This window comes from Hakea prostrata, chromosome 11 (genome assembly GCF_041222555.1).
Source record: "Hakea prostrata isolate BN-2017 chromosome 11, UWA_Hpros_2, whole genome shotgun sequence".
Classification (NCBI taxonomy): Eukaryota; Viridiplantae; Streptophyta; class Magnoliopsida; order Proteales; family Proteaceae; genus Hakea; species Hakea prostrata.
In genome coordinates this window covers 19,115,182-19,257,199 of record NC_142610.1, presented here as the reverse complement: position 1 = coordinate 19,257,199, position 142,018 = coordinate 19,115,182, and the positions used below count along the sequence as shown (strand labels likewise).

The 142,018-nt window shown below is 36.8% G+C and overlaps 12 protein-coding genes, 1 non-coding gene and 3 pseudogenes across 14 annotated transcripts; 9 read left to right on the top strand and 7 right to left on the bottom strand.

Moving 5' to 3' along the window:
• Positions 1 to 1,951: 1,951 nt before the first annotated feature.
• LOC149000630 (ubiquitin-conjugating enzyme E2 variant 1B-like) lies at positions 1,952 to 9,063 on the top strand. The gene is made up of 5 exons (XM_089139874.1): positions 1,952 to 2,197; positions 7,779 to 7,918; positions 8,111 to 8,236; positions 8,312 to 8,438; positions 8,949 to 9,063. The coding sequence occupies exons 1-5, from the start codon at positions 2,170 to 2,172 to the stop codon at positions 9,005 to 9,007; spliced, it is 480 nt and encodes a 159-aa protein (XP_088996000.1). The 5' UTR covers positions 1,952 to 2,169; the 3' UTR covers positions 9,008 to 9,063.
• Positions 9,064 to 11,072: 2,009 nt separating this feature from the next.
• On the top strand, positions 11,073 to 14,905 carry LOC149000629 (putative peroxygenase 4). Its single transcript, XM_089140824.1, has 6 exons — positions 11,073 to 11,616; positions 11,695 to 11,796; positions 11,900 to 11,985; positions 14,086 to 14,177; positions 14,382 to 14,507; positions 14,598 to 14,905. Exons 1-6 carry the CDS (start codon positions 11,565 to 11,567, stop codon positions 14,737 to 14,739), a joined length of 600 nt encoding a protein of 199 aa, XP_088996950.1. The 5' UTR covers positions 11,073 to 11,564; the 3' UTR covers positions 14,740 to 14,905.
• Positions 14,906 to 18,722: 3,817 nt separating this feature from the next.
• LOC149000628 (plasmodesmata-located protein 6-like) lies at positions 18,723 to 20,928 on the top strand. Its single transcript, XM_089141049.1, has 3 exons — positions 18,723 to 19,578; positions 20,239 to 20,364; positions 20,462 to 20,928. Exons 1-3 carry the CDS (start codon positions 18,807 to 18,809, stop codon positions 20,473 to 20,475), a joined length of 912 nt encoding a protein of 303 aa, XP_088997175.1. The 5' UTR covers positions 18,723 to 18,806; the 3' UTR covers positions 20,476 to 20,928.
• Positions 20,929 to 24,837: 3,909 nt separating this feature from the next.
• LOC149000627 (uncharacterized) lies at positions 24,838 to 27,325 on the top strand. The gene has a single exon (XM_089140854.1). The coding sequence runs from the start codon at positions 24,967 to 24,969 to the stop codon at positions 25,357 to 25,359; it is 393 nt and encodes a 130-aa protein (XP_088996980.1). The 5' UTR covers positions 24,838 to 24,966; the 3' UTR covers positions 25,360 to 27,325.
• A 7,111-nt stretch (positions 27,326 to 34,436) lies between these two features.
• LOC149000626 (plasmodesmata-located protein 7 pseudogene) lies at positions 34,437 to 38,329 on the top strand (annotated as a pseudogene).
• Positions 38,330 to 48,184: 9,855 nt separating this feature from the next.
• LOC149000625 (putative inactive receptor kinase RLK902) lies at positions 48,185 to 51,558 on the top strand. The gene is made up of 2 exons (XM_089140160.1): positions 48,185 to 49,725; positions 50,551 to 51,558. The coding sequence occupies exons 1-2, from the start codon at positions 48,372 to 48,374 to the stop codon at positions 51,165 to 51,167; spliced, it is 1,971 nt and encodes a 656-aa protein (XP_088996286.1). The 5' UTR covers positions 48,185 to 48,371; the 3' UTR covers positions 51,168 to 51,558.
• A 1,342-nt stretch (positions 51,559 to 52,900) lies between these two features.
• On the bottom strand, positions 52,901 to 71,706 carry LOC149000624 (putative serine/threonine protein kinase IREH1). The gene is made up of 18 exons (XM_089141107.1): positions 70,777 to 71,706; positions 66,256 to 66,320; positions 65,940 to 66,122; positions 64,366 to 65,745; positions 62,046 to 62,218; positions 61,360 to 61,606; positions 59,929 to 60,021; positions 59,704 to 59,844; positions 59,533 to 59,625; positions 58,886 to 59,096; positions 58,669 to 58,754; positions 58,201 to 58,289; positions 55,698 to 55,749; positions 55,559 to 55,615; positions 55,292 to 55,465; positions 55,089 to 55,169; positions 53,949 to 54,149; positions 52,901 to 53,860 (listed from the first exon to the last, which is right to left on the bottom strand). Exons 1-17 carry the CDS (start codon positions 71,474 to 71,476, stop codon positions 54,075 to 54,077), a joined length of 3,900 nt encoding a protein of 1,299 aa, XP_088997233.1. The 5' UTR covers positions 71,477 to 71,706; the 3' UTR covers positions 52,901 to 53,860; positions 53,949 to 54,074.
• A 1,990-nt stretch (positions 71,707 to 73,696) lies between these two features.
• On the bottom strand, positions 73,697 to 75,938 carry LOC149000623 (protein GAMETE EXPRESSED 1-like). Its single transcript, XM_089141108.1, has 6 exons — positions 75,451 to 75,938; positions 74,777 to 75,364; positions 74,569 to 74,695; positions 74,305 to 74,491; positions 74,064 to 74,220; positions 73,697 to 73,973 (listed from the first exon to the last, which is right to left on the bottom strand). Exons 1-6 carry the CDS (start codon positions 75,936 to 75,938, stop codon positions 73,697 to 73,699), a joined length of 1,824 nt encoding a protein of 607 aa, XP_088997234.1.
• A 1,382-nt stretch (positions 75,939 to 77,320) lies between these two features.
• On the top strand, positions 77,321 to 81,055 carry LSM8 (Small nuclear ribonucleoprotein family protein). Its single transcript, XM_089140149.1, has 6 exons — positions 77,321 to 77,493; positions 77,884 to 77,975; positions 79,417 to 79,457; positions 79,546 to 79,620; positions 80,604 to 80,656; positions 80,762 to 81,055. Exons 2-6 carry the CDS (start codon positions 77,939 to 77,941, stop codon positions 80,850 to 80,852), a joined length of 297 nt encoding a protein of 98 aa, XP_088996275.1. The 5' UTR covers positions 77,321 to 77,493; positions 77,884 to 77,938; the 3' UTR covers positions 80,853 to 81,055.
• A 519-nt stretch (positions 81,056 to 81,574) lies between these two features.
• LOC149000621 (signal peptidase complex subunit 2-like) lies at positions 81,575 to 86,886 on the bottom strand. Its single transcript, XM_089140547.1, has 5 exons — positions 86,705 to 86,886; positions 86,473 to 86,623; positions 86,236 to 86,318; positions 82,251 to 82,393; positions 81,575 to 81,960 (listed from the first exon to the last, which is right to left on the bottom strand). Exons 1-5 carry the CDS (start codon positions 86,822 to 86,824, stop codon positions 81,864 to 81,866), a joined length of 594 nt encoding a protein of 197 aa, XP_088996673.1. The 5' UTR covers positions 86,825 to 86,886; the 3' UTR covers positions 81,575 to 81,863.
• Positions 86,887 to 98,533: 11,647 nt separating this feature from the next.
• On the top strand, positions 98,534 to 102,113 carry LOC149000620 (protein TIFY 6B-like; annotated as a pseudogene). The gene is made up of 7 exons (XR_016170807.1): positions 98,534 to 98,841; positions 100,031 to 100,227; positions 100,331 to 100,580; positions 100,667 to 100,751; positions 100,844 to 101,177; positions 101,301 to 101,358; positions 101,706 to 102,113. The product of XR_016170807.1 is annotated as a protein TIFY 6B-like (transcript).
• A 3,522-nt stretch (positions 102,114 to 105,635) lies between these two features.
• TDX (tetraticopeptide domain-containing thioredoxin) lies at positions 105,636 to 110,365 on the top strand. Its single transcript, XM_089140678.1, has 11 exons — positions 105,636 to 105,841; positions 105,962 to 105,995; positions 106,131 to 106,205; positions 106,334 to 106,421; positions 106,502 to 106,582; positions 106,693 to 106,757; positions 106,853 to 106,993; positions 107,719 to 107,835; positions 107,925 to 107,975; positions 108,083 to 108,110; positions 109,686 to 110,365. Exons 1-11 carry the CDS (start codon positions 105,732 to 105,734, stop codon positions 110,018 to 110,020), a joined length of 1,125 nt encoding a protein of 374 aa, XP_088996804.1. The 5' UTR covers positions 105,636 to 105,731; the 3' UTR covers positions 110,021 to 110,365.
• A 650-nt stretch (positions 110,366 to 111,015) lies between these two features.
• Positions 111,016 to 127,188, bottom strand: LOC149000618 (ARM repeat superfamily protein). Its single transcript, XM_089139503.1, is given in 19 exon segments — positions 111,016 to 112,117; positions 112,445 to 112,564; positions 112,818 to 112,900; positions 112,978 to 113,079; positions 113,558 to 113,689; positions 113,814 to 113,975; positions 114,111 to 114,224; positions 115,195 to 115,266; positions 115,357 to 115,491; positions 118,247 to 118,303; positions 118,421 to 118,514; positions 118,781 to 118,956; positions 120,786 to 121,190; positions 121,274 to 121,483; positions 121,773 to 121,864; positions 124,885 to 125,127; positions 125,558 to 126,077; positions 126,601 to 126,912; positions 126,914 to 127,188. Coding segments are annotated over 19 exon segments (3,807 nt in total). The 5' UTR covers positions 127,100 to 127,188; the 3' UTR covers positions 111,016 to 111,525.
• A 1,712-nt stretch (positions 127,189 to 128,900) lies between these two features.
• On the bottom strand, positions 128,901 to 128,984 carry TRNAL-CAA (transfer RNA leucine (anticodon CAA)). The gene has a single exon. It is a non-coding gene; the product is annotated as a tRNA-Leu (tRNA).
• A 2,094-nt stretch (positions 128,985 to 131,078) lies between these two features.
• Positions 131,079 to 132,566, bottom strand: LOC149000616 (cytosolic sulfotransferase 5 pseudogene; annotated as a pseudogene).
• A 3,122-nt stretch (positions 132,567 to 135,688) lies between these two features.
• LOC149000615 (ADP-ribosylation factor-like protein 8c) lies at positions 135,689 to 139,961 on the bottom strand. Its single transcript, XM_089140724.1, has 6 exons — positions 139,711 to 139,961; positions 137,706 to 137,787; positions 137,582 to 137,614; positions 137,378 to 137,499; positions 136,713 to 136,874; positions 135,689 to 136,534 (listed from the first exon to the last, which is right to left on the bottom strand). Exons 1-6 carry the CDS (start codon positions 139,746 to 139,748, stop codon positions 136,417 to 136,419), a joined length of 555 nt encoding a protein of 184 aa, XP_088996850.1. The 5' UTR covers positions 139,749 to 139,961; the 3' UTR covers positions 135,689 to 136,416.
• Between the last annotated feature and the right edge of the window lie 2,057 nt (positions 139,962 to 142,018).

Below are 142,018 nucleotides of genomic sequence, written 5' to 3'. Positions count from 1 at the left end.
TTGCAATTATGTACTTGGGAAGATAGTGCACTAACAAATGTAGGGATCTATATCCTCTGCGTTTAAGGGTCTAGTGTGTCTAGTCCATCTGGCCACTGGATGATGTCACGTGGTTTTCTTTAATTGCAACTATCGAATAGTGTCATTTCTCCCTTCTTCCCCCCCCCCCCATTTTTTTATCTATTTTTTACTGCAAATTTAATGAATTCATTTGTATACATTTTTGAGCATACAGACATATCTAACTAATGGAGCCAAAGTAGCGTATATCAGAAAGAGGGCCGATTCTCAACAACTAAGTAGTGCTACGAGTTACCATTGTGTGAATTGTGAAAGAAATCTCCTAGACCCTTCTGCCCTCTATTGTAGCATTCAATGCAAGGTTTGTTTTCAAAATTTTCAACAAACTTATTTAGTCATTTTTTGTGTAAGGTTCACTAAGAGTTTGACGAAGATCATAGTGTTTGTGTCTTAGCCTTGTGCACTTTAATTTGAGACTAAAATTTTTTCAAATCCATGATCATTTGATCATAATAGAATCTCATTGGTATTTTCTTTCAACCTTTCAGGTTACACATATATATGGTAACAAAACTCTAATGAAGGTGGATGACAACGACGAAAAGGAAGAGAATACCGCATCCTCAAAAACAAATAAGCGACCTAAATCACGAAAGAGAAAGGGATTACCCATTAGGGCCCCTCTGTTTTGAGTTGAGTTTAGTGAATTGATGATTGAAAAATAAAAATGTTTTTTTATTTATTTTCAATAATGGAATTCTAAGATTGTATCATCTAGCTTTCATCTTTTCCTGAAAGCCTCTACTACCCACTTTTAGTTGTTAAATTTTGATTTTTTTTTAAATTATCTTTTTCTATGACAATGTTATCCTTTCATCCCCACGAAAAATAGTGAGAGGATGAGAAAGAAGAGGGGGTTGCATTAAGAACTTGAGATGGATTTTTAAATTATTTAATTAAAAAAATAAAATATTATTTTATAATTCTTTAGGTTTTTTTTGGATAAATCTTGGAATTTATAATCTATGGTTGGTGAGAGTTAAAACATTTGACAACTTCTAATTGGTTATTCAAAAAATAAAAATAAAAATAAAATAAAATAAAATAAAAGCAACTTGAATTTGAAAAGAGGTCCCTTCCTAACTAGGGCCTTTCTCAACAAAACTTTTCAAATTCAGGAGTTGATCAAAGTTGATCTTAATCAACTTGTACCTAATATAAAACTCTTAAGCAATGTCCTAAATCATGAATCCATTTGACATTTTCAATAGATACTCAAAATATTCTCATGATAAGTGAAAATGAATTTCAAAATGGTACCAAAGCCAAGCTGTTCTACTTGCAATCATAAAAAAAAATGATACCCAAGCCACAATTATCAAAAATTATTAGAAGATTCTTTGGTTCTCTCATGATTTAGAAAATAGTGAAAATCCATATGCAAGATTCTATTAAAGATCTAATCCCTTTTAGTTTTTTAGTCGTAGTTTATAACGTGGGTACAAATTAGCTTTCATTACGACAAAACAATGTACTTTCTTGATGTTTTTAAACCACAAAATTAGAGATGGGGTCCATGTGGGACCTATTGATGTTTCTATATTTTTTTTAATATTTATAGATGGATTCTATCACTTATTCTGTGGTTTTAAAGTGCCAGGGTTGCACCAGGCTCCATAGTTTTTATTTTTTTTTTTTTTTTTTTTTTTCCGGGTAATCAGTCTCCATAGTTTGTAGTGTTTAGTGGAGCAGGTGCACCGTGATTGATCCTCTGTTACACTGTGAGCATTTATTCCTACAACGATTTTCTCCTGGTCAAAACATCAACGGTTTATATTAAATCAAGGCACGTGGAAAGAAGCTGATGGTAGTTAAGCTATCAGAGTCTGACTAGTCAAGTTTCATGGCTCCATCACTTTTATCAGACTTGTGATTGGTAGTTACGCTTAGTTCCTGTATCTGTCTGAAACAACTTTTCATCTTTTTCTCCGGCAGTTCTCAATTGATCCAACAACTGTTTCTTGATCTCCATCAACTTTCTCTCGCTCTCGTTCTCTGGATTTCTCTTTGTTTCCGTTCTCTCTCTTCAGCTCGCGCTTGCTGAAGACGGAGAGAAACCCTAGTCCTGTTCCTCGTGGGTTTGCTGAAATGGATACTGAAGGATCGACTGTTGTCGGTAACTATCGAAACCCTTGTTTATTTCTGTTTCAAATTCATTTTTCTTTTTGATCTAGTGCTTTTGTTACACTACTAGTTTTATTCTCTGGTGCTGCTGGTTCTGGTTATCTGGGATTTTGTTGTTTCCTGTTTGCCTTTTTCTGCGCACTGAGATGTTTAAAGCTTTCTCAAATTAGGTTTTGGACTTCTAATTGGTGGAGTGCTATGAATGCTTGAGGTCAATTGGGTGTTTCACATTTTAGATTTGTTGAGATCTTGAAATTTTCAGTTAAGCTTTTTCCTTTTATTTATGGTACTCTTGTCAGGATAATGTGTACGCTCTGAAATTAAAAGAGAGGTTTTTTTAATTCAATTTCGACCATTAGGAACGTCCGAAGAACCTATTTGTTATAGGAAAAACAGTTATAAGTTCTTCTTGTATCTTAAATCGTTGATGGTGTTGTGAAAGGGTTGCCTCCCCACGGGGCAAAAAAAGTGGAAAAGAAAAGAGGCCTTGAGACCAACACTGAACCACAGTGAGGCATCCCTGAGTCTCGAATCTATGCTGTCAGCATCTGTAAACTTTACCATTGGGCCAAAGGGTGTGAAATGCCTTTTGGGTTCAGAGTGTAAACTGCTTTTTTGGTGAACTGCAGGCCATGATGAAATTTTGATGAGGGATGCCAACACAATGTATCTACATTTTGATCATGTTTTGGGTAATCAGTTTTCTTCACCTGAAATGTGTCATGAAATCTTTCTTTTTCGGTGCTGCAAATAGGAGATGTTAATCATCTAGTTTTCCAAGCTTCTATATGTTTACTTTTGGTGTATAGGTGGATGCTGCCCTTACCTTAGAGTTCAAGCTTTTAGTGTTCAATATGTAGTGAACATTTAGTACTTAGCTTCCTGCAATTAATTAGTCATTTTATAGATAATATATGAATGAAAGACTAATCAGGTGATTTTCTTTCAACATTTACTGGATGGTATAGAAAGAAAAATATCCCATTGGCTAGATGCATTAAAAAAATATATAAAAAAAATAAAAAATAAAATCTAAGACAAAGATTTGCTTCTACCATGAGGAGGTAATGTGTTTGGAAACAGGTCTCCTGCATAATAGGGAGGAAGTCTGCATGTATTTGCCCCTTCCTGACCCTACAGTGGCTTGCATATTTTTTTAAATGAAAAGGTACTGTGTTTTATTTATCAAATTTTGGTACATAATAGGCTTGGCTAACTGACCATACTTTCCAAGTTCTTATCCTCTTAAGCCACCAAGGGCTAGTTATATGAGTGCAGCTGGTTTAGTGATGAATATTGTCCTTTTCGCTTTCAATGCTGTTGAGTGTGATGTGAAGAAGTATCCACTGATAAAGATGGTTTTCAAGGTGACACACTCTGATGAGAGTATAACAGCAACAGTTCTAGAAAGAACTCTAGTTTATTAGAACTAGGTTTGTGATTTAAAGCAGAGAGAATGATGGAGAAGTTCTGGTGAGAGGAGTATAATCCATGAGTAACTTGTAGCTTGGTGCCTTTGCATTTGTGTTTGTTAAATCTGCTTGTAATGAGCTTTTGCACATGTGTAAGTTTATGCATGCTTTTTTTGCAGTTGTGGTTGTTTATGTAAGCCTTATTTATTTGTAGCATAAGTAGGAAAAAGATAAATGCTTTGGGTGAGTGGGTGAGGCCTCCCCATTTACATTTTTATTGGCATCTCTACTACTACGGCTGGTGCCTATTGTTCTTCTCAGTTATTGAATTCAAGTTAGATGGTCTGAATTATAAAATTCATTTTTAGTTTCTTTAAGAAAATTGGCGAGTAAATTTTAGTAATGAATAAATACCAATATGTGAGTTCAAGGATTGCGACAGTGGAAGGAAATTTTGGAGACTTGTTTTTGTAAATGTTGCATGGCTGAATGTGTCAAATAAGTCTTTGACCCTCACGGAGATCACCAATTTAGTGATTGGTTGATGTTGTTTTCAAGTACTTTTTTTGTTTTTTCAGTTTATCGAGCTTTGGAGGTCATGAGTTTTGGAGGTCATGACAACCTGAAGGGGATCTCCTAATGCTCTTTTGGTTTTCTGGTTTCAACTGATTTTTCCTACAGGTTATCTGTCATATGTTACTTCAATTAAGTTTCTCGTGGAAAATAAAATTTTGAAAAACCGCTGGGTTTTGTTTATTTTAACATCTTGAACGTTGCATTTTGAAATTACTGAATTCCTATTGCTGGTGGATCTGCTTCATGGTTACCCTCTTCCAATACCTTCAGTTGGCATAGGAACATGGGACGTCTATCTTACGGCCTGCATGTGTTGATTAACACATTGTCATTCTGCCTTTTTATTTTCATCTCAATTCTTGTCCTACTTTCTCTGATGACTGTTATCTTTGGCTCTCCCTTGGAACTGGGTATTTTTTTCACTTGCACTTTTTAACAAGAAACAAATCCTCTGGAATTGTTAGCTCTCATCATTGAACTTCTGATATCAGTTGACATGGTTTACTACTCTGTAGTTTATTTCTAATTTTTTAACCCTTTCTCCTACAACTTTGTTTAAGAGGGTAAGTTGCGACTGACTTTCTTATTGGATTTTCTTTTTCAATATTTTTAGCCCACAACATAGGCAAGAAAGAATCGTCAAAATGATTAACTACTTTTTTGGTCTTTGTTTATATTTGTGATTGAATGGCAAGATTATGAACTGTTGCGGTTAAAATTCTTTCTTTCTTTTATTATTATTATTTATTATTAATAATATAATTATTGTTATCATTACTAATACTATTATTATTATTATTATTATTTCAATAGATATTTTGCTTTTGGTTTTGATTTATGAAGGGGGAAAGAAAGGCGTCAATTGGACTAAATCAATTGATTTAGTCATGAGTTCATAGGAGTTCTCCTTCGATATGGTTAAGTTATTGATACCATTCCTTTGATTTAGTGTTGACTCTCCTTGTAAGATGTGACGTGTTTAGCTCAGACAACTCTTCCATCCAACTCCTCATCAACCAAATCAAGTTCTTGGCTCATGCTGATGCGTTGAAGCTCATCGATCTGCTTTGTTATCTCAGTCATTGAGGGGCGTTAGTATAGGCGTTGAGCACAACATCTCTTCCTCAACGTTCTGGTACCTTAGGAATTCAAGGTGGAAGACTTTTGATGTCCACTCTTTTCAAACCATAGATTGTACCCACCTTGGGAGGGTGGCTCCATCTTCATTCATGAGAGCATGGGTTGGTGGCTTCCTTATCAAGAGTTCCAATAGGAGGACACCGAAGCTGTAGACGTCTGCCTTTTGCGATACCTTTTGAGCATCCCTAACCTCAAGTGCACGGTAACTAGTGACGCGGTTAGGGATGAAATTGTTCCTTTGTTGTCCTAAGTCAGTTCTTCCTTCTAAACTGAGTACAAAAGCAATACGGTTCCATTCAAATCTTTAGAACTTTTGTCTACCATTTTTACATGTGAAAGCCATTAAGCATTGATAGTGGAAAGCAAATGATCTTCTGAGAGCAAAACTAGATTCCCTCGCTGCATTCTGTATGCTTATAACTTCAGTTTCTTTATGTATTCTTTCTTTTAATAGATATAGAGGAGCAGGTAGGATGCCATTGGATTGGAAAACCAGGTCTGGCATTGCTCTTAGTGTTGCACATGGTATCAAATATTTATATGCAAGGGGACCAAATATTTCACATGGAAATATCAAGTCGTCCAGTATTCTTCTAACAAAATTCTATGATGCTCGGGTCTCTGACTTTGGTCTTTCAAGTCTTGTTGGCCCCTACTTCCACCCCTAATTGCATTGCTGGTTATCGTGCACCTGAGGTTACGGATGCCTGATAGGTATTGCAATAGCCAGATGTCTATAGCTTCGATTTCCTCCTATTGGAGCTCTTGATAGGGAAGCTACCAACCCGTGCTCTCATGAATGAAGATGGAGTTGACCTCCCAAGGTGGGTATGTCTGTGGTTCGAGAAGAGTAGACATCAAAAGTGTTTGACCTTGAACTTTTGAAATGTTTCAGCTCTTGCAACAGATTGCTGTGCTCAGTACCCAGACAAGCGCCCCTCAATGATTGAGATAACAAAGCAGATTGAGGAGCTTCAACGCACCAGTATAGACCAAGAACTTGATTGGAAAATGATATTTTTTAATTTTTATTATTATTTATATTGGAGATGCTAGACTATATCATCTGTTTTCTTTCTCTCTTTTTTTTTCTTGAAAGCCTCTACTACCTAATTTAAGTTTTGAATTTTTAAAATTATCCTTCTTTATGATGATGTTACCCTTTCATCCTTCCAAGAAAATTAATGAGGGGAGGCACAAATGCATCAAGAACTTGAGATGGTTCTATAGAGTTTTCAATTAAATAAAACAGTAATGAATAAATGTCCATATGTTGACTTTAAGAGTTATGACAGTCAAGGAAATTTTGTAAATGTTGCATGTTAAATAGGAGTCAAGTCATTTGAAGTTCACGGAGACCTCCAATAAAGTTATTTTTTGTTTTCAAGTACTTTTTTCGTTTGATTTGTTTCTCAAGCTTTGGTGGTCATGACAACCTAAAAATGCTCTCTTGGTTTTCCAGTTTTAGTTGATATTTTCCAAACTGTCTGTCAACATGAGCAAGAAAGAATCATCAGAATGATTGAATACTTATTTGGTGTTCATTTACATTTGTAAATGAATGGCATGTTCATGAACTATTGCAGTTAAAATTCTTTCTCTATTTCTTTATTTTCGATAGATATTTGCTTTTGCTTTTGATCATTGACACGGAAAAAAATTTGTCAATTGGACTTAATTAATCTGATTTGGTCATGAGTTCACAAAAGCTCTCCTTTGATATGGTTAAGGTATTCATACCATTTCTTTAATTTAATCTTGATCCTTGTAATCTGACTTTGGGTTCTTAGGTGGGGTATTATGCTTATGCTTGGTCAATAGGTTGACCGACTCCTTTTATTTTTCTTCCCCTTGAGGGGGAGGGGATGAATTAGGTTGTCAGACATTGCTACATGAGAAACAAAACTGGCATCTATATTGTCCATTTCTATTAATGTATTTGTTCTTTTTCTTTTGGATTTTGTTTTTGGGTGGTGTGGAGAGAAGATAATGCCAAGGATGTTTGAACCCATATCTTTATCAAGTGAGCTATCCCCTTGGGGTTAACGCTATAATTTAACCATAATACTTGAATGCTTTACTAGACATTCAAAATTGTCAAGCTTGTACCTTATCATATAATGTGGTATCTTGCTGATTAGAATTTCAAATTCTTTTAAAAACAAGCCATGTGCTTGCATGTTTAATGATCGTCCAGTTTGTCTTTCAAATTTGTAAATCGATCTAGGTAGCTACTTTGGCCAGTTTGTGCAGGTCCCCTCTGTTTCTATATCCCCTAGATATGCATCATGGAGAGACACCTAATTTACCTCCTAGACATGTTTTCTTTTGAATGATTTTCTATTGTGCCTGTATGGGAGCTTTCAGTGGTTTTCATTTTCACGTTTTGTATGTTATATATTGGATAAGGGAATACAATGTGTAATTTTACTGGCTTACGTGCAGTTCCAAGGAACTTCAGATTGTTGGAAGAACTTGAGCGAGGGGAAAAGGGAATTGGAGATGGAACTGTCAGTTATGGAATGGATGATGTTGATGACATACTAATGCGGTCATGGACTGGGACCATCATTGGTCCTCCCAATGTAGGCTCTTTTTTACTTTTTTAGTCATTATAATTTTGTAGATCCATAATCTAACCCAATAGAAAGCTTATGATTTGTTAAGATTTCTTGGAACTTGGAGATTTACATGTTTTCTTTATGATACTCGGCATTTTTCTCTTCATGGTGGAGAGAAGCTATAATCATATTTTGCTGATTCCTGTTGCATTTCAGACTGTTCACGAGGGTCGCATCTACCAGTTGAAACTCTTCTGTGATGAAGATTACCCTGATAATCCACCGACAGTGCGATTCCAAACACGGATCAACATGATCTGTGTAAACCAAGAAACTGGAATGGTAGGTACTGCTACTCACAAAGGGTATCCTGTTAAGCATTTTGGCTTGTTGTCTTACTGACCACTTGTTCAACAGGTTGAACCTAGTAAGTTTCAAATGCTTGCTGATTGGCATAGGGAATACACAATGGAGGACATACTTACCCAGTTGAAGAAGGAAATGATGTCTCCTCAAAATCGGAAGCTAGCCCAGCCTCCTGAAGGTGAGGCCCTGTGTTGCTGCAGCCTTTGGCAAATTTTTAAGTTCTTAAGAGGCAACAGTACTAACCCAGGGTTAGCTTCCCACTAAAATCTATGTGCTAGAATGATTCCCCAACTCTGCAATTTTGGGTCACCCCACATTTGAATTAATTCTGAATTGGATCAGCTTAACCAGATGAAAAAGAAAGACAAGGAGGAGGGAGAGAGAGAGTGAGAGGGGGGGGGGGTTACTTGATTATATAATACTTAAATAGAAAAAGCAGGAAGCTGGGGTGGATGGTTAGAGTAATCTTATTGTGAGGCATCTATTTTATTGGTACTCAATTTAGTGGATAGGATCAGTCAATCGTTTAGGCTTATTATTGTATCTAATACTATTTAAATAAAATATTATTTTTGTATACTTTTGTATTTTTGGTAACCTTTTTGTTTTTTGTATACCTTTGGAGGCATTTCATCTTTTATTATTTGGGAATGTGGAGTTGCTTACTTGCGGAAACATATCTTTGCAGGCAATGAAGATCAAAGGGCAGACCCAAAGGGGTTGGTGCTGAGATGTTGTATTCTCTAAATTAAATTCAAGAAAGAAAGAAAGAAAGAAAGAAAAAAGAAAAAGAAAAAAAAGAAGCCATCGATGTGTATAACATCCTTGTAGATGTTTTTTCTTCAAATTTTTGCTTGTCTCTAAAGTAGGCCCCGGGAAAATTAGACCAAAGCAACCCAAGACATTTGATTGCTTGCTATTAAGTGTAGTTTCTGAATTTCAACCGGGTACGGTACATATGTTACATGGTACAAATTTCATGTCAGGGTGATGCAGCCAATCGAAGCCATCCATCTGGCAGTTGAGGCTCCTGATTGAACATGCTCTATGATAATCTCCACAGGTCCAATCACAAGGAGTATCATCTCATTTGTATTATGAAGAGTACAATGAAGACTAATTTGTATGGAACTACTGAACTTGGATCTGCATTTTTAGGTTGTTTTCACAGTTTCATGGTTGACATTTGAGACTTGGGGAGAGAGAGGGAGTATCTGGTATGTACAACGTCTTCTTCTTCTTCTGTGTTTTTTTTCTTCCCCTCCTTAGTATATAAATCTATGACTCTCTTGTTGCAGATCAAGTGTTCTTTTTCACACTGAATTTATAAACCCCTAACACTAGTGGAAGAAAAGAAGGAAGATGATGGATTTAAGGGATCCCTGTTAAAATTTCCTTCACTTGCCTCTTGTGTATGGTTTAACTTTGGGAATTAGGGTTTAGGTTAAAGGATATTTGAGTCATTTTAACAAGGGCGGGCATTTTAGTCTTTTTAATAGAATGTTTTGAATTTAAATCATTGAAAAATAAGGTTCCTTTTGGATTAAAAAGTAGAGCAAATTATAGGGCATTGTCTCAAAAATATCAAGCCACCAACATGTATAATTACAAGTTATTAATAATTAAATTTGTTAATAAATAACGAGTAAAATTGCCTAAATGCCCTTTGGACGATATACCTTTCAATACCCAATCCTTAGGTGGCGTCATTCACCTACATCTCTCTCAATTACAACCCTAAACGGGTAGTAAACACAAGAAAACATAGATTAAATTTCAGACTTGGGCGGATCCATCCCTGCCTAATGTTTGTCTGAACTTGCGGTTGACGGAGACTAATGGTGGAAAAGGAGAGCCGTTGTTGAAGAATACACAATCGACAAAATGTTGTTTGAATAGAAAGACGTTAAAGAGGGAAATTAGGCAAACCGGCAGTATGTGGTTAGGGGTTTCGAGAGTTCTTTGATTTTTTTGATTGCTGGGTTTATGGTTTCGGCCTTGACCACAACACAAAACAACACCCCTGCTTCTAATTTTGCCTCATCGAAGGAGGAGAGTGAGTTCTGAATCCAATTGTTTTGATGTGATCATGAACCCTATATGATGAACCATGCGAGAAACTTGCATAACAGAGGCATACAATCTACAGATTGATTTTTCCTTCATTTATGGCATCTTTGGCTTTCATGATGCATGTTCTAGCCATAAGGAAACATCTAGAGACTTTCATTTTCATGATGTAGGTTATAGCCATAAGGAAATAATGGTGGATGGTCATTAGTTTCATCCCAGTTATAGTGAATGCCGTGTACTTTGCTCTAAAATGTAAGTTATCTCTAAACAAAATTAGACAAGTGTGGCTCAATTGACAAATGAGAAAGTGTTTTGTTTGCTAATCCAACAATTAAACAAGGGCTCGATCTTAAAGCCAATGCAGTCGGCAGTCTGAAAAGACAGACTCCTAATTTGGTTTCAAATAATTTTTCTCTAAGAATCTAGTTTCGTCTAGAAGGGTTTATACTACCTCAACTACATCTTTAGGAGTTTCGTCTAGAAGGGTTTATACTACCTCAACTACATCTTTAGGAGTTAGTTTAAATTATGTATTAGTCTTTCTGACAAGTGCCAACCCCTCGAGCTTTAGATTTCATATTTTTTCCTTTTATGTCGGTGATCAATCAATCAAATGATTAAATGGTTAAGTTTAGAATACATACATTCGTGTACGTCATAGATTAAGTTTGTGAGTTATCCTTTATGATGATGATTAATATGTAAAATGGGACTATTCAGAGAAACTAGGTTGCGTGAAGTACCCATAGAAAAATGAATCTTCCTTTCGAGTCGTTTTAATTTAACAACACTAAATGCTTTGCTTGCAGGTTCAGAGCTTCACCGAACACATGATCAATGAAATCAAGCAAGCTATGGAGGAGGCAAGGCCCAATTTAGTATCCTTTAATGGCGTGTGGACCATCAGATGCGTAAACACTACCAACTGATGTTAGGAACTGCTTGTGTGGCGTGTAAGCATCTCAGAAAGGATCAAAGCTTCTCTGTAAAAGAAAGCAAAAGCGATCAAAGATCGAATTTTGGAACCTTTCTATCTGTATACGAAACTCTTTTTTCCGTAATCTTCTATAATCTAAATGGGTGTGAAACCAAAGCCCAGAAAAGTTGGAGAATTTTGAGAGAAAAAAGAGCGGCTGGGGTTTTAAATAGACATCCTTCCTTTCCCAATTCTCCCCACAAACCCCTCTTCTTCTCAAAACAATTCTCTCTCTTTCTCTCTCGTTGATTTTTCATGGCTGCTTCTTCTTCTTCTGATGCAATCTCAGATGATACCAAAAACCAGGGTAAGTTCTTCTGGATTGATTTAATGTGGGTTCTTTTGTTTTTTTTTAGTGTTTTTCTCACTGAAAAATGAAAAACAGTTGCAGATTTCTATCATCATAATTTAGAACCACTCCAAAAGCACGCAGCTTTCTTCGACAGAAACAAAGATGGGCTTATCTACCCGTGGGAAACCTTCAAAGGTTCTTCAATTCCTTCCCTTTTTAGTGTTTTTGAAACAAAAACACTTCTCTCAAATTTCTAAAATCTCACTTTCTCTTTCCCTGATTCGTCAAATTATTGCAGGTTTCCGTGCGATTGGCGCTGGAATTCCTCTGTCCACCGTCGCTGCTGTCTTCATCAATGTTGCTCTCAGCAGTAAGACTCGTTCTGTGAGTATCTCCACTTTCCCAAATCAATCTCTTTCTATGTTCTACAGTGCTCTTGATACTTCTAGAAAGCTTGAAAGACTTGGATTTTTTTTTTTTTGTAATAAGTAAAGGATTTTATTGAAAAGAAAAACCTCTATTACAATCTAAACCTAACAATCAAACAGTAAAAGCCAATAAATAAGGGGGGGGGGGAGTTATAGTTAAGAATGCTTCTTGTGTGAGAACACTATTTTTGGTTAAAAGTCCGTCATCATATTAGCCTCACGTAGAGCGTGCTTGAATGTGATAGACTTAAAGGATTCTTTGAGGTGCAAAATATCTGCAACTATTGGGTATACCTTCCAAGTAGACTTCGAAAAGGGATTTTGTATGATACTAATAATCGCTTGATTATCAACTTCTACCTCAATTTTTGATAATTTGAAGTCAAGAGCCCAAATCAGTGCTTGACGAATGGCTAAGGCTTCCACCTTAAAGATATCCTAAGCTTCCACTCCTTGTCCAAAGCAAAAAAGCATGTGGCCTTGGTAATCTCTCGCTAAACCTCTATAACCCACTACTTGTCTATTCTAGAAGAGTGACCCATCTACATTTAACTTGATCTGAAGATGTATAGGTGCCACCCATTTAATATTGTTATAGCTTTTGTGAGTGAAAATTTCTTCATCTTGTTGGTAATAAAATTGAAGGCCTTTCCAGATTTGAAAGTATGCTTGAATAGTAGTTGTAGTCTCAGATGAGTCTATCAAGTTGGTATAAGCTTTCCAAAATAACCAGAGAGCAGTTAAGATCTTGGTTGTGGACGCTGATTCTTTCTCTATTTGCCATGAGTGATCATTTGTGAGACTTTGTTCTCCAAGTTTCCATCTATGACCATAATGGAAATTTGTAGGGTTTGCCAAACTGTTTGTGCAAATGAGCAATGTATGAAGATATGATCAAGATTTGTATTATCCTCACTACAGTGAAAGCATAGGTGAAAGCATGAGAGAGAAGTTAAGAACAAAGACCTATGTGGCCATGTGGGTAGCTATAAGGTACTCACAATGTGCCATTCGAGAGAGATAATTAGAACATCGACCCATGTGGGTAGCTACAAGGTCTCACCTTGTGCACAAAGCTCAGGCATTTAGTAGGGTCTACAGAAGTTTAATTGCATGTGATCTTACCCCTGTTTCTAGGGAGGCTGTTTTCAAGACTTGAAATGTGTGTCCAAGTGTTCAACAAGTGAGCACGGACGAAATTATTTATTTATTTATTTTTTTTAAAGTTTATTAAGAAGCAACTCTCTGGGAGGATCGAACCCTAACCCCACTACTGAGAATTGTTAGTGATTGCCAACTAAGTTGACCTTCGATAGCAATGGCACAAAGTTTGTTAGTTTAAGTACATGTTATACTAGCAAAACTTATACGTGCCTATATGAGTACATGTTATACTAGCAAAACTTACACATGCCTTACACGCGCCTATATAAGTACATGTAATACTAGCAAAACTTTACGTGCCTACGCAGTGGTTTTTGTTCTCTTTTTAAAATGTTTATGGGATTATTGTAAAATTTTTGTTTAATATGTTGATGGAGTTTTGTTTTTTCTCCCCTTTCGTAGAGTTATTATGGATTTTTCAATTTAATATCTTCAGTAAATCATGTTTCTCCTTTTTATTTATATAAAATATTTTTGTATTTTTTATCATAAATATCCTTTATTTTCAGAAAAAGAATAATGGTAAAAGTTGAGAAATTTAGTTGTCAATAAGAAAATAGGGACAATTTCTTTTTCCTTTGTAAAGGTAAATTGAATTTAACTTTACAATGAAGGGATGATGCAAATGGCTTAACTTTTGTAGATGCAACTAAGTAATAATTGTTTTTATCTCGAAAAAAATAAATTTGAAATAGATTTTTATTATGAAAAATGAAAAGAAAGGAAATAGCAATTATTAAGTTAACAATATATGAATTAGAGTAAAGATACATATGTATATGAAGTGTATGAAATATCCTTGCACTTGTTATCTTCTCTCTCTCTCATCCCAATTTATGTATTTCATATTTATCGAAAACTGAAATCCATTGCCTTGTTATCTCTGGTGCAGGGAAAATTTTCTCTTCTTTTCCCTATTGAGGTAAAGAATATAAAGAAAGGCAAACATGGGAGTGACAGTGGTGTCTATGATTCAGAAGGAAGGTGAACACCTTTTCCACTTTAATTCCCTTGAAGTCCACCCTATAGTGCTCCAAAGTAGAAAATGGTTTCTGGATTTGTTCACAGATCCAAGTTTCTTCAAATCTTTTAAACCCATTGTGCTGTTGAGAAGCACAAGACCGAGTGAATGTCTCTGATGCTGTTTCAGTGTTCTGCTTCACTGATGTGAATTTGGATTTTGTTCAGATTTGTTCCAGGAAAGTTTGAGGAGATCTTTATTAAACATGCCCATACGAATCCAAATGCTTTAACATCAAAAGAATTGTCTGGATTCCTCAAGGAAAATCGGCAAGCTAAAGACTATGGAGGATGGTTAGTTTGTCATTTTAATTAGAGCTTTAAATCTTTATTGCTTAATTTGTTTGTAAGCTAACAGGATGAAAACTGATGGAATTGTGATAGGTTGGGTTCCTGGACAGAATGGAAGATTCTATATTTATTGGGCAAAGACAAAGATGGTTTGCTACACAAAGACACCATTAGAGGTGTTTATGATGGGTCTCTCTTTGAAAAGTTGGAAGAGAGAACAGCACACAAGAAGTAATCAACTAAAATAAAAGACTTGGTACAACAATGTTTCATTTATGATTGGTAGTTGTTTCATTTATGCTTGTTAGTTCTGTCAATATGTGTGTGTAAATGTGCTAAATAAATGAATGAGGGAGACATTTATTTTTTGGATCTGAATTTCATAAAGACAAGTTTACGTACACCTCGACTACATCATCATGGTAGGTTTTATTATAAAGGCAGGGGGCCATGCCTCCCACCCCAAATTTTTTTAAATTTTCCTTTTTGGCCGTCTTTGTTTTGTTTTTCGATCACATGACCATAATTCCAAATGTGAAATGTGCACCCCCCCCCCTGCGCGGTGGCTTTTATTGAAGAAAATTATTAAATAATGGGTAGAAAGGTCATCGTGCTCCCTTTCCCTCCCAATGTTTGGGGGGAAGGGAGGGTTTGTATTTCGCCCTTAGCTTTGAGAGGATTCACACTTTTGACGTCATACTATGAAAGGTTGGTCATTTGGCAATGAAGTCAAAATGAGGGAGACATGTATTTATTGGAATTGTTTGTGTAGCTTCTCCCTGCCTGATCATCAACTGGGCTGAGAGCATGGGTTCATTTAAGGTGGTTGGGCTGGGAATTCAAGCTGTCTAACCCATCCCAGCCCAGTTGCAACTTGAACCCCTAGCTATGTTTGTGGCTATTAGGTTGGGCTAGAACTAGCTATATTTTTAGTTTAGGCCTATCCAAACAGTGGGCTATTGGGCCTTATGAGCCGTGCCTCCCTTTTGCCGGTTGAAATTGAAGAGAACAACACTTCGTACGTAGAAGGTCAAGAGTTCAAATCTTCAAAAAGCCGGAGGCTTACCCCCTTCTATATAAGTGACTTTCCTCTTTATATACATTGTTAGGATTAGAGCGATCAATCACATACAATCGAATAGAAAACAAGGAAAAAGGAAACACGAAATTTACCCTGGTTCACCTAAACGTGAGGTTACGTTTAGCATTAGTTTTTTTCACTATAGTCTTCTTGAAAACAACTACATACGATGTTCTGTTATAAGAGAATATATATATGCGCTTAGAAACCCTAAGCCACAACTATTCATGGGCCCAAGCCCAAACTACAAAAGAACTCCGAAGCCCACAGAGACATGGACCCTCTACAGGCTATGGGAGCACCTCTCACTGGGGCGGCCTCCCCAGACCCCAGAAAACACCAGAGAGAGGGTAAAATCATTGAAATTGGAATGATAGAATACCATTTTGTGAGGGGGAACATTTTCCTTGTTACATGCAAAAGCTTTGAGACAATACATATTCACCTCTCTCTCTCTCTCTACCAAAAAGACAAGCTGTCGCTCCCATATGGAAGGTTCAAATCTGTCTCCACCTATACTTATTTAAGTTGATCCATGATAATCCTCAACTCCTCTCTTAATTCTCTCTTAATGATGATCTCCACTATCTCTTTCTATCTCATAATTTATGTGAGAGTTGAAATAATAAATCACATTTCACTGTGAAGAAGAACAACCCAAGATTGACCTCTCTTTCTTTCTTGGAGCAGTGGTTGAGAAGCCATAATCAAATGGGTTGGTCGGGTGTTAAATGAAAGACCCGCGTGGGCAAGGAAGCATGTAAATTATAGACAAATCCAAATCACCAAATCATACGTACGACTTAAATATGATATTAAAACAGTCCATGCATGCATTATTGAATAAGACCCCTTAACTCCTCCATCTCTTTCTTCTTAAATATTGATCCTCCACGATCTAGAAATTATTTGTAAAACCATACTAATTAAAGAATTTCTCATCCAACCCCACAACCAATGGTAGATGGACAAAGAATTTTTATCACAACTAAATGGTGGTGATGTGGGACTTAGTAATCTTCTTTGGATTACCTTTGATTTTATTCTCAAAAATTATTTAATATTAAATTAAAAAACCATTTAAAATTATATTTATTTTTATTATTCAAATAAATGTTTTTTTTAGTAAACATGTGAAATGATGAGATTATATTTAAATTAAAAGAATAGTAAAAAGTACTATACAAAAATAACGTTAACAAATACTCTAATATCACAAGATTCTTCACAAAGAAGTAAGTTTCATAATCTTTTATGAAAGGAGTCAATTTTGCATTACCTAATTCGGACCCACGTAACTTTGTAGTCATCTGAGTTGGTCTATCTCAACTTATGGATAATTACTAATCCTTTGTATTATAGTTAAATTACTATTTTATTTTTTATAATTTAAAATATTATTAATTCAATCTCAGACTTTATTATTGATGCTTTTTATCATTTAGCTTCATTAGTTAATTGATGAAACAGTTATATGTAGTTTTCGAACACAAAAACAACTCCAAGGTTTGTTGTTCTTGCTTAGTTTCCTTTTATATCATCTCATCAAGATCCGACGCATCGAAATCCAAAATGATTAGAATATAACGACAAACTTGTATTCAAATATCTTGATAATCTTGTCTCCAATATAGAGTGAAATGGAATCTGGCCGAGCTATGTCACTTGAGAATAACCCCAAATAAACCGGGTTTGTTATAAAAAACCACCGGTTGGATTTGGGTTCAGGTATACAGTTTATACATTATAGGGTGGCAAGAAAAGTCCAAGTGAGGAAGACTTTGACCCATACAAGATTCTTGAATTACCTAACACTGTCACCCACTTTTTTTGACTCCATTACTGAAAAATTGATTAGTTCCCTCTATTTATAGTTCCAGAAACTTCCCTACCATGTACGCAACTCAATAGAGTTAAACCTGAAACCTGGAGTCTAAGGCTCTTTTTAGCATCAATTCTCATTCTATATTGTGCCTATTTAAAATAAATAAGTACAAGAATTCATTATTGGTCAAGAATGAAAAATGGTTTGGTGAATTTTATCGAAAATAAATTATGAAATGGAAAATAAGTTTGGCGTCAAGATAAAAAATTGTTAAAAATGATAGTAAACAAGTGAGAAAAGAAGGAAAAAGTATGGTTGTTATAAAAGAATGTGTATTGACTATTTTACCCTCATCTTACTTAGAGAACTTTAAGTAAACTTACACAAATGAAGATAATGAAATTCTCATCATAATCCATAATGGACAAAAGTTCATTATGAATTTTGGAAGTTTTTCTATTATTTTAATAAAAATAAAATTCGGAATAGATGCCAAACAATTTAAAATAATGAAAATTTCTCATAATTGACAATGAGAATTGATACCAAAAAGAGCCTAAGTCTTTAAGTAAACCGGAACCTGACCCAATTTCCAGCCCAGAAGGTCTTCTAAGTGGGACCCACTTGATCAGACGGTTCCAGTACCCGAAGTAGAAAGTCCTTTCTTAAATCTAGCTTGGAGAATGTTTTCATTTCATGATCTCATCAAGAATCTAGTTGTTCTATCTGTCAGGCAAGAGGTATGTGCTGATTATCGAGTGTGGATCACGTCATTGGATTCAGATCCTCTCCACTCAGGGTGGGTTGTTCCGCCACCCTCACAAAGGGCCTAATAGAACCCCTACAGGTGCTATGTGGGCAGTTGGGCAAAGAAGACTTGGTTGCTCACCTCACCATATGGGGGCTGTATGTGCTCCCCAAATGTGCTTGTTCACCACAAAATTGGTGTGGACTCACATCTGAATAATGGTCTACTTCATCGAGGGAGATGATCTCAGACCCGTATGTGCTTTCCTTGCATTTATTTATCATACAATAAGGGCGGGAATTGTAGGACCAGTATCTTTTCAGTAGAAATGAACGTTATATTATGACAAAAATATATATAATACCCGTAGAATAGTATTGACAAAATGAAGTGAAATTCAAGGATTCCATCCTGATCTTATGGTGGAGATGCGTGAGAGGAGCAAATATTTCTCTCCCCCGACGGGAGGTGATCTGGACTCCTCATCTCACGCATGATGGCTCACCAGCATCCAACGGTCCATCATCTCTCTCTCATCTCTCACTTAACCCCCTGCTTTCTTCCTCTCTATAGGTAGTTCTCTCTCTAGTTTCACTCTCATAACCCACGAAGAAAACTAGCAGAGAAAGGCAGGCAGAGCAAGAAACCATGTACAGAGCCTCTCAGCTGTCTTGTCTGATCCTTCTTCTCACTCTCTTCTTCTTCTCCTTCTCATTTCTCCCAAACCCATCAACCGCAGATACTGATTCCTTCATCTATGGTGGTTGTACTCAGCTCGCATACACACCTGGCTCAGCTTACGAAACCAACCTCAACTCGCTCCTCACCTCCCTCGTCAACTCAGCCACCTACTCACCCTTCAACAAATTCACCATCTCCGGCTCTTCCCAACAAGACGTCGTGTACGGTCTCTACCAATGCAGAGGCGATCTCTCCATGCCTGACTGTGCCAACTGCATTCAACGTGCAGTGAGTCAACTCGGTATCCTCTGCCCAAGCAACACCGGTGGCGCCGTACAGTTACAAGGCTGCTTCATCAAGTACGATAACGTATCTTTTTTGGGTGTGGAAGATAAGACTGTGGTTATGAAGAAGTGTGGATCGACGGTGAGTTATCAATCGGACGTGATAAGCCAGAGAGATGCAGTCTTGAACGGGTTGACCAGTGGTAGCGGGTTATACCGAGTCGGCGGTTATGGGGCCGTGCAAGGGGTAGGTCAGTGCGTCGGTGACCTCAGTTCCGGAGAGTGCCAAGATTGCTTAACGTTCGCCGTCGGACGGCTGAAGTCCGAGTGTGGTGCAGCGGTCTACGGTGATATGTTCTTGGGTAAGTGTTACGTGAGGTACTCCACCGGCGGCGGCGGTGGCGGCGGAAGTGGCAGTGGTGGAGGTGGCGGAGGTCAGTCCCAGGCCAGCACCGGTAAGTGGGTTTTCATCTTCACGGTGGTTTCTGGTGAATTCCATCTCTGCTAGAAGAACACAAAATTCAAATAAATTTACAGAAATCTCCTTCTGTTTTGTTGAATTTATGCTTGACTCCCTCTGTCTTCTCTAACTCATCCAAATATGTGTGGCTGTCTTCTCTAACTCATCCAAATATGTGGTGGATGATGAAGAGATTCTTCCTACTCCCTCTGATTCCCTCTAATTATTTCTGAAAGAAAACTATAAATTTATTTAGAGAAGACTAAAAAAAACAACTTTGACCTAATTGAGTGAAGTTTTTTATTTATTTTTTATTTTTTTATGAATTTCATGAAGAACACAAATCCCATGTTTAATCATTTCTCTCACTAAGATAATGGAAGAGGAATCCTATGTTTCATGAAGATGCAGAATTGAAGGAAATGATTATGACCCAAAAATTCTTCAAATTAGTTTTGAGATTTTGAATTGATTTTAATGTAAAGATGACCTTTCTTGTCTCAAGCTAAAAAGAAAGGAAAAGAAGAAAGTGATTGATGAGAAATGTCTCGATGTAAAATGGTTCTTAAATTCAATTATTCTTATTGTCATTCAAGAAAAAATAGTAAAAATGTTTTCATTCGCCTCTTAAATTCTCTATTATTGTGAAATACAGGTTCTTCTTCCGAACAAAATGATCAGACTTCAAAGACTCTCGCGATTATTATCGGAATGTTAGCTTTGGTTGCTTTGATCGTTATTTTCGTTTCTTTCATAAGCAGAGCAATTGAAAGACAAAAGAGTATGACTCTTTTATTACTTTTTCTACATAAAATTTTTCTTGATTAGTGTTTATTAATCATGTTCTAAGTTTGTAAAATTTTCTTTGTGTTGTGTAGGTGGAGGTAAATAATTATGAAGTGGAAGGTCCCTGTAACTTAGCCTTTCGGTGGTCTTTTAATTCACTTTTGCTCCTTTGTTTTCTATAACATTTCTTTCTGTTTATCTTTTTGGAGTTTCTTTTGTGTATCCTTTTAAAGGAGACTGATAAAGGGAAGAAGAAAGGAAAGATAAGTGGAGGCAGCTACCTTGGAACAAGTGAAAGTTTATAAAGTCGTGAAAAAAGAAAGGAGAAGCCCAGGATTCCACACTCCCCACCCTAGCTCACAAAAACAAAGTTGTAATCAACCTGTTGTTTAGAAAGCAAATGCAAATTCTTTTGTGATGATGCAGATGATATATGATGTGGAATTTCTGTTCAATTTAGGTAATTTGAAGGCCTAATAACCTTCAAAAATGTCATTTATTTGTTTTCATAAGGAGGATTAATATAATAATTAAGCCTGCTTATTCAGTTGTTCTTCAATCTCATTCTCAATTCAATCTGAAGATCATCAATTGTGAAAGTGCATCTAAGCATTAAAGAGCTGGGTTTTCCATCAAATAGAAAAAAGCAAGTAGATTGTGTTTGTATCTTTCTCACTTCCTCTCTCTCTCCACATCTATTATCACAGAGCTTTTTGTAATGCTTTTGGCCAAGTAGATTTCCACAAGGTGGATTAGTCAATTAAGCTAGCTACAACAACATGAGGACACATAGAGAATGCATCATTTGGGAAAGATTACTCAAAGATATGATACAAGACTAATGTGGGTCATGCCCAATTTAGTCTTTGGTGCTGCCAGCTTTGCTCCTTTAATCCAACCAAAATTATATGGGACACCCTTAATTATCCTAAATAAAGACCCTCTTTATGGTTCTTTCTTGACTTAAGAAACCCATTAGAAACTTCTCACAGTAAATTCAAGAAACCCTTCAGAGACTTTTTATAAGGCTCAAAGAAAAACCTTCTGGAGACTCGTTTACATAGTGTGATACCAATGGATATGAGAGAGAGGACCCTCTTTAAACCTTCTTGATTTAAAAAACCCATTAGAAACTTCTCACAGTAAATTCAAGAAACCCTTCAGAGACTTTTTATAAGGCTCAAAAAACTTTTTGGAGACTAGTTTTCTTACTGTAATACGAATGGATATGTGTGTGAGAGAGAGAAGTCCCTCTTTACGGGTCTTTCTTGATTTAAGAAACCCATTAGAAACTTCTCACAGTAAATTCAAGAAACCCTTCAGAGACTTTTTACAAGGCTGAAAGAAAAACCTTCTAGGGACTAGTTTTCTCACTGTGACACCAATGGATATGAGAGAGAGATTTTTTCTACTGTTTTAGTCCTTGTTTTTTGGGTAAACTTTTATTATTTCAGTCCAACCTCCACAAAGGTGAACAGAGGAGCTTTACTTTGGAAAGAAAAGAAAGAAGGTGACTGATGATCCAATGGAGAAAGCTAGTTATGATGGCTATATTAAACTTGTGTATATTCCTAGATACCCAAGAACAATAAAGCAGTGGATGTCAAGTCCAATGAAAAGAAAATCAAACAGAAAGAGTTTAAAGATAAAGCAGGCAAGGAACATGAAAAGGGGAAGATGTAAGTATAAAGAATTATAAAGCCCTAATTGATGGAATATTCTTCTTTATCTCTAATGTTTTCTCTTTGGATTTGCATGCATGATATGATATACTATATATAACTGGAAATGATTTTTAGTCTTTTCAGTAAACATGTCATGTAGAAGACAAAACATCCACACAAGGGTTGCCTTAGATGCACTCTTGTAAACACACCCTTTTCTACTTGTTAATTTGCTCATAATTTAATGTGATTATACAACTTTTCCTCCTCTTTAATTACCCTTTTAAGCTGGTATTAAGATATCAATTATGCCTACCTGGGTCATTAGATCTAAAAAGTTAATGGTTTCTGTAGCTATATGAATCTGGAAAACTGTTTTCAGGGCCATCTTTGTTCATTTTTTCATTAAAAATCCTCTGATGGTGGGAGGCAAAATATACTGGGAGAATCTTCATCTAACCAGTATGGACCACCAAAGCATATCATGTCAAGAACATAAGCTGTAAAATATTGTTAATGACAAGTGGACTTCTTTTTATCTTTCTCCAAATTTGTAAATGATTGAGTATAGCAATTAAAAACTGCAAGCTTATCTCAAATAGGAAGCCAAATTGATGTGTAACAAATTGTTTTGTCATGGATTGTTGATGCTGTAGCAAGGATCAAATCATAATCATTTACTCAACAAACATTCAATATCAAATTCATTGTATATCAGATATTTTATTTACCAGGGCCTAAAGTATCTAAACTAGATTCGTCGAATCAAATTATGTGGTTTTGTTCTTGTTTATGAGAACAGGTTGTTAGAACAAACACCAAGAAATCACAAATTGAAATAGAAACAATGAAAAGAACACAAATTTAACGTGGTTCACACACCAATTTCTTGTGCTACATCCATAAGTGAAGAATAAAATAGAGATCTCTCAACCAATCGCAAAAATGGCACTATAAGAACTCTCACCCAAAACGTAAGACGAAAAATCTCAAATCTCTCATGACATTATAAGCTAACATAAGGTACATACATAGAAATTTTTTATCAAGTAAACAGGTCAATCCATCCAGTTGGGCCCAAGTCCTCTGCTTCCATTACATATTTCCCAAATTAAGTCATTCGGATAGTCCACCAAAATATATCGATACGGCTTGAAAGTCGATATAAGAATTTGAGTTGCAACATAACTGGCCAAGTTTCTATGGTTCAGGCTGATTCTTATGGAGTCAATTACTGTTTGTGATTTCCTTCTTCTTTTTTTTCGAATCAGTGAATCAAAGAAAGCATTAGGGATATTCTATATCATTTGCAAATGAATGGCAAAAGAACATTCTTACTTGGTTCTTGATCTTTCTTTCTCTGATTTCTAGGGTTCATATGGATATGCTATGAGTGCATGAAGTCTTTTCCAAGATGACTTGCTTTTTCAACCATGATTCAGATAAGCTTTACAGATGGTAAAGGCTAAAGTGAGGTCAAGATAGTGACAAGCAGATCAACAAATAAAGTGTGCATTATGAGATTGTTGTTTGATTCATGAGTGTTCATGACAGCCACAAAGTAAATAGAAGGGATTCTTCTGGTGAACTGTGATATGGAAGCCCATGGGCTGATGGATTAGAAGGGTGTCTTGGTGTTCATCATCGGTCATTTTTCTTGGTCAAACTGTTAATGGGCCGGGTTGAGTTAATATGCCATACATAACCTAAGCCCACATACCCAAACTGGGCCCTAGCCTGATTCTCGTAGTCTAAATCCTTTATCCATCAGGGTAGAGGTCTATACTCCTCTCATATTTCTCCACCAAATAAAAGGTGGGACCCACCCAATGGGACCTATGTGAGGCCCCTCCTTATTTGTGGTAGAGGATTTGAAGCACAAATTTTGATCCTCTACCCCTCATGTTAGAGATCAATACTCCCCCCCACACATCTCCGCCACATATTATGAGAGGGGCTAAGAAGCGTTTTAGGATCTCACCTCTGATTCATTCTATCAACACTCAGAGGTAGGTCATACTCCTAATTTACGATCAAGAAGTATGAAGAGAGCATGAACCTCTACCCTGATGAGGGAAGGATCTAGACTCTGCTCCTCGTCCTACCCAAAGTGAGTCAGATCACTTTCTCGTCGAAGGAGCGCATACCCCCCTACATTTCTCCACCACAAAATTGATGTAGTGTCCACACATAAATAGTAATAAAAGCTTTAGAGGTGGGGGCTCCAATGGGTCTCATGTGGGCCTTACCCAATTTTGGGGTCCAAATCATCTCTTTGTTGATGTATCATACTTTTTCACCACACATTACATAAGGGCCGATGTAAGATCTCACTTTAAATCATTTTATCATATTTAGACATAAGTCCCACATAATATGCCTAGAAACAAATATTTTTTTTTTACTGAAAGAAAACTTAGTATTAAATAAGAGAACAAATACACAGACTAGTAGCATCTATGACTTCCATTTTTCCTTGATGTTCTATGGAGGATATATATACTATATATATAAGCCATTTCCTGGTCTAGAAACAAATGTTAGGCGAGAAAAAGTGTTCCAAATTACAAATTTTGTATAGAAGAAGCATAAAGAGCAATATGTGATATGCGGAGGGGAGATCCGGACTCGCCCAAAGTCTGAAGTTGGGCGAACCGGTGAATTTCTAGAAGCGGAGAAAGGAAAAGTCATTCTCCGCCGATTTGATGTTCCGACTCTTCCACGTATTCAAGTGCCCTGATCTTGCCACGTGTCAAAGTTATATTTTTCTCCGCCAATCCTATTCCTCTTATTTTCCGCCATTCACATTTATTTCCCCTGTTTTCTTTCTCTTTCTTGTCTGACCAACAGATTCGAAAAAAACCAGAAACAGATCTCTGTAAATCTCTTCTCGACGCTTTCATTTCGTTTAGGGTTAGGGTTTACTGTTAGCCATGGCTCTGGAATGGGTTGTTCTCGGTTATGCCGCCGGCGCTGAAGCGATCATGCTCCTTCTGTTAACCCTTCCTGGTATGGATCGTCTCCGCAAAGGTCTCATCGCGGTGACCAGAAACCTACTGAAGCCGTTTCTGTCGGTTGTTCCGTTCTGCTTGTTTCTTCTCATGGATATCTATTGGAAATACGAAACAATGCCCAAATGCGAAGCCGAATCATGTACTCCAACTGAACATCTTCGCCACCAGAAATCCATCATGAAGAGCCAACGTAATGCCCTCTTGATCGCCGCCGCTCTCATCTTCTACTGGCTTCTCTTCTCCGTCACTCAACTTGTGGTCCGTCTCGAGCAACTTAACCAACGTGTTGAGAAATTGAAGAATCAAGACTGATTGCAGAAAGATAAGCTTGGTTTGCTTAAAGAAAAATTAAAAAAAAAAAAACGAAACTCTCTTTCTGTTTTGATTTGATTTTGTTTCGTGTTGAATTTTGATTTGTATACATGGTTTACGTTTGAGAGGATATTAGTGAACATTTAGGCAATCCGTTTCTGGATGGTTTCTTTTGATGGTTCAAAGATCGGATCTTCTTTGATGTGACCGAGTATGACCTCATGGTCTCTAGAATTGAATTGGGTCTATCCACTTGTTTTAGATTCTGATTTACAATCCTGTTACTTACTCCAGTTAGTTAATTCGAGAAGAATTGGGGATTATGTGTTGCATTATTGTAAAAGTATGAACTGCGTTAATTTGTGAGATGGTTCTTGATAACACCAACTCATGCGTATGTAGGAAGTTGTTGCGTGTAGACGTACTAGTTTGGAGTGCGTTTTGCAGTACTGTTAATTTGGAGTTTCCAAGTCTCGCATGGTTTGTTTAATGTGTTGGTTCATTGTAGGGATTACTAGGTATCATGAAAAGTTCTTCTTATCTCTTTGGTTCCAATTCGCATATAAACGAATTTTGTTCAGAGTTAGTACTATAGTCTTTGGCCTTCATTGCAATGCTTAATATAACTTTTCTTGCTTTTCAATTTTTCTAATATACATGATTGTTTATTCTGCTCACAAATGGTAAATGAGGTTTTATAAACGTTGTGTTATTGTAAGGGAATAATTCAGCCTGTGTTACTTGAATTCATTGTCGATCGTTTGCTTTCTTCTTCTTTAAAATGGCCCACTGTAACAGTTGTTTACGAAACACACCATCATTCATTTGTGGGGCAAAAGTTTTGAGAGAGAGAAGAGAGTGAAGGTGGAAACTCGACTCCAGGTTCTTGGTAGCCATCACGAAGGCTTGAACCTTCAAACATTTAATATATGGAGTTAGCTGAAGATATGATTAATGCAAGTCAAGAGTAAAGGTTTCTGCATTTGGGGATTTGATAGAGTTTTAACTTCTTCATGTTATGCATTTGGGAATTTTGGTTATAGTGATATGTGAGTGTTTTTTTTCCCGTAAAATTTGTAGGCTTGACTAGATGGACCAAAGAAATTCTGCAAAATGCAGGTTTATGGTTGTTCCTGTGAGCCTGTGGGGCAAGATTTGTTTATGGATGCATTTTAAATTTTTTGTATGCAACTACCTGGTTTAACGCTGGATTTCCCATTTGATGTTTTTGGTCAAACCATGCTAGTTAACCTGCCATGTTAATGTTCATGGATAATGTAACATGTCTCAGTTGAGTGGGTGGTGATGATTTGAAGGCAAAAAAAATTTGAACCTTCTCCATTCCAGTGAGGGTTCCACTGCTAACAAAATCATTCTCTATTCCAGCAAGATCTTAAACATGTTCTGTACAACTAGTGAAGGCATTACTAATGGAGATAAATATATAATGGTGCTGAACAACACTCTGATGAAGTTGCTTGTTTGGTTGATATATGTTTGGATATTCTATGTGATGATGTCTTGTTGATCCTTCTTCAGTTGATGCTTTCACTGTTAAGTATGTTGTCTACCTTCATGAATCTGTTGTAGCAGTTGTGGACTGTAGTGCTGTAAGTGCAAGATTATGATCTAGGGCTAGCATAAATATTGTTGTGACTGCTGACTGGTCATCGCTTGTGTATCTGCTAGTTTTCTTCACAGAGGTGTAGTGGGGACTACTAAATTTTTTTTGATAAGAATTCAAGTGTATTGATCTTTTTAAATTTATATCTGAGGCTATGATGATCTGTTTTACTGCCGAAGGATGACAGTGGATGGATGGTGGGTTTTTGCCTGCCATCTGTATAACCTCTGAGGGCATGTTTTAGTGACTAGTTGTATAGCAATTTTCTTGCACCTAAGGACTTTTTAGTTGAGAACCATCAATCAATTTGGTGTTACTAGGATCAGGATCAGCATTCATTGAATTACTCCTTCCACACACCCCCCCCCCCCCCCCCCCCCACCAAAAAAAAAAACCCCACCAATCTCAATATGCTTTTCTGGGATCTTTTCTGGTAGTGTTAATGGATTGAATACTTTAAGGTTGGAGTATTGAAGTTGGGTTACTGGACTGGGTAGTGGTTTCCAATTTCCATTGTGGGAGGAAGACTAGGTAAGAGTTTGCATTATGCTGATTGCTGTGTCCTGTGGAAGCTTTTCTTTGTATAATAATTTCATTGGGGATCTTGGGATGATGTATGTTAGGAGTCAATTGCTGCATTTGATGAGTTCCTTGGTTTGGGATCTGTGTGTATGGTAGAGCAGGACTAGTGGAATATTTATAGCTCAGCTGTGGGAGATATTAGTTATTGAATGATAAAATCATTGGATCATTGGAGTGATTTTGGCTCACCTGTGGAAGATCTTATTTATTCAAGGCTCCAGTAATTGGGCCATGTTGATTATGACTTAGTTTGTTTGGGTTGGTGAATTCATGGTATGTTTGATATTCAAAGAACCTCATTCATAAGCACTTGGGATCAGATCGAAAGTCTGGAAAATGCAGTAACTGCTGTTTATTTTAGACATGAATTAAGCTATAGAATTTGGGGAGAAAGGTAGGAGTAGCTGCACAGGTTGTATAATTTGATGAGAACATCACTCATGGGTTTAGGGCTAATCAAAGGTGACACTTGTTATCAACATTTTTGTCAGCTATTCATTGGGCACCCTTAAACCGTTGGCAATTAAAAAAAATTTGAGAGTAAAGGGTAATAGCAATTAGCAAAGAATATATGATCCTGTTTCCACATTAGGGTTAGATGACATTTCCTCTTCTATAATGTGACTTAATGCCTCTCTCTCTCTACTTAATTATAAAAATGATGTGAACCTTCTCTATACGAAACTCATAGTATGAGGAGGATGATTCCAATCTCTATCAACTTTTGTTTTTTTTTTTTTTGGTAAAATCTCTATCAACTTTTACTTCTTGCTATATATTGAATCAACAAACAGAATGAAAATTATTTTTCCATGAGTACTTCACATAATCTTATTTATCTTTTAGTTAATTTTTACATGATGGTCTCCAACCACTCACCGACACTATTGTGATTATCATAAGTTTGGGTAGCATTTACTATTTACTAACGTTCACTACTAAGATTATTTATTCCCTTAACTATAAGCTGTCACCTAATTTGTTGTCAATTTACAGAATATAAATTAATTCAAAACTAGATTTACGTATTTCCCAAATGAGATGATGTGGTTCAAATTGTTAAAAAAATCAAATTTCCATGGTGAGTATAAAAATATGGTTTCTTATTCATATATAATTGGTTTTGGAATTCCAAATTCCAATAGATAGATGATTATATGGGATTCAGATTGTTAAATTTTAGCTTATAGGTTTAAGGACTAAAAACCTAAAGACAAGTCGCAAACCTACTTAAATCTTAATATCTTAAGGTAATAAGAATTCCATAAATAATTTTGTTGACAAGCACATGAAATCGCCATTTAGGTTTTTTAGAAATGGTTATACATCATGCGATAATTGTCGGGAGAGCAATAACTTTTTTGTGAAGAACTCCAATGATTAATTTCCCATATTTTTTGGAAATGAATTCAAGTCGAGACCAAAAACAATAGAAAAAATTGAAGTGTTGCAGTAAACTAATTAAAATTTATATGGATGAAAATTGTTTGTTACATCAAATACTCAAATTTATAGATTCTTAGTTGAAAAAAACATTTGCATAGAGCTTAGATCAGCTTCATATTGGAGATTACTTATTATTCATTTGAAACTTAAGAATTTTGATGTTAGCAAAAATTTACTTAGTGGTGCAATCAGAACTAGTCTTGCCAACTTTCCTAAGCTTTACATGCTCAACCCTAGCTTTAATTCTTTAACAGGCTCCCTACTTCGTGCTATCGTCAATTCCTCCTCTCTGACTTTCCTGGCTCTCCAATATAATAACTTTTCCGGTTCTATTCTTGATAATTGGAGAGGTCTCATAGGTGATGGATCTTATAAGTTTCATAACTTAACTCTTGACCATAATTACTTCTCCAATTCGATATATGTGTCTTTGAACAAGTTGATTTAGCTAGAAGAAAAATCTCTTAGTCATAATCAGCTAGATGGAAGCATATGCATTGAAATCGGAGGGCTTTCGGCACTCCAAGAACTAGATTTATCACAAAATAGACTCACAAGAGACATTCCAGCTTCTCTTACTAATCTGATTAGCCTAATTTCTTTCGATGTGTCCTACAATGAACTTTCTGGTCCTATTCTCTTTCTCTAGTCTAAGAAATTCAATTCAATTACCTCCTTCATTGGAAATCTTTAGCTTTGTGGATATAATGCTTCAACCCCTTGTCCTTCTGCTCCACCACCATCACAAATTATTACAATAAACCCCTACCACAAATTAGGTACTAAAGATATAGTTATCATAGTAATGGAAATCTTCCTGGTAGTTTTGATGTTATTCTTGTATATTTGTTGGGTCAGAAAAAGTTCAAAAGCAAAGACATCCTTATTTTTTATGTTAAAAATGATGAATTTATGTGTTATCAAAAGTTGGAAACTGTTCTAAATATCTTGAAGTGATTTTTACAATTGGTGTAGATGAATTTTTAATGATTTTGTTGTTTCACTTGTCCTTTGAAAATTATGACTGAATAAAATAGAGGAGAAACATAGCAATTATGTTTCAAACTATTCTTTAATGTTTCTGGTCTATTCTCCAATGACAAACATACTGAAGTTAAGGAGAAAATGGAAGAAAACAAACAACAGAATTCAAGTCTATTTTCAAGAAAATGATGAAACAAGAACATTTGATAAGCATGAAAAAAGAAGAAGAAGAAATTCAAGTTTTTTCCACTATTTTTTTTTTTTTAAAGTGTGAAATCAACTGGTGATGGAAACTTTCTAACAAATGAAATATAGTTGTCATTCCTCAAATTTGATCATATTTATTAATAAAAAAATTTATTTTATTGTATACTAATAGACTTATTTTTTTTAATGGACTTTCGAAAACATTTTGGTACACCTACTCATTTCTTTAATGATAAGGTATGGTTTGATAAATCCATTGGTGGATATTTTGGACCACCAAGATTTGGTGAGCAGCGGAAAGTTAAGCCCTTCACGTTTGCTTCAACTTGAAATTTTGATTCACAACACAACAAAACTGAAATAGGAGAAGACAGGAGGAGGCGATTGAGAAAGCGAAGATGGAGTATGGAAGTAATGGAAGAGGATATGATTGAGAAAGCGAAGATGGAGTATGTTGATTTGTCCACACAAAAATATTTGCATGCACAAGTAGGAATTCTTCAATATGATGGGCCAATTCAGGTACTTAAATTAAGAATTAATGAAATTTTATTTGTTTAATGAGTGCAATTAAAAATGTTTTAATTTTGTATTATTTGCTTTATTTTTGTGTTGAAAGATAAGAATGAGAACAACAATATTGAAGGTCTAGGAGTTCTTACATTTCCAAGAACTCAAAATAAGCTTTACTTGGAAGAGAAGTGTTTGGTTCCTAAAGGGCTTATTAAAGCCTTACCAAACAATGAGGAGATTATATTAAATTCAATCATCACGAAAGGTCTCGTTAAGTTGATTGAATCTAGGTGTTTGTAAAACATGATAAACTGAATTAACTACTAATTGTATTGTATTCTTACATTTGTTTTTTGGTTGCACACATCTTAACCTAGATGTTCAATTTGTAATTTAGTTAAGTTTGTATGTCAATCTTTTTCTTGTAAGTATTGTACAAGAAATAGATTATTGTTGTCTTGCTTATTTCTTTTTTTAGTTGAAAATATTTGTTCTTGAAATGGGGTTCCTATTTTTAAAAAAATCTGAGCTCTACCTGTGAATGTTTTGTTCTTACATTTGTTTTTTGTCCTCATTTCCTTCCTCTGCTATCATCTATTTGCTTATTTTCGAGCTCTACTTGCACTTGGCTTATTGTCACCTTTATATTGGAATAACACATAACACAGACAATGACATGTAGTCTAAAGAAACTTCACATATTTTGTTTGGCTTTTTGTGTGGACAAACCAACATTCATAAGAACAACCATTGAGATACAAAGCTTGGATGACCAGTCATTTTCATTTAGAACAGTTGGAAAACTGATCTCCAGATTACATTTTACAGGTTACTGACCAAGTATCTCTCATTGAAGGTCTTTACAGGAAATTAGCTCATGGTAAGATTCATTTCCCCCAACTAAAACTAATTGACAGAATCATAAATAAAAATATCCATCCACAAGCATATGAGCCGGGCCATGTTGTTTACTTTTGTTGGTTAAACACATGCCCTGACCAAACCCTAGTGGGGGCAGACCTGTTATAATCAAAGTAGACTTTTGGGTGAAGGCCTGGACATTAAAAAAAACTAAGAGCCACATCTCAATTGCTGGTTGAGTTAGAGCAATTGAATGGGTTGGCTTGCCAAAGTCATTTTCAAGCAAATAGGAACTGTTCTTGGGACTTCATGAATTTGGAGGTTTCTGGGTAGGCACAATTATTCAATCAGTCACACAAGCTCTTCCCTCTCACTACATGTCATGTTTCATCTTACCAAAGAAAATCCTCAATGAGTTGGACTCTTCCAAAAAATGGATATCAAATGGAAAACTGGAACACAATTTCCAGTGGTCTTCTTAAATGTGCTATCTTGCCTCTTATGCTAAAAGACCTTGGGAACTTATAATTGGTAAGCATCACTTTGGTGCAAATTAGTGGGAAATACTTTAAATTGTAGCTTCATTCAAGCTATTTTTAATGCATCATGGGGTGGAGATCCATTCATTCAAAGACTTTATGATAACACCCACTACATCAATCCATGGATGGATAGATGGATCCCAGTCCTCTTCATAACTCCCACGGGATCCCTAACCTTCTTCCTTTATAGATCTTGAAACAACTAAATGGAATGAGGACAAGGTCTGAGATTGGTGGCGAATGATTTGGCGATAAAATTCTTAGCATCAATATTATTGAGTTGTCAAGCAAAATTTGTGGGAGAAAACATCAACTGCATTTTTACCGATTTTTTTCGGAAAATCATAATCAAAGTCCTTCAATACGATGGCTTTCTTATGGCACCTCCACCGCCTCCCAAAGTAATTCATTTTGTTTGGACTCATGGAAAGCCCCCACACCGCCTTATGACCAAAGAGGGTGTAGAATCAATGATATTTGCTCACTCTCAAAGAAAGGGCCACTACTAATCATATCTTTCTTCATTGTCAAATGCAAAGAAGTCTGTCAAAAAGCTCGGAATTTGTTGGTGCAAAAACAAAACATATAAAAGTTGGTAATTTAGCAGAAGAAACAATTCAGCATTGGAGGAACTCATACAACACTTACTTTTGTGGCACATTTGATGCTTTCAATATGTTCTATGAGTAAAGCATCTAGCCCTTCATCAGCATGCAAATCAAGAAAAGAGTTCAAAAGCATTAAATGGGTGCACCTCCTTTGCATTACATCAAAATCAATGTTGATGGATCCATCGCGGTTCATTGGTGGTAATCAAGGAGCAATTCAAATGGAATTTTATTACTAAATAAAGTATAATTGATGGAGGGCAAGATCGATCAACAAAAGTAGTTGATCCACCGACAAGCATTATATGCAAGATTTCTTCAGCCTTGCTTCACGGGCATCTTATTTTTCGCCTTCCCCCCTTTCGTCTTTGGCTTTTGCACTTTGATGTAATTGGTACTTTGTATCCCAGGGGCTTCTCTTTTAAATGAATAAAGCTCTCACCAAAAAAAAAAAAATAGAAACATGGCAAAATTCTCAATCAAATGTATAAGGGACAAATTTTTGGCCACAAAAAATGGCAGTTGATGGAAGCTCAAATCAACATATTTTGTCCCACTGACCAACTATCCAAGAGGTGAATTCAAGTAATTTCGAGGTCATCATAAAAGCCAAGGTCAAAGATCACTCCACAAATTAATAAGCCACCTAGGTTGTCTTCAAATTTGATTGAGCACAAGTCAAGCCAAAAATCATTCAACTAGATCAAACCCTGTTTGGGAGAAACTTAGTCTCTTGGCCCCGAACATGGAATTAACATGACCAAGTGACTAGGGGGCCCATTGCTGATTCTTGAGTCTTAACGTTTCTTCTTCTTCTTCTCCCCTTCTTTAAAGCTTTTCGTTTATTCCCTTTCCAAAGCAAGGCTTTAAAAAAAGGAAATCTTCAAGGGCATCAAGGAATTTTATTACTAAAAAAAGTTTCATTGATGGTAGGGCACGATCGACAACAAAGTAGTTGATCCAACACAAGCATTAATGCAAATATTTCACTTGCTGAGCAACTTTTCGCCTTGCTATTTAGCATGCGACTTTTCAGCCATAGAAACATGGTAATTTCTCAAACAAGTATAGGACATTTTTTTACCACAAAAAATGGTAGTTGATGAGCCAAATCAACATATTCCACTTTCCAACCATCCAAGATGATCAAGTAATTTCGAGGTCATCATAAAAGCCAAGGTCAAAGGTCACTCCACAAATTAATAAGCCACCTAGGTTGTCTTCAAATTTGATTGAGCACAAGTCAAGCCAAAAATCATTCAACTAGATCAAACCCTGTTTGGGAGAAACTTAGTCTCTTGGCCCCGAACATGGAATTAACATGACCAAGTGACTAGGGGGCCCATTGCTGATTCTTGAGTCTTGACGTTTCTTCTTCTTCTCCCCTTCTTTAAAACTTTTCGTTTATTCCCTTTCCGCCTTTTCTTCTCGTTTTTTGCTTTTCATTATGGTAGGGCACATTGGGTGACGTTCTTAGAAAACGTTTTTGGCACTCTTCTGTTATTTGGGAACGAAAGAACGGGTTAAAGAAGTTTGTTAAAACAGTTCGTTCTTCTATCCTTTAATAAATGACCGACACAAAAAGTGGTATAAATAATGAACATGTTTTTACCAAGAAACAAAAACGGAGGTGATAAAATTCGTATTTGACCCACACATTCATCGTTATGAGGTAAGCAGCAATAACAGGTTGCTCTTTCTCTAGTCTCACTCTCATAACCCACGAAGAAACTTAGTAGAGAAAGGCAGTAGGCAGAGCAAGAAACCATAATGTACAGAGCCTCTCAACTGTCTTCTCTGAACCTTCTCCTCACTCTCTTCTTCTTCTTCTTCTCCTTCTCACTTCTCCCAAACCCATCAACCGCAGATACTGATTCCTTCATCTATGGTGGTTGTACCCAGCTCGCATACACTCCTGGCTCAGCTTATGAAACCAACCTCAACTCGCTCCGCACCTCGCTTCTCACCTCGCTCGTCAACTCAACCACCTACTCACCCTTCAACAAATTCACCATTTCCGGCTCTTCCCAACAAGACGTCGTGTACGGTCTCTACCAATGCAGAGGCGATCTCTCCATGCCTGACTGTGCCAACTGCGTTCAACTAGCAGTGAGTCAACTCGGTATCCTCTGCCCCAACAACACCGGTGGCGCCCTACAGTTACAAGGCTGCTTCATCAAGTATGATAACGTATCTTTCTTGGGTGTGGAAGATAAGACTGTGGTTATGAAGAAGTGTGGATCGACGGTGAGTTCTGAATCGGACGTGATAAGCCAGAGAAATGCAGTCTTGAACAGGTTGACCAGTGGTGGCGGGTCATACCGAGTTGGTGGTTCTGGGGCCGTGCAAGTGTTGTGTCAGTGCGTGGCTGACCTCATGTCCGGCGAGTGCCAAGATTGCTTGACGTTCGCCGTCGGACGGCTGAAGGCCGAGTGTGTTGCAGCGGTCTACGGTGATATGTTCTTGGGTAAGTGTTATGTGAGGTACTCCACCGGCGGCGTTTGTTGCGGCGGAAGTGGCAGTGGCGGCGGTGACGGAGTTCAGCCCCAGGGTAACACCGGTATGTGGGTTTTCATCTTCACGGTGGTTTTTGGTGAATTCCATCTCTGCTGGAAGAACACAAAATTCAAATAAATTTACAGAAATCTCCTTCTGTTTTGTTGAATATAAACCCTGACTCCCTCTGTTTTCTCTAACTCATCCAAGTATGTGGTGGATGATGAAGAGATTCTTCCTACTCCCTCTGATTCTCTCTAATGATTTCTGAAAGGAAAACTATAATTTTATTTAGAGAAGACTGAAGGGGAAAAAAAAAAATTTTTGACCCAATTGAGTGAATTTTTTTTTACTTTTTTATGAATTTCATGAAAAACACAAAGCCCATGTGACTTCATTTCTCTCATTGAGATAGTGTAGTGTGACTTCAATGCTGCGCATTTAGTGCGCAACATGTGAAGCCACGGTCAAGATCGAAACCTCGACCGAAATTTTGATCTCAACCATTTATTTTGATGTGTATATAAAGCAAAATGGATGGTCAACCGTTGGCTTCACAGTGCTGCGCATTTAATGCGCAGCACTGAAGTGAAGCTTCGAAAGTACGAAGATGTCACAGTTGAAAAGGTTTATGACCCAAAAATTCTTAAAATCAGTTTTGGGATTTTGAATTGATTTTGATGTAAAGAAAGCATGTCTTGTCTTATGCTGAAAGAAAAGAAATGAAGAAAGTGATCGATGAGAAATGTCTTCATTTTAAATGGTTCTTAAATTCAATTATTTTTATTGTCATGTCTGGTAAGAAAAGTGAAAATATTTTTATTCAACTTCTAAATTCTTTCTTATTGTGAAATGCAGGTTCTCCTACCGGACAAAATGATCTGAATTGGAAGACTCTCACGATTATTATCGGAATATTAGTTTTGATTGCTCTAATCATTATTCTCTTTTTTTTCATAAACAGAGCCAATCAAGGGGAATCGAGTACGACGGAAACGAGTATGATTCTTTAATTACTTTTTCTACATAGAATTTGTTTTCTTGATTCGTTTTTCTTAATCAAGTTCTAAATTTGTAAAATTTTCTTTCATGTGTGGTGTAGGTGAAAATATATTTTTTCTGGCTGGTTTGGTTGCTATGACCACTATGTTCTTTTCTTTCATAAGCGAATTAAAGAAAGGAAAAATAGTATGACCCTATAATTACTTTTTTCTATACAAAATTTATTTTCTTGACTAATTTTTTTTAATTAAGTTCTAAATTTGTAAAATTTTCCTTTTTGTGTGGTGTAGGTGGAGACAAAAGACAAAGAATTGGAATCTCTACGTTAGCTTTTCGGTGGTCTTTCTGTTTATGTTTTTGGAGTTTCTTTTGTGTACTTTTTAAGGAGACAGGTAAGGGAAGATGAAAGGAAAGATAAGTGGAGGCAGCTACCTTGAAACAAGTGAAAGTTTATATAGTTGTGAAAAGAAAGGAGGAGAAGTATTACCAAAAAAAAAAAAAAAAGAAAGGAGAAGCCCAGGATTTCACATTCCCAACCCTAGCTCACAAAACGAAGTTGTACTCAAAACTGTTGTATAGAAAGCAAATGTAAATTCTTTTGTGATGATGCTGATGATATATAATGTGGAATTTCTGTTCAGTTTAGGTAATTTGAAGGCCTCGTAACCTTCAAAAATGTCATTTATTTGTTTTCATTAGGAGGATTGATATAATAACTAAGGCTCTTTTTGGCATCAATTCGCATTCTCTATTGTGCCTATTTAAAATAAATAAGTAGAAGAATTCATTATTGGTCAAGAATGAAAAATGGTTTGGTGAATTTTATCAAAAATAAATTATGAGGGAATAATGGCGAGAAAATTGTTAAAAATGATGTAAACAAGTGAGAAGAAGGAAAGTTAGTTGTTATAAAAGATGTGTTGACTATTTTACCCTCATCTTACTTAGAGAACTTTAAGTAAACTTACACAAATGAAGATAATGAAATTCTCATCATAATCCATAATGGACAAAAAGTTCATTATGAATTTTGAAAGTTTTTCTATTATTTTAAATAAAAATAAATTCGGAATAGATGCCAAACAATTTAAAATAATGAAAATTTCTCATAATTGACAATGAGAATTGATACCAAAAAGAGCCTAAGCCTGCTTATTCAGTTGTTCTTCAATCTCGTTCTCAATTCAATCTGAAGATCAACAATTGTCAAAATGCATCTAAGCATCAAAGAGCTGGGTTTTCCATCATACAGAAAAAAGCAAGTAGATTGTGTTTGTATCTTTCTCACTTTCTCTTTCACATCTAATATCACAGAGCTTTTTTTAATACTTTTAGCCAACAAGATGAATCAGTCAATTATGTGGGTTTTCATTCTCACGGTGGTTTCTGGTGAATTCCATCTCTGCTATTGAAGAACACAAAATTCAAATAAATTTACAGAAATCTCCTTCTGTTTTGTTGAATTTAAGCCTGACTCCCTCTGTTTTTTCTAACTCATCCAAATATGTGGTGGATGATGAACTGATTCTTCCTACTCCCTCTGATTCCCTCTAATGATTTCTGAAAGGAAAACTATAATTTTATTTAGAGAAGACTGAAAAAAAAAAAATCCATTTTGACTTAATTGAGTGAATTTTTTTTAATTTTTTATGAATTTCATGAAAATCACAAGCCCATATTTAATCATTTTTATCATTGAGATAGTGGAAGAGGAAACCTATGCTTCATGAACATGTCCCAGTTGGTTGGAGGAAATGATTATGACCCAAAAATTCTTAAAACTAGTTTTGGGATTTTGAATTGATTTTGATGTAAAGAAAATATTTTTTCTTGTCTCATGCTGAAAACAAAGAAAAAGAAAGTGATTTTTATTGTCATCTAGTAGGAAAGTGAAAATATTGCATAATTGAAAAGGTTAATTGATACAAAAAAGAGTCTTAAATTCTCTCTTTTTGTAAAATAAAGGTTCTTCTATCGTACAAATTGATTAGACCTCAACGATTCTCGCGATTATTGTCGGAATGTTAGCTTTGGTTGCTCTGATCATTATTTTCGTTTCTTTCATAAACAAAGCAATTGATAGGAAAAAGAGTATGACCCTTTAATTACTCTTTCTACATAAAATTTGTGTTATTGATTAGTTCTCCTTAATCAAGTTCTAAATTTGTAAAATTTTATTTTATGTATGGTGTAGGTGGAGGTCAATTTTTATATCATTTGCAAATGAATGGCAAAAGAACATTCTTATTTGTTCTTGATCTTTCTTTCTCTGATTTCTAGGGTTCATATGGATATGCTATGAGTACATAGAAGTCTTTTCCAAGATGACTTTCTTTTTCAACCATGATTCAGATAAGCTTTTACAAATGGTAAAGGCTAAAGTGAGGTCAAGATAGTGACAAACAGATCAACAAATAAAGTGTGCATTATGAGATTGTTGTTTGATTCATGAGCGTTCATGACAGCCACAAAGTAAATAGAAGGGATTCTTTTGGTGGGCTGTGATGGAAGCCCATGGGCTGATTGATTAGAAGGGTATCTTGGTGTTCATCATCGGCCATTTTTCTTGGTGTAACTGTTAATGGGCCAGGTTGAGTTAATATGCCATACATAACCTAAGCCCACCTACCATGATCTCAGTTTCAAACTGGGCCCAAGCCTGCTCCTCCAAGTCTAGATCCTTTATCCGTCAAAGGTCTCTGGTTTGTACTTTCTTCACATTTCTCCACCAAACAATAGATGTAAGGCCCACCTTTAAATGCTTATAAAATGAATTAGAGGTAGGGCCCCCAGTGGTTCCCATGTGAGCCCCCTTCTTATTTGTGGTAGAGGATTCGAAGCACAGACTTTGGATCCTCAACCCCTCACGTTTGAGATCAATACTCCCCCCACACCTCTCCTTCACATATTATGAGAGGGGCTATGAAGCCTATTGGAATCTCACCTCATCACCTCTTATTCATTCCGTCAACACTTAGAGGTAGGTCTTATTCCTAATTTGTGATCGAGAAATATGAAGAGAGCATGGACCTCTATCCTGATGGAGGAAGGATCCAAACTCTGCTCCTCTTCCTACCCAAAGTGAGTCAGGTCACTTTCTCGTTAGAGGAGCGCATACCCCCCCCCCCCCACATTTCTCCACCACAAAATTGATGTGGTGTCCACATGTAAATAGTAATAAAAGCTTTAGAGGTGGGACCCATCCAATTTTGGGGTCCAAATCACCTCTTCGTCGAGGGAGTATGATTTTTCACCGCACATATTATCGACAAGAAGATGGTCCAAATTGTCCATTTCGTGGTGAAGAAGCGTGGAAAAGAATATATGCTCTACCAATGGGAGGTGATCTAGACTCGCCGAAAGTCTATAAAGTTGGGCGAACGGGTGAATTTCTAGAAGCTGAGAAAGGAAAAGTCATTCCCTGGCTGCTTGATGTTCTGACTCTCCCACGTATCCAAGTGCCCTGATCTTGACACGTGTTAAATTATACCTTCTCTGCCTATCCCATTCCTCTTGACACGTGTCAAAATTTGCAGGCTTGACTGGATGGACCAAAGAAATTCTGCAAGATGCAGGTTTCTGGTTGTTCCTGTGAGCCTGTGGGGCAAGATTTGTTATGGATGCATTTTAAATTTCTTGTATGCAACTACCTGGTTTAACGCTGGAGTTGCCCATTTAATGTTTTTGGTCAAACCATGCTAGTTAACCTGCCATGTTAATGTTCATGGATAATGCAACATGTCTCAGTTGGGTGAGTGGTGATGATTTAAAGGCAAAAAAAAATTTGAACCTTCTCCATTCAAGTGAGGGTTCCACTCCTAATAAAATCATTCTCTATTCCAGCAAGATCTTAAACATGTTCTGTACAACTAGTGAGGGCATTACTAATGGAGATAAATGCATAATGGTGCTGAACAACACTCTGATGAAGTTGCTTGTTTTGTTGATATATATTTGGATATTCTATGTGATGATGTCTCGTTGATCCTTCTTCAGTTGATGCTTCCACTGTTAAGCATGTTGTCTACCTTCATGAATCTCTTGTAGCAGTTGTGAACTGTACTGCTGCAAGTGAAAGATTATGATCTAGGGCTAGCATAAATATTGTTGTGACTGCTGACTGGTCATCGCTTGTGTATCTGCTAGTTTTCTTCAGTAGTGGGGAGTACTGAATTTTGTTGATAAGAATTCAAGTGTATTGATCTTTTTAAATTTATATCTGGGGCTATGATCTGTTTTACTGTCGAAGGATGACAGTGGATGGATGGTGGGTTTTTTCCTGCCTTCTGTATAACCTCTTGAGGGCATGTTTTATTAACTAGTTGTATAGCAATTTTCTTGCACCTAAGGACTTTTTAGTTGAGAACCATCAATCAATTTGGTGTTACTATGATCAGGATCAACATTCATTGAATTACTCCTTCAAAAAAAAAAATGAAGAAAAAAACCCACCAATCTCAATATGCTTTTCTGGGGTCTTTTCTGGTAGTGTTAATGGATTGAATACTTAAGGTTGGAGTATTGAAGTTGGGTGACTGGACTGGGTAGTGGTTTCCAATTTCCATTATGGGAGGAAGACTAGGTAAAAGTTTGCATTATGCTGATTACTGTGGCCTGTGGAAGCTTTGCTTTGTATAATAATTTCATTAGGGATCTTGGAATGATGTATGTTAAGAGTCAATTGCTGCATTTGATGAGTTCCTTGGTTTGGGATCTCTGCGTATGGTAGAGCAGGACTAGTGGAATATTTATAGCTCAGTTGTGCAAGATACTAGTTACTGAATGCTAAAATCATTGGATCATTGGAGTGATTTTGGCTCACTTGTGGAAGATCTTATTTATTCAATCAAGGCTCCAGCAATTGGGCCATGTTGATTATTGTTATAATTATTAGTCCCACATCGACTGAATGTGCGGGATAAGTGGAGAGGAGGAGGCTATAAAAGAAAGCCTCCCCCTTCTATTGTTGTAATATTAGTCCTACATCGACTGATGTAGGAATCAGTGGAGAAGGGGGAGGCTTTCTTTTATAGCCTCCTCCTCTCCACTTATTCCCACATCAGTTGATGTAGGACTAATATTACAACAATAATGACTAAATTTGTTTGGGTTGGTAAATTCACGGTATGTTGAATAAGCACTCAGGATCAGATCGAAAATGTAGGAATTGCTGTTTATTTTAGACCTGAAGCTATAGAATTTGGAAAGAAAGGTAGGAGTAGCAGCACAGGTCGTACAATTTGATGAGGACATCACTCATGCCCTTAGGACTAATCAAAGGTGACAACAAAACATGCAGCCCTGTTTAAGAAAAAAGATGGACAATGTTGTTTTAAGGATTACAAGGAGGTGTAAGATCTTACCCGATTGAAACAAACTGATCAATTTTTTTTTCATTTGATCTTATTAGTTCTTTAAATTATAAAGTAAAGTTGATTGAAATGTAAATATACGTAGATACGAAGAAATATGCTTAGACCCTAGAGTCTCAATTTCGATATGGTATCCAAGGATGTAAATAGATTACTGAAATATGTTCTCAAATTTGCATCCGTTTAGCAATATTTGAATCCGTCCGATTACTAATAAGATGCGGATGTAGCATACCCATTTTCTACCTATTATTATCCGTTCCGATAAAATTATCTGATTAAGTTACTTATTTGGATTAATTTTCTTCTTTTTTTTAATTTTTATTCGAAATAACTGACTATTTTTTTAGATTTTCTATTAAAATAATTTCCAAAGTTGCTAAATTTTTAAATTTCAAACCTAGCCTCACATAAAATGGTAAAATTATCGACAGTTAATCAAAAACCTATACTCAATATGTATTCATTTATAATAATCTACTTAAGAAAATAATTATCCGATTATCATTGAAATATCCGACTGAATCCGCTTTAAAACTAATAAGATATTATCCGAGTCCGTCTAAATATAATAGGATGTGAATACGATATTACCACTATTCGATCCGAATCCAATCCGTTTATACCCTTAATGGTATCGATACGATATTAGTATTGCTTATAAGTAAAGGCAACATTTTTTTTTTTTTTTTTTGAGGGGGGGGGTTAATAATGCAACACATTTGTATGTTGATGCATCTGTTTTCACAATTTTTGTGTCTACTATCTCAAAAAAGGGGATGGGAAATAGTCTTAACTCTTAAGTATGGAATCTTAGAGATTGAACAGACCATGTTCTCCAGTCATGGACAAATCGATTTGGAGCAAACTATTATTTGATCAGGTATCAAAGTGTTACTACATTATTAGCTTTCAAATCCCATCAATCTTTTCTCAATCAAAATAATTGTATAGTACAGAAAATACATTACTTGAGGGGTTGATTGCTGAAGAACCACGTCACTGTATAGACGTTTCGTTAAACAATTTTACCGATCATAACCTAATAAGGTGAGTGAGTTCAAATATCCTTAAGACTAAAAAGCGAGGTAGATGAACGCTAAACAACTATAACGACCATAACTCAATAGACTGTGGGTGAATTAAGTATTGAAACAGCTTCACAGTAAAAATTGTTGAAATAAAATTATGTAGAAAATATTTTTATCCATTCAAAATATAGAAAATATAATAATGAATTTTTTTAGTAAAGCTCTTTTAATTACGCATAACATGATCATTTAAAAGATCTTATTTCTAGGTAACTTGCAAGAACAAATGGACAATGTAGTTTATAATCAAATGTTGTTTTAAGGATTATAAGGAGGTGTAAGATTTTGTAAGATCTTATCAGACTGAAACAAACTTGTCAATCTTTTTCATTTGATCTTATTTGATCTTATTAGTTCTTTTGACCTTCTTGGCTTCTTTCAGCCTAAAAAGTTTGAATTGTAGTTAAGACCTTCAACTAAAGAATGCAATGTCATCATGGCTTTATCTCTTGTTAGACAAGATGTGAATACAGAATTTAGACAATAATGTTCCCCTTTGGGACAAGATAGACTTTAGAAATGCTAAAGTACTAGCTTCCATTATATTATTAGTGCTTTTTGGTATTAAAAAAATTATTAGTTTTTCAATTCCCATCAATCTTATCATTAACTAATTACAAGGCAAATCCCGATTATTGTGCTTTTCTCATATTCTTTCATTTACATCTTTTCATCAAATATTTAAGGAGGATCCACCTTTGAGTCCCGACAATATGGTCTAAAGGTGAAGTTCTACTTGGATCTGTTAGATGTTGTGCAATAGCCGTGGAGCTTACCATCTAGATCAAAATTTGTAGTCAAGACGAAATCTTAACAATCGTTTCATAGTTCAACTTTACCCCCAAAAAAACACTTATGCCAAACGAGTCAAAACGAGTGGTCGAGATCAAGTTTCGATTTGGATTGTGTGTTGTGCATTAATTGTACATCATTGAAGCAATTTTCGCTAAAGTTGAACACTCCTTCATAAATGTAAGATATAAAAGTGAAAAGAGAGCACAATTCTCAATTTATAGATTAAAAATCCTAATTCCTTAAAAACTATAAATTTTACAAATATGAGAAAGGCCATCTATGAAAAGTTTTATTGCCCTCTTGCTAAGTCACTTACTTCATTATGTTTCAAACATGATTACTAGAAATAGAAAAGTGAGACAATGGCACTTAACACAAATTTTCATGTTTTATTAATGTTTGTTAAGAGGTGATTTAAATGTTTTCAAGAATCATAAAATAGTGTTGGAAACAAATTACATTACTTTGTCTTCAAATCTGATAACTAACCAGACCTTCTTGGCTTCTTGCACCCTACAAAAAAAGTGTGATTAGATCTTTAACCAAAAAAGCAATGCCACTATTTAAGGCTTTATTTGGTTTAGACATAATGTGAAGTGTGATTGATCAATCAAATTAGATGAATTTATAGTATTTATAGTCTATTCTTAATATAGTTTTTTTTTTTTTTTTTTTTTTAAATTGATACCCACAAAAGCACCAATGAACAAGATCGATGAGAGATCACTAATGATCAACTAAACCAATTGACAGCTCTTAAATCCATTGATTAATAGACATGAGATTCTTAGAACCATGAGGTTTGATAATTTTTCAATATGTCACAGCTCATTACATAGAATAATGTATTGATTAAGATAATCAAAACCTAATTAGTATTCTATTCAAAGAAATATTAATTTTTCCTATCTTCTATTGTCTTTTGGGTCTTTATGAAATTGAAAGAAATTGAAATGGAAACTGATATGAACACCAGACCAAATACTCTTTCTTTTTTTCTTAGTCAGTGGTCCTTGAATTGTTCTAATCTATCACAGAATTAAAATAAGTTTCTGTTAAGTAATCAAAGAATTAAGAACCAAGTTTCTCTAACCAACCAAACATGGTATGATCTTTTTATATATAAGTGATGGTTGGCTGGTTGGCACAACCAGAATTTGCTGTATTTTGATTTGAGTGAGATGTTGTTTTCCACTTCTTCTCATCTGATCTCTTCCAATTCCCTTTTGCTTCTCTAATTCCTTCTTTATTGTTTTCTCTTTACAGATTACTTCTAGCTACTTGGTTGGTACTTAATGATTTAGATATTAGAAAGCTATAACATATGTTTATAACTTTCTCTTCTTAATCATCACTCAACGAAAACTGGTAGTTCTAACCAATATTCTTCCAACAGAGTGTCATTTCTTGTCCCTTTTCTTCAGCAGCCACATGAGTCTAAATCTTTTACTTATAAAGATAGAAGATTCCAGTATCTTCATATTCCTGACGTAATGCATGATAGACTATATAGATCAGAGATAGATCTCTTTCCTAAATGTGTAGTAGAAAGATGTGAAGCTCGTGTTATTCTCTATATTTGCGGGTTAGAATCCTAAGATGTCCATTTACCACGAATTTTTGACTTATCAAAGTAATTACTAAAGTAGATCATTTTTCTTGAATGTATAATAAAGTGATGTGAGGATATTTTTATCGTCTATGCTTGTGGGCTCTAGGGTATCAAAGTAATGGATCTCTGACATGTAACAACACGTGTCTAGTGACTATTGGAAAGTGGTTTATTTCAAAATTCATGTTTAGTATATACCCTCTACCTGTATAAATAAAGACCTGTCCTTCCACCACACATACAGTAAAAGATTTAGAGTCTCTCCTTATACATAAAGAATGTTAATAAAGTCATAATAACACATAGTGAATGGCCAATGATCTTATAGCCTAGTCGGGATCATCTCTCTGTCTCGGAAGAATAATGTGCTCTTCTGACGATTTTCAACTATGTAACATTCACAAGTGAGACCCACCACAATAACTCTCTCTTTTTTCTTTTTCCTTTTTTTTTTTTTTTTTTTTCTTTTTTCCTTTTTCTTTTTTGGCATAGGGTTTGGGTTTTTTTTTCTTTCTTCTTTTTGGCATAGGGTTTGGGTTTAGGACCACAAGTAATATAACTTGTGATACATATGTAGCTTTCTCTTTCTTGGTTTGGTAAAACATCTATTGCTTTCGCGAACTTTATTTGATCGGATTAAGATTCCGCAGATCGAACGGTTAACATAAAAAGTATCTTCAAAATGGGTCCCACCCAGCTCACCGCCCATTTTGAAAAACACGAAATGCGAGCCTCACTGCGTGCTTCGCACGTGTGTCAACAAAGTGGGACCCACAGGCTGAGAATTTTGGCGCTCCTTTTCTGATTGTCTTACTGGATTAAAATTGTAAAAATTGTGGTACTTGCTTCAGTTTTAAATGCGCAAGAACGTCGTACAAAACATTTTCGTCCGTCAGATCAAAATTTTCAACGATATTTTGGATCGAACGAATCGAAATCTCGCTCAACCATCGTAGGCATTAAATAACTGAAAAATTAACCGAGAGGTGGCTCAATTGGCAAAGCCCAACGCTTCCACGTAGGAGATCAGAGTTCGAATCCCTGCGGAGCCAAGGGCGAAGCCCTGACTATATTAATTATATAAAAAATGCCTTGAGGATGTAAGAGTCGGTGGCTCTGGCAAAGAAGCTTGGATGAACCTCATTTTCCAAAAAAAACTGAAAAATTCCCCTTGAGGCCAGGGGCGAAACTTCTTCTATATTAATTATATAAAAAACACCTTGAGGATGCAGTCGTAGTGCACGTTAGCTGATCCGGATGAACCTCATTTCAAAAAAAATAATAATAACTGAAAATTTTTCGAAATTTGTGTCTGGTGGGCCCTGCAGTCGGCCTTTCAGACATCGGATTCGGGTCGCCTTGACCCACAACATCGGCAGAAGCGAAAAGCGAAAGTAGATCAGTACATACCAGATCTGTAGAACAGTAGAACTGTAGAAGACACCCGTTGGTGAAATGTCATTACTACCCCTATATGGCTTTTACTTTCGAGGATTTCTTTGATATTAGCGTTTCAGTGCCGTAACTCGGGCGATATTTTCTATAAAAGAAAGAAACCCCGCGTGTCGAGATCGTAACGGGCAATTTTGGGAAAAGAGCGCTGTCAAAGGTAGTTTAACTTCCCAACAGCGGGTCCCACACTGAGTCTAAAGTCTAAACAGCTCTGATTTGACAGTTAATTATAGCCTCGCGGAGAAGATTAGCGTCAAAGCATTCCCGGGCTTTACGTTTCATAAAAGGTGGGACCCAAAGAGAAAAATGAACGAATGAATTGATTTTCTCTTTCTCTATTTGCCCAATAAATTCTTAAAATGTTTTTTATATTCATTTATTTATTTTACATAAATGTTGATTATTTTTCATAATGTATTGAATTGATAGATTCCAAAAAAGTACTTTTTCTCTCGGTTGAAAAAATCGTTGCAAATACAAATTTATTAACATTTTTCAATTTTTTTTTCTTCTTTTTAGTAAACATTCAATTATTAATTTAAGAGCTCATTCACTAGGTATGATTAACGCCTTATAATTATGATGTCAAAAGTTTGAAATTAAATTTTTGTTTGATGTACACCTCTTTTTTTAAGTCATTCCTTTAAAGTGCACATAAACCAGTAATTTTTAATTTAAATATTTATTTTTTATTTTTTATTTAAATTCAATTTAATATATTTCTAACCATTCAATTTTTGCAATAATACTCTAAAAATTTAAAGTTAAAGATATTGAGGTTCATTGGGCCAGCTTGCGCGCACCAAATTGAGCTTTGTCATTCGCAAATATCAAATCCATGACATTTCCATTAAAAAGTATGGATCTTACCATTCTATCAATCCTCTCTATTATCAAATATATTGGGAATCTAAGTAAATATTTTTTATAAGAATTATTTAGATAAAGAAAATTTAATTATCAAGTATATAAGTAAATTAAAATCTTAAAAGAATGAAATTCGACTTATTTTGATTTAGTGGGACCAGCCACGACTTACATAAGGAGTTGTTATTTATTTTGGTATTTACACACATCTCAACTCCATTCCTCCCCTTTTTTTTTTATTCAATAAGAGGTATTGATCTTATTAATCCAGTACTCTTACAATGATTTTGTTCTTTTTTCTTTTTAGGACACTGATTATTCTATTATCCTCCTTCACAAACATGGCCCCACTAGTAGATTATTTATCAAAATCAATCCACACCGTCTATTATGTTGAATCAAAGATCAGATCCACCAGAACCTCTTTATAAACCCACAGCATCAAAAGAAATATATTCGAATCAGAACCGGCTAGACCGATTTTCTGATCTCATTGAATAGGTCTACATCGGCACATGGACATCCACGGACGAGATTCATTCTTCGACATGGACCCCACCTCACCGCGTCTTTAGACTAGGCAAGCCCTTTCTTACAGCGTGGCAACTGAGTCAACTTGGCGCCGTCCGCTTTGTCGTCTACCACTTTTTTTTTTTAATAAAAAATTCTATGTTTCTCTCTTTTTTTTTTTTCAAATAATAACAAAACACCTCCAGCTTAGCCTGCGCCATTTAATATTCATAAAAGAATCATTAAAATCTCTCCTAACTCACTTTCCATATTTTTAAAAGAAGAAAAAAAGAAAAACGCAACGAGGGAAGAGATTTCCAGGATCTCGTCTTTCTTCTCTCTTCTCTCTTCTCTCTGTGGGTTATACACAGCAGAGCTAGGGTTTTTGGAAAGCAGATTTTCTCTTTCAAAGAAGAATTGGTGAAGTGATCATGAAAAAAGTGGTTTAATGAGTGATTTCGCAATCGGAAAACGGAGAATGAGGTGGTGTCATTACCTTGTTGTGTTCTGTTTTCTGGTTTTCCTTCCGGTCGGAAAACCAGATCTCGCATCGGAAAAAGCAGCACTTCTTGCTTTCAAGGCAGCCGTCGGCAGATACATTCGATGGAACCAGAACTCTAGTCCATGTACATGGCCAGGAATTGAGTGCGACAATAACATTACTGTCACTACCGTTCGTCTTCCTGGTTACTACCTTTCCGGTGTAATTCCGATCGGTATCTTTAGCAACCTTACAAATCTCCGAACACTTAGCTTGCGTATCAACTCACTCTCAGGCCAAATTCCCTCGGATCTCGGTTCTTGTACTAATCTGCGCAATCTATACTTGCAGAATAACTTGTTCTCCGGCGGGATTCCTCAATCTTTGTTCGGTCTCTATAATCTTGTTCGTCTCAGTCTCGCTAATAATAACATCTCCGGCGAGATTTCGCCAGGGTTTAACAACCTCACTAGGTTGGGAACTCTTTCTTTGGAGTACAATCAGCTCAATGGTTCGATTCCGGATTTACCGAAGCTTGTGAATCTCGTGCAGTTTAATGTTTCGTATAATCACTTGAATGGTTCGATTCCGGCGAGTCTGAAAAGCCAGAGTTCTAGTGCATTCTTGGGGAATTCCCTCTGTGGAGGACCACTCCTCGCATGTGCGGGCGGTGCACCATCGCCGGCGCCGGCCGGTAGCAGTAATGGTGGTGGTGGTGGGAAGAAATTATCGGGAGGAGCAATTGCAGGAATTGTGATTGCTTGTGTGGTGGGATTGTTGTTGATTCTTCTGCTGCTCTTCTGTTTGTGCCGAAAGAAGAGTGAAGAAAGGTCGACTGACGTCCCTACCGCGAAGCCAGGGGGTGAAATAGAGTTCCCAGGTGATAAAGAAGAGAATGGTAGCTTTAGTAGCCGTTCTATTCCTGTTGCCGCCGGGGCGGCAGCTGCAACGGCGACGGCGGCTGCAGTGGCATCTTCGAAGGGGGATTCTAATGGTGGTGTGAACAAGAAGCTCGTTTTCTTTGGAAATGCTGCTAGGATTTTTGATTTAGAGGATCTGTTGAGGGCTTCTGCTGAGGTTTTGGGCAAAGGGACGTTTGGTACGGCATACAAGGCAGTTTTGGAAATGGGAACGGTTGCTTGTGTGAAGAGGCTCAGGGATGTGACCATTCCGGAGAGGGAATTCAGGGAGAAAATTGAAATCGTTGGATCCATGGATCATGAACACTTGGTCCCTCTTAGAGCTTACTATTTCAGTAAGGACGAGAAGCTCCTTGTCTATGACTACATGCCAATGGGCAGTTTATCTGCACTTTTGCATGGTGAGTAATTTCTTCATCATTTACCTTCCTTTCCTTTCTCTGTATGATTCTCTGTATTTGGTATTTTGTTGGTCAAACTATAATTTCCTTGTGAGTGGGTGATGTAGCAATTCTATCTTGGGTATCTTGAGACGGTTTGCCATGGTCGTTTCTGAAATTCCATCACACTCTATTGGAGTCCTAAGCTTTTTTTCCTTTTTTTTTTTTGTTTTGTTCGCTATAGTTTGCAATTTTTACCAGTTCTAATCACCAGATGACCTTTGGATCTACCTTTCTACAAAATTGCTACTCCAGCTACCGATTATGTGATGGTGTGATACAAATTGTCCTGCTTCCTGTCCATGCAGGCCATCCATAGATATCTTTTGACCTGCTTGCCAATAAACCTGCTCTCTGTTTCCAGTTTTAATGATCAGGGCTGGATATTCTTTTTGTTTCATTCCAAGAGCTTTAATTATCTGTTTACATTGGTTAATTGGGATTCTATGTTCCTACATTGTCAAACAATGTGTAAGAATTATCATATTTCCATATATTGCTGCTCGGGGATGATCAGGATTTTCCTTTTAATACGTAGTTATGTGATCTATAGATTTTCCTTAGCTGTCTTCAGTCAGTTGTTCCTGTTAAACTGAGTATGAAAGCAATATTGTTCCATTCAAATCTTTAGTATTCTGCCTACCATTTTTATGTGTGAAGACCATTTAACATTGATAGGTGGAAACCAAATGATCATTTTTTGAGAGCAAAACCAGTTTCCCTGACAACATTCTTTATGCTCCTAACTTCAGTCTTTGTTTCTATATGTATTCTTTCTTTTTATAGGAAACAGAGGAGCAGGTAGGACACCATTGAATTGGGAAACCAGATCTGGCATTGCCCTTGGTGCTGCTCATGGTATTGAATATCTCCATGCTAGAGGACCAAATATTTCGCATGGAAACATCAAGTCATCTAACATTCTCCTAACAAAATCCTATGATGCTCGGGTATCTGACTTTGGTCTTGCAAGTCTTGTTGGCCCTACTTCCACCCCCAACCGAGTAGCTGGTTACCGTGCACCTGAGGTTACGGATGTCCGGAAGATATCACAAAAGGCAGATGTCTACAGCTTTGGTGTCCTCCTATTGGAGCTATTGACAGGGAAGCCACCTACCCATGCTCTCATGAATGAAGATGGAGTCGACCTCCCAAGGTGGGTACAGTCTGTGGTTCGAGAAGAGTGGACATCAGAAGTGTTCGATCTTGAACTCCTGCGATACCAGAATGTTGAGGAAGAGATGGTTCAGCTCTTACAGCTTGCAATAGATTGTTGTGCTCAGTACCCAGACAAGCGCCCTTCAATGACTGAGGTAACAAAGCGGATTGAGGAGCTTCGACGCACCAGCATAGGTCAAGAACCTGATCTGGTTGACGAGGAGTTGAATGGAGGACTTGTCTGAGCTAACCACATCACATCCCTCAGTTCGGGACGGATGAGGAAAGGGTAATGACCATCTGTTATGCCCATTTTAAGCATGTTTAGTCTGGTATTCTTGGTTCTGTTCAGTCAGGGTTTCAGATGGGTGGGATCCAAGAACCTTTTCCATTAAATATCACCTGTGCATTTTTTATTCACTCCCATTGCCTTTTAGCATATTTTTTTCTTTGGTTTTACTTCATAGATTATTACATGGTGGTTGGGGAAGGTTTGGGGGTTCATGTTTTTATTTTATTTTATTTTTCAATGTAATTGTGTATTATTAGTTAGTAATGGGAGGTTGGCTGTTGAGATGGCGTTTGCTGTAATTACATTGTTTTTTCATATTTGAAGCAATTTTCCTGATTTGTCGACATTGAGATGTTTGTCTTCCTTGACTTTGCTTCAGGTATGGCATTGGATATTCCTTTCACAAACACATGGCACGCACACACGTTATAGCCAATTATAATTTATCCGTGACAAAAAATATATATATTATATACTTGTAATCAATTCATTACATAAGTTTCCTTATTGTGCATTGCACGTATTGAGGTGTGTTCAATTTTGAATTTTTCTCAATGGAGTTGTAGCCATGTTTGCTTCCTTCCAAATGCAGTTCAGATGTATGGGTACAATTTTCAACCATCCATAAGCATAGGTCAACAAAACTAAGGTCAGTCCCCCAAAGGTGATCTATCCTATCCTTACTGATGTTGGGGCAGACATGAATGTTGAGCATTAATGCACAGCACCTGCTGCCAATACTTGAGATTTCGATCTCGACTATCCATCTCACAAGTGGTTAAAAGCAAGACGGACGGTCGAGATCAAAATCTCGGTCGAAATTTCGGTTTCAACTGTTGACAGCACAGTGCTGTGCATTTAATGCACAACATTGAAGTTGAACCTACTAATGTGGGTTGCTGATACAAATTTAAAGGAAGCTGTTATGATTACCCAAATGAAAGGAGCAATGTCAACATATCAAAAATAATTTTGAAGCTGTTGTTCTTGTTGAGTTCTACAACCTAATGCCACAAGGACCAAAATTGCTTTAGTAATGCGCATTTACCGTCAAGTGGACTTTCGGAGATCCGAAATTTCGGTCGAGATTTTGATCTAACAGCTCGAGTTGTTTTGCATGACAGTCCTACTGATGTGGGGGTAGACTTAAATGTTGTGCATTAAAAGCACAGTACCTCCTGCCAACGGTCGAGATTTCAATTTCAACCATTGAGAGCACATAAATGCACAACACTGAAGTTGAACCCACTGATGTGGGTAGCTGATACAGATTCAAAGGAAGCTGTTATGATTACCCAAATGATAGGGACTAAGTTCTACAACCTAATGCCACAGGGACCGAAATTGCTTCAGTGACGTGCATTTACCATCAAGTGGAATTTTGGAGATCCGAAATTTTGGTCGAGATTTTGATCTAACAACTCGAGTTGTTTCGCATGACGGTCCTACACAGGATTGAAGCAAGGGCTGGAAAATGGAGGGGAAGAAAGAGACTTTTCAAAATCCCATTAGATCTAATTCCCTTGCTAAAATAGGATTATAGAGGAAGGTGGCAATTCGCCACATAGGTTTTAATCAATCCGTCAACCCCATTTTTGAGTTGTCACTTCTGGCTTGGTCTTATACCGGCTATCTTGAACAGGTCTTCTTTGATTAGTTTCTCCTGAAAAGCTTACCAGATATAGAAGACAAAGATTATAACTTGTGACCGAAAGGGACCAAAGAGAAGGGCTTGGAGAAGCTCCTTGTCTCTTGTTCTTATCCATCCCATTCATATTTCATATTACGCAATGAAAGGGCAGAGATTGCTTATCCATACAATTTCTCTTGGCTAGGGTCATCGTTCATGGCCTTAATCATAAATCACTCTTTGTCACGCCTTAGCCAGACCTCTCTTACCTCGTAAAAGTTTATGGCTTTCAGGTCATCACCTCATCAAGCCTGATTTGGACTATTTGACAGTGCAGATGGCTCCAAGAGCATAGCGACCAATTCCATGTTCAAATCCTGTGGGACCCAACCCAGTCAGAGCTCTCCAGAAGCTGTAAAACTCAGACTAAATTACCAAGGAATTGAGAGATACCCGTTTTTGTCTTTAGATGAGAAAGAGACAGAGCTACCCATTGTAGACCAATTCAAAGCTCAAACTTTGAATATCCGAAGAAGAAAAAATTCCCCCTAAATTTACAGGAAAACCAAATTGGATCCTCAGCTGGAATACTCATGGATGTCTCAACAATTTGACTAGTTCTGGTGCCTGAACACAAATCAACCCCCTCCCCCCTTTTTCCCAAAAAAAAAATGGAGGAGAAGAGAAAGGGAAACTCCCTAGACTGTTTTCCAAAGAAGGCTCTTAAGGGACCCATGAGCACTGGGGATAGAGGCAATAAGCTGAAAACTCATGCAATGAGAAAGTACACCAGTAAAAGGGATGTGATTTCCTTACTATAGAGAAGAAACCGCATTGTTTACAATGAAGGCCCACCTTGAGGCATGTATTAATTTAATGTACAGAAGAGAGGTCCCTAAAACCAAAATAAATAACTCAGACTAAAATTGAAGCCCCACAGAGTGGGCCAATAGCCTACATCAGGAAAGAGCACATCCCCGGAACTTTGTTGTTTTTTGTCCTCAAAGCTTCTGTCTCTGCAAGTTGAAGAATCCAAAAACATTAGAACTCTGAGCAATGAAGAAAAACAACATAATTATGGTTGAACTATGCTTGGCATCTTACATTTACAGGCTGTACAAAGCAAATAAGCAAATATGGAGAAGAACGGGATCCTTATGGTTCCACATATGGACCATTTGTCAGACTATTCCCATATGTCACCAGCAGCAAAAAATGGGTACTCAAGCATCATTGTTTGTTGGATTCATCCTTCCATCCCTTCGTAAGCAAATCATAGTTGATTGATGCAAGCTGGGAGAGATTCTGCGTGCCGAAGACAAGAAAAGTGAGAAAAAGGATCCAAGTTTCACGAAAGCATACCATAGTGAAATAAATATAAATAGACATCATCAAAACATAACAGATCAAAAGGAAAATAGGTAAATGAATGTTTTCTCATGGTGGTCATTTCCCCACATAACTAAAATCTTCCTAGCAAGGGTCAGTTTCCTGCCATGGCAATGAAATGCTGAATTTCTAAACACCAATCCCTCCTCCCCCACACCCCCAACCCCACCAAAAAAACAAAAACCACACAACAATAAAAGATGATACTGCTGGATTTCATGATGCCAGTCCCAGAACAGAAACAGACTTTAAAGAACATAACCAAGCAAACACTTCCAATTTCTATCAACCCTCCTGTAAGAATAACCCCCTTAAAATATTTCAAACTGCCAGAGTTCACAATGAAAAAGAGAGGTCTCAACAACTTGGTTTCACAAGTATCAGACAGACTATATAAGACTAAAAAAATTGACCACTTGAACTATCCATAACTGCATGTTATCAGCGAGGCTACATAATACTTGAAAAATTAACCACCTGAATAAATCCCCTAAACCAACTTGAAACAAATTCACAGCTTTGGCCAATAGATGCACAGCTCTGAGAAGGCAGTGATTTAATAAGAACATGGGCAGGAAAGAGAGGGCGTACCCTGCTCATGCAATCTTACTCTTGTTTCCCAAGACTAAAACCCATGACCACTCGGTCAAATTGAAGCAACAATCTTGTTGCATCAAGGAATATGGGCAGGCGGTGTTGAGCATTATATCTAATAGACTAGAACCATAAGTATATCTATGCCAAATAAATAAAGGAATTGATTTGCCACTGAATCACAGAGTTCAGAATTTGATTGTTGACAGCATTAAGCTGCCAATAACAGTTTGTTGGTAGCCACATCATGAATACACATACCTTGAATGAAAAATTACTAAACGAGTAATTGACAGATGATGAACCAGATTCAAATTCAGCAAGACCTCCACATTCATCTCCCTGCTCAATGTTGCCAAAGAAATGGTCAATGCCACAGAATTTTACCAAGGCATAGAATCTAACTTATTAATGTTTTTCACTTCTGAATGCTAAGAGGTAAATTGATTTTTAAAGGCAGTTACCAGTTCCTCCTGGCGATTGCTCAGGCAGCAACTGCTGCCACTCAAGCTACCATTGTCACTGGAATCATCAAATTCACTGGTTGCATCGACATGTTCCTCTGAAGTATTCCACGAATATCGGCTTGTGAAGTAGCTAGTATCAAATGCATTTTCTGAAGCAGGAACAAATGCAGCCTATGAAGAAGGTGCCAATTCAGATCAGTCAAATGTCATGAATGACAAGTAAAAAACCATATAGAAGAAATGAGATAGGACTATAGTGTCCACCTTCTGCCTGGCAAGTGTGTCCCAGTTGATATTCTTGAAGAACGCATGTTGCTTCACCTGGATCATATTTACTCTCATTAATTATAATCCTCTCTAGGAATCAATTCCAACAAAAAATCAAGGCAATAATTAATTTTACCTCTGACGCTCCTTTAGCTCCAAGTCTCTGATGAGGATCTTCTGTCAATAATCTGTGACACAAAATTAAAAGTAACGTTTGGTAACTGACTGACTGTGGCCATGTTGAACATTGCAGTGTACAGTACAAAGACCATCAATAAATAACATGTGACACCACTGGCCTGACAGGGCATGCCAGGTCAACTTTGTCGTCAGCTAATCACACTATTTTAATAAAAAATAGAATATTTAACCCCAAACCCTATTTTGTTGTTCAATGATAAAAAGAGCTAGAACCTTGCTTACAGGGCTAGACTCCAAGTCCTAGGGCTAAGGGGCCTTGGTGTTGAGGGTTAAATCCATGTATGCCCTTCCCTTATGCTTTCTTATTTCTCTTGTTGGAACCTTACTCATGTAAAGGACCTGACGCTGTTTCTACTGCTGGAAGAGTCTTGCTGTTCATCTCCAGACCCCCAATTGATGTGTTATGTTCCTGCTAGTTTCCCCCAATCCAGCTGGTTGCTGTCCAAGAACCTCCTAGCTGCTGCAACCTCTAAGGTTTCACCTCTTTATGTAAAATTCATGTTCTATCTCACCTCCCTTCCGATCATCCATCAATCCACTTATTTATCAGCTAGAACACCTTGAAACCTACATTATCTAACTTCATTCTCCATCACAGTTGCAATCTGACTGCCAGAAATCAACCAAATCTGCAGCAAAGGTAAGCCCCAGCTGAGTGCTATTTTGTCATACAGCATTTACGTTACTAATTTGGAATTTGATGGCATATCTCATAATAAAACATTGGAATCTTAAGAAACTTGCAGCAGTGTTTCAACTACCTAAAGCTTCACCCGATGCCACCTTGATCAGGTATTACAGCTCTCTTCTGGATAGAAACGCTTAAGCTTTTGACTTCAGTCTTTAGTTTCTAATTTAGTTCTTTGAGTATGTTGGAGCTAACCTTAATTTTATCTCTACCTTACAGTCCTTTGATTAGAGTTATTCTAGTTGCTTTTGCTATTTGGAACCCTAGGGCAGGCACTCTAATTTGCTAAATCTGAATCATTCAATTGCTTTCTTTCACTACCAAAAATCATTAGTTGAAGTTTGAAGTTCTCATATAAGTTTATTGGAGACTGAGGACACCTATTGAGATTTTTACCTTCAGCATACTGTCTTACATTACCAGTGTGTTTATAAAAGAACCAACCCTAGTAAACTCCATTGCTTTGCACATGAACAAAACCACCATGCTTCGCTACATATGGGACTGAATTTGAACCAAGCTTGCATTGACGGGGTTGCTATCGAAGTAGGAAATCACTAGTGAACCAAATTTGGGGATCAAGTAACAAACAGACTTAGAATGCTGTGAGAAATTTCAGTTCCTAGCTACCATGGACTTGACCTCCTGAGTTGTAGGTGAAGGACCATCCCCTTTTAACTTGTTAATTCCAAGCTCAGTCACTGCTCTGAAGATTAAATCATCTGGACTAAAATAATTCCCCACAGCCAAAACATACATCAGCTAAGCATCAACATCCTCTCATGGGCAAGAAGAATACCGTCATGAATGTGGTGGCCTTTCACCAGAATAACTGACCAAGCCATGAAGTTGTCACAACGCCTAGGTGATCCAAAGCAGTGCAGAGGGTCAAGAAACAAAGCAACACTTAAAAAATAGCAAGACTACAGTGACTGAACGACTAAGTGACCTTGACAAGAATGCTAAGCCATGCCATAAGGTGCACATTCTCCATGCAGGACAGCGCAACCGCAAAGCTCGAAATGTGGGATGGATCGGCCATAGGAACGGGGTCTTAAAATTTTCTACCAGCTGATTAAGAAGCAGTGCATGCAGAAGAGAGGTTGGTCCAGGCTAGTACAAATACAGAGCTTCGAATGAACTAAAGCAAGTGACAAAGGCTTCCCTTTATTTGAGCACTGATGCAAACACAAATCCGTAACCAGTGAATTAAATAGACCATTGTTTTCAGTACCCATCAGGAACCTACCAACCTCTCTAACACCAAGCTAATGGTAAATGCCGACAGGTGGTAGCCAAGATGCTGCCTACAGTAGTAACAGTCACACAAATTGATGAGAGGGAACAACAATACTTAAAGATCTAAAAGAGTTTGCTCGAACTAGGAATATTTTTGCCCTTGGTAGAAAGGAAATTTTGAAGCAGGTGTGTGAGCCTCATGATCCTAACAGAGGCATACTAACAGTTTATATGGCCAATTCCATATAATAATATATTGTTACAATTTTCTCCTGGGACAGATGTGTCAAGCATGCCGGACATTCATAAATTGGGCTCTAAAAGGACATCATTTTCACAGAGGAAAAAAAAGGAGATCAAAAGAACACAAACTAAAGATGGTGTGTGACTCATTAGATGCACCCAAAAGAAACAACAACTAAATAAAGTACCATCATACCAGTACTCATATTGACCTCAGAACAAGTAAAATCATGTTTGTCAACAATGGTAACAGAAACAAATTCCTTACCGATCAATCAGATCTTCTGCTTCAAGGCTCATCTCTTCAGGCACCCGGGGCCAAGGAATCTTACGATTGAGTATATTGTCAAAAATAGTCTACAAGCAAATAAGGAAATAAACAACCACCTCATCAACACTTAATACTAACAATTTTTGTGAATAAATTCACACACACACCCACAGGAATACAGAAACAACGGTTATACCATTGCATTAAAGAATAATATTGGTTGATAAGAATCAATAAGCTACCAAAAATTCATTCCCACCCACCGCCAAAAAAAGAAAGAAGCTACCAATAACTATTATGAACCCCCTGACTGGACAGAACATTAAGATAACTAGATTCATCCTCATGCTAAAAATCTGCATTGAGTTGCAGAAACGAAAATAGATTAAAAGCCTAATCAGGTACCAATCTTATGAAAAATAAAAAATACAAACAAAAAAAAAACTCCAGAAGCAAAGGAAAGACCTGCGGATGATCTGCATTAAAGGGTGGAATGCCAACAATCATCTCAAAAAGAATAACACCCATGGACCACCAATCTGCCGTTGCCCCTGAGTAAACAAAAGCACATCAAAGGATTAGATATTCTGGAATTGCAAAAATGTAAACAACATTATATTACAAAAAATATATGAGCTAATAAATATACATGGAAGGCACAAACTAGGAGAGCTTTACAAACCATGTCCAGTCCCTAAGAGTATTTCTGGAGCCAAATAATCAGGAGTTCCCACGGCTGAACGTTTTTGCTGTCTTTGCCGCTGATTCAATTTCTCAGATACCGAGAACTGTGGTTCATCTTCTCCAAGCAAAGATGTCCCACTAACTGCAGGACCAGACAAGTCATCCGTGCTGTTGATGAGACCAACCTTTGAAAGTCCAAAGTCTGTCAACTGCTCAGAAGAAAAGCCAGGAAAATGGTAACACTGAGTATAAGGATCGGAGAGATGGGAGGGACCCTATAATTTATTAAGGTTAAATAAAGGGTAAAGAAATCAGTAGCAAACAAGAAGCAAAGCTATTTGACATTGAACACAGTAAACACCACAAGACAGTGGTTGCCCATCATATAGTGCTGTCAGATACCAAGGAAGTAATCAGTTATAAGTATACAAACTAGGAAAAATGACCAAATAAAAAGAATTACATAAAATGTAAATACTGAACAAATGAAAAAATTATGCAATTCAACAGTTTGAATGCATATATTATAGAGAACAAGATCAAGATTGCCATTTCAAAAAGCACACATCTGAAAGCAAATCAAATATGCATACTCCTGATGAAGCAATATTGCTTAGATTTTGTCAAAAGTGGAAATATATTAACCTTGATATGACCATCATGTGCAATCAATAAATTATCAGGCTTCAAATCACGATGAACTACACCTAATGAATGTATGTATTCCAGAGCAAGCACCTGCAAGTACATATAAAAGTCAATAATACATCTAAACAAAGAAACAATACATTTCCTGGAGAATAACTTTGAGCTTACAACTTCAGCAATATATATGCGAGCAACATCTTCATCCAAGCATCCCAAATTCCTCAACAATGAATATAGATCTCCTCCATTCAAGTATTCCATGACAAGATATAAGTTTTCACGACATGTAAAAGAATAGAAAAATCGAACCTGATACAATTCAAATTCAAATTAGATTGAGAAGGAATAAAACTTCTTTTTGAAAGAAATACTTCACTCACTAGACCTGCTCACCACAAATGGATTGCGGACTGAAATCAAGATGTCACGCTCAGCTAAAATACTCTCAACGGCATTCTTACGGATCATATCGGCCTTCTTAAGAACCTGTTAAAACATAATAAATGAATATTAGAGCATGACAGGTGCAAGAAAAGGAAGTGAAAGAAAGTTATCTTTGAAGCAATAGAGCTTAATATGAGCATTGGCACACAGCAGTAGCAGCTAATGAGTAATGCCAGTGCTGATCTACTTATGCCCCCACCCCCCAAGGGCATTTAACTCTGCAAAATTACATGTCAATGGAGCAAGTTAAGGAAAGCCCAAGTGTTAGTGGAGGTGGAGGGATCATTCAGGACCAGAATGGTGGGAAGATTGCAGCCTTCTCCAATTCTTATGGGTTTTTCACTAATTCGGTAGCTAAAATGAGTGCCATACTAGATGCCCTGAGGTTATGTGGTATTTGGTGTATGCAAGGTGATATGTTATTTCAGATTCAGCAATCATTGTTTGTTTGCAAGTCAAATAAAATGGCGTTTTTCGAACTGCTGATACTGGTCTCATGCAGTACTATTTGTCCCATGCTAGGACTCATCATTGAGTTCAATAACAGAGAAAGCAATCAGAGGCTGCTGACTCTTTAGCAACCTCACATGTGGACCATTTTGTAATTCATCATTCAAATCTGGGCATTTTATAAGAAAACAAAGCTCGGTTACCAGTCTTTCGAATGTTATGTCTCTTCTATAGTCGTTTGTCCCCCACCCTCCAAAAAAAAATGTCACTACTGGTACCTGACCCCATCAACTCAACATTTTTGCAACTGTATCATTTCGGTTTAGGCTTTTTAATGCTACTATGTGAGCAGGTATTTTCTTTCCCCAAGTAGGGGCAAGGCAGGTTTGATCCCCCTCTTTGTATTTTGAATTCATATTATATTATTTCAGTAAAGCATACAGTTCTGATTGGCTGTCTTGCGTTTCAAAAAAGTTGTCTAATAGTTGGCATACTGAATCACATATCGTGTTGAGATTTGCAATAGCTATGGCTAAGTTTCTATTTCTGGGTTCATGGATCTGTACAGAGATCTGATTCTCACTGGGCTGGAGGTATTTTCTATTTTTGAAAAGTTTCTAGTTTTTGGCTTTCTGTTTTGGTGGCCAGAATATTCTTTCCTAATCTTTTGTAATCTATCGTAACTACAACTGATAAAAAAAAGGGCCTATGATTCTGGGTAGTCTGTCCAGAATCATAGGGAGTTCTCTTCTCTCTGTTGGTTCGATCTCTTCTACTTCTTTCTTCTTCCATCATCTCTTTTCTTGTTTGGTTATTTGAGTCAGATTTCACACATATATATATGGCAGACACAAACTGCAGATATGAGTGAAAGATAACTTTGAGCAGGCATCAAAAGTATATCTAGCTGCAAACATTAAATATAGATACCTTAATTGCAAAAAGATCGCCTGTTGTTCTCTTCTTCGCCAAGCAAACCCGTCCAAACGCTCCACGGCTGATTCCCTTTATTATTTCAAAGTCATCTATGGAAGTGCGGTCCTTAGAAGAGTGAACAGGGCTTGTTCTCAAGCTACGAACCACATCATCTTCCAAGGGGGCATCTTCATCAATTACAGTGTTTGTTATATCAACCTTCTCATCCTCAACAAGATCACAGAGTTGCAAATATTTTTCCCTGTAGAACCAGAATCACAACTAAATATAGAAGGAACGAGAAGGAAGTTTCAGCACTAAAAACTCTCTTTAAATGAAGGACAAATAACAATCTGCCAGAAGAGCCTAGTGCAAAGCAGTAGCATTGGTAACAATTATGCTATCTCGAAATAACTTAAAAAGTCAAGTATAAGTGTGAACAAATTAAAAAGAGAACCTCTATCAATATAATTTTTCATATCCCATAGTAAAGCATCAAAGGTGTCAGCAAGCACAGCTGATAAGTACCAAGGCTTGTCGTTGCCAGGTCTTGGGATTGAGTTTATTTTCCACCCAAGACTAACAGGTTGGGTTGTTTTTGGGTTGGGTGCGGGGGGGAGTTTTCCTTCTGATGTCAAAACAATGGAAACACACCACAGAAAGTCAGAGGGGGTAAGAAATCTGCAGAGTCAAATACTCACCTAATCAATTTCTCTATTCGTGCTCCGAATGTCTCCACGGTAAGTGCATCTAGTTTCCTATGCTCAACTACAACTCGTAGGTCTTCAAGACAGGAAACCAGATATGACATGGACTGGTCATCATCCATGGGTGGATTTACAGCACATCGAGCAATATCTGCAATTTCATTAATCTGCACCAGTTCAAAATTTGATTAATACCACAGCAACCATCAACATTAAAAAAGTATGAGAAGATAAAGATGTGCATGTCCCGGTCACTATGAACAAGCATCATGTTGTCCTTGATTCTTGTTTTTCTTTTTATGATTCACATATTGTTTTAAAATAGGCACAGAGAAACCAATATTATGCAATACTTGGCATTAAACTGTTCTCCCAAACAGGTAATGCACTCACAACATGTATCCGTAAAGAAAACTAGTTTCCTACCCATCAAACATGTAAAAACTCAGTAAGGAAACTTCCATACTATCAAACATGTAAAATCAGAAAGCTCCACAACATCAGACAGAGTGTGAAGATTTATAATGATGTACACGGTGTGCCAAGCCACTAAAATGCTGCCTCCCAAGCTCAGTGAAGAGGTAGCAAGCTGGTAAATTCTAAATAGGTAAGAGCATCAGCTGCAGGGCCAACATTGTCATATTACCATAAGCAACAGATACCACCTTTCCTATATTTGTCTTAGGACATGTGAATCCACATCTACCATTGATGCAGAATCCCTATGGAAACTCTACTCAGTTCACTTACAGGCCCACTTGATCAATTAAAAATCCGAACAGAAGGAAATAATGGCATTTCGGTAATTAATCTGTAGTTATGAAAAGGGGCTGGTCAAATTGTAAATAATTCGATGAATTAATTGAGAGATAGGAGGATAGAAGGGAATTAATATTCACTTTGTAGGGGCAAATTAGGAACTAAAGAGATAAACTTAGAATTCATGAGGCTAAAGAGTAAAGCAGAGGAAAACTAGTGATTTTGACTATCAAACCACTTCTTCAACCTTTGAAAATGCAGAAAACTAGAACAGGAAATAGAAGAAAACCAAAGTTCCAATCCTTTTAACTCCCTTTCTGGTCATCCATTCAAAGCATAACTTTAGGAGCAATTGATAATTGAAGCTTCTTTTGATCCCAACCAGCATCAAGCCAAAACAAGCAGCAGTAACTTCAGAAGATTCTGCAACGCGACCCAGAGAAGCTGAGAACCAGATTTATTGATTTCAAATTCTGAGAGTCAGGGAAGCACTGGAGGCCAAGGTTCGAGGTTTGAATTGCACCAGAGAAGGCTACCTTTGACCCAAATTTCAGGGTCAATCCTTGGGTATAATGATCCAGTATATGAAAGTACCACTAGAATTATCAACAGGACACACAAAACAAAGTGATGAAATAACCAGGGAGGAAGACGTAAATAAAGAAAAGCGAAGTAAGCAAGAGTTACAAAGGGTATTACCCAGAACAAAGACTACACCAGCAACAACAAGCCTTGTCCCAATTAAATGGGGTCAGCTACATGGATCCTTGCATACCAACCAGCTCTATTTGAGGCCATACTAGATACAAGGTCTAAGCTATACATAACCTTTCTCACCACTTCTCCTTAGCTTATTGTATGTTTGCCCCTAATTCTTCTAATTCCTTCGATCTGGATAAGATCAGTACCCAGGATAAAGAATGAGAGAAGAAGATTTGAACTTGGGAGAAACTGAGAAGACAAGGAACCAATTGCACAACATGTGAAATCAAGACTAAGAACCAATTGCACAAAATGTGAAATTAAGACTAAGTACTGGAGGGAGACATCTGAGACATGATTTCTCCTTCTACTCAAGTTTAATTGATTTAGGAGGCGGAAATGGAGTGTACTCTCTCAAATAATAACATGTAGCACTTTCCAAAAAGTGTAAATACTTGAGGTAAAAAAATAAAACTAATTATCATATATTTCAAATTTTAGGAAGTGATTACTGCTATATCACTCAAAGCCTCGAGATCTCGAGTCCCGACAGATTTGAAGAGCCCCAAAACTTCAGGGCAAATGAGACCACTTTTATTTTCTATTTCCTTCATAGTTCTCTAGAGATCTCTATTGTGATATTAATATCTTACAGAACAATGAAGTTTTCCTTTATTGTTAGGTTTCAGCATTAATAGAGTTATCCCACCCATGATGATTATCTTGCCATCACCCTTTTTCTGCTATAACTGAAATCATGCTTAGGTTCACCAAGTCTTGACTTCTTTTCTGAAGCAAGCAAAAACAAAAACCATAACAGAAAAGAGAGTGAAGAATCAATAAATGGAGATACCTGTGGAAGATCTTCATGCTCAGCATATGGACCCTTTCCTGCCAATAGCATGTCAAAATAAGTGGCCCTTGGAGTCAATAACGGAGATCGAGGAGTCATGCTACCCGCAGATGAAGTTGTCATCCCATGATCAGATTTAGGACCAAAACGAGTTCTACATGACATTGATGGTGGACCCTTTAAGTCATCCACTAAAACAAAATCAGCAGCTTCGGGAAGGCAGTCAAGCATGTCTTCTGAACCCCTATGAGACCAATCACTGAGTTTAGGAGATAGACCATCAGATTCTTCTGTAATGCTCGAATTTGAAACCTTACCAACATCAGGGCTTCCTACCATATTCTGCAAATCCTTGTGTGAGAGAGACTCTACCATTTTTTCAAGAGTCTCTGCAATCCTCATAAGACGCTCGTTAACGCTTAATCCATTCTGATCACACCTATCAGCAATTGCACAAATTCTTGAATGATCTTCTACATGAGAAGTTGGAACTTCCTCCTCACAAATGCGACAAATGATCGAAGTATCATCGTAAAGATTCTGCTGATCACCCCAGTAGCCCCATGACATCTTGTGCTGGTGCTTGGTTTGTGAAGCATGTCCAGGTGAATCTTTGGCAGCAGGAGGCTCAGGAGGCCTAAATGTCCCCCCAACTGCATCAGAACTTTCTTTCCTGTTCTCTAGCATCTGCAAGGAAGCTACCCGTTCAGGCTTCCCTGGAATAGCTTCTCTCTGGGTTCTTGCAGTTGCTGATGGAAGTTTTCTCCAAGAAGATATCCGGTCCCTACTTGCAGGGGATTCAATGTTCTTTGGAGATTCTGCAACAGGAGATGGGGTAAAAATGGGCTGAGTGACGTGCTCTCTCTTCCAATCCAAGCCATGTTGCTCTTGACTATAAGATTTCCTGGCAGAGGCTGTCTTTGAACCCTTAGCAGCATTTAAGCCCTTCCCCTCCCTTCCTATGCCTGATGGAACTTGTTTATTCTCAGCAGAATACAAAACTCTAGATTGACGAAGACCAACTACATGCTCATCCTCAGCTAATCCACTTTCCTTGTGGAACTGCAACAATCTGGTACACCTGGTGAGGGTGAAAAGCATTCGTGTGTGCAGCTGCTTAAGCACGCCCATAGGAAGCTCTTGACGTCGATCATCCAAATACTGAACTATCCCTTCACACTGAAGCCAAAACTCTCCAGGAGACATAACAGCACAGCGGCGTGCTAGAACCAACAAATCCTCAATTGTTTCCTGCCAATCAGGATGAGTTTCTGCATTTTTTTCCAGAATTCCAACCAAATCTCCAGCGAAGATAGCTAGATCAGAATTCACTTCTTCCTTTGCCTTGTCAAATTTTGCCCGTATGACAACTAAGACCTCCTATACAGAACACAGAATGTTAAGAACATCAAAGAACACCTGAAGCACCATTCCACATAAGTGCATAACCATGAACATATGCAAAGCAACACATCAAAAATCATCCATGGAAACAGTTTAAAAAAAATGAACCAATTCTCTTATCCAGTAAATTAATAATAATAAAAATTGCAAGCAGAGACAACACCATATACCTCTAGATTGTTTAACCCTCGAGGCTTCCAAAATGGATAAGGCCTTACACCTTTGGAGTTCAATTCATGAGAGAAGCTCTTAATATCACCAGGAAACCTTTTCCTAGGAGCACTTGTAAGCCGAAGTAGCGCTTGCAAACGGGGAGACTCAGACTCCTTCGGCATATCACAATCATATGAAGTCTACAGATGCAAATACATAAACAATTCAGTTTGTGGTTAAAGATAATAAAAGTATCAAACTCTAGTCAGAAGTCCGAACATAGCCAATGCGGGCAGTACATAAACCCAAAAAAGTAGAAGGAATCAACAATACCTCTGGAGTACAAACATCTGTACTTTTCAAGCCTCCAGAGTTGCCCCATGAGGAATTACACTGCCCTGGAAAAGAGATCAAGGAATTGGATGGATCAATTGGTCAATTAACTTATAAACCACAGAATTTAAAATGCATGAAGAACAAATATTAGAAGCTAGATAGCACATAAGGCTTCTCTCTACAGAGGAACCGTAGACAAAGGGCAAAGAGAGGAAAGAAGGGAGTAATGATTGTCAAACACAAGTGCATGGAGCACAGCAAGATGTCTAAAAGAGTAAAAGACAACAGAAATAAATAAACAAACTTAGGAACCATTTTCAAATAGATAATTACATAAAGTGAAAACAAAATGCACCGATTTATCATATCAGTTTTTCTTCCACAGATCCATGAGTAAAATAAAGGTATCAAAAGAGTTGCTACTATTAACATTTGGTCTATAAAAAGAAGATCATTTGTCTGTAGGAGGTGGGGTGTTGGGCAGTTAAGAAGTGCTATATAGCACAGCATTGAGTTGGAGAGGTAAAGATGCTAAGATGGATACGCATCAAATCTAGGAAAGATAAAGTGAGGACCGAACACATTAGGCCAGATGTGGAAGTTGCCTCAATAAGTGACAAACTCGAAGAATTCCATCTGAGATGGTTTGGTCATGTGCAATAGAGGGCCTTGCGATGCCACTGTAAGGATGAGTGATGATTGAAGGAGCTGAAAGAGCAAGGACAGGCATAAAATGACCATAGGAGATGTTGTGAAGAATGAAATGCACAAACTTGGGTCTTGTGACCTCAGACAGAACCTATTGGAGGACAAGGATCCACATTGCCAAAACCATGCAATTTAGTTGTTCCTAATGTCTTAGGCTATCCTCTTCCCTCTTACTATCTTTGATCATTTAACATTTTTCACTTTCTGTTTCTCATTTCATCTGTGTACAAAAGGATCTAATTGTCTGTCTAGCAACTAATTTCTGCTCCTGAAACTTCATTTCAGTCACCAAACCAAAATCAAATATAAAACTGAAATTTTCACATCAGCAGAAATAAAGATGGAACCTGAAAAACAACAGCTGTCAGTGCAGTCGATGCTGTGTGCTATGCCCATGCTCACCAGAAGGTCATGAGGTTGAGCCTTCTGGCCATTAGTTACCCACCCACCCAGCCCTGCACCCCACCCCCACCCCCCAAAAAAGAAAAACACACACACAACACACACACACAACTTTACCTATCAAAAAAATAACATTCAGTAAACTAAACGATAATTGTTATTTGCTAGAGGAACTCTGGATATGGTTTAGTTTGCGAAGGAGACAACTAAATTGGAAATGGTTAACTGACATGCCAGATACTCTCCTAGACTTTCCCAATAGAGAACACAGCCACATAACAATCAAGACCTGGTTGTTTCCATCCTTAGATTTAAATGGCCGCTAGTCCATTTTGAAACCTCAGTGCAACTTCTGCCAGTGAGAACACCAGTCCACTATCAGGCAAAGTATGCAGGAAATCTTGTACTATGAGAGATTGACTAATCCGAATACAGAACCACTAGGAGAGAAGGAACTCGTACTATAAAAAGTTTGTATTTTGTTGTTGCTTATATGTAAAATCTTTAGGCAAGGTTCCCTGAACAGCCCACCTAGGGAGCCCTCTTCTAGGGTTCACTTAATTATGCCACATATAAGGGTGATGGGACAACTCTAACAGTATAGCCATTTGATAGACAGAAAGAAAATGGTTCGGATTGCCTGTGCATGAAGTTACAATCCAAATTCAATCAAACATCATTCCATGTAGTGCAATTTTGCATAGTATTTTCAGATGTCCATTTGTCTCCAGCCATTTTTCGAAGACTCCTTATCCTTGTCAATCTGAAATCTTCATTTTGCCATGTAGCCAACAGCTTTGGTTCAAACTTGACATGAGAATAAGGGGCCTGGGGTCCTACATACCCACAAATTTTGGACCCACCTGATCTACCATAAGACACGTAGCAAGACCACGCAGGAAGGCCATGATAGGCTGCTCTACTATCTGCATCAGTTCACCAAGGAAGACCTTCCTAGGTGACTACTATTTGCAACATGGCAGTTCAGATGAGGCCAAAATTTTGTACGCAAATAGGTCCCAAGGTCCCCTACTCACACACCAAATTTCATTCAAAATGTACTTGGTCGTCTGTGAAATAGATCCAAGGAACTTTTCCTCTTTTTAGAATCTACTGGAATTATGCAACTTCGAAAAAGTTGAAAATAAATGGAAGTCTGAAATTGATGGAAAGAAAGTCAGAGATAAATGTGGCATATGATTGAATTTGGCTTTGAAATTTGACACATGGCAAATCCAAGTGGAACCTTAACATTCAAAGGTTACAATTCCCAAATCACCTTACTACATGACAAAGTAGGTGACCATGAGTAAAGGCTTTCATAAGTGGGCAGTGGGCTATGTTTTCCTACAATATAAATGGTCACCAAAGAGTTATGCAAAATATCTGAGGGGGAAAGAAGAAAAAAAAGAAGAAGAAACCACGGTAAATGAGAAATCCATGTCATTCAACGGACCAAGATAGTGCCAAACATGGAATTTATGACCAAGTAATGCATTTTCAATAAATAAGATTATGATTTCCAACAGCAATGGGAATATACTGTTTAGTCATGTGAAGCATATTTTGTGTAAAAGCAAAATCATAACTCTTTTCAGCTGTAAATAAAGAGGAAAAAATGCTTAACCCTCATTCCACCCTAAAATTCCTTTATTTTTCTCCCATCAAATCCAAGAAATAACTAATCATTAAAAAAAAAAAAAAAAGCTTCCAGGGTAACTTTGTTTCAAGTTATCCATTACTTCAATGGCTGAAGGTTCCCCTCTTATTTTGGCAATTCACCCTTCAGGAATCAGAGGACACTGCACATTAAACCTCTTCATCAATTGGAATTATGCATCAACTATTACGGATGAAAAATTAACCTTGTTCCTCCGGTGTTTCTTGAATGTTATCTTACACACTGAACAGCCAAACACACTAGAAATCTCTAGATAGCACAAAAATGTAGAAATTTTCTTGCTTCAAATTCTACAGTGCCCCAATCAATTTAAAAGATTGTTAAGATTTTTGCCCTGCTACCAGGATTTGATAAAATGGTTCAACACATGAACCCAGTCATGAATACAATGAACTCTGATGTTTTGTGAGAATTTACTTACTGATCACCAGAAGGCTTCCAATACAATACGAACTAGTTTTCCACAAAAAGCCCAGTTTTCAATTCCCCTTCAAACATAACACAATTCTTCCCGAATATAATAAACCCTCCACTTTGATGTCCACAAGTGACACTTGCAACTGCCTAAAACTCAAAAGAAGCAAACAGTTTCAAACTCCCATCCCACAATAGCCACATATACAACTTCAGTTATTATATTAGTTGCTATTTTAGGAATATAACTCATTACTAATCCTCCAAAGAGGAAATAACCTGGAAAGTCGAAGCAAAAAGTGCAAAACTGTCCCACCATACTATCATTCCTCCAAAAAGAAAAAAAATATATGCTTTTGCAAGATTCATTACCTTCTGATAACCAAATCCTACATACCCAAGCTGGTGAATGATTCAGAAGACCAAAAATATAATAAGACTCATCAAACAACTGAAAGAATATATATATTCAAAAGAAACTCTTTGCAACTGCTCAGTTCAGACTTAATGAATGCTGCCATTAGGGATAGCTATGAGAATAAAGTGCTTCAACAAAGAAACTAAATCAATCCCCATGGTGACACCCATCTATCCCCAATCCCACAAACTTTCAATAGAGAAAGGAGCTTCTTTATACTATTAACTATTTTATCCAAAAGATAATACTAATCCATTGGCACCATATACATTAGACTAAATTTCTGTTTGTATCTTGAACGAAAAATCATAAACATAGTGCAGCCAAACTCTCAATGTTATTTGTTCCTGAAATTCCTAAACTTCAGCGACTTCTAATTGAGCATTCAATCGCCGAACGGTCAAACATACGGAGCTTTTCCAGTACTTGGCTTTTTTGCATTTTTTTTCCATCCAGCTATTTGAGTGCACATGTTGAGGAGAATATCCTCAAATTGGCTGATCTTATGACAGAAATACGAACCCAGGGCAATATAGTAATGGTAGTAACAGAACACATCATGTAAAAGGAACTTGATTTTTGTCATATACGCAATTGGTTGTTCGTTTTGTTATTCAATCTTGCTATTTACTCGATTAACTGCACATTACAGCCTTACTGTTTCTCCGGGCATAAATCTTTCCTAAATTGCACTATTGGACATATTCAAATTCACTAAAAAAAACTAAGTGGACAAAAGCAAACTCAGCCACTTATAGCAGAATGCAAATGTAATAATCATAGTACTTATCCACCAAAGATATTGTGCCCTTCTTGCATAGATTAGTAAACATCTCTAAAACAGTGAAATAAACAATAAAGTACCCCAAAGGTAATGACCACGATACATCCATACCCATTTCGGTTGAGGCACCAACATTCTGAAGACGAGATGAGACCTGAACATTTGGACTTTGGTCTCTCGACTGTGCACTCTCAATTGACATGCTATCACTATTAACACCACTGTCCAGCCAACTACCAGGGGACACATTGTCATGAGAAGTCATGTTACTCATTTTCTGAGCATCCTTCTTTCCAGAACTCCTCCTTCCAGTAGCAGCAGACGACGAAGCAGAAGAAGAACAGCCATCAAGCCTTGATAGATTACTAGCCCCAATAGTAGACCCTTTATCCCCACGATACCCATAGAAGCTCTCCTGCGGCAGTGGCCCTGATCTCGTCTTAATCCGATTCAAGCCAAGGGATGATGCAAGAATTGGTGAAACAGAAGAAGGCGCCTCTTTTGTATCGGTAACATTTCGCGAATTCGCAGCAGAACTTTGCTTTAATGGAGTTTGAGCATCTTTCCCTTTAACATCCTTCTTCTTTTGCTGCGGCGACTGCTGCTTACCACCATCTCTCACGTTCGTCTGTCGACAAACAGAACCAAAGCTTCCGCTGCTACTCCCGATCTGCTCTTCCTTTACGGATTTAACCTTCTTCTTCTCCGATCTGGGCGTAGAATCAGAATTTGCAGTTTTAGGACTGTTTGATCCATCGTGACTTGACGAACTTGATTTCTTTGAAGAGAAAAACCTTCCTTTGAAAACCATGTTTTTCTACCAAGTTTCAGTTTATTCTTGCAGCCCTACCAGAGATGCAGGGCTGCTGAATCAAATCATGGGGGAAAAAATTGAATCTTCAGAGAGAAATTGCCCTAACTGAGAAGTAGAAAGAAGAAGGCGAAGAAGGAGAAGAAGAAGAAGAAGCGAAAACGGGTTTTCCTGGTAGAGACGAGAGAGCAGAACGGCTTCCAGGTGAGGTAAGCGAGAAAATGGCATGACTGGATATCAGAGCGTGAAATGACCAGTCAAGTACAGTGAAAATTAACTAAATCTTCTGTTGACTACAAGTGACTAAAATACCCTCTGACTTTTACGCTTTGCCATATTCACCCCTGATTGATTTCCGCCCATTTGTTTTAGCTAATCAGCCCTACCGAAGTAAATTCCAACATCTTTAGACCACGCGACACACGCCATGAATTTTACAAATTTATATATAAAACGAAAAAAGAGAGTAAGAAGAAAACGCTCCCTCTGAGTGGGCCCCGCACTACAAGTCTGGAATCTGGATCCTCTTCCCTAGGTTTCCGTTTGAGGAGAACTACAATGTGCTCTTTTGACGTTTCTTCACCATGCAGTAATGGTAGTCCACATAGAATCTACTTAGAGTTTTAACTCTGATTAATTTGTCGTTATTCACATGTGGGCCCTACCATTATACTATGGTGGACAAGGGTCGGGGAGCATATTGTCCTCGCCGTCAGATCCAAACTCTCTGCACTACTGCATCATGAATTCATGATAAACCTTAATGGAGCAAGCTAGGATCAAGGTTGAGGATTGTACTCCCCTTACATCATTTCATTACACATTAAAGAATGGACTAACCTCTGAGGCGTTGGTGAAATAGACCATAAATGTTTTGAGGTGGATCTGAAAAACATCCTCTACTTTGCACATCTCAGTGGCTAAGAAAACAAGAAAAGTAAAATATTATTGAGGATTTTTTTCAATTTGAAATCAAATCTTTAATTACAACCTTTTATTTGGCATATAGGTGCACTACTGTGCACAGCAGATGATTTTTTTCTGAGGTGGATCATCTTCCTAAATATGTAATAGAAGGGTATGTCAAAAGCACAATCCTCTACATAGAGGATCTGGGCTCGAATCCAAGTATAGCATAGTGTTGCTTTATTTTGACATGTGGTCATGGATTTGAATCTATAATTATAATTAATCATGCTATGGAAATAGAAGTAAGGTTACATACATTACAACTCTCATCCTATAACGATGGAGTCCATGCATTGCACTGGGTTTTTTCTTTATTTGAACGAAAATGCACAATGTACACGAGATCAACATTGATGGAACTTTTTTACTTCAAAAGTGTCGAGTTTCACACTTTCATGTGCCTAAATATAAATTTGACATGTTCTTTTTTTTTTTTTTTTTTTCAGCTGATGAGCTTACACTGTATACGTATGGCCAAATCTTGACCCCCACACACAAATGTGACAATTCATTTTGATGCCCTTATGTGTTCTCGTGGGCGTTGCGTCATGTAAGGACCACATGACCAAACAACATAAGGAATAATATATGTTTCCATACAAATGGATGTATTTAGAAAAGTATCATTGTCAAGAACCAAGCCTAAGGAGCAACAAGGTGCTTGATATTGCCATGGCATGAATAATCGCTTGAAAAGAAGAACATATATTATTTATTGATTAAAATTTAAAACTCATGTTTAAAAGGATTTTTTTTTTTTTTAGACTTCATAAAAAAAAAAAGGAGTTTTTAAAAATGAAATCTTGCAAATGTGTTAAGAATATATTTGTTGTTTGTATTATACTAATAATATTTTCTATTAAGGGTAGAACCGTAGAAGAAGATTTTTAAAATATTTGAAATTGACTTATCATCAACCTATAATTTTCAAGAGTTATCATTGTTCATCTCTTTAATATATATATATATATATATATATATATATATAATATAATATATAATTGCAAAACCATATATAAAATCAGATCCTCAGCAAACAAAAGAGATTTATATAGGACATAAACAAAAGATTATAAATTATTTGACTATATAAAAACGTATCAATATGAAAATATATAAACAAAAATATCTGAAGAACTTCATCATATTGGAAATTGAGTTCCTAACATGAGTCATGATCAAAGATGACCCAAAAAAATGCTTCCTCTTACTGAGGATTTTCTTCCTTTTTTCAAGGAAGGTATAAAGGATTCATCGATGAAGGCGAGGACGAAGATTATATCTTCTTGTAAGTGAACTGGTTGAAATAGAATTTTCTCCAACTTCTTCTGGTAACATATAATTAGGGTCCATGCAATGATCTACATCTTCTGGCAATTCTTCAACAATCCATGAGGACAAGTTAACATCACTGTCAGTATCAGTGTCAAAGTCTGTGTGCAGAGACAAAAGCTTGGCATTTCTTTCCATTGAAATAATCTTCTCATTTAAGGTCAGTAGCATCTGATGGTTTAGCAGTTCATAGTCTCTGCAAATTCAAAATCATCATTAGTAAATACAGACACCATTAAAGTACACTAGAACATAATTTGTAATGTATATGAGACTAAAATTTTACCTGTAAGTGAATACTGAATATAGCAGTTGAATAGAAGCAATGAATAGAAAAGATGTTCTAGTCCAATAAATCTTGGATTCTATCCCAGTTTGCTGATTGAGATCATAACCCAAGACCTGAATTATTGCTAACTCAATCAAGAATGTAATACTTAGACCTGTGAGAACATAAGCAAAGAGACTATAAATATATGAACACAAGTGAATATAATGTGAAACAGAGAAAGTTAGGAGAAACAAACCTAGAAACAGTCTTGCCCTCACACGATTTGTATGGTTTGTACTCGTCAGAATGTAGAGGACTAAGATAGTTAAGGAGTAAAAGATGAAGGATTTAATCGAACGTGACTCGTGTAAGATGGCGTTGTGCAAGGTGAAGAGCTTATCAAGAGCAACAAAAATGCTTGCTTGCTTTAATTCAAAGGCTTCCTGTATTTAAAGTTGAATTCCACAATAAGCATACTTAGATTTACTACTGAGGAATGATGGGTGAGTTATATACTGACCTGAGCTGCCAAGATAGATTTAGAATTTTTGACAAGTTGATCATGGGCTTGTTGCAGCTTTTCTTGTTGTTCAAGGAGCTCATGTTGTTGCTGGTGACTGAATTCAGCCATCTTTTGCAAAGCAGCCCTGATAGAAATAAAGAGTTGAAATTAGAACATTCTCATTGGATGCACAATCTAAAACTTTGGGTTTTGGTATATGTTCTACCTGCTTTCTTCCAGTGCCTGTGACTGAAAATTGGTGAGGGAATTAAGACCCTCTAGTGCTGTTGATTGTCCATCAAGAAGTTGTTTTTGCTTATCTAAAGATGTCCCTGCAATATTGTTTATATCATCAGCAGTGTTTTGAAGATTATTCATCTTTGATGACATTGAATCTCCAACTTGATTGATCTCCCTCTCTATTGCAACAGCTTCACTTCTTAAATTCTCTATATCCTGTCCCAGGGTCTGGTATGATTCATGAAGCAATGTCATTCCTACCTCTATTTTTTCCTTCATCTCTGTTTGTCCTTCACGCAGCTCTGATTGGGAAGCTAAGATTCCCTTTGACTGCATGTAAATAGCCTTTGAGTGTTCTAAAACAACATCAATTTGGAGTTCAACATCCTTAGAAGTCTCTGACATTTGCTGGGTTCGAAGATCAATTGTTGTTAATGAATCTTGGATTTGGTTAGAGTTCTGTAACAATTTATATGATTTCTCATCCATGTTTTCTAGTTTGTCCTCAACAAGTTCAGCAGATCTCTTCAAATCATTTACCAATCTCTCTGTTTGTTGCTTAAATGCATCACTCCTGTAACAACACAAAATAAAAATTCATTAGATCCTTCAAAACCCATATGAACAAGATGAACAGTGTAGAAAGATTGGATGCTTAACTGTAACTGATGGCAAATTAAGTTGGTCTGAAGAAAAAATTCAAGATAAACTTTGTGTGCTTGCTCATCCAATTTCTTGAGACAGTTAACAATGGGAGAATTGGTGTTGCACTTGGGGAAAGGTGGTCTCCCAGTGTCTGCTTGAAAGCAATCACTAAGATGCCAAGAAAGTGTAGATTGCTTCTCCTTATCAGCCAAAATATCTGAGCAAGTTGCAAAGAGATTCATATATGCCTTTTGCCAACATGAATTAGGAAGATCAAGTTTTCTTTTTGCATTCTCCAACAAATCAATTGCCTTTTGGCTCTCACGAGTTCCTATAGTGAATTCAGATACAAATTCATTGGAAGTCATTGCAGTACTGCCCATATGATTCTTATTCTGATGATCAGTTTTTGGTGTTGCAGAAGAAGAGAATAAACCCCATGATTGGATTTCATGTGTGAAAAAAGGTAGAAGGAACAAAGAAATAATATAGAAGTGACCCATTACATGAACTCTCTGTTCCTGCTCCTCTTTCTCAGTCTCCTTGCAACTAACTATATGTGCCTTCAGAAACCCAGAACTGCAAGAGAACAAATTAAACTAAACTTGTGAACCCAGAAGCCAGAGAAGGAGTGGAGATATAATTTGGAAGATGATCTTATAAATAAGGGAGAGTGAGAGGTTAATCAAGGCAAGAAAGAGAGAATATTGACTACTTGAGCCCCAAGTTTCAGAGAAAGAGAGAGGGGACAGATGCGTCTGGTCATTTTTTGGTAAGCAAATCTAGTTGGATATCGAAATCAAAGGGTCATGTCCGTCCATGCATCGACCCACTCTTTCCATGATTAATGAACCGATTTGGTTCAATAGTGGCTGCGGTTTAAAAATCTGAAACCCTACCAGGTGTAATCACTTTTCTTTAACCTACCACCGAAAGGTTCCTCCCGTCCTAATGACCGGCACTTCTTAGTGAAGTGGTTACGTGTTCGATACTCCCTGTGGTATATGCAATAGTTCCTACCAAATCCCCCCAAAAAAAAAAACCACAAACTAACCAGAGATAAGTCTAGATCACCTCCCCTAGGTTCCACATCCTTTACAATTTCTTATAATTATGGTCTAAGATGGTGAGTGACACGTGACATTTAATTATCCAACAGTCAAAATTAAGTACTTGATGACAAATGAAATATGAAAAATCTGTATACCTAATGTCAAATGAAATATGAGAAATCCGTAAAATCTCTCTATTTTCATCTCTCATCTCTCCTCACGAAAAAAATCCCTAAAATCTTTTATAATTTTCTCGTCTTTCCTCTATTTCTCTCTTCACAAGAAGTAATCATGTTGTTAAAAAAATGCATCCATGGAAACTCTCTCATTCTCTCATCTCTTTTGTCTTTAATGCTGGTGTTCGATAACTAAATCTCATATAACTAACCTCATTGTCTCAATTTGTAGCTCCCAGGGAAGTCTGTTCCTAATGTTAGTCCTCCTCTGAGAGTTTAGATTCTCTCTTCCGACGGCTGTTGACCACTAATTACAGGGAATGTCCATAAAGTTAGGATGACGGGGTTTATTTTTCCTAATATTTTTTTATTTTTTACTTGTGGATCCCACATAATTTGTGGTTGTAATCCCGTCGGGAGAACATAGACGTCAGGGTAGATGATCCACACTCCTCCTCTATGCTTTTTCACCACACACACTCTATATGAATCAGTGGGTCCCACATCTGAATACTTTGTCATACTCAAAGGTGGGCTCCACATAAATATGTGTAGTGGAAAAAAGCCAAAGTGAACCAGGTCGGTTTGGTATCGACCGATAAACCAAAATATTAAACCATGGGCCAGGTATTGGTTACAGCCTTACAGGCACGGCGAAACCGAGCAAACCCTTGAAAACAATAGAATTGTAAAAGCCCTGAGAGAGTGGCGAGAGAAAAGCTGAGACAGAATTCAAAGAAGCCAAGCAGACGAGCTTCCAAAACGACTAAGCATTTTTCGCAACACTGAGGGAATTCATCCGGAGAGCTGAGAGTTGCCAAATCGATTAGGTTCTTCTCTCTCTCTCTCTCTCTCTCTCTCTCTCTCTCTCTCTCTCTCTCTCGTGACACAAACATACACCCTCTCTCAGGTAGGGGTATTTCATGGGTTCTTTATATCCTTGGAAAACTTTGTGAGCGTATTTGCTTATCTGGGGTGTGTTCTTGATTATCTAAATTTTCTGATGGGCCAATATGTGACCTTAAATGCATTGACCCTGTTGTGTTTGTGAAATTATCGCAACGGATGTTTGTTGCATTATATTGCTTTCTTTGGGATTACCACTGTGTTGGGTTCATACTGCTGAGACATTTTGCATTTTCGTAGTAGTAAAAATGTTTTATGAGTACAAGAATAGATGATGACATGACGGTACTGGGTTCGTTTTATTTATTTTGCAGGAGAGTTGAAAAGAAACCTGAAATTTGATAACAATTCTTGAGAGGAATTTTAAAGATGTCAAGCGGGCCTGGACTCGAGTCTCTTGTCGACCGTAAGCAAACTCTCACTTTTCTTGTTAGCTTTCATATCCTGTGTTTGCTGTTTTTAGCTTATTTCTTAAACACGGTTATGTTATCTCTTCCACATTGAGATTTTTTATTTTTTTTTTTGGGGGGGGGGGGGGGGGTTTACAATGAGATATTAATGGCACGGAGATATTGTGGTCTGATCCTGGCATGGAGGATAGGAAGAACTAAGAATAGAGCACTTCAGAAGTTCTAGACAGGCCTTTGAAGTAATTTTGACTTAGGAACTGGATTTTAACGTGTATGACATATAGCTGATTAGAAGAGTAAGAAAACAGAGAGGCAAATTTTATGGTGAGAAGGTTTGGTTTGGCTGTATCTCACCGAATATGGACAAGTGTTGAGTTCTGCACACTCTGGCAAATAGGAACACCAGAACCAGAGATGTATGCAGAATTTCTAGAAATGTTGCTCAACACTCACAAAACGGACCATAGCATAGGGAACATTGACTAGCTCAATCTGTTGGGCCATTGGCTGCACTGAATTTGAGGAGAGTAACATATTTCTTTCGTGAAAGAGACTGGGTTGGTTCTGCGAGGGATAAACATATCAGGCGACTTCCAGGGATTTTTGCTGATGTGGATGGTGGAGAGAAAGAAGTGATGCTGCAGTGGGGTGATGATGTCCTGTAGAGATCTTCACAGATGCAGTCACTGGATATGGCTGGCATTGGAGAGTGAAAGAAGCTTACAGAGGAAAATCATGGATTATCTATATTTATCAAAATCTACCAACTCAACAGGATATTCATGAGCTACTAAAGTAGGGAGAGAAAGTAGCATTCCTAAGTCAGTATTTTAAATTTCCACAATTGGAATTTGATAATTATCTTTAAACTTCACACTGTAGTAGTTGTGCTGAAAATTTGAAAGTTCATTGCTTGTGACCTTGTTTAGGAAGCATCTTATTGAAGGTTTGCTATGTAGGAACAATCTGTGAAAGCATCACTTTACTTCCGACCATCGGATTGTTTCTTACTAGTTTTTGGTTCTCATTCTTGGTAGGAGCTGGCTTTTAATGCATTGTACTGTTTTGGCCTCTGTATCATTTTTAGTAGCGACCTTTTATTATCCGAACAGAATGAGAACAAAATATGGTACAAAAAACAGAGTTTATACAGCCTAGACCTGTAGAATTTTTAAGACTCATTTGTATTATTGACAACTGTAAACTGGGCAAGCTATGCATTAGTTCTGTCTTGGTGCTTGTCATTAGGGACTTTTTTGGGGTTTCTTTTTGGTTTTGGGGGGGGGGGGGGGGGGGAAGAACTGCGTATTTTATCAGTTTTTAGATACTTTTGTTTTCTGGTCTCAGCTTTGCATTCATTACCTGTTATTTTAATACTCTCTTGTCCCACCAAATTTTTTGTTAAGTCTTAAAAATTAACTATTTGTGTGTGTGCAGAAACTATATCAGTCATTACAAATGATGGACGTAATATAGTGGTAAGTACTTGAATTTCTGTGATACACATTGGTGAGGTTTCAGCTTGAAATGTCTGCTCTAATATTAAATGCCATATTCATTCATTAGGGAATCTTGAAAGGTTTTGACCAGGCTACAAATATCATTCTTGATGAATCTCATGAGCGAGTTTACTCCACCAAGGTCTGTGGCTTTCTCTTTGATTTTTTTCAGTTAAAAATTTGAAGCCTTTTGGTTGTTTTATTCTTATTCTTCTTCCTGTTCTTTTTCTTTTTCTTTTCTTTTTTTTTGGGGTGGGGGGGGGGGGGGGGGGGGGGGGGGACCACCTGCTTGAGGTAGATGACCACACCCATTTGCTTTGTATAAGATATCTCGTTGCTCAGTTGGAATATCCTAGAATAGGCTCTCTGGTTTCTTGGGCTGAAGTGCATGAAGAGAGGATCACCGTGAAAAGAGACTCTGTGAAATTAACATTGAAGAATACTAAACAAGATAAAAATCATAGTATTTCTACGTATGGACCCCCATTTGCGCTCTGACAGGGTTGTACTAGTACTAGGTGCATAGGTGGTGCATTTGTTAGAGTGCTTGAAAAGAAATAACTTGGAGAGTACTGCAGGGAGGAGGCAAAGGGAAGTTCGCATAATGGATATTCTATTTGAAGTGCTTTTTTCTTCTGCAATCTTGGTTTTGAACATCATTATGTGATGATAGGGCACTTCAGGATATCGGAGGACCTGGGTTAAAAGTAAGAGTGGAGCAGGACATTAATGGTATGGATCAATAGTTTTGGGATGACAATTGCATCTTACACATGAAAGTATTTCAAGGACGCCACATTTGTAGCAACTAGAGATACCCACAGGCCAATCCTATGTTGGCCAGTCAATGACACTGGAAGTACCTGGCTCATATGATCTCGATTTGGAATGCTTATTTAACCTTTCTTTTCTGCACTAATTGTGAAGTTATAATATTTCAGTTACAGAATAATTGGCAAGGACAGCACATATTAGTATGTTAATGACTTTTTGTCATTTTTTACTTGAGCTTCAAACATTATCTCCACTCCCTTACCTCTCTTTCCTAAATGCTTTAAAGTCTGAGAATTTGTGTCTCCCATTAGAGTAATGACTAAAGTTCCTCAATTCTTTCCTTCTTGGCAGGAAGGTGTCCAGCAACTTGTATTGGGATTGTACATCATCAGAGGGGACAACATGTATGAACATCTCCTTCATTTAAAGATTTCTTTCTTTGATTAGTTGCTTCGCTTGTCTTTCTGTAGAACTCATGTATACTCACTCCTTTGTTCTTGCTCTTGTAGAAGCATCGTCGGGGAATTGGATGAAGAGCTTGATTCAAATCTGGATTTGTCAAAATTGAGGGCACATCCCCTCAAACCTGTAATCCATTAACTGGCTAGGATGTGTTGGGAGTTCTAGACTATGTTTTCAGATTACTATGTGAAAGAAGTTTAAGACAGATAGATGAAAATCAAACCCCAACTCAAGCGTTAATAGGAGGTGTAAGGTACCCGAATTTTTATGTTTACTGCCTATCCATATTGACAGGGAGATTGTTCCCCATTATTTTGTTGCCTAATTTTTCCCTCCAGAAATACAGTTTTGTGCTAGTTGTCATGTTTACAGCCAGAAAAATGAAGAGCATTTTGTCTCCAGTTCAATTGGGTTTCTTCGTGGAAAAAAACTTTTTAAGATTTCTTAGCATGCGTTTGATGATATTTCCGTCTTAGAGACCAGTTCTTATACAAAATTGTTTGTTCTGAAAATATTTTCAGAACACTATTATAATAGGTTAGTCTTTAATAAATTCGTTCTAAGATTTCAATTGAGATTAATTTTATCACTTTGGTTTCAGTTCTTTGATAAAACATTTTTTTGATGTTTTACCAAAGGTATTCTTCAGACTATTTTTCTAACCAGTCTTTTTAAATAATAGAACACTAAAAACGTTACCAAGAGCGCCGAACAACTTCAAAGTTAGATTAACTGCTTGAACTCTCGCACCACCCACAAAACTTATCAAGTAAAATTGCTGGTCAAGAACCATGCGTGACGAAAAGCAGGTAAACAGCGAAAAAAACAATAAAGTAGTAGTCTTTCTCTGGTGCAAAGGGTAAGGGATGGGAGAGTGCAAAAGGAACCAACAGAGTTTCACATGAAGAATTAAACTACCAAGAAGGCAAGAACAAGTGATCATACGACTTTTTAAACCTGACATAAAAATTTCAATTTCAATTCAAAATTTGAGAACTTTCAGTTAACATAAACCTTTAGCTATCTAAATGTCTATACGAGACCCAATAGTCAGTTTCTGGAAATTTTTGTGGGCTAGGGGGGGTATGGGTTGATAGTCTCAGCAGGAACAGATTATGGAGATTTATTGAGTTCCACTGTAGCTGGGATTTACTTGTTCTTCCTAGATTCTCCGGTATACCGGTTGATCAGACCATCAACATCTTTCCAGAATAGACCCTCCACCAGAACTCCATCTTTGGTGAACCTGCAGAGCAGTAGATGCAAATTCATTAATGGAATGGTAACTCAAAAGTACAGAACGAAAATAAGATTTCTGCTACTAGGGTTGGCATAAGTGAGGCCTCCTGCTGAAAATGTGAGTTAGGAATTCACTAATTAACAGACATGTACGTCAAGGTACATGACCTCTCTTATATATCTGACAGTTTCTGAGATGGCCGTCAGATAAGTAATCTCTCAGTGAATCCTAAACCTGAAAAATACGAATGCACCTTGAATATTACAAATGCAGAAGAGAGAGAGAGAGAGAGATACCATTGAGTGACGCTCTTTGTGAACTCAACAGGCTTCCTGGCAGAGACTGATTTGGGATCAGCACTGGCTATGGATAATGTGTACGTGTCAGAGAATCTTGGCAATTTGGAAGAGATAATCAGCCCAGTGCTATTGAAGGAACCCTGCAAGAAACAAATGCAAGTGCAATAGCAAAATCAAATAAACCCTTGTGTTCTTTGATAACAGAACCTCTTCTAGTTCGCTGAGAAGTACAAGATTCGAAAATTTCTGATGCACTATCTATATCTTGGTTGTTCTTGCAAACAAATATATGACCTAACAATTTTGAAGAATTTGTTGTGAGTGGAAAGGCTACAAACAATCAAAACAAAGGAAATAATGAAGGTGAAAAAGCATATAACAGTCCCTTAATCAAGGACTTTAGCAGTTTTCAGTTCCAAATTGATACCATTATGAACCAAGCCACTTTGAAGCTCACAGATGGCAATATGCACTGTTCAGCTGAAATTTAGTGGATGCTTATCCATTGGCTTTTATTAGGAGCCTAATACACACTGTTTTATTTTAATATATCTATTTTAATGTATAGCCAGCTACCATCATAATTTTTTAGGAATAAGTCCCCCAAATTAAAAGAATCCACAGCTTGAGAATCCAAGTTAACCCTAAATTCACAAATCCCCAATTCAAAGTTCCAAACCTATCCTTTCCATATCAAAGTTATAGTCACCAGCATAATACTTTAACCCCTTATTCCTCATAATAGAGTGTTCCACAAAAATCAAATCCTACTCTGATTTCATCGCAAGCAGGCAGCCAAAGCAGGTCATACTAGCAATGAGAGGGAAAATGGTGGGAAACAGAAAAGAGTAAAGGTATGCATGCAGCTTGGAATTAGAAAAGTAGCATCTTCTATTGGAGTACTAGTAAAAAAAAATAAGTAAAACAGAAGTACGCATTTTACTCATCTAAAACCTAGACCAGATACCAAAACAGTAAATGGGGTTTTTCACACAATAAAATTTTACTGATGCCAAAGGAGCAGTTAATGTTTCTTGTTGTTCGGGGTTTAGTATTTTAAGGATGAAGTTGAAATGTTCTAGTTCTCAAATTGCATAGTTGTCAAGGCTAGGCAATGCCTAGGCAACATGCAGTATGGTACCTCTTGAGGTCCAAGCTGATAGCTGCCCCTCAGCCAAGGTGCCCCAAATGAAACTTGTTCTCTGCATGTGACAAATTTTAATCATTTCTAGTTATACGGTTATACCTCACTTTTATCTCTCTTATTTTATACACATTGACCATGATAGCTCTATAAGAGACCTAAATTTACACTCAAAAGATGACACATAACTGGAAGATGTAGCTTCTAAGGGAAAATACATTCGAGCCAGGGCTTTCTAGGCCATGTCTTGATGTCTTGATGTGCCTGTGATGCCATGAGCAATCCCCATATGGTTATGAAGTGAACTCCAAGAAAAATAGGGGTTCACACAAGTGCATAATGTTCTGTTCTGTTTTTTCTTTTTCTTTTTTCCCCTCCTTTGAATAGGTGAACAAAAGAATTTAAATTATATGAAGAATTGGAATGTCCGAGACATTGCTGGATCAATTTCTGTTGTTTTCAAATCCTATATACTGCTGGTTCACAGAACAATATGTTCATCTCTATTCCACTGTTCTTAATGCCTCAGATTGTGATATTTTCCTAAAGTCATGACCTGCACATGCCTTAGACTGATCAGACTCTTGGATCCATCCCAAGAAAGCTTCAGTCAATAGTCTCCTTGGTCTTTGCAACCTCAGTTTTTTTCTACAATTCTCCATCATTATACAGTCATACTGCCAAACTGCTTCTTGTTCCATATTAGGTCCTTTACCAAGTGGACCAGCCAAACTAACAAAGAAAAAATGAAAGGGGGAAGATTATATGTAGCAAAGGCTTGTGAACTAAGTCACAGAATAAGAAGCATATTACATGAGCTTAATGGCTTCATATTAGGAGGCCAGAAAATAATTTTTTCTTCAGTCCCTCTTGGGAAGTAGTATTATCAAGGTAATTCTACATCTTCCCTACATCCTCATCATGCTTCTAAGGACTGAAGTTCACCTAACAAGATAACTAGCGGAATTAACCCAACTCTAAAAATGCATCACAAAAGCTTGTGAACCCTGTACTTTAGGATTCTCAATGAGAAAAGAGGAGTTAGTTTGTCAGTTTGTCTAACCAAAGATAAATGGACAGCATCAGTTTCTTTCTTGGCTCTACTAGTTTATTTACCTACAGAAAAATATGATGATCCAAGAGGAATAAATTTCAGGTGACCAATAAAACAAATCAATTTTCCATAGAAGGTATGCCGTAAGATCACATAAGAGGAAGCAAGAGAGCAAGTTTCCTGGATCAATCTGTGGAAACATTCCACAGCCAAGGGAAATTAATCGTTCCAATTAGAAAACACACTGCAAACATCCTGGGGTGAAGTAATAGTGACTCTGGGATTTGGAAACCTTATTCAGAATCATTATGGACCCACATAAAGTTTAGAAAGTTTACATCAAGGAACTAGTGGTAGAAGACAAATAAAGTGAAATTTATAAAAGGATGGCCCAATGACAAATAAATTGAAATTTTACAATAGAGTGGCACTGCCCTCTGGAAGTTCAACCATAAAGGAAGAAAGAACACTAGCGAATGGAATGGAATGCATAGTGGCATAAGTAGGAGAAGTAAACTTGGAATGAAAAATAAAATGAGGACAAAGGGTAAATAGTTCGAGAAAAGATGGCTATGTCGGAAAGAAGCAAAGAGTTTAATAAATCACCAAAAGGTAGCCTTCAACCTTCAACCCCAAATAGTTGTGGTAGAACCATTGCTGCAAGCAAAAGGAGATGTCATCCCCTAGGTACAATTCCCTTGAGCTGTTGCTTGTGTTTCTTGGCTTTTTACCCCCTCAACATCTGGGTTTGCCTCGGCAGCATGATAACCATGCTTTACAATATAAGACCACAGTTCAGTCTGAAATTTTAAACTAAGGTTCTTCAACCAGGCTCTCAGATCCAACTAACGGATTCCCAGAAACTCAGTGAAAGAAAGGTTATTCAACCACTGAAATTGCACCTGGTGGTAGGATGAGAACCAGCTCTAAACTCCATGCTGGATCCCATAGTGAGGAGATCAATTGGGATTCAAACCAATCAATAAAAAACCATTCCTAGGTACAAATCGGTTCAGCTCTAGAACCTAAGATCAAAATACTCTTAAACTTATAACCTGATACCTGGGACTGAAAGCCCAATGAGTCACCGGATGCCATAACTTCCAATCAAGAAACTTTCATGCCAACTCCATACTCTTACATTTATGGACCTTGGTTCTCCATTAAGAATCTCCTCCAATTTTCCAATTAACAAATCAATTAAGGACCTACACCATCTCCTAAATTACCAGCTACAATATTTCCTCAAACCCATTCCTTGATCCTCCTAGTCCATGTGATCACTCATGTAGGCTACAATGGTCGAACAAAAGAAATACATCCTTCTGTATCTCTATCTGTTTCTGTTCTACCAATTTATGGCAAGTTTTACAAAGTAATCCCCAGTACGCCAGCAGATGCAAATAGTAAAACATGTAAAAAAGGCCCTTTAGGTAAAAACTTTTAGGTTTTATCCACAGCTTCCACACAAGTTCATAAGGGTCACATTTAAGTTCAAATTAGCAGTTTGTATAGACATCTCATTTCACACTCTACAAAGGAAGATTATCCTAAATATGCTAACAAAGGTTCCTTAACTAATCGTCTGCCAAACAACTAGTAAAGCACAATGTAAAAGGAATTTGAAACGAACGAATGATGTACACAATCAAAATTTGAATCTAATCTTTTTTTTTTTGGTAAAGAAATTTGAATCTAATCAACCGCGATAAAACAGTTCATGTACACAAAACAAATTCATCTTTCGAAGTCTATAACAAAATTCATATAATTCAGAAACTTACAGGAAGGGGATAGGTAAACATGATCGCGTTCTTCTCTTTAGTGAATATGATCAGCTGCAACAATCCATTGAGGACGATATATGTGCTAGTGTCAAAGATTGAACTTACTTTATGAATTTAAAATCATAAAAACGCCATGCATTGTTTCTTACCACATATAAAAAATAAAAAATAAAAAAAGCAGAGAAAGACACGACAACAAATCAAATGATATCAGATAAAAGAATAAAGGATATGATATAATGCATCCAATTAGAAAATTTCTGTTCTCCGGGAATTTCTTCGGGTAGAATTGAGCTACAAGAGCAATGATTATAATAATGGCTCCCATGAACAATCTTATATTGCTCATTCTCACATCTTCCACGTATCCGCGACTGCGAACAATCTGCAAGAAGAAAAAAACCACTCAAAACACATAACCCTCTTTTAAAAAAATGGGATCTTTTTCCTTCTCTGTTTTGTTTACCTCTGTAACGGATTCGTCAAGAAGATGCTTGATCGAATGAGGATCCATCAAATTAGACTTTTTAGGGTTCTTGTCCTTCGAGTTAGCATTGTTCGCCATTTCTCCCTTCTTCTCCTGCATCTTGGATTTTTCTTTTCGTGATTTTGTCTGGAGAACTAAAATGAGATGCTCGGGGTGTTTCGAATGCTTTTAGGGCTCTGCGCTGCAGAAGAGTCCTCGAACCCGGTTCGGTTTGTTTGGTCGACCAGTACTTTAACAATATTCCTCACCGGTTCAGATTATAACCCAGGTGGACCTATCAGACCACATCGGTTAAACCGTTAAACCAAGCTTCTCTTCATCTTGGTTCCTTTTCTGCATCGATCCATGGGAAAGGTACAGGAAGGTTTAAATACAGCAAAAGACTTGATGCAAGAGATCAAGAAGAGTGTGGTTAAGGACATCAAAGGCCATGGCATTAAGAGAATGACTTCTTCAATGTCTAGGTGAAGACTTTTTGTGGGTGAAAGCGGAGGTGGATTGCCAGCCCTTAGCCAACTTCGTAAATGGTATAGCGGAGGTTCCTATATCCATTCACAATGTGGTTAAGAACATCAAATTCTTGGTCTCTAAATTCTTAGATTGTGTGTTTGTTTTTTCTCCAAGGGAGACTAACAGCTGTGCTGACTCCCTGGCTAAGATAGTTGTCTCTGTGGCTAGTAGAGTTCACTGGCCAAGGTCCACTTTTTGGTTATCCAAACTTTGTAACTCGGATGATTGTGCTTCTTTGGTTGAATGAATTTGAATTACCAAAAAAAAAGAGAGCAAAAAGAATTGTGGAATTTAATGTGACTCGAGTTTGGTTGTTGAAATTGTAGCGGTTATATCCAATTTGATTCGAGCTTGCAAAGCTAATCCACCTATTGAAATCATTCCCATTTGTCAAAATATTTTAGATCTAAAACATCTTTTGATTCTTGTCAATTCTGCTTTTTTCCAAGGTCTGCAAATTGTGTTGCAATTCCTTGTCCAACTTGTCCTTATCTGTTGAGCTCCCGATTGAGTGGCATTTATCCAATCGTTGGCTTCTATAATTATATAAGGCAGGTGTCACCATTTGTTAATCTCTTGTTCTCAATGATTTTTTTTTTTAAGAAAAAAAAATTAATTAAAAGAATTACAAGGAAATAAGTTTTTTTTCTTTTTTGTACAAAGGGGCTTTATTAAGCATACTTGAAAGCGTTGAACCCACGACCTCTCAACTAAGAAGTGTTGGTTTCGCCACTAGAACAGCTCTACATTGGCAAAGAATAAACTTTTTATTGTCCATAGAATCCCCATTTTACAAAAACCAAGTGCAAGCTCTTACTAGAACATAAGGCCCACTGCACTTTACTTGTGGTAGCAAATTGGGCTAACTTGATCCAAGTATACGGCCCATAGATTTGTGATAGCTTGGGCTTTCGCATTACTTGGGGCCCAAATTAATATTTGGGCTTGGGCTCTGTCCATTTACTGAGCCAAAGCCTACCTCTTTGGTTTATACTTTTCATATTCATGCCCTTCTTTTTATTGGTTTGGAGTGGAAGGTGGGGGTTGGGAGGAAGCCAAACAGGGTAGAAGATCCCGCTCCACTCCACTCACACCCTCCACCCCTCGCCCCCCTCCCCCCACCACACCTTTAGGAAGATACTCACCTCTGAGCATTGACAAAGTGGACCAGAAATAGACCCACTCTTAAATATGTAGTAAGGGTTGTCAAGGGAACATAAATAAAGGATCCCAACTGGGGACGGGGGGAGAAGAGGATCACATATAGATCTCCTTCCGAGGGATTAGCACATTGCCAATGATCTCTAATCTCATGTCTGTTATATATGTCTCTTTGTTCCTTTACTATTTACAATATCTCATTTCAAGTCTAAATTGGTGTCACCTGTTAGCTTACTGCATACATAAAGTATGCCAATCCCTCTTATTTTTTCCTTCTTATAAACCAGTATACGACTATCTGCCTTTAATATCAAACTAATCTGAGACTAACAAGATATAAAATTTGTGATGGTCCCCCCAACATTTTTGAAATTTCCTCCATTCCTTTCCTGAAATTTTAAGATCTCCCTTTTGACTCTCTTTTCATTGCGAAGAATCAGTACTTAAGATCCTAATTGGATAAAATTTTCTTAGCCCCCCTCGATGTTAAATCTTTGCTCTAATCTCTGATGGTCATTGAGTAAATTTCAAGAAACATAATTATTATAATAATAATAATAATAATAAATTATTAATTTGTTTCTCATCGAAATTTAAACTAATTTATAGTCAAAATCATGCCTTCCTACAGTTTTATGGGATCACATTTCAATTGGCAGCTCTGTTGACCAAGCCAGGAGTGTGGTCCCTCAAATGTTGAGGAGATTGATTGAAATTTAAACCAAGTATTGATTCAATCCCCTAACATATGTATAGGTCAAGGTGCTTTTCCTTTTCAATGAAGTCCATCCTTTATATTTTCACAAAGCAATAACGTGGCCCACCTAAAGTTGCTTAATAAGTCTAATCTTGCATAATCTTGCATGATCATTGCTGAGATTTGAGATCTTTTAATCTTAATTTATTTTGATATTGTGGAATTTACTTCTTTTTTATCTTTTCGTATTTAATTAGTTATCGTGTTTTCATATACTGACGACTATTAGTTGTAGTTGACTGTTGGCTTAAATCGCAAGGCAAGATTGCTTATTCGCTTCCCCTTTACTCTAATTAAATCACTAAACATTAATTAAGAAATTATTTATCTAAATCTATCTAAGTTATTTTGTATATATGAAAATCATAATTAACAAATAAACAAAACATGATGAGGGTATTCCATTTTGTGTTGTGCTTCCCACAAGCTAAGTTACCTAAGATATTTTATTAATTTTTTATATCTCCATTTATATGCTTGTGTTTTATATAATATAAATAAAGGAGAAAAAAAAAGTTGTATTTTCTCTTACAATGTGCCACAACTACTACCATTGTGTACCTTAAAACAAGCTAACCCATGATGAAAATTAATAGTTATAAAATAAATAAAATATAATATAAAATTAAAAAAACAAAAGAAAACTTGTACTTCTCTTACAATGTGCCATAACATCACTATTAGCTTTAGAAGAATCCACCAAAATAAATAAATATTTATAATCTGAGAATGTGACATTTAATCAACTAAGCTTTTGTGGTTTCAAAATTCAAATACACATGTGGATGACAGGGACAGAAATAATATTTAATTAACAATAAGGACCACAAATTATAAAGACAATAAAAAAGAAGAAGTTCCTTATAAAACAAGATGAAATAAATATCTATGGACCACTTTGAATTCTTTCACACATGATTTTTCTATTGATGAACAGGCCAAAGAAATTGTATTTTTTTCACTTATAAATAAATAATTATTTTGTGATACATGGTGGTACAGATTCTTTTCTTCTTTAATGATTTACAAGTCATTGCATTAGAGATGCAACCTTCCCCAAATAAAACTTAGATGTAACACCATGTGTTTGGTTTCTAGCAGTCAAAGAGAAGTATTTTATTGGATAAAAAAAGTAGTATGAAAGAGTTTTGTAAAGATAGGTGGGGGTAAAGTTGACTGAGTTCATTCAAATTTTTTTTTTGGGTAGGAAGATCATTATTATTATTAGAATTGAAGTTCATCTGGGTCAACTTGTACGCTTCTTCGATTACATCTTTAGGAGGGAAGACACCGTCTGTAAGGGTCGAACCCACAGCCTCTCCACTGAACTTTGCCACTCAAGATCATTCAATATTGATGTCACATAATTCATACGATTGTAAAAGAATATGTCGGGGTGAAAATGAATTTTCAACGTGTATAATGTTTTAAGAACTATTCTAGGGCTTAAATGCATCAAGATCGTTGTTTTGATTTTTTTTTTTTTTTCAAGTAAGGATTTATTTAAGTCTCTCAACAGATTCAGAGGGGTGGAAAACGATTAGGGTTGAATCTGTTCTTCTTCATAGTGAGAATTAACCGTCTTTGCTTTGCTATGGACTATCCTTTGGATGAATTATGTAAATCTTGTCTTAGGCATGTGATTTTGTGCAACTTTGCTCTTAGTATGAAACTGAGTGACTAAGCTTTTTATTTTGAGTTATGTAAAGAAATCTCAAGATCCACTAGGGAACGCTAGAGTTAAGTATGAACAGATAGAACTAGGCTTGGGCACTGGGTTTTGTAAATAAATTATAAGAAATCTCTCATTCTTTTGTTGGAAGTTTGGTGAACAATTTAATATCCCAGTGTGACTTGGTCATGGGACTTGGATACCAAGGATGTGTTTGGTAGAATTCCTCGGGAACAACATTCTTTTATTCACGGATAATAGAAGAACAGATGTTTAAGTATTCTACAAAGAAATATTAGGAATTTCTTACTCTTGTGAGAAGCATAGAAGTCAATTGAACTTGAAGTAAATTTCTTCCTCTTGCAATGCATTGGATTTTCTACCATTATAAATTTATGGACTCTAGATCATTCAATTGACCAATAATCAAAATAATACATTACTCTAAGTTTGGCGTGTGAATACGGTTTAGTTAAAGTAAATTTTTCTTAGCAATGCAGCCACAGGGTGGCCCAAAGATGTCATTTACTTCTTTTTTTGAGATCCCTGAGAACCTTGACAAATTAGTGCAAAGGGGTGCTCAGGGTTTTACTTATTATTATATGTAAATCTTATTATTATGTTTATATACCAGTAATGAATATAAAACATATTTTTTAGTGAAAAACAAGAAAAATCTCATAATAGAAAACAATTGACTAAAAAATTTATTTCTAATGGTTCAAATAAAATATCTTTGTATTGTTTACAATAGTTTATTAGATTCATTGATATCCTCACATATATTTTACTGATGATGGTGAGTAATCATATTAAAATGTCTAATTGGTTTGGTAGAACTGTTGATATCTATAATGTGAAAAGTCATAACTACCTTAACAAGAAGTTTTTTTTAACATGAAAACCAACAATTTTAACATAAAATATAAGTCACAAATCTTTTCTATTTTCACTTATACTTGCCAGCAAAAATATATATATATACACATTTGTAACCTAAAAATAATAATAAAGTGCAAGTTTGGTTTAGGGCTTGACTTGTCTTGAGCATGGAGAGTACGGCCGGTTAGGGTCAAAATATTTTACCTCTGAATAAAGGCCAAGGCCAGATTTAGAATTAGTAATTATCCTATTTAATGCATCTGTGACTTTATTTGTGATTCAAACCTTGATTTTATCCCTGATTTTTATATTTAAAGTAATTTATTCATTGACAAATCATTGATAAAAATCTTAAGCCCTGAATCAAGGTCGAACCAGAAAATGGAAAAGGTTCAACCCATCCTATCTCGACTTGATCATTGACAAATCATTGTGGGATATTGAACTTCTCTTGGTCTATTAAGATTCTAAATCAAAGACAAGAATCTTAAGCCCTGACTCATGGCCAGGACAGAAAATGGACTTGACTACTAGTATTCAACGTTCATATTGGATTAAAAAAGCCTGTCCCTATTGCAACCCTAAGAGTTACTAGCAAATCTAACTTAATACTAATGCACTGCATCCCATCAAAACTATAACGGGTGACTTGATGGAAAGTTCACGTATTGCATCATCCCTTTGAACCTAACCTATGTAACGAAGGAGGTGTTCACCGGTCAAACATATAGCTTGAATTGTAGAAAAAGTAAATCATGTTGGTTTAGTTTAAGAGGAACTAGTGGCGGAGCCACGTTGGGACCGGAGGGGGCCATGGCCCCCGAGATTTTTTGAAATTGGAAATATGCTTGTTTTTTTCCTTATTTCTGTATCTTTAAATGTGAAATACCACTTTTGGCCCCTCCAAAAATTAAAAATAAAAATTTAACAGTAAAGCATGATGGGTACAAATGTCATTCTCTCTATCTATGGTTATCATTCAATCCCTAGTTTTAAGGAATAAAATGTTAAATTCTACTTAAAAACTAACTCACGATCCATGAATTTCTCCTTATATATATTCTCTCCTATTTTCATTTCTATTTATTCCCTCATGGATTTCCTCTTTTACTTCTATTTTTTCTCTTTTTTTTTCTTCACACGTCTCACAAAATATTGAAGTAGTTAGCAAACTTTGAAATTTTCCTAAATCTTCTCCACATCAGGTATTCACTCTCTTTCTCAAATTATTCATTTCTCTCTCTTACACTCACGAATTTTCTATTAATTTACCTAATTTTTAATGTAGACTCTACATTATAATATAATAATATATTCTAAGATGTGACCTATAGTGGGTCCCACATATATTCGGCCCCCCTCCATGTTCAATCCTGGCTCCGCCCCTGAGAGGAACCTTGCTTCAGTTTAATACTATTAGTGTGCTGAACATGTGTAATGAAATTTTCAACCGTCGGATTGAGACTTTAGTCGAGATTTCGATCTTCCTTGTTTTTAATGATTGATTTTTTGGATATCGACTGAGATTTCGATCCAACGATCAGCGTTTCAAGCTGAACACGTCAACTGAAGCAATTGTGTTAAGATGTGGGGTCCACTTCCTCGTAGGGGACCGATAGTGACATCGTGTGTGTCACATGTCTCATCTACATTAGCACATGCGTTACCAGTCGCTTTCTCTTACAGCTGTCACCTCTTTATACTTAATAATTAATCCATTTTTGCCTCACTTTCTTCAACGATTTGTTGTTATCTTTTTTTCAGAAAAATAATTTTAAATTAAGCACGAGACGAGACGAGATGAGACGAGATGAGATGAGATGAGATGAGAAGTTGAGAACACGATTTGATAGGAAGAGAGGGCTTTTTTTTTTGCCAGGTGCCAAGCGGCTTTTATTTTCATAATTTTTTGTTTTCTTTTCATTTTGATCAAACAACTTAAGGATTTTATTTTATTATTTTTCCTAATTTATTTTTATTTTCTTTTTAAAATTTGATTCTAACCATAGAATTTAATGATTTCTCAGTTGTTGTAATCCACATATCCCACATAGAAATATAGTGGGTTAGCGGGTCGAACCATCGGTTTACAAACTAGGGTTGGCAAACCAAAAAAAAAAAAAAAAGATTTTCAACTATGGTTTAAGCATAGCATTTCATATGTGATATGATACCAGTTGATATATATCCATGTTGAATATAATTAATATAATATATATTGATCCATCTTTCTCTCTCCTTCCCCTTCGGTCTCTTTCTCTCTCTTTTTTTCTTTTTAAATACAAATTAGACTGCACTAAAATATAATACTTGTTACACCTTACTTTTTTTTTTTTTTTTTGTTACCAACCCTAATTTCCAAGGTTTTGCCCTGACTTATTAATTGTATAGAAACTTGACGTTACCATCATGCAATGAAATTTGAAAGCTTTTAGAGAAACATTCAACCAATTGCAATGACCATGTTGAGTAGGATTCACCAACCCTTCCTCTTTCATCTTCTTGGGATTCTTCATCTTAACTCTTAGGAAAGATGAAACTACTTACTCTATGTAGGCAACAAATTTTTAAATCACATTATTGAATTATTGATATGTGTTCAATGTTAAAGTGAAATCTTATTTTATTTTAATATTAATTTGCATGTTATTAAGTTTAGTGCACTCACACAGTTGTACTTGATAGAGCATTGTACCCTTGGGGGAGTAAATATGTATTATCTAAGGACCTGTTTGGTTGCTTGAGTTAGGAAATGTCAAATATCTAGAGATTTCAAATCTATGGAGCCATGATTTATAAAATTAAATGGTTGTTTAATCTGAATCTTTGGAAGGAAAACCTAGAGAGAGATATTTGTTTTTGTTCGAAAGTCAAAGTTTGGAGAGTTCCGCCAAATGTTTAGCTCTTTTATAGTACGAGTGAAATCTTTGAATTTCACCGCATACCCAGAATTCTACAGATTCATGTTTTTAATGTAAAAATATTAATTTATATATTTCATTATTCCAAGGATTTTCACAACTAAACGAGTATAATCTCGCATTCATGAATCCAATAATTTCAAATCTCTGGATTCATATAACCAAACAAGCCCTATGTGTATGTTGCATCATGTAAGTGAATACTGTATTTGAAACAATGTTTTTCTCTCAAGAATTCAACTAAACTAACAACAGAGAGAATCAAGCGTTGACACTCCACTTTTTACTTTATTTTATTAGTACTCCTAGTTGATATTGATATCATAATCATATCGGGTTTCACAACGCAAATAATTGTTCACTTACCCGATTTGTAAACACTTTGATGATTCAGATATTTGTGAGCATACACGAATATTCAGACTCTTAACTTTTTATTTATAAGATGACAGGATTCTTTAGCAAGTGAGACTAAAACCTCTCCCTTTGTTTTGTACACTTCTAATTTGTATAAAACTCTCTTAAAATTTCAATGAAATAATAAAGATTGAAATTATCATCAACTATTGGTAAATTATTAACAAGCTCACAACCATGGAAAAAATGACATTTTCTTCAAAAAGGGGAAAGATAGAATGACATAGACACCCAAAAGAGGATATCGATCAACAATAAAATGAGATAACAATCATTTCAGATAGTCATATCATTGGACCTAACTCCATATTTCTTCTCTCTAGAATAATATAATATAATACATTATATATGAAGATTTTTTTTTTTGTTTGGTAACCCATTATATATGAAGATAGGATCTCTAGGATTCATACATGCAAAAAAGTTGGGCCCACCTAAATTATCAAGGTAGATATTCAAATTTCATAAGATTTTTAAGGCACATTTTAGATTCTAGAAATTTGAACACTCTTTCTTTCTTAAGTTGGAAAAAGACTTAATTTTTAATGTCAAGTGGTGTAAGGGATGAAAACGTGAGAGGATATCTATAAACCCAAAAAACACGTGTCAAAATTTATTAGGGCCACCAATTCCTCGCCGACCTCGCCGAGTAGAAAAAAGGGTTATGACTTAAAATCGCGAGACTTTTTTTTTTGCAACATGTGGTTGGTGACTTGGTGTTAGTGATTGACGGGTCGGGTTCACCAATCAGATGGTAATAGGACCAAATATCCAACGTGCCATCAACATCTACATTCCATTTCCATCAACACATATAAGGCGGTGGGGCCCATTCATACTCGACAGCAAAATTTATGTAAAAAAAATTCTCAAATTTGGAGCTATAGAGTTGTCAAGTGGGGCCCACGCTTTCGCGGCCATTTTTTTTTCCTTTCTTCCAATTTCTAAAATTCGAAAACAAAACGAGGGCACGTGGGTGTCAAATTGCTCAACTTTTGAACCGGTTTTAACCGAGTCGAACCAGTTTCATTATATCATTATGAATTTTCGAATTTTGAATGGTCCTAATTTATTTGGTTGGTATGCTTCTAACCAAGGTCCGATATGCCGCCTGGAGTCGCCGTGTCGGTGCCTGGCTACACCGGCGACATTTTGGGCGACTTTTGGTCCTCCGTGGTTTCGGTGATACTGATGCTCCACCTTCTCAGTTTTCAGTTCTCACACCAATTATACCGCCTTTCACATCGTTGGGCACACCTAGATCTTCTCGGCCAAAATCAGGTAACATCAGAGAGGCAGAGCGTGCGGGTGTGGGTGTGTTAGGGTTTAAAACTAAAAGCCAATTTAGATATTTTATCATGAAAACCAGAAGAAACAAGTTCCTTTAAGATTTTTTGGGTCTATAGGAGTTGGAGATCTGCATCGCTTGCTATTTGGAGTTCTGAATGAGTCGCCATCGCCAGCCCTGGTAGCAAACCCCTTCTCACCCTTCAATTTCCCTTTTGAAACATTCAACTCCACCTTTGAATAAAGACAACGTTTCCAGAATTCCTGAACAAACCGTAATGAGAATCTCTGCCCACAGCCCAAACAAGCAAGCAGTATGATTTCAATTGTTCCATTTTCATTTCTTGATCGATTTCATCTCTTAACAAGAGGAACTGTTTGTCATTGCCGGTGGTGGTGGTGGTTGCAGGTGTTTCATAAAACCCTAAAAGTGTGGTGAGTCTCCGATTTGAAATGCTTGGAATCGATTAACTATCACGATGACGCCGTCAATCGTTGCAAGTTTTGACTGTTTGGTCTTCACAGGCTCCACAAACTTTTCGATCGTCGCCGGTGGTGGTGGTGGTTGCAGGTGTTTCCTTGACTTTTAAATCAGTGGTGATATATTGTGGAGAAATCGGCGATATATCGCTGATAAATTATATATGTCATGTTGCTGGGGGGTTTCATGTCGCCCCCAGCGACATCTCGATTTATCGCCGTGTGTGTGCAATAATATCGCCACACACGGTACAATGCTTCTAACACATGATGACAAGTTCTTACGTGGAGGTAATAAGTTTATGGGGGGTATGGGTTTGAATCTCTCCTTCCCACTGGGTTCATGGGCCCCTAGTTGCTATAATGACTACCGAAAAATGAATAAATTATTTTAAATATTTTTATTTTTATTTTGAGTGAAGACTATTCTTGGGTCATTGTTAATTTTTTTTTTAAATCATAATAAATAATATATTTATTTTTCTTGGTAAAGGGAATTAAACACTCCCATGTGAGTAGTTCCATAAATATAAGAAGTTGGAGTTAGGACTTCATGCACTTAGATATTAACTTATTCCTCATCAACTTAAATTTTTTAGCGCAACATTACCATTTAAGTATTTTGGTGAATTAGATAATCTTCTAAATTGAAATGGACAAACATGTCACATGTTTCTCTTGTAACAAGTCACTAGCACATATATTAATGTATAGGATCTAACGTGGTTTGTGGAGCAAATAGAGAGTAAGAAATATATAAAAGAAAAAGGAGAAAGTATACATCATATTTCATTTAGTAAATTGAAAAATAAAAATAAAAAATAAACTGCATTTGTTACCTCCCTTAGACAAATCACAATTGGGGTTGGGGGAGATAGAGACGTGAACAATATGTCTAAAAAGAATCTCCACTCAATATTTAACTATTAACCTCCATCCTCCAACCTAAAAATGTGTATAAATTTTTATTATAAATAGATCATATGTTGGACCTTAGTGCTAAACTTATAAGGTTGGCAACTTACTTATTATATTTGAAATTTGAATTAATAAAATACATTAAATAATAAAACCCCTCATTATTTTGAGAAGCCAACCCTTCGCATCTATCAATAAATAATATATAATCTCATGCTTTTATTTTATAAAAAAATTCATTATTGACAACCAACGACAACCATTGATGAACCTAAAATGAAGTGGGTGGCTAAATAATAACTGATAAGGTTTCAGTTCTCCTCATATTTATTGAAATATACACGATAATAATGAATAAAAAATCGATTCAGTCAACTTAAATAAAAAAAAATCCAGTTTGGTCCAACCGGAGTAGATTCAAACCGGAGGAGTAAAACCAATCACATGTGCTGAGAAATGAGAAAATTTATCTTTAATCTAATTTTAGGTGTTTTAAAAAATATTTTCTAAAAATAATAAATGGAACAGATATGAATCCGATTTAATCGTTGCAATCGGTCTAGACTCGCCAGCTCGTCACGGTTCGCACGACGAGTTGAGTCCACGTGGCATCCGATAACCTAAGAATGTGGTAGATATGTTGGCATGGACCACGAATTTCAGAATGTGGGTAAATTGTTAGTGGAGTCTGGAGCACGTGGGTTTTCTCACCGGGAACAACCGGTTTCTTCGGTAACCAAGATTCTTATAATCCAACGGTCTACATTTACTGTACGGAAAAGTGCTATTAAAGTCACCTTCTCTATCTTTGCTTCGGTGGTGGACAGAGAAGAAACAGAAAACGCGCGCGTTCTTCTAATCTTTCTTTGGAGGTTTTCCAGATTTCTTCTTTTTTTTTTTCCCCCCTCTCATGTGGAGTAGAAGAGGGTTTGGAAAACTTTATTGGTTTTGTTTTCGAGGAAGAAAAGCTGTTCAGTGAGATCTTTTGAAAATTCGAAGTGTTTTACTGCAAATTTTTTGAATCAAGAGATGGAGAGAGATTTCTTGGGTTTGAATTCGAACGAGTTGCCGTCGGTGAAGGAAGAGAGCAAGGAACTATCCCTAGATTCTGGTATAAGTTCGTTCTATTTGATTCCAGAAGTTATATTCTTTTTGTTTTTCACATGTCTGAGTGAATTCTTTGATGTGAATCATATTAGCTGCGAACTCTTAACTGATTTTATGGTTTTTTCTGAACTTTCGTTTCCCGCAAAAACTCGTATCTTCTAGAATATATTGTTTTTCCCCCTTCTTTTGTTCAAATCAAGATTAAGTGTGAAAATCATTTTTATGGACATATTCTATTTCATCGAATTATATTGCTGATTTAACAATTTTATCTCCTTTAATTGCTGGCTCTAAATGGAAGTAGGGTTCCATGGATGATTGGGGCTGGGTGGTTTGGTTGCAGAAGCACGACGGGTTTTAGCTATTTTTTATTTTCTCCTTGGAATATCTGTAGTAGAATTATGAAATTTATGTTCTTCTGTTGTGGATCTGTTTCACCTTTCAGGTCTTAATTGTTACCTCTGCCGCAAAAACATAATATTTTTGGGGACGCGTTTCTCGTTTCTGTTCCTGTACTTGAAAACGCATCGTCTTTGATTTGATTGGGTATCACAGATTTTTTTAGTTAAAGTTTTTGTATTTCAGTTTTCTGGTTCATTAAAGTTTTGCTAGCATGCAACCTTGTGATAAACGGCCCTCGTGTCAGTTCATAATTTGTTTTGTTGGGTTGACTCTAATCTCCTGTCTACCGAATCTGTAGGAAAACCATTTTATTTAAGAATTGTTTTTTTCGTCAATGGAGTCAGTAAATTTTTCCCTCGTAAAATGCAGTCATAACTTCAAGAAGAAGGGAAAAAACACACTTCGCTCTCTTCCAAAATTTCTTCACACACGATGTATAATTGTATAGAGCCGTAGTTTATAGTTAGCGCAGCTCTTCCCAACTACTGAAACGTGGTTCCCCGGGAAGAGCATCGAGATTCGCTGCTTCTTTTTTCCTCTTTATTGTTTATTATTATATGTCTTATGTCCATTTTGATCACCGTGTATAATGGTGTTCCCAAGGATCTGAGCACCTGTTTGACCACCCTGTACCTCATATTTGTTCTTATCTTCAGATTTGATTTAGCTTCTAGGTAAGTCTGATTAAGATTTGAATAGGGTTTCTGTTATTTTTGCTATTTCATGTATGATTTGTTCTGATCACGTACACAACTGATTTAGTTTCCGTTGTATTCGTGTTTGATCTTTAGCTTCCATGAAGAGTTCAGGAATGCAATGGCCTTTCTCAAACAAGGTATCTGCACTGCCTCAGTTCATGTCTTTCAAAGCTGCCCAAGAAGAAAGGGCAAAGAGGATGGTATTTGATCGAATGACAAATTCTGCATTTACAATATCTACAGTAGATACTTTTGATGCTAATCATAAGCCTAATGCTAGCATAGTTCAGGTTCGATATGAAGGTTCCATGAATCATGTCTAAAAACTTATAAAGTTCAGTGCCTCCGTGTAGTTTGAATAGATCTAATATTGCAATCCTCTGTGCTGTGCAGAATAACTTCAGTTTCGATAGGCAAGTGGGTACTCATAATGCGATGAACACTTATGCTGTTCAACGTGTTGATGTCCATCGTCCACACGAAGTTAGGGGCGTTCTGTCTCCAACCAGACTCTCTCTATTTCCATGGGCAACCCTTTCTTCAAAACTCATGGTGCTACTACCACAAGCCAAAACTTGGTTCCTGCTACTTTGAAGCAACAATTAGTTGGAGGGCTTCCTGCTTTTGGTTCAATTGATCCAAGGTAATAACTTATTTCTTATTTGTTAATTTCTTATCTCAGATTGCCTTCCACTTTGAATGCTAAACTGAGTCAACTATTTTTTGTAGGAACATCTCAAAACCCACAGGGGCTCAACTGACCGTCTTTTATGCTGGTACTGTAAATGTGTTTGAGGATGTTTCTCCTGAGAAGGTATTTTTTGCATCTTTATTCCTGAAGCATAAAGCCATGTACAGAGACAAACGTAGTTCTTTCAAGTCTAATTGGCTGTAATATATATCTAGGCTCGGGCGATCATGTGTTTGGCTGGAAATGTAGCTTCCATGAACATCAACCAAAGGGCTTCAGAAGTTTCAGCACCAACATCAAAGCCAATGTTGTTTGACAATGTTCATGGCAATCAATCTACTTCAACTATGCCTTGCTCGGGACTTCCTAGCCCAATCTCTGTTACTTCCTATTCTGGTGCTCAATCAGGTAGTGGGTCTAGCAACAATGATGAAGCGATGACAACAAAATCCAAAGAAACTTTGATAACCCCTAGCAGCAGCAGCCAACCTGAGGCTCCAGTGGTGGTTGCTCCTGTAGCATCTCCTGCTACAACTCTCATGCCAGCAGGTAGGTTCAATATATCTTTCTTGTGCAAATGTTGTATTTTAGTTGCAACTTGCATTAGATAATGTACTTTGTAGATACTGTCTACTTATCCTAACCAACTGAATCAAAATTTTGGTTCTGCAGCTGTGCCACAAGCTCGCAAGGCATCCTTGGCCCGATTTCTGGAGAAGCGCAAGGAAAGGTAATTTGTTTTATTTTCTACTATGGTGTATATCTTGATCTCCCTTCAGTGTGCCTCCCAAATGTGTGAGGGTAAAGAGCTAGTTCTGTGGTATGGAAACTTATTTGAATGCTAAATTTTCTGACTGTAGATAGTTTCATTGTTCTGTTAATGATGGGTTTTCCTAGGGAGTGATTTTCCCTTTATCAATCATGAAAGAGAAAAGGTTTTCTTTTTAAGTCTGTTTTAGTACATAATCAGATCAACCTAGTCCTGAATCCACACAAGTGGTAGTTCTTGTCCTTTTAATGAATTGTGATGGTATTAATGTTTCTGCAATTAACTCCCTCCCTGTCCTTCAACTGCAGGATAATGACTGTAGCTCCATACAGCCCAAGGAACAAATCAACAGAAGGCACCACAACCTCATCTTTCCCAGACAGCAAGGAGCAATCATGGAGCCTGTGCCCATCTAAAATGGAGACTAATTAGTCCAAGTTGCATTCTACATAGGAAAGAAGCAAAAAGCTGAAGGAGGATTCTCCTCCCTGCTTCCCTTTTTTTTTTTTTTTTTTTTTTTTTTTTTTTCAGTTCAGTCCTCTGTTCTTGAAGATAATTTAGTTTCGATTCTTTCTCATTTTGAACATTGTGAGGAACCTCCTTTTTATTCTAAACTACTTGTGTTGGGGAAGTTTGTAACCCTTTTTTCAACTTCCTGTCATGTTGTAAAAAATGAAGTAACACAAGCATATAACAGCACAGCTCTTTTCTTCGTATATATATATGTTCTTCCTTTGATACTCCTTGCGAACTCGTAGCTTAAATTTGATCGTTTGAATGAAGAATTTGTTTCCTGCTGAGGAATTATGGATAAAGAACTTGAGGCGGATCAGTAGCAAAATTAGGGAGGAGAAATTAACAAACTAGTTGGATCATTATGTTTGGATAACCTTTGTGTATTTGAAGTTCTCAAACTCAGGTGTGATACTTGAATCCGTGTGTGGCAGCCATTTTTAGTATCTTTGAATTGAAAGCTTTCTTTGGTATCCAAAACGGATATTTTCACCTGATGTTGATTCCTCCCACTTGTGATGCTGAGACTATAGAAAGTCTTTCTTCTTGTATTTGTACAACCAGTGATTTCTTCATATTGAAGTCTCCTTAATTGTTCTACACCATCGTTTTCAATCTTTTCTTCAGAGAGACAGATTTCAAAAGCAAAGCACGTCAAGATAGGGAAAGGGAAAGTGAAGGAAGAAGACACCCAAACAAGAGAACCTGAATTGTGTCTATGTCTTTCTCTACTGCTAAAAGAGGACTGGTTTCTCTCTCTAGGAATCCAATATTTGGAGCTGTGGTTGTGAGACCCTGGTGCCTGGTGGGTAATCAACTGAAAAAGCCAAAGTTGGTGGTGGCCGGTGGCCTCTGCCTGGTTGTGGGGCTATTCATTCATGATTTAGTAATTGCAGTTGTTGAAAACACTGAGGGGTACTTGACCGACCAACTTCCATGTCTAAATCGGACAGTCGAGATTTCGATCTCGATTGTTTGCAGCACGATTATTGCACGGCACTAAAGTCAAACGTGCTCACCCATACATATTTATTGAGTGAGAACAAAGATCTTCTTGGCTTTGAGTATTTAAAGCTGACCTGCATCGGTAGGTGTGACTTTTGATAAAATTTTGCTCAATCAGATCATCTAAAAGAGTAAAATAAATGTGTTAATAAATGTTTTCATGGAGCTTAAATTGGGAGAAACCTACCAAAGTTTGATTGGACTTATTAACTGACACTCGTGCTAGGGAAATAAATACTCAGGTGCACTTGAAAGCAATTATTGTTTTCCTTTTTTAGTACCCATCATTTCTACCCAAAAAAAATACCCATTATTAGATTAGGGAAAATAGCTACTGTGGGGCATTGTGATCTATGATTTCTATCAAAAGTAAACCATGCATCTCATGTCAACAAAATTTCAAACACTAGAAGAGTAGGTCCCTTTTTGGGCAATAAAAAAAAGTATAAGTGACATTTCAGTTCTTCATGATTTTTATGGATTAAAATAACATGCTATGATTTTTATGGGTGAAAAAAAACATGTTATCATGATTTCTAACTATTTCCTAAGGCTGTGGGACACTAGTTTCTTCTTGAAAATGACTCGCTATCTTTTTTTAGAGTTTAAATTCTTTACCTGCAAGGGTAGAAGATTGTGTCCTTTGTCCATTTTTCCACCACTTACTTGGAAAGGGATTTACTTCAGAGCACTAACAAAATGATCAGAGGTAGATCTTCCTCTTAAATATATGGTGGAGGGAGAGAGAATGACAAATCTTTTTCTTCTCCACCCTTTTTTATGTATCTCTTAAATAGCCATATATAAGGGTATAGAAAAAATATCAGATCAAGGAAGGGAGTAACTTATCTCTTATATATATGGCATGGTAATTATATTTTTTTTTTTATAAAAACATTTTACATGATTGAGGATAATAAATAATCATTAAATTTGTGTGGATAATTGGTTTGTGGCCATTGTCATTCTGGCTTCTAATTTCATCACAATATGAACTAAATTAGACTATTTATTTTTAGTGAATTGAATAATTATCCAAATCCTTCAATTACAAAATTTTATATATTTCAATATGTACATTAGGTGGTTCTTGACATGTTATTTTTATTATGAACTACAACTTTAAAGTATGATTATATTAAAATTAGTTGAATAAAGTTAAAATTTTGCAACTGTGGAGTAAAGTTATATTGAAATTGTTGTAGCATTAGGTTAATTAGATGAGAGGACTTTTAAGTGTTTATTTATATTCTAATTTTGATTAAATTTTTTTTTTCTTCTTTTCCATAATAGTGTGCAAGTAACTTATCTTATCTCATATAATTGATAAAGAGGAGGTGAGAATAACTAATTAATGAAACTAAACACAATGGTAAGAAATTAAAAAAAAAAAAAAATTTAAGTATTACAAAAATTAATTAATATATAAAGAAGAAAATGGTTATGAAGTAATATGTATAAATGAAAATGGAATTGAAGTTAATATTGATTATTATTATATTATGAAATAAGATTATAGTTCTGGGCACTATTTATTACTGTATGCAAATCAAAAGATTAATGACTTTTAAGGAAATAGAAATATAGCAATTTTGCTCAGTTGGCAAAACACTAGCACCTCTCTTTAGGCAGTTAGAGTTTGAAACCCCTTGAACTAGGGGTGAACCCCACTTATATCTAAATTATACGTAACAGCTACCTCCATGAGGAGTAGGCAAGGTGCGTGTAAGTTGGTCCAGACAAACCTCAATAATTATTAAAAAAAAAAAGGAAAAAAAAAAAAAAAAGAAGAGAAGATTTGCAAGCTAGGAGAGTTGGAACTAAGAGCCTGAACTGGCCCATTTTTGGCCCATTTCTGCCAGGAGCTCGCACTAGCCCATCTAAAAATTCAGAATCTAAGCGCTGGTTATCCATATTGACAAAGGATGGGGATTTTTAGGGCAGGGAATGGACCAAGATGGGCCTAGGACGAGACCTTGAGTTGAACATAGACAGGACGGGCCTATATTTTACAAACCCGGCCCATTCTAAGCATGTTGCATTCGTGAATCGTTGGATGATCCAATGGGCCTAGGATTAGATCCAATGTTCTTTTGGCTGAAACATGAGTTGACTCGTTCACCAAAAAAAAAAGAGTTGACTAAGGGTGAACTGCATCACTCAACATACGGATTAGTGGTACCCAATCGTATCTTATTTACAAGGTTAGAAAAATCACTCTGTGTCGGTGGTGGTCTACAAGGTGACATATCACGATGTGCTGGGTGACATTTGGAGGGGTGTCGATGGAAAATCGAGTCCTAATTTCGAAGGGGTATTTGAAGTCATTTTAGTCTAAATTTGGTTGTGTAGCTTAACTTGAGGCCAATAATAATTATACTAAAAATGTTATTTTGATTTAAAATATCAGCTACACTAATGTTCCTAATCAACACATGCCCGGTTGTATGCGGATGAAATTGGAAGTCTAGAAAACTTGTCGATTTGTATGAAATCCTGCTTGATCGACACAAACAATGTAATATGTCGGCGACAATGAAGCAAGATGTACTTGTAAATGTGGAAGATCGGAGCAAAATATGGTTAAAATGCAAAAAACAGAAGAAAGAAGCAACATTGGCTACATATCGGGTGTCGTATCGTCCACTCCGACATGGGAATATACTCCCGAGTCCCGATACGTCGACCATATTTATTTACCCGAAGGAACGAAAAATCGTGTACTCATTTTCGTTCCTTGCGTTCTAATTACCCTGAATACTCTTTTAGTAGGACAGACCCGCCAAGAAGAGTTAGAAAGGGATAGGACTGAAGAAATGGATTATTCGGAGGTTGAAGAGCTGAAGTTGTTCATCAATGAGTTGAAATTAAATCCTTCGATTATTAACGACCCCTCGTTAGGGTTCTTCAAGAATTATATTCAAAGGTGCTTCTTTCTCTCTACTGCTACTTTGATTCTTTTGAAAATTTGGGAAAGGGTGGGATGGTCTTTGAATTTCGTATTAATATTTAACTTCTGGGTTTTCCCTGCAACTTCTTGTTTCAGTCTTGGCGCCCAAATTCCACAAGACACAGAGTCGGTTAGACTTCTTACTTAAGCTTAATTTCTTTGTAATTCTTTAGAGAAAGGCTCCTTTACTTGGTTATTTCGTCTGGAATTTCGAATTTATTGAGAAATCTGAACTTCTTTTGCATTAAATTATTTCAATCTGCAGGATAATGATGATGATGAGTTGGATATTGAGTTTGTCGATGCTGATGTTCTTGAACCTGATAATGATCCTCTAGAGGTGAGTAACTATTTATTTAATGGGTCAATAAGTCAAAGGATACTGCTGATTTTGGTTCTCAAATATTGCTGCTGGTTTTGCTTAGAATGATGCTTAGGTAAACCCATGTATTTTTTTTACTGATGTAGATAGGGGATAACTCAATAGAGGTTACTGAGGAAAATCAAGTAGCTGCTCAATCGTCTAAAGCGAAGGCTATGAATGCTATAGCTGAAGGCATGTTCCAAGTTTGATCCCAATTATTACTTTATTTTGCAATATATTTTTGTAGTAGCTGAGCTACTAGGGTTTTACAGGTAATCTAGATGAAGCCATTGAACTTTTAACAGAAGCAATAAAGTTGAATCCTACTTCTGCCATCTTCTATGGTACAAGAGGTTAGTCAGTTTCTCTGTCAACTACAAAAGTTTATTGGACCAAATGATGACTTATGTATGTTTAATGTGTTTTCATTTAAAACATTGACAAGATTTGTGATTAATTTCAGCTAGTGTCTATGTGAAAATGAAAAGGCCAAATGCTGCTATTCGCGATGCAAATGCAGCTCTAAAGGTTTGATTCTTATTTCCTTGCAACATGATTTAATCAATTTGAAAAGGAATGACAGGTTTTAGAATTACCTTACCTTTCTTTTGTTACTGGCTTAGATAAATCCTGATTTATCCAAAGGGTACAAATCCCGAGGAATGGCAAAGGCGATGCTAAGACAATGGGAAGAGGCAGCTAAAGATCTTCGTGTAGCCTCAGGATTGGATTATGATGAGGAAATTGGTTCAATGCTTAAGAAGGTAAATTACTACGATCTTTCAAACATCAGCATTGGAGAATTTTGTTATCTGGTGACACAAATTTGTTTGTCACAAGGAAATGGCATATATCTGGGACATGCTGGAGTGCAACGTTTCCAGATTTCTAATCAAAGGTGAAAACAGATCAATGCATGGAGTTTTATAGTATAAGTTAGTAAATGAAGTTAGTGGGTGGCCTTTGCACATACAGATAAGTGTGCTATTGCAACCATCAACTTGTGGGTTTGAGAGTTGGAAAAAACTTCTGAGTGAAGTAGGAGTATGGCTGTCGGTATCCCCCTCCAAAAACCTGCAGGTGTGGGTGCCTTGTGCATTGGATGCCTTTTTTTATGTCATTTAATGAAGGTAGAGGGTGGCACATGAAATGGAATTGGTACCATTTTTGTGAAATCCTAGCGCAGCCACAGACTAGCTGCTGTTAACATGTCAACCTCTTGACAGGCTGGACTTAGATGGATATGATTTTGTCAAAGCCCGGTATTTAAGAGAGGAAAGTAACAAAAGGAAAACTTTCATTATGAGTCTGTTATTTATGGGGGCACAACTATACCCAATGGATGTTAAAAGAAATCATGTGTGGAACATGTGATCAACAGAAGATATGTAAACATACGGGAAACCTTTGAGTGAGAATTGCCCCATGAAATATAGTGAGTTTGTGTTTTGGCGAGTAAAAAGTTGTTAATTATATATTTCAATTGCAGGTTGAACCTCACGCACGAAAAATTGAAGAGCGTCACAGAAAAAACGAGCGGCTCAAGAAGGAGAGGGAACTAAAGAAAGCAGAAATTGAACAGCAGCAAAAGCGTGCTGAAGCCCAAGTACTTGAATAATAGTCGCCATCTTTTATTGGGAAATTAACTCATTGTTCTGTCTATTTTTTTTATAATATTTTTTCAATTCATTGCAGGCTGCTGACGAGAGGGTTAAGGCAAAGGTGCAATCATCAGAAAAAAGAACGGTGAGTTTGTGCTCTTCACTTAGTCATTCTTTTTGTTATAAGTTAAGTGCACGATGATACTTTTTTCACAACACTCTAATTCACGTGATTGTTACAATTTCATGCAGGACTCAGAAACCGCTTCTCTACAGGATGGTATGTAATGTTTAGTTTAGTAGCAGTTTGCATCTTAACATAAAAATTTTGTGATTTACATTGATGATGCATAGAAGTTGGTGTTTTGTGGTTGATTTCCTGAGAGTTAGATAGGATCCAGCTTCTTATATGTGTCAGTGGCCTGCCTCTATGGTATACATGTGGTTTTATTACTGTATTGTTTTTAGTGCTTTGCTCCACCGATTTTGTTACTTCATGCTCCGCCGATTTTGTTACTTCATATGATTGTATGCCAAAGAACTCCCTTCTGCTGTTTCCTGACTCAAATCCGCAATTAATAGGTCATGGTGGATCAAGTATATAACAGATTGCAGTATGCAATTATGCAGTGTATAAGAATTAGTTTCAGTTTGATGCAATGTATATTTCTGTAACATTCCATGTTTCAGGATGTTTATTGCGCATCATTGTGATGCTCTTCCATTTCATCAAGGCTGAGTATGAAAAGCAATGGCGTATGAGTTGTTTTCTTTTGTTTTTGGTTTGGAGGATGAGGGAGAGCGAGAGGAGGAAAGGGGGTGGGAAAAAACAGTGGGTCTAAAGAATTCTGACCTAAATAGTTCAATTAGTGAAGTTTCTTATCAGTGTCAGTAGTTTGTAATGATAGGAGTATTCATATTCTGGTCGTAAATTGATGGAAAAACTGAGTGCAATTTATTGTGGGGTGTTCTGTATATTGACTATAGTATCAGAGATGTGGAAATAATTGTTGAAGTGATTTTAAGAGTCATTTCTACCTTTTACTTGCCTTCAGTATCTTCAGTGTCTGCATCATATTGACCTCACAAGGTGTCTAGATCTCTAGAGCACCTTTAATGACTTCACCTCAACTTGTTGCCTCATAATTCTATTTGCCTAGTTGGGGAATTGATCAACAAGCCCACAAGTGATCTAACCCTCTATATAGAAGCGGTGAGTGAAGGTATTGGTGTTTATCATGTTTGTGCCTCCCTTGAAATAGAGTTGAGTTCCACAGATACCTGGAGAAGGTAAACCCATTTCACTAATGGCTTTGTTACTCTTGCTTCACTTCCTTTTAGAGCTCAGGACTCGTTAACAATTACAGTTACCTAAATTTAGGTTTCATATATTTGGGGTTGTTTTGTCCATCTCTCCTTAAAGCTAAGTGTTCCTAACATTACCCACTATGGTAGGCATCGAAGTACTCTGATCTGCTGGCTCTTCCTTTGGGTTTTCAGTATTTATATGTTTGATAAAAGTAATACACATTCAAGCTGTGGAACTGTATATCAGTTTCTTGTTTTGATCTCCCAATTTTTTTGACTGCTGTTCCTTGTGCAATATCCACCTCAACATTCAACATAAAAGACTGTCGGAAAAAAAGGAAAAGAATTAAGCTCGAAAGGTCCAATTTAACTATAAAGGAGCTCTCTGATGGTCCATAATTGATTATGTGGTAATTTTTGTTGAGTAACACTTTCCTACATAAATAGATAATAGAGAATCAAGTAGACTACTAAAATAACTGTTCTTTGAATTACATTTTCCTGGATTTTTAAAACCTGATTTTATCATTGATTTTGTGGTTGATAGGACATGTTCTTAGCGTTCACTCGAATAGTGAATTGGAGACCAAATGTAGAGTTGCTGCTAGTTTATCCCGCCTGGTGATCCTGTACTTTACTGCGACTTGGTGTGGCCCCTGCCGTTTGATGTCTCCTTTGTATACAAGCTTAGCAGGGAAGTATACAAATGTTGTCTTCTTGAAAGTGGACATCGATGAGTTGAGCGATGTGGCTGCAAAGTGGAATATTAACAGTGTTCCAACTTTCTGCTTTATAAGAAATGGTAAGAAGTTTGATAGCTTAAGTGGGGCAGACAAAAATGGTCTCGAAAAGAAGATTGCTCAGTACGCAAGTCAGTCATGATCAACAACTCGGTTTCATGGAATCCAACAGGGGCTCAAATTCGCAAACCAACAGCAAATCACAATGCAGGAAATTTGGTGCAATGATGAGGGCCTGGCCAGTCTATACCTTCAACTGAAGAACTCTTATTGGCCCTTAAACCTTATAGCTTTGTTGGTTGAACTGAAAGATTGTATTAAAATCCATATTGTCATGTTTAAATCCCCCACCCTCCAAAAACTTTCACCTAGATAGCTACCTTGGCAGTCATAAACTGCAGCATGTATGCATTTTGTAATTGCATTTCCTAACTTTTATTAAGGTTTTGAACTATCAAAAAAAAAAAAAAAAAAAAAAAAACTGGGCTTCATCAACTGCATTCACCATGTTGTTCCCTGCTTGGAGAAATCTTTGGGTGGTGTGAAGCATATGATGTAGCTACATCTCATGGTTTCTTGTAAAGCTTTATGAAATGATACACATCCTGAGAGTTTCTTTCCCCCCCCCCCCTCCTTTCATGCTGTGTTTCCGGACATGCTTGAAAGTACATCTTCTTGTTACTGTTGTTTTGTGTTAAGAATGTCAAGGGGAACTCATCTCTTAAAAATGCTACTGCCCTAATGAAACATACCTTACATTAGTTAATGTACATTTTAGAGTAGCTAGATACTTAGCTCTGCTTTTTTGTACTTCGCTAACATGAAGGGCGGCAACGTCCAGAGCTTCTTGCTGATTGTTCTGATAACCCCATTTGCAGTCCCATGTAAACATTTGAAGCTTAGGAAGTATTACTAGAGACGTATATTTTCGGTGGAAACTTCTGCTGAAGTTAGATTTAACTGCAGTACAGGATGGACTCAATTTCCATCCGTTGGTAGAAATTAATTCTTAGTAGTACTTCAAACTCTATTTCTGGTATCTGGGTAGAAACTTGGAAGCTTCAAGGGGAAAGCTGATTAAGAATCCCAAGCTAGGAAGAAGGAGACTACAACGGATTGCCTGGGTATATAAAATCTGAATTTGCCTGGGTATATAAAATCTGAATTTGAAGATAACATCCATTTCAGTCAAACTAGTTCCATTTACATTCAATCCTGGAGCAAACACAGGCACAACCGCAGAAGTAATACCCAAAATGATTTGGCTACTCATTTCTTTTCTCTGGAGGCTACGAAAAACAAGTTGCTTGATAATACTGGACATGGATATCAACTTCCAATAACTAAGAAAAATGCTTAATAGCTGCGGTTGTTACGTACATCCCTCACACTAAGAGGTTCTGCTTGAGGAAAAATTTGACTCGATAGTAGTGTTCATGGGAACAAACAAAACTGATAAGCCTGAGACATGTATATTCATACAAAACTTGGATCCTTCTGTAAACAATTGTTAAATACATTATGAAACTAATAATCCCTAAAAATGAGACTGATGTTGGTCACATTTTTAATAGATGTCAATAAAAAAAGCCGCAATACACCACTCTATTTTCTCTACACTACAGAAGACACGTTTGATTCGCATCTCTACCTGCTCTTTTTGCTGCCCTTCTTCTGATTCCTCTTGAACTTCGTAGCTTTCACCATAAGTGCACTTGATGCACTCTTGCCTTCGAGCTGCTTTGTCAGCTTTACCACCCTAGCCATACCCTTCCTTGCAACTGCTCGCTGCTCTGGTCTACGGCTCAACAGTTTACGATCTAGTGGCCAGTATGCATATGGTTCAAGCTTTCCCTTCCTCTTCACATCTCCACCAGCCTTCTTACTAGTGTATTCATTCCCTGTGTATGCCCACCCAGTTTCTGATGTCTTTCTCCGCTTCTTCACGAGTTGTTTGGAAGATTTTGCAGACAAATGGTTGCTGCCTTGACTTCTGGCATCTGTGTCAGGATCAACAGGGGATTCTTTCTTCTTTGGCTTTCCTTCCTCATGGATCACCAAACGTCCTTCAGGGTCAATCTCTGGCTCATCATCTGATTCTGGCTTTCGTTTGAGGTGTCGAGAGTATTTGAGGGCTGACCTTGTCTTTTGTTGATCTAGCAAGTCAAGCGGATCATCTCCTATTTGGGCAGAAAAATCATCTAGCAAGCTTTTGGATGCTCGATGGCTTCTTTTTGACCTATGCAGTTTATTCATGATCAAGTCACAGACAAAAAAATCTCGTTGGATAAGGTGGAGAATAATAGCACAGGAAGAAGCAATCAGCCTGTCATCTCTTGCTGGACATGCATTATGGCAGCTAATATAAATTGTGAAGTGTACAAGCTCCATTCTAAAGCCTGTCCACAATTAGTTATGCCAACTACATACCATCTGGCAAACCAACTCAAGAGTCCAAATTGTTTCTCACAGATCTTGAATAGATGATCCCATTTATCCCCAGAATGAGGAAAAAAAGTCTTCTTACCATAGCACAACTTATGCTGCTCAAAATCCAAATACTGACCTTAATGAAGATACTTTGGACTGAGCAATCTTGCTTCGATGACCAGGAGCTGCATCGCTGCCCTCAGAGTCTTCATTCCCAAAATCAGAAAATACTTTTGTATGATTCCATCCACTATGCCTGAAAATGTTCAATGATCAGAAGCCACCATCAGTATCAAACAGCATAATTGCAGACAGAACAATGATGTATGGATCAGAATGTTCAACATTAAACAAACAATATACAAACTTTGGCGTCCCTGAAATGCTGAGGTGGAAGAGTGGTAAAAAAAGCAAGGAATGGACAATTAAAGTTAATTCGGGCATAGCTATGATAGATGATAAGTTGCAAGAAAATCATTTGAGTAATAGCTCCATCAGTGACGATGTACCTGGATGTTGTTGCTTCCGAAATATGAGATCCAGCTTCGTCTTCAGACATAGCGGAACTTTTCCGTTCTTTCCGTTCATTGATCTGTGTATAACACGTGGAATTTTTAAACAGGAAAGCTCTAATTTTATAAGCATTTCAAGCAGAAGAATTTTTCTAACCTTCCGTATATTTGTAAGAAGTTTCATGTGTTCTTCAGGCATTACAGCTTTAACAGCATGTAAACCACATTTCCTAACCAGCATTTCAAGGAGATGCTTGACCTGACAATACCAAACATAGGTATGCAGCAACATCAATAATGAGGATAAGTGTTTTATCTCTCAAATCCAAGAGAAAAAAAAGTTCAACAGCTTAAAGAGGAGTGAGAAAAACTGGCTAACACTGTAATAGCTACTCAGAATAAAATACATATACAGCAGGTTGACCCAGCAGAGTACAGCATGTGGCCACAAACAAGGCCTTAAGGAATAAACTCAGTCAAGAAATCTCTATCCCACTGATGATCTGGAAGCACCGGAAACAATCTACAACGAGTCACATTAGGACCATTGTACAACCAGCTACCATTGTATGGCGCAGTGTGTTAAGGATTGCTTTGAGTACAAAATGGAATGATATATAAACAATATAAGACCTGGTGGTCATCAGCTGCCCCCCTAGGCACTTGTTTTTTAATACTTATGATAATATCTTTCTACTTACAGAGGTTCAAAAGAATCAAAATGCAGAAAGACAAACCTTGGCTTTGAAATGGTTCTTCACATCATCTTCTGGTTCCAATAACAGTCCTTCAACCATGCTTCTCAAGTGTGTCTGCAACCTATCAGCTTGTGATTTGGCAATCAATACCTTCAACAGACCTAAATTAGCCTGCATTTAAAATAAATCAGATAAGATAAACAACAGCTGTGAGATGAATGAAAATACACTTTCAACACGAAGGGATTGGAGCTACAATTCATTAAGCAGTCAGCTAAACCAAGTAGTAATAAACCTTAATTATTTCTCTGTTCTTCCTCCGTAGGAGGAGGAAAGCAGATGGAAGCAATTTGTAAGCTGCTGAGACAAGTTCTGAGAATTCATAAGCCAGACGAGCTACACCTTTTATTACAGCACTGATCATACATGGCGATTCACCAGTAAGCCCTCGAGCAACCTTGAATCAGGAGAAATGAGCCAACAAAGGCATCTGATAGTCAGTCATATATTTCCCTCCCAAGCACCAACATAACAGAATTGATAACATTGAAGAGAAAAATAATTAAAAACAAGCAACCATCTGATATAATACCATGTCAAAGAAATGTAGCAAAAACTCCTCTTTTCCTCCTCTGTTTTCATCCCCACATGCATGACCAATTTCAACAAGGATATCATAAGCTTTATTTCTTGTTTTCCTATTAACCTGAAAAGTTGATCCAAAAAAGACACCTGATTAGTAGTTAGTTGCAATGAATGACAGCATTAAGTGCAACCTGTTGACATTGATGACACATTTCTTTCCCCAAAAATCAACCCTTCAAGTGACATCTCAAATTATTGGCAGAAACGAGAAGTGCCAGACAAACCAGCTCTAATATAGCTGTTATGGCTATTTATGAAACACGAATGAAGGATACGAGATGCAAGTAATTGAAAGAGTCTTTCAGTTATTATTCAGGACTTTGGCAGTTCTTTCTGCCTGAGTCCAACTTGAATGGGATAAGAAGAACAATTAAACAAAAGTATGATTTTGTCCCTAATTTGACGGGAGGGATACTAGTGGCATGTTTCTTTTGAGATATACATTTATGTTAACCTTCCCTGACAGTTTGATCTTTTAGCTGAACTGGTAAACAACATGGTGGCACGGCAGGAAGGTCATGCGTTCAACCCGTGGGAAGTTTCCCAATATTTCTCCTACCTAGGTTGATATTGTGGCCACATGCAAGGACCATGATCTAGGCCTGTGTGTTTCAGAGGAATGTAGATGCATACGTTTATGCTGACCTTCCCTAACAGTTTGATCTTTCAGGTGAAAGGGTAGGCTAACAGTTTCTCTACAGAAACAACATTCTCAACAATTTTTCTTCTTTCTTTCCTCACAACTTTAACATGTTATGGACAATTTTGAATGCTAGTACAGACAAATATTTTTGGCTGAACAAATTGGCAGAGACTGGCCAGTTTCCAGGTTTGACCTGCTTTGGGTGCATCTCTAAGTTGAGGAGACATTAAAATCAGCAAGCAACCAGTTCCTAGGCCAGTCTGTCTGATTTACATTAAGTTTTATATCTCATTAACAGGTTAACTACCATAAAAATGACCAAGCTAATAAAGAAAACAATTTCCAACAAAAACCTAATGAAAAATTCCACAGGTTTACAAGGACATACCTCTTTCAGCCCAAGTATTATCTCGGTTAGGAAAGAACTAATCACATTGCTTTTCCACTGTTTTGTAGCATCCTGAAAAGTTAAGAAAAAGCTTACAGGCTTTAGATACATCAGGGGCATAACTGAAAGTCTAAAATTAGATATGCACAATTTTCTAACAACCTTGGAAGCATGGACAATTAAGAAATATAAGCAGTCTAGTCTGTGACGTTTGGCTGAGAAGTGACAGGATGGCAGTGCTTCAATCATCAGGTCTAGCAAGTAGTCAAGTTTCATTGCAAGGAACTCACCACGATCCTGGCCACAATTAAACAAAAATATTAGTCTAAACACAACAAATATTTTAAGAGGCCATTTTCTTGAGCAGGTAAACTTGGTGGGTAGTTACTTTATCCTGGGTGGAAATAATTTTTTTGAATATAAAACAAAGAAAAATAGCTACTGTATCCATCAAATATTTTCTATAGGCTTCATGATTTGGAAACTTAAATCCATGATACAATTCAACCTGAAAGGATGGCTTTGAGCTTGAATCTCTCAACTGCATTACTGCACTCAACTAAATCAAATCTGACAACAGCAACACAAGATAGCTGTGAGCTTCGTCAATCAACTTCACTCATCTAAGCCTTATCACAACCATGATTTGAGAGCTAGCTAAGGACTCAGTAATCTCCTCTTTTTTTCTCCCCCCCCCCTCTCTCTTCTTTGGGATGTTGTTGGAAAACTGATACAAAGAAAACAGCATTGACCCAGGACCCTGGTAACATCTCAGTACCTCAGCAAGAACATCTCTGTATTTAGAATTATTGCATGGAATGATGAATAAACGCGGAGAGACGCAAGTAAGAGTGAAAGAGGAAATATTAAGATTGATGCATTTTACATTTATCTGCTAATCCACTTCCAGTGCCTTCATTTCGACCAAATTGCACTAGAAGTCAGATTTGAAGCACAGTTCATTAAATTCATATGAAGTGACTCATAGTGAGAATGAAAGAGGAGTTGATGAGGCCTATGCTAAATATTGATGTATTTAGCAGTTGTACATTTTAATGGTTATTTAAATGTTTAGCATTATTTTACACTTTGATTGCTTTCTATGGTTAATTTTGTATTGAGAAGGGTAACTTTGTTCATCTATGCTTAACCACCTAGGTTCCTAAGTCAAGACTCCCATTTCAACTTAGATTTCAAAAAATCTGATAGTGTCTTTGTTTTTAAATGCCCAAAATATATATACATGAGCAAATTGTCAAAACCCAACAATTTTTATTTTTATTAAACTGCATCAGCTCTTGAATATCTCAACCCAACTCAGTATTTTGGCTGACCCAATTCTTGACAGTTGTCACTATCAAATCAGATAGGTCTACAAGAGAGGCAATGATAATCTGAATGAAAAAAAATCTTCACTTGGAATTTCTAAAATGGTTAATAAACAAATCATGGGTCCCACCTTGGCCATAAGTCCATGTTTGCGGGGAACAAAAAAAGAGATGATAACTACAGATAAAGGATGGGAGGAATAGATCATTTTCAATTACAACACGATGCATCATAAACAAGACTCCCCTTTGCATTTGATAATGTTTGGTTGCTCGTCACAGAAGTTGGTTCTTTTTACATATGCAACAAAGCATCTAATCTGGCACACTGATAGATGACACGTTTATTCCCACTTTTGGCTAGAGATAGAAGCACATGATCTAGATTATCCACAAGTCAAGTTTCCTAGTCTACAATAAAATGCCTTTTCATATTGGCACTTATCTCAATGTGTACCAATAATCTATACAGTATGGAACATAAACCAACATGGCAAGCGTAAAAAAGGCATAACAATAAAAATTAATTATTAAATAAAATGGATGCTAAGATCACAGTTGTCAAAGTGGCCCAAGGAGGAGCAGTGATCTTATTTCCCCTCCTTTCTCGCATCACTTATTATGCTACAGTATATACCTTACATTATTTAGGGGGAAAAAAATCAACATTAAACCACTCGAGTCAGCAGATATCAAATATTTAACCCACATCTTGTCATCCAAAATCACAGCAAGATATTAAAGCATCAAAAGTCAACATTAGGCCACATAAATTCATGAAAAATCAATATTCAGCCACATACCAAGTCGTCAAAAATCAACCTAACAGAAGAAGATAGCACAACTGAAGAAGCAAAATGTTGGAAGTTTGAAACAATCAAAGCATATATTTGGTTTATACTATTCTTATAAAACATAACTGTATCTGTAAGTAATTAAACTGCTCTAGATTTGGGGTTAAGTATTTGTTACCTAAGAAGTTTTACTGGTCAAATATTTACACGAGACTTACCGTATTAGGTAAGACCACAAATCTAACATTAGCTTAGAGAATGCTATTAAAATCAGTCTTAACTGGAAATATTATTTCATGCATATCAAAACAAACCATTTTTTTTCAATATTTTACAGCTCTATTAGTTCTTAACAATTTTTACCATATTAATTCTTAAGGATTTTTTTTGACTTTAGAAAAATTCTAGCATTTGAAAACTGAAAATTTTCACAATTAGCCAAACATCCAATTATTGTTCTTGAGCTACGTTTTTCCCTTTTTGGAATTTATTTTCTATATATCTTCACTGGATTCAAAGTTGTTGGGGGAGAGGGGGGTTGTATTTTCTAATTCATGATAATATCCTAAATAGATGAAAATGTTACTTAAATGGTTTGGCATAAAGAGGGACTAAACCTGGTTCAATGCAACTCAAATGATTGATACTGCTAAGGAACCAATCGCTCATCGCCTAGAACACCGCAGATCAGCCCAACGCTAGGCAATGCCTGGGCAACAACGCCTTTACAACTATGGCTTAAACTTGTATTACCTTCCACTCTTACATGGATAATTATATCTCAAACTTGTATTCTTTTGGGTGAATAAAAATATTTTATAAAGAGCCCAAAAGGGAGAAAATCAAGAAAACAAAGACTACTACTTACAAATTTAATTATTAATAAGGACAGTTAACAAAGAGCTTGAAAAATTGAGTAGAGATCGATACCCTGAGAAGAATTGAAAGAGTTTTGTATGCTTTTTTCTGAATCAAACCATCAGTGTCCTGAAAATCAGAAAAACTCAAACATTATAAAGCCAACTTTCTTAAAGTAGAAGAATACATGATAAAGTACCTTTGGAAAATGAACTAGAATCAACAATAATAGGTACAAAAACAGACCCTCAGTGCTGGTTTTATTGCATCAAATAAAAGATCAACCCCTTCAGCATCCAAACCAGGCAGAAGAGATACGGCCAAATCCAATAGTTGTGCCCTGAAAATATAACGAATGGTAAGAAGGTCAAAGACTACCAATAATATAACAAAATAACAACTCTAGATGCAATCTTCACAAATTCCCACGATTAACAGCTAGGACTTTTTACAACTAAATAAATATAAGAACAACTCTAGATGCAAACTTCACAAATTCCCACAATTTAACATCTAGGACTTTTTATAACCAAATATGTGACTTTCCATAACCAAGACAACTATCAGACTAACGGAATGAACCCATACATACAGGAGGAAACGTACCTGGCAAGGGATGGTGAATGTTCAGTCCCTGTGCCATCAATCTTCATAGCACTGTGTCTGGAATGCTCAGCTTCAGCAGCTTCGTTAGTCACCTTCAAAAGGTTCTCCATTGTTTTTCTGTAGAATTTCTTCACGATTTCCTTATCTGCTATGGAAGCAAACTCGCTGATCGCAGACTGTAAATGGTTAAAAAAAATGTCATGTATTTCTTGAACTTCCAATCACCATGTGTGAAACAGGTGACAGGTAACATAATTAAGATGAGTTCTATCATAGATGACCATATGAACCCATAATTGATAATTCTAAGCTTAAGTAAACAGCATCAGTCGACGCTTAATTGAAACTTGGGTTGTTTGCACAATATCCTGTTAAGCAAGGAAGATGCAGCATAGATTAATTAAGCACTGTTTAAAGAGCCTGAGAGCATAGTATGTAAATAGCCTCTTTAAAGTATGACATGAGCAAACTAACAAGCCCGACTGCCCAAGTCTATAATATAAGTTGGGTAGCTCTCCTCAAGTTGAGGATGTACAAATTATTTGATGAGTTAAGGTCAAATATGTTCCCATCTTTTCACTTCATCAAGGATGAGAAGGTATAAAGTCTAAGAAAAGAAGGCTGCACTATCAAAGCCATAGATTAGAAAATTGGTATTTGAGCTTTAGAAGTGACGCTGTCATGCTGCTACTCTTTGTTGTGAACCAACTTCAATGTTTTCTGGAGGACTGGAGAAAATTTGTAGTTGTCATTAACTCATTATGATATGACCAACACTCTTGTAGCTTTTAGTACTCTTAAGTGCTTAGGCTCCCATCGCATGGGCTGCCTTGACAAGCATGATCACTGCATTGCTCAATCATGAACTCATACACCAATGAATTGAAAGAACTTACCTTATAAAGAAGCGTGTTTCAAAGAAAGAGAGCAACCAGAAATGCCCCTTCTAGCTCTATATAAGCCTTCACATGGCACACACTAAGGCCAAACCCTCTTCGGTCCATGAAAAATACCAAGGCGCTCTAACATCTTATTTTTTTTTTCTTCTTTTGGGTAGGGAAAGGACAGGAGGGGGGACGGTCTTAAGTTTCTTAAAGGATGCAACACGCTCTACCTTCTTCCTAGTTTCTCCACCCCTTTTTTCCCAGAAATCCATAAACCATACTTGGGAATTATGCAGCATAAATAGGTAGTTCCCTCAATAACAAAGATCCACAAAAACAGAAGATTGTTATGATAACAAAGGATGACAACAACAATAGAAACTTATTGTAACTTCTCTAAACACTTCCTACAGACCATTTTAGGGCATAGAATTCCCCAAGGTCAATATTCCACTCATAACAGTTACAAATTTCCAGTCAACACTGACTTTGTGAATAAAATAGATCTAGCCTGATTTTAGAATGCGCATTTGATTCCCTAGAGAAAAAAACAAAAAGCCACAAGTCACTTGGCAAGCCTGAGGATGCCAGTCCACAGTTTCAATGGCATCTAGGTGACTGAAGGGACTGGAAGAGGCCTGAATGCAAGGAAAACAAAGCACTTGCATAGGCAGCCAAGGCACCTGAACATGACATATTAAACAAAGAAGAGAAAAGCCCAGCCCAGTCCAGCCATCCAGCTGACTTTTCCCACCCAACTCAGGTTAGGTTTCTGATTAGGGCTTGACAATTAGGCTGGGAATTGACCAACCTTAGTACCTTACTTCTCACCATGTGTGAATCTCAAAGGAAGATCATATCTTGTCATGGTCCACTTAGTAGGGCAGTAGGACGCTGGTAAGCCCTTTGAGCCCTCATTAGGTGGTCCTGGATTTGGTTTACATTATGGGGATCCACCAACTAAGATAGCAATTTCAAATTTTATATCATTTATGAGAGAGAGGACTTGAAATTGACAACACCATGGCAAAGTTCAAGACAACAATGCAACAAAACAAGAAGGAAGAAGTTGACATGCTTACAATAGGGCATGCAACTATTATATTTACAAAGCAAATTACCTGCAAACATCCACCACTATCTTTTGAAGACTGCATGAAGATCCCAGATAAAATTGACAAGAACTCACGAGAAGAAGACTTCAGAGCATTCAAATTCTTTTCTACGACTTGTGGTTTGTAATAGGCTTGAGCTTTCTGTTCAGGAACGCTTGTTTCATCACTAGACTGATCCTTATTCTCTTCCCACAATCTCTTATTCTGTTGAATGAGAATCTGCAGGCTGGAACATATGATCCCACGTACATCAGGATCTTCACGAAGGGCACTGCATAATGCCTTTTTGAGATCCTTAAAACTCTCAGCAGTATCTAAAGGATAGTTGCAAAAGGCAGGCAACAATGCCCACAGTGAATATACAATTGCTTCTGCATTTCTAGCTGAGACAACCCGGCCCTCTTTCTCAAGCTGCCAAAAGTAGGATATTCACTAATAGCACGAATACATGCTAGGAAGCAAAACCAAGCGACCTATCAAGGCAAGGTTCATACCTTCTGGGATCTCTGCCTCATCACTCCTGCCACGCACAAGATTGACCTTGTAAAGAAGCTCAAATGAGCGCCCACGATATAATGCTTCAAAATTGGAAGCACCCAAATATTCGCTTCAGATAGGTCTTCTGCTTCCAAATTAAGGGGTATTAAGCCTAAAAACATTTCAGGCCCCATTGCAACAACAGCAGATCCTAAACATTCATGAAGCTGCAAATTCCAAATGACATCAACAACTCCGCATACTGATCATATCTAAAAAAATAAAATCTGAACTCTTTTGAAGGAAAAAGGGGAAATAAATTGTCAAATTTAGAATTACTTTGGTAATGATCGCAGTGATCATTAATAAAGTTCAAGATCGGATGTAGGCAATGATAATACAGACAAATAAAATACATTGTCAGGACTGAAATTAAAGGTGGAAAATGCATTTTCATGAAAATGAGATTCATCGTATAAATAGAACTTTCTTTTTTATTTAACAAAATGTGATCACCTGTTTCCTGGAGGGGAGGTCTTCATCTGGTAGCTTCTGCATATCAGCTAGGCCCTTAATGGTTCCTCTCAACAGATTTGAGGAATATTTTCCTGAGAATAGGATAATAAGAACAGGTAATAAATAAACAGTCATCAACTATAGTACTGTTGGCATAAGTTTAGTAAAGAAAAAGGGATTACTGGTAGTCCTAGACACAGAGGCAGAAGAGGGGAGAGATGACTAACTGACACAACATTCAGCTATATATTTTTTGACAGAGCAAAAAACCTGACACAGAAAAATCAAGTATGAGAGATCTAATGACAAGCCATGTATATAAAGCTCAATCACAGGGCACTTGTCTTCTACCACATGGCAAAACAACTCAAACTGAAACTGCACACCAATTGTCTGACCCATCAACCCCTAGTTGCATGCAAGTTTCAGTTCAAGTACACAACCATGTAGAGTAAAGCTTTAGACAGAGCTGAAAAGACAATAAGACATAGTTTAGAAAACAACTCACAGTGATTAATAATTAAAGGGATGAAAATTCAACAGGAAATTACTTTTATTAACACCCCCCCCCCGACCAAGGAAAAAAATGGAAAAAGAAATTAAAGGCAACTTTTACAGGATCGAATTAGAACTGTGAAATTCTAGAATACAATTAAGACTTGAGAAAACTCAGTTTGGTTAAAAATTAAGGTTGAGTGATCTTGTGGCAGAAAGGATAGTCAAAGTCTCATCAAATTCTGATGGCTAGGCTGTGAGATTTAGAACTATCCTACTGCAGTAAGGAATTTTATAACAGACAGAATTTAAGGAATGGACTAGTAAATTCAAGAATTCAAAGGTCAAAACAAAAAATCAGATGCAATTAATACAAAAGACAAGTAAAACAGGTATTGAATGTAAAATGTAAACATGAAAATCAATGGGAAGATCCATGTAGCCGACCCATTTAGTTGGGATAAGGCTGACTTGCTGTGATATGAGGTTTAAAAAATTTCAGCTCTGACCTGTAACTTTTAAGCAGAATAGATAGAATAATAAGAACAATAATAAGAGGGATGGGGGGAGAGAGAGAGAGAGGGAAAAAGAAGAAGAAGAAGTAGAAGACAACAGGTTTGGAATCCATCTAGATTCCAGGCTAGAATCTGCAACGGTAAAAGACTATTGAATATCTACAGCTAAATTTCAGAAGAGAAACCTTTACATCTTCAACTAGTGGGGAGGCCTCTAGGCCTTGCATTAATTTATGGCTACTCTTCTAGACCCAATCATGTTAGATTAAAGAATGACAAACCTCTAAATCTAAAGAAATTGAGTAAATCCTTATCCAATCAACTAGCTATGGAAGAGGGCTAATCTAACCCAATGACTTAACTAATAAGAAAATACCGTTGATGAGACTGGATAAAATTGATATCACAATCCAGCCTAGTTACAGATATAAATTACATCAAATGTAAAGAAATAGTTGCTAACCCGGGGGGGGGGGGGGACTTGCTGCTACAAGATAAGATTCCTGCTTAAATCTGGAATCCCATCTCAGAAGCAGAATTTGACAGGAAAACAAGAGCTCTGTCATGACAACCTATTTACTTCATGAATTGCTAGCAATTGAGCCAAATGGTAAGCTGGACATAAATTATTAATAAGGGGTTAATCCAGGTCACAACCTTCAAACAACTGACTCAAGAACAGTTGCCACATAACAGAAAATAATAGAGCTCAGACAGAAGCCAAAAACAAGGCCTATGCAGCTATCTTACTCAAATTTCTAAAGAATAAAAGTTACTGCAGTGTGAACTTTGTACAACCCATCTTACTTGGTTAGTTCTATTTTTTTTATTGATAACGAATTGAGGCTTATCCTGATGCAAAATCAAAGTTCTAAAAGCAGTATGGCGGCCACCATGACAGGCTGTTGGTTTATGTTATGTAGATCGAAATATTAGGGAAAAACAACCAAAAGGGTGAACAATGTCAATAGTCCATATTTGCTTGCCTTGTTGTTGATTTTTTTAGAGAAACTTTCGGGCTCATTAAGGGAAGAAAGATTCTATCCTAATGCTCCCATGGGCTAATCTGGAATTTTCAGTCCAAGAAAGCATCTCTTATTTCATTGCCATTTGCCAATAGAATCTCCCGTAGTTTCTAATTTCCATAGCTATAGCTTGATTTCTTCTCTATAATAGGGGTTTATATTTTGATCTATAGCAGCTAGATTTTATAGGAAGTTTCCGGTTGGATGAAAGGTGCTCGGTTAATGGTACTCAGTATCATTCCAGAAGCTGATTTCAGCTAGACTGTTATTTTTGAAACAGTAAAATTTTGACAAATTTCACTGAAACATTGAACTTTTTCAACAAAGAAAAACTAGCCTCTTTTTTTTTTGGGGGGGGGGAACCAAAACTAGCCATTTTCGCATGTAAAATGCTGAAATGAATGAAATTCCAAAATGTAATGGTTGAAATAATCAAAATTTCAACAAAAAATGCATAGATCAGAATGTTCAAAATTTTGAAATATGCATTTTCTTCATTTTGAGATAGCATTCTTAAGTGGAAATGCAGATTCCTAACCAGAAGTTTGGGTGGATTCTAGCCTTATCTTATCATTCTATTTGTTCTTCTATCTATCAACCAATCCACAAGTCATGAAGTTCTGGATACTCACACCCTTCTTGTTATACTGTTTCTGTTCAACATTTTAGTTCTGCTTTGTTACTGGTTTCTGCCACATGTTTCTGGTTCTGATTTTGTTATTGATTCAGTTCAGGTTTATCTCTCTTCAAAGTTTAATTCAGAATTTCTGAGAACCTTAATTGACATCTTTAACTTATTTTCTTTTTCTACTTTCCTTGACTCCTAGTTCTCTCTTCTAATACTGTTATACCTATTACTATTTAATCCTTATAGGATCCATGTAGGCAACCTCATTTAGTTGAGATAGGCTTATGGTTGTCGCTGTTGTTACCTGTTCACAGTAGGATATTCAGAAAGCAACAATGCTTTATATATATTAAATTTTAAAAAAAAAATAAAATTTGATGACTGTACATCCAGGAAGAAGAGAACACCAGAAATGAAATGAAATATACTCCAGAGGAATTGGGTAGTACCTAATTTATCAAACATTGTTGAAACAATCTGGAATACCATGTCCTGAACTGCAACGTACTGATAATCAAGTAAACTCTCAATTGTGGCACATACTTTTTCTATGATTGTTGGCCGTGATGTTGGATCAATTTCAGTATCCACGCCTTGCTTGATCAACTTTTCATCAATACATGCACTTATAAGGTTCTTGAATGCTCCCATGGCTGCAAACAAAGCCTCCTCATGCTCGCATGCCAAGATTTCTGTCAACACCAAAATACAATACTGATCCATTAAGTACACAGGTTGCTGTAACATCGTCTTTAAATAGTTCCACATTCTCTGCAGATTTTTGTCATATCCAGAACTTAAAAAACTTCAACTAATTCAATTCTGATTATAGTAGGTTCTAGGACTTCAGTCAATTCCATTGACTCATGGTCCTATTCAGTACCAGTCCCATCATAATCAAATATTGCAACAGTTTCATCTAAAATTAGTTCAACTCCATTGAGCCATTGTCATATTTCAGCGTTCAGTCCTACTCAATGTGAATCAAACATTTAGTTATATTGTTTTTCCTAACATAAGAAATAATTTTTTAAACTTGGGTTGGGAGTTTTGTAACCCTATGAAAATAACAGCTTGCAGAATGCATGTATTATGTAGATAAGGAAATTGAAATCACAAAACCTTTAAGTGCAGTGAACACAAGAGGAAGCTTCACCACGCAGAGTTGCCTATTCAAGGCATAAACTTTTTGCATGCCAATATCTAGCAAGCGTGCAGTGCAAGTCATGCCATCCACAGACTTATCATTAGCAGAGATAGATGATGAAAGAGAGCACAACAGATCTAGCAGAGCTTCAGGAGAAACTTCTGAAGATGGATAGATACAAAGTGCATGCAAACAGTCTGTTATTCGCCTAACAACAATGGGTTGTCGCACTTCCAATAGAGACTTAAAGTACTTTAGGATGCTTGTTGTGAACTTTATGGTCATTAAAGGTAGGCACTCTTTCAAAGCATTCAGAATATGAAGAACCTCTTGCGCTCCTTTGGGCCTTTCTGAGGCACTGGAATTTGATCCACCGGCAAGTAGGAGAAATTTTTCGAAGATGTTTGTGACTCCTTCACTGGCAGGTGCCAGCACCCCTGACCCTTGAAAGTTCCCTAGGACATCACGAAGACATGTCTGTGATTGCCTTCTTACCTGTTCAAAATTGAGCTGACCATGTTATTACATGTAATTTTTATGTTTTATCCACAAATTGTGCACAAAATTCAATGATTCTCCAAGAGATATTCTTGACTAAAAATCCACAAATCATGCACAAAATTCATTAACTTTCCAAGAGATATTCTTGATTAAAAATAAAGTAAACATGATCAACAAAGCTCAACCACCCATTATTCAACAAGCATATAGGGGACGCCTAAAAATGATCTCTTCAATGATCAATAATAAGTTTTCTAAATCCATGAAATACGCAAGTGTAGGCCGATAGAGCAGTGATAAACACAGATGGACGAGTAAACAAGTAATTGGGAATGATATTTAAACAACCTATACATAAAATCTCCTACATTGGAAAAGTTCAAAATAAATAACTTAGTTTTCTTTTAAAAAATCAACACATAACATCCATCCAGAGAACATTAGCTTCCAGTGAAACAAGGAATTTCGAATGTAAAATATGAGATATTTATGCAGAGTGGGATTACAAAATATCCACCTTATTGTCAGAATTTGTGATGAAGCTCAGAAGAAGATTATAAAGCTTAGAAATCTCCAACCAACTAGACTTATCACTGGCAATAAGCAGATATGAGATGCACTTCAATCCCGAAGTTGCAGCTCCTGCACTCACGGATTTAGAACGAAGGACTCGAACAATTGGTTCAGAAACAAAATCTCTCTTTTTTCTCAAAACTGCACCAGACACCCTCGGAAGAATCATTGATAAGAGGGTGAGTAGAGCTGTGATTACAGGATCAGAAGCTCCAGGTTCGTTGGAAAGTCTATCAAGTGACGAGATTGTTGCACCAGAAGTAAGCCACAGCTATTAATGGCTGACCTTGATCTTTCAGCTCTTGAGACATGGCGCCAACGACTGAGCAGAGGTGCTGATGACCTTCCTTTGTGGAATTACCGAATCTTGATAGTATGGAAGTGCAAAGATCATCGCTTTCTTCTACATTAGCAGGTAATTCATCTATTTCCCAGCTTTCCATGGCTGGAGAGGAAGAGAAACTCTACGTTGGTGACACAGAACTGGTTAGGGTTTAGGGGTTTCGGCAAGGAACAAGATAGAGTAGGAAAAACTTACAAAATTAAAATCAGAATTTTAAAAGAAAAAAAGTTAAAAGAAATAAAAGCTCAGCCAACACCAATAAATTCCTATTTTACCCTTGGGGTTGCGATTTTTTGGCGGTGTGGATCGGGATATTTATGCGAAATGTGTCGCTCAAACCGATTCTGAAGTTATTCGGACCGACTTCCGTCACAAAGTCCTGGTTTTTAAGTGGACCAACAATTTTGAAGACTTAAACCCAACCGAAACCGGTCCAACCCAGGGTTTTGGTCTAATGATAGGTTGAATGTAAGTTTACATGCCTTCTAGTTGTTATTTCATTATCCTAGTTTTGACTTGAGTTTATGTAATTTTGCCTAAGTACTTGCATATAACCCAATATCTTACAAAAATAGATTGAATATGAGTTTTGTTATGAGAATGTGTAGGCAAACTTGAATGTTGCACGTTAAATGCGCAACACCTATTGTCAACGGTCGAGATTTAGTGTTGTGCATTAAATTTAATGCAGAACACTAAAGTTGAACTGAAGAATGTGTTTGTGCGATTCTCCTTGCTATTTCAACAACTTTTTTACTTGCTTTCTATCCTCTATTGGCTCTTCCAATTCAGTGCTTAGAATGTGGTTGTGCTTAGATGATTATTACAGGTGATATTTTTTTTTTGGGTGGGAAATAGTAATTTATCTGCAGACAATAAGATGCTCTTAGCTTTAAGCTTACAAAAGTCCTAAAGCCAAGGAGTTGAAATAGGACAAAATGTCCAACACTACATTGACAACACCTTCCTTGCTAGAGCATCAGCTAAGGAGTTAGCTACTAGGTATATATTGAACCTTAATGGAAAGAAAAAGAAATAGACATATAGAAACATTCCTTCTTCCGATGAGAGATGAAATTGACCACTTCAAGGCAATTGAACACACTGATCACCTTTGTTGTTGCCATCTCCAATCCTAATGTTAAAGCAAATCTGATCATAAATGCCTCCCCTACAGAGATGTGATGAGAAACTTGGTTGATCAAGTTAGCTACCTTGATCCGTCTCCAATGATCCCTTTGCAGAACATCTCAAAGACTTCTTCCAGTTTCATTGGCTCCAAGCCAAAAATTTGGCCTTATCATGTTCACATAATGCCACCATGATGAAAAAGTATCCTTGGTGTTCTCTGAATGTGGAAAAGATGTGTGAGTGAGGTGCCTGTCCAACCTTCTATTTGGGAAGTGTAGCAACGATCTCTCTGTACCTCTTGTAAATTTTCTCATCTTCTTCCTCTTATTCTCTGCTTTTGGGTACAAAACATATCTTGTAAGGAGCAGTTTGAGCCTTAAATGACAGGTAGAAGATGAAGTTGGCCGATCTGTTCTTGGCCAAGCTTTGGTTGAAGAGGATGATGTGCATTGATTTCTAAGGTCTTCCTCCTTGTTGCAAAGCATATCTTATGCTGATTTAACAAAGAAAACACTACATTTACTCTTCTAGGCTGCTGTGGCAAGTAAAGCCTTGTTGTAAATAGAAGCTATCGGTGAAGCTTGATTTTATTGAAGTCATGATGCTTGCCACTTGGTGAGTTGCTTCGAGGTGTGATTCTATTGTCTAATGTTCGACAACCATTTTGGATCCAAAATGCACCCAAATGATCGAAATCAAGCATACAAATATGCACCCAAAATAAAAAAATTTCATAATTGGGGCAAGCAAGGTTCGATAATAAAATGATTTGTCAGAAGTGGGATTTGAACCCACGCCCTCTCTCGAAGACCAGAACTTGAGTCTGGCGCCTTAGACCACTCGGCCATCCTGACCTTGGATATTAAATAAGTTTTCAAAATTAATATTGTCCATACATATTCATAGAATGTCTAAGAAGACGTTCTTCTAGGTTCCTGGAACATAGCATTTGGAAAACCACAAGGCAGTAACTGGAGAATCATAATGTTTTTCATTGGGCCATGTGTTTGTATTTGGTGATAGCTAGACACGTAAGACTTTTCTTTGATGACAATGTAGTTTACCACTTCAATCGATGAAAACTCTCTATGATCCATAACACTTTTCTTGCTGAAATTGGTGAAAAATGGAGTCGTATTCAGATGGACTACTGGTCCCAAATTTGATCAGAATTCTTTGATGACATGCCTGGGTAGGTTTCAATTCTTTTGGTTCAACAAAAATGCCCACATGTGATCTTTGCCAAGTCAAGAAGAAAAAGAAATTGTGATGCTTTGCTCACAAGTTAGAATCCAATATTTTTATGGAGACTGTGAAACTGAAAGATGTTCTTGAGGGTTTTGAAAAGGGATCTCTCATCTATTTTGATGATCAGAATAACCAAGCCTGCAATAGAAAAACCAAGAAAGATACAGTAAATTTAAAGAGTTTTAAAGCCTAACCATGCAATTGCTGCTCTGTGATGTGGTCAAGCTGTTCTCCATCATCTCAAATGTGAGGAAGGGGTGATTGATCAAATAATAAAGCTCTGCAGTTACGAGAACTTACAGTGAATACAACTGGAAAAAATTATACTGTCGAAGATGACAATATTCTTCCAGTTTATTCACAGCCAAATCGCTTAAAATTTTTGCAGAAATTTATTATTTGGTCAACCACTCCTTCCCTCCCATTGAGAAGAGTACCCCCATCAACTCTGTTATGCATACAATTTCAAGTGAAGAAACACTGGTTCAGGTTTATAAGCTCAAAGGAAATCCAATTAGAGCCACACCTTGGTTCCTGAAGAAAGCGAAAAAAAAACAAAGGACACTACACAAAGTTTGTGTGTGAGTCCGTGTACCTGGACAACCTTCTGGTCTGGTTCAAAAGCTATCTTTTTATGAGCACTTTCAGCCACGTGTGGAAACTGGAAAGTAACCCAGTTGCTATCAATCTTTTATAATTACTGGGTACAATTCTCATATTTTTCGCTAGACTTGAATGTTGGGGATTAAATGCGCAGCACTTACTGTCAATCGTTGAGATCGAAATCTCGACCGTCTCGTCTCAGCCCCAATATTCCTGAATTATTTCAAAACCTTGTTTTGCATTTGTCAAATTTGTATTAAACTGAAACCTTAATTTTTTTTTCAACTCCTTGATCATGCATCTTGAATACAAATGGTTTCCATCATGATAAACTGCAAGCCATCTAATAAGGAATTAGAAAAACAGAATTTTGTTCTTTACCAGTGATGAATGTAAAATTTGCATAAAGAATCCTTTCTGGTAGAAAACCAATATCACATACCTCACACTATAACCCTGTTCCCCTGTTTTTAATGTCAAGTAGTTAAGAGCTACCAACAACATTAAGTCGATTTCTCTCATGTTATCAAAATTCCCTTCAGGAGCTAGGCACTGCTAAAAATGGATCTCAATCATTGTAGAAAGATTACAGTTGATTTATGTATCTTTAGGAAATAAAAAATGTATAAACATCCAATATGGGGGCAAAAGAAGGGGGAAAGGGGGTGAGGAACAGGAGAAAGTATTGCTAATCCACATTCAAAAATCAAAGATCAATGACTATCAACTCATGCAAAAGTGAGTTGTTAAACTCTTAAGTGGGGGAAGGAAGAATAACCCATAATCAGCATGAAAGGGAACTAGGCAAACAATTAGATCAGACCATCCTCCGAGAAAAACAGAAACACAACAATTATGAAAATTCAGTTGCTTCATATCTTAGTTCAATGACTATCAACTTGATTGATAAGTGAGTGATGAAATTTTTGCTCGGGGAAGGAAGAAAAAGAGAGAAATTTTGACATGGGAACCAGGGAAACAATTTGATCTGATGTATTTTTTGAGGTGGGGTTGAGGGAGAAAGAGGGGGGGGGGGGGGGGGGACCTCTGTCAAGAACATAAACACAGCAATTATATAAACAGGCAAACAATTAGATCAGATCTATTTTTTGTGGTGGGGTTGAGGGAGGAGGGGGAACCTTTGCTAAGAACACACAACAAATATATAAAATCAGTTGCAGGAAATAATGTTCATAGTAACACAAGAAGGACACAGTGTTACTAATATGTAGAAACATACAGCAAGGGACTGCGCCTCACAATTATTATTACAAATATATAGAAGCTCAAAAACCAAGAAAGCAACATGGTAGATTTATAGTGTTAAGCCGGAACCAAGAAATTTTTGATCTGTGATATGGTTGAGCTGCTCCATCATCTCAGGTGTCAGAAAATTTGCAGAATCGCCAACTTTTCCTTTCCTGAAGAAGACACTGTTTGAGATACCAGGATAAGTAGTTGCAGTTTTATTCGCTGCCAAATTGCTTAAATTCTGGAAACTGCAGAGCTCTATTATTTGATCAACCACCCCTTCATTCTCTTCTGCTGGGGAGAATGGGTCACCCATAAACTCTGCTATTGATTTTAAGTGAAGAGCTGGTTCAGCCAACAACTCTTCATACTTGAGGAAGAGTACATCTTGAGGCCTTTCTAAGCTTGCTTTCCAATAACTCAATGCATGATCCCAAAATGGGGCATAAGAAAGCATCCCTTTGCAGAACATCTCAAAGACTTGTTCCAGCTTCATGGGCTCCAAGCCAAACTCTGACCTTATCTTGTTTATAAAATGCCACCATGATACAAAAGCATCCTCGCTGTTCCGGCAAATATAAACAATCCTGGGAGTCTCTGAATGGGTACCCAACACTGACTGTGGTAGTGATGTGTAAGGCATGTGTGTGCTAAACAATCTGGGAGAAGGAAGGATATCAAGGTTAGGAATTCTGCTGCCATTGACATAGTCACAATATAGACTTACTTCAATCAGTGGCACTAGATCATGTGAGTTGAACAAGTGCAAAGGGTGCTGCTGATCTAGAGGAGGATGAGATTTGCGGTTCATGACAGCAAAGGCTAGTGATCTCAGCCAAGTTGAGCCACACTTGGGGTGACTAACAACAAGGATGTCACTATGTCTTGGCTTGAATAGATCTTGAACTGCAAGTGGTCCAGTACCAGCAAGTAGAGAATCGTACCAAAAGCCTTGGTATTGGTAGAGTGGGGTGCCTGACCAGCCTTCTGTTTTGGGAAGTGTAGCAACTATCTCCCTGTACCTCTTGTAGATTTTCTCATCTTCTTCCTCTTCTTCTCTGCTTTTGGGTACAAAACACATCTTGTAAGGAGCACTTTGAGCCATGAATGATAGTCTTTCCTGAGCTTGCAACCACAATCACAAGGCAAAACGACAGATTCGGAAGCCAAAAACTGCAGGTCGAAGCAAAGAACAAGGAAGAAAATCTGCAGATCGCAGATCAGAAATCAAGAAAGATAAACGAACCAAGAAAAGTTCTCAGAACCTTCACGAAGTGAGAAGTCTGTTCTGGGTAAGCCGATACGCACGCTGGTGCTTGCTGTTTTATATAGTGGTAATGGTTCTTTGTCCATGAAGAAAGATTTGGTCGTTCCTTCTATAAAGAATAATTTGTTGTCAGTGGCACAGTTTAGGAGTGATATTAACTGCGTTTTTTAATTTGATCCAACTTGTTTTGTTGAGAAGGTGCTTGTGTTGAGATATTTGACTCATCCTCACGTGTGATTATGTTCTTAGGCCATCAGATTAGTTACAATCCAACTGGAGAGTCCAATTAGATCGTAAAGAATGCATTTTTGCATGGCTTTTGACTATCCCTATGTACATGACTCAGCCCCCTAAGTTTCTTGACTTTCTTGACTTCTCAATGCCTGCTTCTTTATGGTCGTGGTACTCTCCGTTTTGGTCTTCAAATTCATCAACATAGTTTATTACAACTTTATGAGTTCTCTAATGCTGACTGGGTGGGCTGTTTTGTGACATGTCCTTCTACATCTGGGTTTTGTACTTTTCTTGGGGCTAATTGCATTTCTTGGAGTGAAAAAAAGCAGCCTACTGTTTCTCGCTTTAGCATGGAAGCTCAATATAGGGCTATGACTTTTGCGACAGCTAAGTTGACATAATTGAACTTCTTGCTTTGTGACATTGGTGTTCCTCAGCCTTATCCTATGGTTTTGTATTGTGATAGCATTAGCGCCCTTTATATGACTGTGAATTCAATTTTTCATGCCTAGACGAAGCACATTGAGATAGATTACCACTTTGTTCGTGAGAAGGTGGCTCTAAGTCATCTTACAACCTGCTTTGTCTCCTCTCAACATCAATTTGCAGATTTGTTTACTAAGGCTCACCCACCACAACCAGGTGTGCAATGTGGGTCGAACCACCGGTTTATAAATTGGGGTTAGCAAAAAAAAAAAAAAAAAAAAAAAGTAAACTCCACCTCTATTGTAAAATGAAGAGATGTAAGAAAAGCACAGACTTCTTCTACCTAACGAGTAGAATCTTCTACCTAACGAGTAGAGACTTGAAACTTGACCTCCCTCTTGAATCCTGGTTCTCCCTCTAGATCGCAGGTGTCTTCTTCATTTATATATATATACACGAATCATATATACTCCACCTCTATTGTAAAATGAAGAGATGGAAGAAAAGCACAGACTTCTTCTACCTAACGAGTAGAATCTTCTACCTAACGAGTAGAGACTTCAAACTTGACCTCCCTCTTGAATCCTGGTTCTCCCTCTAGATCGCAGGTGTCTTCTTCATTTATTTATATATATATATATATATACTCCACCTCTATTGTAAAATGAAGAGATGTAAGAAAATCACAGACTTCTTCTACCTAACGAGTAGAGACTTGAAACTTGACCTCCCTCCTGAATCCTGGTTCTCCCTCTAGATCGCAGGTGTCTTCTTTATTTATTTATATATATATATGAATCATATATACTCCACCTCTATATATATATATGTATATACGTATATATATATATATACTTCTATATATACCTATCGAGTATATATATATATATATACTCCACGACAGTACACTGCAGAGATGAAGAAAATATACTCCACCTCTATTGTAAAATGAAGAGATATAAATGAAGAAGACACTGCGAATCTTCTACCTAACGAGTAGAGACTTGAAACTTGACCTCCCTCCTAAATCCTGGTTCTCCCTCTAGATCGCAGTGTCTTCTTCATTTATATATATATATATACCTCTATATATATATATATATATATACTCCACCTCTATTGTAAAATGAATAGATGTAAATGAAGAAGACACTGCGATCTAACGAGGGAGAATATATATAAATGAAGTAAGACACTTCATTTATATATATATACACTCCACCTCTATTGTAAAATGAAGAGATGTAAGAAAAGCACAGACTTCTTCTACCTAACGAGTAGAATATATATAAATGAAGAAGACACCTGCGATATATATATATATATTCCACCTCTATTGTAAAATGAAGAGATGTAAGAAAAGCATAGACTTCTTCTACCTAACGAGTAGAATATCACTATAAATGAAGAAGACTCTACTCGTTATATATATAGATAGTATATATATATATATATATAGCTCATATATACATATAGAGGTGGAGTTTACTTCTTTTTCGTTTGCCTAACGAGTAGAATATATATAAATGAAGAAGACACCTGCGATCTAGAGGGAGAACCAGGATTCAGGAGGTAGAAGAAGTCTGTGCTTTTCTTACATCGGCTGTGGTGGGTGACTCCCCAGCGGGATTTTTTACATCCACAAGGATTCGATACCGGAACCTTGCTTAAGCGAACCAAGTTGCTTACCACTTGGACCAACCCCCGTTGGTGGAGTTTACCTTTAAGTGTTGCTAAAATGAATCAAGAAGGGGTCTTAGTGGGGCCCATGTGAACATCATCTTTATTCTGTAATGAAAAGGTGTGAGAGGAGCACTGACTCTTATCCTGATGGATGAAGGTTGGCTTGGGCAATCATAAGATTTTAAAATGGATTGATGGACAAGAGCACAAACCTCTACCCCTATTTGCCTTCCCAAAATTTTGATTTTTCCACTTAAAATTTATTCTATTAAATTTACATTCCTATATTTCAAACTAGATACCAACCTCACTCTTACATTATAATAGTGGATTTCAAAACCCATCTTGTAAGGAACAGTTTGGGCCATGAACGACAGGTAGAAGATGAAATTGGTAGATTTGATCTTGAATCTTGTTCTGAAGTTGGGAAAGAAAGAAGTCTCTTTGTCTTGTTATCGAACTGCAATCTAGAGGGAGAATAAGGATTACCCAGGAGGTCGGCTTGGCCATCAAAGACTTTAAAATGGAGACTATACTTGACAAAGCTGGAAATAAGGGAGAACAATGTGCTCCCACATGGGCCCCATCGCCATCGTGGAGTCCCTATCAAGGGAGAACAATGTGCTCCCGATACTTTTGAACCACATGATAGAGGGTGGGGTCCATTAAGATTTTTACCACTAAGTTTTTTAATATTTACAGGTGGGCCCGCTACTATTATGTGGTGAAAAAACACCATGAGACCACAATTGTTTTCCCTTGATATGGAGGTGATCCAAACTCCCTATTGTGTAGTGAAGGGGTGTGAGAAGAGCATCGAACCACCCCTTCTTTTTCTTCTGCTGAGGAGAATGGGTAACCCATAAACTCTGTCAGTGATTTCAAGTGAAGAGCTGGTTGATCCAGCAACTCTTCATACTTGAGGAAGAGCACATTTGGAGCAGTTAGGGCCATGAATGACTGAAACATATCTTTGACTTATTATGAAACATCTCTGCAAGGATCTGGTGCTGTGATACTTTCCACCACTCGATCTCAAGAAGCCAAATGACACACTATGGCACACGCATTGCCGGACCAGTAGGGATGGGGTCTGCCCACAGGGATAACCCAGGAGGTGGGGTTGGGTGATCAAAAGGCTTTAAAAATGGAGACAATGTATAGATGTATTGCTTGCTCAATCAAGAGATCTATCATGTACAGATGTATTGCTTACTCAAATCTGTTTTTTCCCGTTACCATTGATCAATTTTTTTTAAAGAAAGACAAACTGTTGCATCAATCAAAATCTGATACAACAGGATTTATAGCAAGATAAAAAAAATTCCAATGAAAAAGCTTCAGAAAGTAAACCAAGAAAGAAACCACACAAAGAATTACAATACTAATTTCCTCATATACACAAGTGACTTCTCTTGGAGAACACCTATTTTGGGGAAGAGTAGCTTTTGCCAGGGGGATTTTGCACTATCAAACATGGATTTTCAATCTGCATTCTCTAAGATTGATCTCAATAGACTTATAAAAAAAGAATAAGGATCTTGTACAAACTGGAAGAAAGCCTTGGTATCAAATCATTTAGCAGTCTTTGAGTGTTTGATAAGCCATTCAATGACAGCATCTATGTTTATAGAATCCTTACATGAGATCATGTAGGAGCAGACCTCCCTGTCTGTTATAGACTCCAGGTCCCTGGATCCAATGTGCCAACAGCATCAAGAAGTGAAACATGTCAGAAATAACAAAACAAGCAACCCTCCCCAGAAAAAAAAAAGAGATCGATCACCATCAAGAAATTGATGATGAATTCATCCAAACAAAAATAAAAGAAATTGATGATGAAGAAACAGTATATATATATACGACTCACATTTGATCTACCAATGCTTGCTTTGAAAGAGCTTCAGACTTATCAACCTTGTTGCCCACAACCAACAGAGGTATCCCACTTAAGGATGGTTTTGTGATCAAGTCATGCAGCTCACTTCGAGCTATAGGAACACTGTCTCTATCAGCAGCATCAACCACATACCTGCCATTACCAGGATATGGGAGTACAAAAGGCAAAAGAAAATAAGCCATCTGCTCCTATGACACATCATGGATAGGAAAAATAAAAAGGAATGAGGAAACCAAAAGGACTATACTATCCCAAAAAAGAAATCGATGACAATGAATGGGTAAAATCATGATACACCCAGACCTGATGTGGTCAGGAACTCGTCAATCCAAAGTACTCTGCTTATATTTGGTCCTATTCCCAATCATACTAACATCAGCTCCATGACTAGGAACTTTAATTTCCAATAACATCAATATATTAATTTTAGATTCTTTTTTGTAGTATTAGTTCCATAAGAAGTAGATTTTGTGGAGGAGCACTTTTCCCCAGGCATAGAATAACAAAAGGAAATTTTATTGTCACGTCCAAGAGCTTCTTTTCCACCACTTCCTGTTTGGTGAGTCAACTAAATAAAAGATATGTCAAGCAACCAGAAATTCATGACATCAAATACGGGAAGTCAGAGGTATTACAGCATTGCAGTGACACCACGACAATATCGTTCCCACATGCTGCGAAACCTCCTTTGCCCACCAAGATCCCAGAGCTTTATGACCACATTTCCCTTTGTGACCTTTCTCATATTAAATCCAACCTAGATTGCAAACTTTAAATGATCAGGAATTAGGTAGAAAAGAATCATGCACCATTTGATGTTTAATCTAAATGCTACTTACAGTTGGAATCATGTCTTCACTATATCCTTCCGTCTGATTAATCATGGACAAGATATGGGTAAGTCAGAGACAACTAGCTGTGAATGATCAGAAAGAGACCAAAAGGATAAAGGTATCTACTCACAGCAATAGCATTAACAAGAGATGTTTTCCCCGCATTTTGAAGTCCAATAAGGGAAAGCTCCATTTCCTGTTTGAAAAACTTACTGATAAAAGACACAAAGTCAGAATGTATAAAAGTTTCTGAAGTAATGGTCTGACTCTAACTAGAGTTTTGAGTGTTATCCCTTTTCTCAGAGTAACAGGATTAGATGGATCAATCAGATATATTCAAAAACAAAGTCTGAAATCACAATTGATGATATTGACAATCTACCTAAAACAAGGAACTCCTATGCTCTTTTATATTTTACCATTAGCCATGTAATTTCACAATACAAATTATCGATAGTTCCCGTCCTCTTGTAATGGTGCCGCCAAAGGGGGAAAAAAGGTTTAATGGGAAACTTCTGTAAAGGATTTTCGATAGGGTTCTCACCCATTAGAATTGTTATTAAATACAAGTATAAATTAACAAACTGTACAACAAATTATCAGAAATCAAATAGGACAACTCAAGCTTATTTGCTATGTGAACTATTCAAGAACTTGTGAGTCAGTCCTCTATTTCTTCCATCTGACCTTGATATTCATAATCACAAGATGTTTGCACACATATTTTTTAAATATCTTCAGATCTTCTACTCATACATAAAGAGAGTCGTAGTTTATATACAAATCTGTCTTGCAACCAATACACAAAAAATATGGGATTGACAAATACTTTCTTCATAACCATCAATTCTTGGAATACAAGCCATATCACCACTGAGTTACTGAAAAACAGCAGGATGAGCCTAAGGATGTTCCTCATATGAGGTAATTCTTTCTTATTTAACAAAAATGAAGGAATTTATAAAGGTAAGAGACATAATATCTTCCCATATTACAAGGCCCATCACAACTGTACAAAGATTCCTGCACAAAGTGACCAACAGCAAATTCAGGTTCCAATCAATAAATACAGAGTAGAAATCCAGCCCTTGAAATCCTTTATGGTAAAAGATCTTGAGCAGATATACAGGTCCTAGAGATCATGTTACAGGCTAGTTCAGCATATTTGTCAAAGGAACATTGATTTTCCCAAATACTCTAGCAATACTGTCTGGGTTAAACTAAAAAATGCACGATTTTCCCAGCCATACATTGACCAATACAAAGTCAAAAGTCTACAACTGAGGAGAAAATACTAAAAAGTGTTTAAGAGAGTTCTTTGAATGAATATATTGCAGAGCCTACTAAGGAAAGGGCTCAGGTAGCCTAATTTCAGGATAACGGTTTTAAAACTCTCAGATATCAAATCAGAAATCTTTACAATTTCAAGGAATTAAATCCAACTAGTACTATTGATGTATGAAGTTCCTTATCGATCAATGTCTAATTGATAACATAAACTGATTGATTTTCTGTGAGTGAATTATTTAGGATTTTGATAGTGGCTGCTGATAGGTATAGAAAGGATTTTAGTGGTAAATGGTTCTAGTTGGAATGTCAAAAGAGATCTAGCTGGGAGAATGAGCTGGAAGGTGAGAAGGATAGGTAATATGCTTTTCTTGTATTTATCATATTGGAGTATGAGAGTACAGCATTCTTCTGAATCCACCTTATTTGGTGAACTGTTCTATATCGAGGAAGACTTATCATTCTCCGAATATGTTAAAAGGGTTCAACAGATTTTTAAGCTACCCTCCCTTTTCCCTTTTTCTTGTGAGGAAGAAAAGTTAAGAGCCCTAGCTCTGAATTTATCAGAAATTTTGACAGCAATGTTTCTATCCATATTAAAACAGCAATGTTTCTACCCATATCCAACCACGAAATTCCTACTGCTTTCCACCAAGAAGAGTAACCTAAAATTCCTTTGGGATCCAAAGAACATACAGTTGGAGAATGTTAGTTCAATCACGAAAGAACCCAATTTGGCAAATGAAAAGTCAAAACAGCTCTTTTTACAACTCTACACACTAAAACAAAAGAAAAACAAGCAATTCGAATCAAAAACAGGAAACTTGAGATCAAGAGAAGGAATCTACCTCCGGAGCCAATTGAGAAGGATCTCCAAAAGCCACATTTTGGTAATCAAATCAGAACCAAACTAAGATCGCTAAGGAAATGGATCAATCGAATGCAAAGAAACCCTAACCCTGGCTTTCAGATGAAGTAATAGTCCACTAGAGAAGACACGGAGCCACCCAAGTTCTGGCGGCTTCTTCGACGCCTTCAAGAACAAACTGCCACCTCGATCCTGTTTCTGGCGATGGTGTGGTTTTTAGGAAAACTACAATTGCATCAGAGGTCCAAGGTTGTCAATGGATCTCGCTTTCCAACCTAAGCCACGTGGCAGAATGGTCGTTGGATCTAACGACAGACCGTTTGGTTACTTTGTGATAGAAATATTAGAATCATTTGGATTCTCTTATGCTAAAAATATTTCAGAGTTTCATCTTCTTCACAAGTTTCAATTTAGAATATAACTTGTACAATGTTGCACATTGAAATAATTCGCAGATCTCTAATCCCATTACCTTTATGTCCTCAAAATTTCTCTCCATATCTCACCTGACCGTAAATGATAAGTCTCTGAATTTAAATTCATTATAATTAACTTTATCCTCGATTGATCTTATTTTCAACCGATCAAGAAGAGTTTGAGTTATAGTTAAAATATCAATAGATTATAGAGTTTGATTGTAAACAAGTTGTAATTCAAATATTTAAAAATTCAAACTCACTGTTTGTTCTCAACCAATGACATTACTAGGGATTGTAAATGATAAGCCTCTGAATTCAAATCACAACTTGTTTACAATCAAACTCTACAACTTAACTTATTGATACTCTTTAACTACAACTCAAACTCTTATTGATCATTACGGTGGATGAAGTTGGGATTGGGGGGGGGGGGGTAGTGGGGGGTTGAGGATTTGTTTCCAGATAGAGAAGGCTCTCCCACATTTTCTCACCAAGATCAAGGATGGGCCGCTTGAATGTTGACAAATTTGGTAGAGAGGTCTCTGCTGCTTCATTAAGAGTGTACATTCAAACCGCTTCTCTGCATTTCTTCATTATAGAAAAAGATGTGATTCATTTCTAAATCCTAACAAAAGAAATCACATGTGAGATTTCAATCGAAACTCACGTGAACCCTACTCTTATTGTATGGTGGAGACATATGAGGGAATCATTGACTTCCATACTAATGGGTGGAGGATTTGGAATCGTTTGAGGGTTAATGATTCCTTCAAATTGATCTAGAGAAAATTATATCCTTAGGGTGTAACTTTTCCATTTAATTCAAACATAAGGTGACACTTTGTCCCTCTTCTCGAGAAGATTAGAACTATTGACCTCATACTCTGCGTGTTGGTCTTTTGCCAACTAAACAACCCCTCAAGGTCCGTAAACAATCTTTCATCTTCTTTTTGTAATCAAGGCTCCATATACCATCAGGTTGGATTTTGAGATGGAGATATTCATTGAAAATCATTTAGTGCCTGCCTTAGGTTGATGGCCCAGCCCAATATTTGAAATGGGAAAGAAGCAAGATCAGTACTCAAAAGACAAAAATTGAGTTTCTTGGGCTCACCTTGGCCCAACCCAACATTGACTTCCCCTTTTATTTCTCTTGATATGCTTGCTTTCCTTTTGGGTATAGATCTTTTAATATCGCCAGGAGTGAGATTTATTTATGATTGGAATTTACCTCTGAACACTGACAAAGTAGATTAAAGATAAATCACCTCCTAAATGTTTAGTAAAAGAATACGTTCCCAACCCTTAAGTAAAAGATTCCAACGACTATAAAATAAAAATATCAAATTTTATCAACTCATCAATGTGTTTGAAACTTTGAAGTCAATAATGAGAATTGAGTTGGAATCATGAGTTTGAACCCAGTTGTCATTTGTTGACTACTCCTAGCAGACTTCACTGATTTCTCTGTATTTTCTGCTTGGTCCAAATCAATCTATTCTTGACCCTTATTTGTGTGGACATAAACAGAAAAATTGGATTGAATATAGCAAAATTAAGTGTAAGAAGTCAATGTATCCTTACTATAGTAAGGTGACAAAACAGATAGGTGTGAAGAAAGAAAATAAGGTGGAGAGAGAAGAGGAGAGGAGAGAAAGACGTCTGGTATGGGGAAGACTCGGGTCAAGCTTTGCCTTGTAGAGCACTGAGCTCCCCATGGGTCACAAGCCACAGAGATTGCTCTTTGGTTTCCAAATGATAGAATCCTTATTGCTAACTTGACTGACTTTAGTACATTATTCTCAGAATTTGAATTTGTAATTGATAAACACTCAAAACCAATTTTGACTCTTTGTTTGTCTAGACTTT

Excerpts from the sequence above, each read along its gene's own strand:
- LOC149000621 (XM_089140547.1), bottom strand. The coding sequence starts at position 86,824 with ATGCAGGAGAAGAAGGGAGAAATGGCGAACAATGCTAACTCGAAGGAC. Across the intron at positions 86,624-86,704 it reads TTGACGAATCCGTTACAGAG|ATTGTTCGCAGTCGCGGATA; the intron begins GTAAACAAAACA and ends TTCTTCTTGCAG. Across the intron at positions 82,394-86,235 it reads TGTTTACCTATCCCCTTCCT|GGTTCCTTCAATAGCACTGG; the intron begins GTAAGTTTCTGA and ends TGTTTCTTGCAG.
- LOC149000615 (XM_089140724.1), bottom strand. The coding sequence starts at position 139,748 with ATGTGGCTTTTGGAGATCCTTCTCAATTGGCTCCGGAG. Across the intron at positions 137,500-137,581 it reads GTGAAGACATGATTCCAACT|GTTGGATTTAATATGAGAAA; the intron begins GTAAGTAGCATT and ends TTTGCAATCTAG. Across the intron at positions 136,535-136,712 it reads CAAGCATTGGTAGATCAAAT|GGACCTGGAGTCTATAACAG; the intron begins GTGAGTCGTATA and ends CATTGGATCCAG.
- LOC149000623 (XM_089141108.1), bottom strand. The coding sequence starts at position 75,938 with ATGGGTCACTTCTATATTATTTCTTTGTTCCTTCTACCTTTTTTCACA. Across the intron at positions 75,365-75,450 it reads TTAATTTGCCATCAGTTACA|GAGTGATGCATTTAAGCAAC; the intron begins GTTAAGCATCCA and ends GTGTTGTTACAG. Across the intron at positions 73,974-74,063 it reads TATTCAGTATTCACTTACAG|AGACTATGAACTGCTAAACC; the intron begins GTAAAATTTTAG and ends TTGAATTTGCAG.
- LSM8 (XM_089140149.1), top strand. The coding sequence starts at position 77,939 with ATGTCAAGCGGGCCTGGACTCGAGTCTCTTGTCGACC. Across the intron at positions 79,458-79,545 it reads ATGATGGACGTAATATAGTG|GGAATCTTGAAAGGTTTTGA; the intron begins GTAAGTACTTGA and ends TTCATTCATTAG. Across the intron at positions 79,621-80,603 it reads AGCGAGTTTACTCCACCAAG|GAAGGTGTCCAGCAACTTGT; the intron begins GTCTGTGGCTTT and ends CCTTCTTGGCAG.
- LOC149000629 (XM_089140824.1), top strand. The coding sequence starts at position 11,565 with ATGGCTGCTTCTTCTTCTTCTGATGCAATCTCAGATGATACCAAAAAC. Across the intron at positions 11,797-11,899 it reads CCCGTGGGAAACCTTCAAAG|GTTTCCGTGCGATTGGCGCT; the intron begins GTTCTTCAATTC and ends AAATTATTGCAG. Across the intron at positions 11,986-14,085 it reads TCAGCAGTAAGACTCGTTCT|GGAAAATTTTCTCTTCTTTT; the intron begins GTGAGTATCTCC and ends TCTCTGGTGCAG.
- TDX (XM_089140678.1), top strand. The coding sequence starts at position 105,732 with ATGGATTATTCGGAGGTTGAAGAGCTGAAGTTGTTCATCAATGAGTTG. Across the intron at positions 105,996-106,130 it reads TTCCACAAGACACAGAGTCG|GATAATGATGATGATGAGTT; the intron begins GTTAGACTTCTT and ends TTCAATCTGCAG. Across the intron at positions 108,111-109,685 it reads AACCGCTTCTCTACAGGATG|GACATGTTCTTAGCGTTCAC; the intron begins GTATGTAATGTT and ends TGTGGTTGATAG.
- LOC149000625 (XM_089140160.1), top strand. The coding sequence starts at position 48,372 with ATGAGTGATTTCGCAATCGGAAAACGGAGAATGAGGTGGTGTCATTAC. Across the intron at positions 49,726-50,550 it reads TTTATCTGCACTTTTGCATG|GAAACAGAGGAGCAGGTAGG; the intron begins GTGAGTAATTTC and ends TTCTTTTTATAG.
- LOC149000624 (XM_089141107.1), bottom strand. The coding sequence starts at position 71,476 with ATGGTTTTCAAAGGAAGGTTTTTCTCTTCAAAGAAATCAAGTTCGTCA. Across the intron at positions 55,750-58,200 it reads GCAGAAGATCTGATTGATCG|ATTATTGACAGAAGATCCTC; the intron begins GTAAGGAATTTG and ends TTTGTGTCACAG. Across the intron at positions 55,170-55,291 it reads GCAATCGCCAGGAGGAACTG|GGAGATGAATGTGGAGGTCT; the intron begins GTAACTGCCTTT and ends AACATTGAGCAG.
- LOC149000630 (XM_089139874.1), top strand. The coding sequence starts at position 2,170 with ATGGATACTGAAGGATCGACTGTTGTCG. Across the intron at positions 7,919-8,110 it reads CCATCATTGGTCCTCCCAAT|ACTGTTCACGAGGGTCGCAT; the intron begins GTAGGCTCTTTT and ends GTTGCATTTCAG. Across the intron at positions 8,237-8,311 it reads TAAACCAAGAAACTGGAATG|GTTGAACCTAGTAAGTTTCA; the intron begins GTAGGTACTGCT and ends CTTGTTCAACAG.
- LOC149000628 (XM_089141049.1), top strand. The coding sequence starts at position 18,807 with ATGTACAGAGCCTCTCAGCTGTCTTGTCTGATCCTTCTTCTCACTCTC. Across the intron at positions 19,579-20,238 it reads TCAGTCCCAGGCCAGCACCG|GTTCTTCTTCCGAACAAAAT; the intron begins GTAAGTGGGTTT and ends TGTGAAATACAG.
- LOC149000627 (XM_089140854.1), top strand. The coding sequence starts at position 24,967 with ATGGCTCTGGAATGGGTTGTTCTCGGTTATGCCGCCGGCGCTGAAGCG.